At 41.5% G+C, this 144179-nt stretch overlaps 2 long non-coding RNA genes and 2 pseudogenes across 4 annotated transcripts, besides 1 other annotated feature; 2 read left to right on the top strand and 2 right to left on the bottom strand.

The window, feature by feature from the left end:
* Window positions 12945-13446: an enhancer, noted in NCBI's record as "OCT4 hESC enhancer chr11:11117645-11118146 (GRCh37/hg19 assembly coordinates)". NCBI's record gives its function as "activates a minimal SCP1, AML or CMV promoter by ChIP-STARR-seq in naive H9 embryonic stem cells {active_cell/tissue: H9 hESC(naive)}" and the evidence as "EXISTENCE:reporter gene assay evidence [ECO:0000049][PMID:30033119]".
* LINC02752 (long intergenic non-protein coding RNA 2752) lies at window positions 32232-100458 on the top strand. Of its 2 annotated transcripts, NR_187402.1 has the most exons (8): window positions 32232-32328; window positions 34683-34796; window positions 37371-37382; window positions 84670-85004; window positions 85928-86045; window positions 96754-96851; window positions 99174-100098; window positions 100210-100458. It is a non-coding gene; the product is annotated as a long intergenic non-protein coding RNA 2752 (long non-coding RNA). The 2 variants fall into 2 exon arrangements; NR_187401.1 differs by lacking the exons at window positions 37371-37382; window positions 85928-86045; window positions 96754-96851; window positions 99174-100098; window positions 100210-100458 and having other exon boundaries at window positions 84670-85333.
* LOC100288365 (activating transcription factor 7 interacting protein 2 pseudogene) lies at window positions 52318-53587 on the top strand (annotated as a pseudogene).
* Window positions 69648-73408, bottom strand: LOC105376548 (uncharacterized). Of its 2 annotated transcripts, none has more exons than XR_007062592.1 (3): window positions 73268-73408; window positions 70931-71100; window positions 69648-69912 (listed from the first exon to the last, which is right to left on the bottom strand). It is a non-coding gene; the product is annotated as an uncharacterized LOC105376548 (long non-coding RNA). The 2 variants fall into 2 exon arrangements; XR_001748126.3 differs by having other exon boundaries at window positions 70931-71105.
* On the bottom strand, window positions 98457-99326 carry HMGN1P22 (high mobility group nucleosome binding domain 1 pseudogene 22; annotated as a pseudogene).
* Window positions 100459-144179: the final 43721 nt, after the last annotated feature.

Raw genomic sequence — 144179 nt, forward strand, 5'->3', positions numbered from 1 at the left:
AGAGATTTCTCTGTAGACTTGCTGTGAATCCATACATTTGTTCACTCCATAACTATTTACTGGCTGCCCGGTACCTGCCAGACATTATTGTAGGCACTGAGGATTGGTGATGAAAAAGACAAATCTTGGCCCTCATGGAGGTTAAGTTCTCATATTCTTCAACCTTTGGGATATATGTGACCATTAGTAGAATGTGTGGATACCCGGGTTTCTGCAGATACTTTATCTGTTTATAAATGCTAGTTTCGAACCTTCTGGGTCAGGGGCCTGGTAAAACACTATTCCTGAATGAAGGATTGAATGTAGGGTTGTTCTTTCCAGCAAGCAATACGGTTCTTCTTCTTCTTGCTTTCTCTGTGACCAAGTGTAAATCTAGAGGTTTCTGTCTCATGTTGCAACCTTTCTTTCCTTTTGACCTGCTGAAGGTCAGAGCAGCCTGGGATTTGGATGGGAGGAGCAGGAGGGGAGCTGCATTCCAAGCAGGCAAGTAGAGTTAAGAATTAGGAATGAGGTAAGTGCTTCTGACTTTGGATCCTGGGGGCATCAAGCAAGATCAGCCTGGAGTTTACACAATGGAGAAAATCAGAGTGGGGAGAGAGGGCAAACTGTGGTCAATGAAGAGTTGGAGGAAAGACTTGGAGGAGGTGAGACCTGTATTGCAATATTCACGCAGATGAATTTCTTTCCCTAACATCTGACCAGGTACAAAATGCTACACATTTTGGAAGGAACCTAGATGGATTTAGATGAATTCATGTGCCAGATGCCAATGACTGTAAGGCTTTAACAGCAGCTTTGCTGTATGGTGTCCAGCTCTCTAGTGGTCATAGCTGTTGTAGCCTCTGGCATTGATCTCTTTTCAATAGCGTCTGTGCTTCTTTTTACACGTCATTCTCCTTTCTCTTTCTTTTTCCAATTAACTAGATTATCTTTGCATTTCCCTATTCAAATTCGGAAAGGACAGTGTCTGACTTGCTTAAGAAAATCTAGTTAGGTGTCCATTAGATTAGGGTGGCTCTGGCACTTTAAATTCCTACATGAACAAATGAAAGCACAATGGAAACAGTAAATTGAAACTAGAAACTATGCTAATCAGAAACCACCACCTAACTTCTAGCCAATCAAAATTGCTTTTTTTGTCTTGCTTCTCCAATGCTTTATAAAAGTTTCCTCTTTTGCCCCTTCTGGCGGAATGCTAGCCCCTTGTGATCCAGTGTTACCCCAATTTATGAATCATTGAATGCTCAAATAAACTCTTTAAAGTTTAAATGTGTGATTTTTTTTTCCTTAAAAACAATCTGTCCTAGTGTTACCATCAATACTATTGGACCAAATTTTGTATAGTCAGATACTTCTTTGGTCTCTGGACAGCCTATGAATGAGCTGATCTTGGCTTATGTGCCTACTCTGCACCTGTTAGCTGCCATTCCTTGCTCATTTGCCAAGTCTGGATGGATGATTCTACTTCTTGAACACTTTTCCTCTTCATTCATTCTGTTTCCAGGTTTCACCTCTGTTTCACTATTGTAACAGTAAATTTACCATACTCTGTTTCACCATGAGAACAGTCAAAGATATCTTTCAGCCTTGGTCTTGCTTCATTTGTCATAGATCATGTCACCATAACCTTTCTAAGATACACATATGATGATATCACATCCCTGCCTAAAACCTTTCAAAAACTCGCCATCATTTTTTAAGTAGAATGTCAAACCTCCTTTGCTTACCAATGTCATCTCCCATTACTATCGCTCCAGCATTCATCTCTTGGCTCTTCATTTGCTCTTTATATTCAATCAAGGTGTAGCATATTATTTTGTTTTTCAAGTCTTTGTAATGTTTTCTCCCTCTTTGAGTGCTGGGGAAACTCTTATTTATGTTCAAAACACATCATAGGCATCACCTTCTGTGGGAAGCCTACTTTGGTAACCACCTCTGCTTCTGCCTCAGAGCTAATCACTTTCTCCTCTGTGCATTGTACATGATTCTATTGTTGTACTTATCATGCTGTATTAGAATTTCTTTATAAACACTTCTTTTTCTCCTCCTAATTAGCATGCATCCTAAGAACAGGAGCTATTTGTTATGCATATTTGCATCTCCAGCATTTACCACCAGTGCCTCAACAAATGTTTGTTGAATAAAGGAACGAATGAGAAAATGATTGAGAAGAACATAAATTAACCTATTTTATACCAGGCACTGTGCTAAGTGCTTTACATGGACTATCTCATTTAGTCCTCACAACTGGAAGATAGGAAGGGGAGGACCTTGGGGAGATCAAGGACCTTTCCCAAGGTCATGCAGCTAATAAAATGAGCACAGGTTTGTCTGAATGCTGTTTCACTGCATTAGTAGAGGGAGAGAGCTCAATAGAGACAGACTCTAGCTAAATTAAATAAATCATTTTTAGATTTTTAAATTTTGTTTTTATGATTGGAACTATCCAAAGTGGAAATGACTACCTCCAGAGTTCCTATGTCAACAGAACATAGGAACAGCTGACTTACAGGAGGTAAGTTCCAGGGAGATGATGAAGTATAATTTTCAAAAGGTTAAAAAATTTCATTTTGATACCAATACAAAATGAGTGTATGTGAAAGAGTTTATTCCAGTCATTAATTAATGAGGGAACTAGTAAGATGTTAGAACTGGCTCAAATAGTGTTTAAGAAGCCAGGTATTTATAAAAAATGCTAGTAGAAGATTGCTGGGTTAGATCCAAAATGGATTAATGGCCAACAGGCCCATAATGTAATTTTAGGCATTATCATTTTCAGTGGATAGAAATTATCTGTATCTCTAGTGGACAAAATCAACAGTAGGTACCTTTGTTAAATCTGAGATTTTAAATCAATAGTAAATTATGAGTTGAACCAAATACTATCCACTAGACATTCCTCGTGTGCCCTTCACCCCACTATGGCATTGAAAGGATGTGCCATACACCCTTTTGCCATACTTTTTCTGATAGAGCTGTACTGCTTACCTCAGCCCCAGGGGCTTCCCTAGGACATGCTGCTTCAGAGCCTGGCTGGAGGGTAGGGTCAGTGTGCAGAAATAATCCAGTGTCTTTTCTTATCACAAGGCAGGAATCTGCCCTCCCATCCCCGTGGGGAGCTAAAGGGAAGGAGAGGAGGCCTCAGCCAGAGGGCTCCATGTACTACCAGCTGGGGTTGCAGCAACTAATCCTGTAGCTCTGCTGGTAGGAGACCAGCTTTATAGCCTTACCAGTTTTCTGGGTTTTTTTTTGTTGTTTTGTTTTTAACTTTTAGTGTGACAATTTTCAAACATAAAAAAAGTAGAAAGTTTGATCTGTTCCCCAGCTCCCTCACTTTTTGGCTAGAACACATTGGCGAATCCCAAACATCATGTCATTTCACTCCTAAATTACTTTAGTTTGTACCCCCTGTCATAAACAGAAAGGGAGAGAGAGAGAAACATTTTCTTATGTAACAATGTCATTATCACACTTAACAAAATTATCAATAATTTAAGTCATCTAATTCATAGTCAATATTCAAATTTCTGTATGTGTTTTTGTAGTCCTTACTTCTAATATTTATTGCACACATAATTGAGGTCAGGCTTGTTTTAGGTGCTGGGGCCATGGTGAGGAATGCTATGGACAGGACCCCTGCCCTGGTGGGGCTTATGTTCTCGTGGTTCATAAGCTATGAAGGCCAGTCCTTCCCACAGCCTGGGGGACAAGGCCATCTTGGAGCTGGGCTTGGCTCAGTGAAGCTGCTGGGTTCTGGGGTAACTCCCATGGTGGTTGAGTACTCCCAAGACTACTAAAACAGTCAGGCCCGGGTTGCTGCATCAGTTTAGATGGTAGGTATCTTTTACTGGCTTGTACTCCAGACCTCAGCAGGAGGTGGAGTAGGTGGTTGCAGAGGCCACAGGCTGAGGACAGCAGCGTTCCTTGAGGAAGAGGAAGGGATTGGGGTCCTAGGATAGTGCCCTCCTGCTTTGGGAAGTCCAGGAGAGGAGAAGGTCCACCAGAAGAGGAACAGAACCTGAGGGCACACATATAGTGTGTAGTGGGGGAGAGGGCAGAACAATATGGTGTGAATGGGATCAACTATGGTTTAACAGGTATAGGCCCTTACATTTTTCTCTTATAAGTCTCATCTCGACATGTTGGGTTTAGTGGTCCAGCCTGTGAAAATCACTCTGAATTTTGATCCTGTCTGCCCCCAGCTTCCAGTTTCCTGATATCTGTCTGTGTGATAATTATGGCTTCTGTGTCCTCATTCAAGTTGGAAATGAAAATATTGAAGAGGACAGATTAGAGAATAGAGCCTTGTGTCACTGCCTTTCTCTGGTTAATGGCAAATGTTTAATCCTAACATTGCAAACTGACAGCTATAGGTTGTATTTGGCCCACAGTTGTGGTGTGTGTGTGTGTGTGTGTGTGTGTGTGTGTGTGTGTGTGACACAGTGTTTGTTTTTCCATTGGTATGTGCTTGCAGCACTTTTAATTGGCAAATCTAGATTTCTACCTTCACTGGGGTCTGGCTCCAACTTGGCCAGGCCTCTTGTGGCCACAATAGGCTACACCTGGGTGATGGCTTCTTCCTGTAGCTGACCCTATCCCTTTCTGTTGGCCAGAGAACTCACCACCACTCATATGTAGGCATTTGAGTCCCCCTTCCCATACCCTCCTTTGCTCTATTAGATGATGCTTTTGGATTATGATTGATCTACCAACCATGGACCTGCCTCACTTGATCCTTCTCCAGCCTTCATCTCACCCACCACTCTGCAGGGCCCTGTGAGATACCTTATCAGGATCTTCTAGAAACTCAGATACATGCTCTCTACTTGATTTCCCTGCCTGCACATCTAATAACCCATGAAGAAAGGAAAATACTTGAGTTGACGTGGCCCATTCTTGGTAAACCTGTACTGTTTCCTAGCAGCCACTGCCTCATTTTTAAGTATTTAGGAATTGACCCCAAGTAGAAATAGAGGGTGAGCTGAAGTTTGGGGTTTGAGGTTGCAACAAACTACCCTCTCCAAGGAGGACCATACTATAGAAAAAAAGACAAGGGCTTCAAATTTAAAAAAAATAAACACAGAACAACCGAGAATTTGAGTTTGGTCCAGGCACTTATGAGTGCCATTGGGCAAGATGAGTGTCGTGTCTTTGTGCAAGACTTTCTCTCCAAGAGTTTCAGTCTCATCCACAAGTGGGAGCTGATTTGTAAAATGAGGCTTCAAGCTATGAAATGAACCAAATGCTTCTCAGTTGAAAATAGAGAGGGCTGGAGTGGGGCAGAGACCCTGGGGATGAAGCTAGACTATCTGGAAATCTCTGACCTGGACCATCTGGTTTGCAGGATTTCCTGATCACTGGCACTAAATAATGACATCTATGCCTCTACAGCTTCTAAGAACCAGAAGTTAACTCGGCCCTCATCCCTAAATCTCTCAGTGTACAGATGGGAAAACTGAGGCCCAGCGGAGGGGAAGAGACTTTTGAAAGATCGGAAGTCTGATCTTATTGGGGGCAGAATGGAGATTTTAACCCAGACTTCCTGACCGGGGGCTTCCAGTATAGAATAGCAGATTCTATTCGCTATGCCAGTGTATTTCCCACTTTTATGATCCTGACTCAGACTAAGAAATACATTGATAATCACTATCTAGAATGCAGCTACACACACACATATGGTATATTTGGATAAAAACATATTTGTAACAAAATAATCACAAAACAATACTTATTTATCCATATGCTAAACTCTGCATATTCTGTTCTAGTCTACCTTTCCCATTCCATCCCATCCCATCCCATCCCATCCCATGCCATTCTAATCTAGTTTGTTTAAAGATAAAAGTTCTGGTTGCCACCTGAATTTTTTTTCACTTTTGTCACTGTAAAGCAGGGTTGTCCAAATCCTGGGTGCCACCTGCTTTAGTAAATAAAGTTTTATTAGCACACAGCTATGCCTATCATTTACATATTGTCTAGGTGATATTGTTTGGCTCTGTCCCCACCCAAATCTCAACTTGAATTGTGTCTCCCAGAATTCCCACGTGTTGTGGGAGGGACCCAGTGGGAGGTAATAGAATCCTGGGGGCCAGTCTTTCCTGTGCTATTCTCCTGATAGTGCATAAATCTCATGAGATCTGATGGGTTTATCAGGGGTTCTGCTTTTGCTTCTTTCTCATTTTCTCTTGCTGCTGCCATGTAAGAAGTGCCTTTCACCTCCCGCCATGATTCTGAGGCCTCCCCAGCCATGTGGAACTGTAAGTCCAATTAAACCTCTTTTTCTTCCCAGTCTTGGGCATGTCTTTAACAGTAGTGTGAAAAGGGACTAATACGCCGTGGTTGCTTTTGAATTAGGACAGCAGAATTGAGTCATCGCAAGAGAGATGGTTGGTTCCACAGAGCCAAAAACATTTATTCTCTAGCCATTTACAGAAATAGTTCATAGACCTCCTGTAGTAGAAAGGCTTCTGGCCCCTGAGTCCACATGTGCCTTCAGAGATTTTAGCGAGAGAGGAGAGGGCAGAGTCAGAAACCCTGGGACTCTAGGTACCCTTTGCTGGCCTTTCATACCCTGGAGGCTTTCTGAGTGCTCTTGGCTTCTGCAGCTCCAGTTTTGGGCTCATGGACCACTGGGCAAGGGCCACAAAATGTGGCTTCTGAATTAGCTCCAAGGGGTGGATGGAAGGTGGAAGGGACAGGACCACACCTGGTTTCCAGGCCAAAATCTTGCAGCTGAGGCCCACAGAGAAGCCTATTCACCAGTCACTGGTTGGCAGTTCTTACTTTAGGCTCTTCTGCCACAACAGTTCTCAGTGAAAATGCTGTGGTTTTCAGTTCCATTGGCTCACACTTTGACAGGTGCTGGGTTGTTACCAAGTCTTTGAACAGCCAGTCCTCCTGGTCTGCTGTCTTATTAATGCATGACGAATGGGAGCTGCCATCTTGTATGCAATGCAGAGACCCAGAGTGCGTCCTGGGCACCATGGAGATACGATGACGCTTTTCTCAAATGAAACATGACAAGTAGCACCTCAGGAACTGGGGTTAAAATTGGTTAGTAAGACTAGCAAGACAGATTTTCTGTTGTTGTTAATTAGGAACAAATGTTCGTATGCCCCTGGTTTCACTCCTAGTGGTATTGAAATTGTTTTTGTGAGGTGACACAGTTGGTTCTGTATTTGAAGATCACATGTCTGTGCCGGATCCCTTATGGAAACAGATTCAGCTCAGTTCCTGCCTGCGTATCTCATACAAACAGATGATAGAGTTCACTGGCTTATATATTTTGTGTATACATCTATGTGCATGCATTTATCTATACAAAGTATAAGTCATGGATACAGGTCCATGTAAGTAATGACTACAGAAAGGAAATACATTTAGCCAATAATGAAGTATGCTTCTGTCACACTGCTCAGGCTTACTACTTGCTTATTTTTAATAATGATGATGATGATGAGAAAAGAAAAATCGCTCAAAGCATTCTGAGCTATGCAAGGGTATGCAAAATTTATCAGGCCCAGAGAGACATGAGTATGGAGACTTCAGTCACACCCTACCTCCCCACAACTATGCCTGAGGGCAGTTGTTTAACAGCATTTTGTTCCTGCCTTACCCATTGTCTTCCTGTTCCTGGAATTTGTGGTACAAAGAACAATGTATAGCCAATCAATAGCTTGTGTTATTTTAATATAAATTCTTGGTAAACAACTTAGGAACTACCTTTTCTTTTTCTTTAAAAACCCACGTGTAACTTCTGCTAACGGGAGCTTATATTCAGGGCAACTTGTGAAACTGCCTTTGCAAAAATTATAACAGTGAGAAAAATCTAACCTAACTCAATGTTGCCTCTAACCTCACAAGCTAACTGGCTTTGTTAATTTTAAAACAAAGATGATAACAATCCCTTCCTGAAACTAACCCCCTCCTTGCTTAGGGACCAAAACTGCTGTTGTAAGACTAATGAAAGGCCACAAGATTAGGATTATAGAAGGGGCCTGAATTCTGCTAGGATGTAGGGGTAGTTAAATGATGACCAGCCATTGTTCCCTAGCTTGCCTTTCTATAATCATTTACTTCTGTGGAGGTCACAGGATTTATAACTTCCCCAGTTGTTCCTATAGATACGTTCACTATTGTCAAAACCTAAGATTGGTCTTGAGATATTTTTCAGACTTTTGCATTCTGGTGACCAATTGACTCCATTTGGACCCATGACTCATATCAAGGAACAGATTCCCAACCCTGAAACCCCCAACCCAGAAACTGACTCAGTGCATGAGGACCATTTTGGACACTCCTATGATTTCATTACTAGCCAGTCAGCAGTACCCATTCCCTAGCCCCCTGTCTGCCAAATTATCCTTAAAAACCCTAGCCTCCAAGCTTTCAGGGAGGCAGATTGTAAAAATGTCTAGCATCCTCCTGCTTGGCTGGCCCTGCAATAATTACACTCTTTCATTGCTGCAATACGAGCTGTTCTCAGTCTTTGGCTTTTCTGGGCAGTGGGCAAGATGCACCTGTTGGGCTGTTACACTTGGTTCTATGCTTCCTGGTTGCAGTCCTCAATCTTGGCCCAAATAAACTCTCTACCTATATTAAGTATGCCTCAACAAGTGTTTTTTCCTTTAGGTCAACAGTGACAATAATAATAGCAACCATTTGTTGAGTGCCTCCTATGTGCTAGGTACTATATTAGATGCTACATGTAAATTTATCTCATTTAATCTCCCCCGCAGCCCCTTCTAAGTAGATGTATTCGTTTGCATTTGTCTCAGAGCAGTGAGCAGAGTAGGGCTGTTCACAGTCACAAAGCCTCCAGCTTGCTGCTCTGGAGGTAGGTAACTGAGTATCCTGAGGAACCTCCTCTGCTCTACACAGTGAGGTTCTTTAGTGCCTTGGGAGGACTCAGCTGGGATTTGCTATTCAATTGACACCTACTTGACTCCATCACACACTGGCTACAAGTCATGTTTCTGCCCTCTGCCATAATTTCTCACTGAACTGTTGAGGGGCATGGGTAAGGCAACACAGTGGTTTTTGTATAGTCTATTCAGGGACTCTAAGGTTTCATAGGTGCTTCAGGATGGCTGTGAGGGGTGAGGGGTGCCACACAGAGGCCTCTCACCCAGCCTCATCCAAAACTATTCTGTCGTTCTCTATAAGATCTTCTCTATAAGATCTCAACAGCAAACAAGTTTTGTTCTCCCTAGCCACATACACATACACACACACATGCACACCCTTTTGGAAATGCTGCATGTAATGTGTTTGGAACATGTTAGAGATTTCATCAATGCATTTGACATATCTATTTTATTCCTACTGTGTGCCAAGGACTGTGTTAACAGCTAAGGACACAGTGGGAAACTGAAAAAACATGGTCTCCGTCCTCACCTAGTTTATATTTCAGTGGGAATGAATAATTCTAAAGTGTAGTAAAGATTAGGAAGAAAAACATAAAGTTCTGTCTAGGCACACACCAGGGCAATGTGCCCCAGCATTATCCCATAGAAATAGAACATGAGTCCTGGCTAACATGGTGAAACCCCGTCTCTACTAAAAATACAAAAAAATTAGCCAGGCATGGTGGTGGGTGCCTGTAGTCCCAGCTATTCGGGAGGCTGAGGCAGTAGAATGGTGTGAACCCAGGAGTAGGAGCTTGCAGTGAGCTGAGATCACGCCACTGCACCCCAGCCTGGGTGACAGAGTGAGACTCCATCTGAAAAAAAAAAAAAAAAAAAAAAAAAGGAAATGGACCATGAGGCCAGGTGCGGTGGCTCACACCTGTAATCCCAGCACTTTGGGAGGCCAAGGCAGCTGGATCACGAGGTCAAGAGATCAAGACCATCCTGGCCAACATGGTCAAACCCCATCTCTACTAAAAAAAAAATACAAAAAATTAGCTGGGCACGGTGGTGTGCTCCTGTAGTCCCAGCTACTCGGGAGGCTGAGGCAGGAGAATTGCTTGAACCTGGGAGGTGGAGGTTGCAGTGAGCCGAGATCGTGATACTGGACTCCAGCCTGGTGACAGAGTGAGACTCAGTCTCAAAAAAAAAAAAAAAAAAAAAAAGAAAGAAATAGAACATGAGCCACAGATGTGGGGAACCACATATGTCATTTAATAATTTCTGGTAGCCACACTAGCAAAAGTAAAAAAAAAAAAGTGAAATTAATTTTAATATATTTACCCAGTATATCTAAAATATCATTTCAACATGTAATCAGTATTAAAAATTATCAATGAGATATTGTGTATTATTACATTTTACTAAGTTTTCAAAAATCTAGGGTATACTTGACACTTACAGGGCATCTCAATTGGACTGGCCACCTTTCCAGTGCTCGGTAGCCACGTGGTAGTGGCTGTGGTATTTGATGATACATCTCCAGACTGAGGAGTTCAGAGAAGTCTCCCAGGGAAGGGGCATTTTAGCTGAGATCTAAAGTAAAGCTGAGTAAGGTTTGAGGAGGTAAAGGGGGCATACGGGGAGAGTGGTCCAGAGAGAGGGGACAGCATATGTGTAAAGGTCAGGGTACAGTTGAGGAACTGGAAGAGTCAGTGTGGCTGGATCTTAGTGAGTCAGGGCAGAGTATGCAAGATGAGGCTAACAGTGCCTTGAAGACTAAGTGAAAAAACATGGCTTTTAAATCTCAAAAACAATGGGAAGCCACTGAGAAATTTTACGATCAAACAAATTAACATTCAGTAAATGGGAATGAAGATCACTCGTGTTTTGGGGCCTCACAAAAACTGTCAACTTCTTTTCTCCAGATGGGAGACTGTGGCTTGCCTGCAGGCATGAGCTGCCCTGATTCAGAGAGCAGCTGAGAGTAGGGCCAGCCTCTCTGCATGGGTCTGCCATATCCTTCAAGAGCAGTTAACACATAGCCCACAGACAGGTGTGTCCCGAGACAGATGCTCCCTGGATGTGGGGTTACTTTGCTTCTCTCCTCTATGAGAAGAGGGCACAGCTGGGTTCTCAAAGGCATGTCCCCTTCCATGCTCCAATGACCACCCCAAGCAACCACCCCTGGAACTGCCCTGGGTTTGGAGGTGACAGGACAGTGTACTCTGCTGGGAGGGGTCCAGTCCATGATGTCTCACCAAAACTTTCTCATGTCACACAAGGCACAGGGTGCCACCTCCTCAGGAGTCCCACCTCCCATGGTTCTCTGGTCTCTTGCTTTCTGTTTGGGCATCTCCCTGCTCTATGCCATTGAGTCGTTGAATGAAGGTTTGGGAGGAAGGAAGGCCAGTAGAGCCCTCCCCAAGGCTCAGACCTCTCCCTTTCTCTTTGGGAGGCCTTCTTCAGAAAGTCCGCTCTTAAATCTGGGGGAGCAAACAGGGAGGGGTGTCACCTAAGGAAGGCCTTTGGCACAGGCTTTAAATGTCCAAAGGGAGGGTCAAGGCAGAACCAAGACCAAGGTGTGGGAGTTGCAGGCAGGTAGACTTGCTTTCATAAAGGAAAGTGCCATCCAATAATCGGAACTCTCAGATATGTAACTGATTGCCAGGCAGTGAGGAGAAGTCAACTAGATGAACAGAACCTCTGAGGAGACCTCAGAGACCTTCTGGAGCCGTGGCTCTAAAATTTCAGTCCTCAGGCTGGGGCTGATCCAAGGCCAATTTCTACTGGACCCCAGTAAAATAGAGAAAGTGGGAAAATTTTCCATAGAACTCATTTTCAATGCCGAGATTATCTTCCCTGTGTTTTTTCACATTTAGGTACAACTTGTTGTGTGAAATGATGGTACTAACAGATTATTACTTTTTTATTGCACCTTGGTTGCCAATATTATAAACTCTCCCAGAGAGTATTTTTGAAATTGTAATTGTCCATGAAATCCAAATGCCTGGGAATATTGATCTAATATAACTGTCCTGTTCCCAAAATCTAAACCATCAAAATCACCTTCACGCCACTCAACCAGCACCACACCCAATGGAAGCCCCAGACTTTTCACCACTTATGTGTTAGTCTTGAGCCTAAAACCTCAGCTGCATGTCTTACTAATGCATGGGATGTTGGGGATGTTGTCTGAAATTGCCAAGCTCTTATTCACAACTTGAGAAGGGCTTGGCCATTGACCATGCCAGAACATCAACAACAGAGACCTTTGGGGATTGATGGGCAACAAGCACTAGTTAGGCTTGAGGACTAGCAAATGGCCTGGCTGTGAGTCTGGTGCTGGTGGAGATAGTGGGTACTGTTTTGTCCAAGAGCCAAGGAGCTTGTCATACACAAGAGACACCCATGCCAGGGCCACTTGGTAGTGAGGTAGGATTGCCCAAGTGATAGATGATTTATGTAGTCATGCAGGGGGAGGGGCAGGAGTATTTCCAGTGTACATTTCAGCTGCAGGAGGCTCCCAGGAAGGAACAGGACATCTGGGAACCAAGAACAGCCCATGGGGAGGGGTGACAAGAAAGAGGCATACCAAGTGGAGTGGGGTTCAAGACAGAGAGTTCAGACCCAGGATAGAAATCAACTGCTGGGCAGGAAAACTGGACAGAAGAGGCCTAGATACATGGACTGAGCCACCCCATGGCAAGGAAGTGGGTTGGAAGCAAGAGCAGGTTGTGCTCAATTGGCACCTGGGAGTTGGAGTGTTGCTTCTTTGTCTATATGACCTTCTTGAGGCTCCCCAGTTGGTGAGGCTGAGATTGCTAATGTCTTCCTGCCCTGGTCAAGTTGGCTGCAGAACTGGGCTGGGAAGAATGTGCAGGGAAAGGCCTCAGCACCTGGAGCTTTGAGGTGAGAGAAAGACCAGGACTCATGCTATAGAAAAGCAGTCTCTTCAATATGTTCCATGCAACACCAGCAGGCAAGGGAGTTTGGTTAATTCTGCATACTCTATCCTCCTCTGGGAGACTTGTAGTGTACATGAATATATTCAAGGCTCTGAGGAGTTCTGTGGAACACAACTAACTTTGCTTAATCCAGCATTCCCAACATGATTAAAGCCTGGGACCCTGTGTTAACCACAAGCCTATTAACCTTCCTCAACACTAATGTTTGACAGGAGATCCTGTGGGAAATCCTGCTTGATTTGCCTTAGACTGAACCTTGAGGCCAACCAAATCCCTTGTGCCTTGAGGCTTTTGTGTGTGTGTGTGTTCATATGCATGCACATGCTACAGCAAGAGAGAGAGAGAGTCTTCAAAATTGACTGCGGAAATTGCATGATAATGCCACCACCTGCTGCCACCCGAACTGGTCACTTTAATGGGCTCTGACAAGAATACCAAATCTTCACTTTGATTTGGGTCCATTAATTTCATTCTTTGCAGAGGGTCTGGTTGACTCACTTTGACAACAGAAATATGAAAATTTCAACAGGACAGATGTCCATGACAATGCCTTGACTTCTCCCTCTCCTGCCCAGTGTCAAGGCAATTGTATTTCAATTTGTTTTTCCATGGTATTTATGACCAGCAGATGCCCTACGATGTGTCCAAGGCAGTTGGCAAGTGCTAAGAGAGAGAGAGCTGCACACAGGAGGGCTTTACTTGTTACAACAGAACACTGAAGCTGGTCTCAAGAAAGAGTATTAAACTTGCAAGGATGCCTGACCACCAGATGTGACCTGGTTGCCTTGAACTTCACCTTCTTGGAGGAGGCAGCTTCATCTAGTGGCCCGGAGTCTGTGTAGGCTGGAATTCGACTGTCTGTGTTTGAATTTTGCCTCCACCACTTACCAGCTGTTTGACCTTGGGCAAGTTGTTTAACCACTCTCTGTCCTAGTTCTCTAATCTTCAATAACATTTATCTCATAGCATAACAGTGCAGATTAAATATGTGTAAAGTTCTTAGAGCATAAATAATGGTACAATATATGCTAGTTAATATCATTGTATTAGTTCGTTTTCACACTGCTGTAAAGATTACCCAAGACTGGGTAATTTATAAAACAAAGGGAAGACGTTTAATTGACTCCCAGTTTTGCATGGCTGGAGAGGCCTCAGGAAACTTACAATCATGGCAGAGGGGAAAGCAGCCCATCTTACATGGCAGCAGGTAAGAGAGCATGTATGTGTCAGTACAGGAAAAACTACCATTTGTAAAACATCAGATCTTGTGAGAATTCACTCACTATCATGAGAACAGCATGGGGGAAGCCACCCCTGTAATCCAATCACTTCCCATCAGGTCTCTCTCTAAACATCTGGGGATCACAATTCAAGATGAGATTTGGGTGGAGACACAAAGCCTAACCCTATCAATGATTAGTATTGAAAGTTTCCTTCATCCTCCTGCCTAGTAATTACTAACCCTTTCCTTTGTTTGGCATTCAGAAGTAGGGAGGTGTTTCCCTTTTAAAGCTTGGCTCAGGTGTAGATATAAACTCCATTTTTCCTTTCAGAGAGTCTTGCCTAAGAAAGGGCAACAGGGAAATGAACACTAGGAATGCGAGAAGCATCATCACAATCCAAAGCATACAACACAACATTTACCCTCCTCCTCGAGATGTAATGTGAGGAATAAATAAGATAGGGTATGCATAGTACTTAGCACAGTGCATTTGCATAATAAAGTTTCATTAAATTTTTATCTATCAGTATGCTCTCAGTGTCTCCAGTGGTGTTAGAGTTGAGGGAGAAACTTACAGGTGTTACATGTGTTTTCTAATTTAATTCCCCTGTAATAAAGCATTCTGATGGAAGATGAGGGCTTAGGGTATAGTCAATATCCATCTTCTCACAAGGACCTTGTATTAGTCCATTTTCATGCTGCTGATAAAGGTATACCCAGGACTTGGCAATTTACAAAAGAAAGAGGTTTATTGGACTTACAGTTCCACGTGGCTGGGGAGGCCTCACAATCACAGCAGAAGGTAAAAGGCACATCTCACGTGGCAGCAGGCAAGAGAAGAGAGCTTGTGCAAGGAAACTCCCCTTTTTAAAACCATCAGATCTCATGAAACTTATTCTCTATCACAAGCGTAGCATGGGAAAGACCTTCCCTCATGATTCAATTACCTCCCACCAGGTTCCTCCCAGGACAGGTGGGAATTGTGGAAGTTATAATTCAAGATGAGATTTGGGTGAGGACACAGCCAAACCATATCAGACCTTTTTTTTTTTTTTTTTAAATATGTAAGGAGACTTTTGTCTTATAATTGAGAAAGTTGGAGAGTTTAGCTGAGGTCAGGGACCACGGGAAGAATGGAGACAAGGACAACAGATAATATGACTTTTGTTCTCTACCTAACCCTTTGGAGAGTGTCTGAGTCCCTAAGGTTAGGAAGGTGAAGGTTGGAAGCTGAAAGAACTGACCAAGTTTTAGGAGATAATTTGGTGAGCTATGGGCATAAGTAGAACTGCTTTGGAGTCTTGGGGGAAAGGCAAATACAGTTTTGTCATATTCCATTCTCTCCAACTCTGCGTGGAACTCAGCACTGTTCTGGCTCCCAGGAGTATTCTGGGTGCATTGGGAAATGACACCCTGGCCTGGTTAAGGCAGTTTCATAAAGTGCACCCTCAACATGGGCAAAACCAAGCCTCCTCTAAGCAGCTTTTCAGACCATGAGCTCAATCAGGGAAAGCAGGGCAGGAAAGGAAGAGCATGGTGGACACACTACATGGTAACAGTAGGGGATATATTTACAGGTCCACATGAGTCTGAGCTCTCCTAGAAGTACCAGGGGCACACCTGGAGGGCAGGATCTCTAGCAGAGGTGGCAAATCCACAGCATTCTTGCTGCCACTCTTATTCCCGTGTATTCAGTGCCAGGACAGACATCACTAATCTATTACTGCCGTCTTTCTGATGAACTCAGATGCAGCCTCAGAATCCTCAACTTAGTGTTCCAGGCAACCCCAACCAACTGATAAAAGCTGATGGAGAAGGTAAAAAGCTATGTAGTCTTTGACCTATCATATAAAATCAGTGATTTCAGACAGAGCCTTCAAGATCCTTCATGACTAGGATCCTGTCTGATAGCTAAGCTGAAGCCTGCCTGAATACTCTGTGACATTGTCCCACCTTATCCCTGCTTTTTCCTCCTCTCAGAAATGGACTTTGCCATCTTTTCAACTTATATATAGTGTATGGAAGTTTAAATTTTCCCCCTGAAGTTTTGACAATTTTAGTTTATAAAACACACTGATAATAGATAAATAGGAAAAAAGGCATACAAGTTTTGTTATGTGCACATTTGTGTGTGAGAGTCATACCAATATAAAGACTCAAAGAAATGGCCAAATGGTTGATGCTTTTATGCTATCTTGAGGTTACAGAAAGAATTGGGGATTGGAGCATGGCAAAAGAGATTGTAAGAGGGAGAGAAGAGGAGGCCTGGCTAGCAAAAGTGGTCTTGTTATACAGATGAAACCTCACAGGTAGCAGCCCTCAGAAGGAATGATGGTAGCCAGTGGTAGATGTTTCTGTCAGAGCTTTAAGGGTGTCAAAGTCTCAGTTAATCTTTCCTAGATTCAGATAAGGAAGAGTTTCAGAGAAAGCTTATTTGCATCTGTTGTTTACTTTATTTCCTTTAAAGATGCAAATCTCGCCCACGAAAGGCAGCTTTTTAGTTATTCTTGTGTTTGTAGCCCTTCTGAATAAGCCATCTTGAAATATGTCAAAGAAGTGTATTTTGGGGTAAAATATTTTAGTTTCTTCCGTTTAGCACCTCCTTTGAAACTTTACTTTCAGAAAGTTTCACATATTAAAAGCCAAGTTGATAGCTTTGAAGAAATTTGGGTTAGAATTTTTGAGATAAGAGATAGGCAAAGGGGAAGAAAAAATAGAGATTAGGATAAGCAGAGAAGACCAAATTTATGCGTATCATATCATATCTTCTTAAATCAGTCTCCTAGTCCTGAGAATAGGTCAGCTCAGTTGAACAGTTGCATCTTATTTCAGAATGTGGCATTGCAGATGGGCTTTCAGAGCCAGGCTTCTACATCTGAGGTAGACATGAAGATCTTTAAGAAAAGGCATTTGTGTGGAAACAGGAGAAAAACAAAGGTTAATGTTGGAAGTATTCTATAAACTAATTTTCCTAGATCTCTGAAGCATTGCAGATTGCAGTGGCAACCTGACAGATTTTCCTGGATTGTAGTTCTAATTGGGTGATCCAGTGAGTTCCCTGAGTAGTCCATACATCAACAAGCATGAAGGCTGTTTATATATAAGTTGCTGTAGTGGTTTAACTTAAAGTTTATATCAAGTTGTCTAGATTCAGTTAGCAGGGCTTCAAGAAAAGCACAGTTTTAATTTCTAGTGATTTTAAGTCAGAAGAGCAGGAGAAAGTTGGAAATGTTGGTTTGGAGACTTAAACCTAGGTACGAATTCAGGAGTCAGTCAAAATTGTAGCCAGATAACAAAAACTCAAAAACAATGGTTAGACTTGCAGTATAATAACATGTGTACTATAGTTTTCTTCTGAAACATAGCTTTTCTCTCTCCAGTCCCCCATTTCGACCAAGATGAATTATAGTAAAACTAATTTATTTGCAAAGTAAGTTTCAGGTTTATTATATTTGGCCTGATTATTTGGATAAAGTACAGCAAGAAAAGTGTTTGGCTATATAGGCTCTTTTGAGTTGGCTTTGCTAGAACATTCTTGCAAGAAAATCTGGATTAGACTTTTAAAAATTTCTTGAGGCTTAGGAGCCAAGACAAAAACTATCTGTAATACCAATATAAACTGGGTGAATTCTTCTTTTCTTGAGGTCCCTAAAATATCTTGAGGTTTCTGGGCCTGTCAGAAAGTGACATTCTTTACTTACTGAAAGGTCAGCAACCCTGGAAAGACTGTGTAGACATGGCATCAGGTTAGTTTGTCCATGGGGCTTTTATCAGCTCTATAAAAGTTAACTTCAATTCCTCAAAGCAGTCTGGTCATATATGAAAATATGATCTCACAATCAAAGCCTTGGTAAAATAGTCATTGTTTCCAACTGTGTCCTGTTACCAAAAAACCCAACAACAAAACAAAAAACCCAAAGCACAGATTCTTATTGAACTCATGCAAATAACTATATTGCCATAAAATAAGAGTACTCAGAATTCTTGAGAAACCAGGTAGAGAGAAAGGTAAATCCTTTAATTTTGCTCAGAAAAGTGTATTTTACCCAATTGCTGTAAAGCTATAGATAACTAAGAAGAAAAAAAAATTGATGCCGACAAACAACACATAAAAAGAGTCAGAAATGTTTCAAACAAAAAAGTCATAAAAATTATTTTAGTCCTCCATCAGTTTAGTCTCATGTAATTGATTTTTAATCTGTTTGTTGTTATGTTAGAAATTTTTTTAGTACAGTTATTTTTTTTTCCATTGAATGTTTTGGAATTATTACCCAGTCAAAGTCACCAGCAAAGGTCTATTTCAAGTGCCTGTCAGAATCTATTCAACCTTTCCAAGAACCTCCTTAAAGACATAACCTAGGATTATACTTGCTTGTAGTGATCTTTTAGAGGAAGCATCAGCATAAAACAATTTACTATGGACAAGATTTAAAATGGTCATAAAGACAGAATTAACAAAGAAATTTGGTTATTTTCTGTGGCCTATGACAATTTTACATAATAATAATATGTCTGATAACATGTATCAAGACACATCAGGTTTTTAGGAATCTCATACAATTTCAGAAGACATTAATAACACGTTTATACAAACATAACTAAAAAATAAACATTATTTCTATTTGACAATGATTTAACAAACCAAATAAACTTGATGCCTCTCTTGGACTTACAGGGGCCCTTTTTGGAAGATCAAGAAGGTAGTGCAAGGTCAAAAAGACTTAATCTTAGAATTTTGAGGTTAGATTTTGGGAAGCCTGTCAAATACCAAAAGTATAATACACTTAATCAAAATAAGATCACGGGTCACTGTAAAATAATATTTATTTAGCCAAAGTTATAATTAATGGATTCTAAAAAGCAAAGGTATCTTTAGTCTTCGATAGGAGACTTGCTTCTCCAATCAAAAGACTTAACAAAGATAGCACGATGTACAACCGCCCTCCCCACTTCTTTTTTTCAGTTTACTCAAAAGGTAAACAAAAATCTTTTACCATATTTTATTAATACTACATGAAAATCTAGTTCAAAAGAGAAAACAAAGTTCTACATTTGCATCAGTGTATTATTAATACTAAAACTAATTTTAATAAAACCTTAAAAACAGATCAGTCTAATCTCTATCGGCTTTGACCACACAAAAGAGTTCCTAAGCCTTTTATAACCTCTTATAATTTTTCCCATTCTCTTTCTTTCTTCAACTTTCTATATTCATTCAGTTTTATCTATCATGCGTTTTTCCTTCACACTAAAAAAAATTTTAAATAACCTCTAAACTAGACAAAATTACTTTTCCTTGAAAAAAATACCACATTCTCATGTCTTCCTTGTAAACTTCTTCACCAAAAACACATCCTAGTTTCCTTTGTATATAGGATTCTTTCTCTTATATCTTGTAGCTGTAATTAAATATATTAACTACAATTTTAATTCTTAGTAACCCTAACTTTCAGTGAAAAACCTAGGAAGTAAGCAATTTTAATTGTTATGTATCAGATACAGAGCTCAGGACAGAAGACAGCTGTGAAGACAATGCCTGGAGGATCTGACCTCTCTCAGCCTGGCTGGGAGACAGAGCTAGGCCAGGAGAATGAGATGATATTAGGCCTGGCTCTGCCCTGCAGCTGGTGGCCCAGGCACTATGTACACACATATGTCCCCAGGCCTCACAATGACTACTTGTAGAGACCCTGGAATCTAACTGCTCAAAACCAAAGACATAAGCTAATGGACAAATTAAGCAATTATCAAAAGTATTACAGAAGCAATGGTTTTATTGCTTAATAAACAATTGAAACATCCTTAAAACATCTAGCAAAGACAGCATAAATCTGTCCAACCAATAGACCTAGGAAAAAATGATAGGTGACTTTGATAGGAGAATTGCTTTTCTGAACAATCAAAAGACCTGATAGAGAAAGCATGATGTACACTCTCACCCCCTCTTTTTTTTCAGTTTACTCAAACGAAAATCTCTTACTGTATCTTATTAATGTTACATGAAAATCTATATTGATACTACATGAAATACTATATTTTATTAGTACTACATGAAATGTTTGATTTGTAGTTAATACTGACAATTCTGAAGACATTCTTATTTTATTTTACCAACAATTTTACAGCTAACTTTACTTACCAAAAATTACTAAAGTCACATCAACTTGAAAAGCATATGGGCTTATTTATGTAATTTATGAATACTAAATTGTTTCCAAGTCATTTTGGTACCATGTAGACACTATATAAACACAGACATGAACACGTGTATACTTCAAATGATAGGCAAAATTTTTGTATAGTTTTGATTGAAAAATTTTAGTCATATGACAGGTAAAACTCATGAGTTTAAAAGGGTGGTTGGATTAAACTGTCAATCTGTAAATGGAACAGGTTAAAGTTTATCTGTCCCACGTGGCCAAAGCCTTTACGGAGTTTTAGAGAAAACAGGGTAGCAAATTTACACTTCAAAGCACAGAGAGCATAGGCTTTCTAAAGAAGGAGTTTGGTTATGTTAGAGGAAGATAAATAGATAACCAAGGTAACATAGCATTGTAGGGATTCACCACAGTATTTTATAAGCAGGCCAATTTCATTTAGATAGGTAGCTTCTAATTTAGTCTGTTTTCCAGGTGGAACACTGAGCTCAGGATGGAGCCCATTAACAAATACTGCCAACACAGCATTTGCAGTTTCCAGGGTCCAATGCTTATATATGTGAAAAGCAGACAAATCTCCATGAAAGGCAGCTTTTTAGCTATTCTGTGTTTCCAGCATTTCTGAATAACGCATCTTGAAATATGTCAAAGAAGTATATTTTGGGGTAAAGTATTTTAGCTTCCTTCAATAGTCTAAGTGTCCATCAATACCCCTTCTCTGTGATGTTTTCCTGGATCGTCCCAGGTACTTCCAATACCTTAGAAGATCTAAGATACTCCTCCACTCCTGGCAGATTTGTGCCTCAGAGTCCCTGAAACAGTGGAGCAGTTGTAGCTCATTGCTGTAAATGGAATGTGCATCCCCTTCAAATTCACATTGAAGCCCTAAGCCACCCTGTGACTGTATTGGAGACAGCACCTTGAAGGAGGTGATTAAAGTTAAATGAGGTTGTAAGGTGGGGCCTTGATGTAACAGAACTGATGTCTTTATGGAAGAGGAAGAGACACCAGAGATCTATCTGTTTTTGCCACATGAGGACACAGCAAGAAGATGGTCATCAGCGACCTAGGTAGAGAGCTCTCATCAGAAACTAAATCCCACTGAAACTTTGATCTTGGACAGACTTTCCAGCCTCCAGAACTGTGAGGAAATAAATTTCTGTTGTTTGAGCCACTCAGTCTATGATATTTTATTATGGCAGCCGAGGTGAGTAGATACTCTTGCTCACTGTGGAAGCTAACATGCATGGCCCTGTGGTCTGCACTGGGAGTATACAAAGAGGAAAGGCACGGCCCCTGACTGAAGAGACCTCATTGCCTTTACCAAGAGCAGCAGGTAGAAACAGACATACCAGCAGAGATTTACTTTTTATAAGTTACTTTTTATAAGTCTCTGAACCTCAGTTTCCCCACTGTAAAAGAGGGATAATAATAACTTTTCTTCAGAGGGTTATTATGAGGATTAAATGAGGTTAAGCAGGTTAGGTACTTAGCATAGACACATGGAAAGCACTGAGAGTTATTTCAGATATTACTGGTAATAGTATATGGAAAGGGTACCAAGGCATATTGCTAGAAGGATGATAAAAAAAAAATCTGAGGAGATTAAAGTAGAATTGAGTTTTACAGGAAAAGTAGCAATTAACCAGAAGACATTCCTGGTAGAAGAAACAGAATTTGCAATTATTGGGGATAGGAAATAACATGCCACACTTGAGGGACTTCCAATAAATTGGTAGGACCTGATAAGCTCCAAATGAGTGCAAGGGCTGCAGGAGGAGGGCTTAGGGAGGAACAGTGGGTGAAGGGCAAGAAAAGCAGTCAGGAACCAGGGAGACAGAGTTTGAACCTTATTCTGGAGATTTGTAGGGAGCCATTGAAGGATATTGAACGTGGAGCTTCAAGTCATTGGATTTAGATGGGAGGAGGGTCACCTCTTTCATTGAGGAGAGAAGGAAGAAGAAGAGATAAATGCAGATGCAGGTAAGTTTGAAGATGACAAGAAATGAATGTGGTCTGGATGGCTTGGAATTCTCTGTGGGATAAGAGGAGAGGTCCTCTGATGAGACTGAGGTAGGAAGCAGGACTTGACTCCAGAGGTGGGGCTCATACACTGGGCCAGATTGAAGACTAGCTAAAACAGGGCCAGGATGGAAGCAGCTTTCAATCAGACATGCCAACCAGTATGCCACATCTATTTACTGTTGCCATGGCAACACCGGGGAGTTACCACCCCTTTCCATGGCAATGTCCCAGTTACCCAAAAGTTAATACTCTTTCCCTAAAAATTTTTGCATAAACTGCCTCTGAATCTGTATGCAATTAAAAGTGGGTATAAATGTGACTGCAGAACTGTACTGAGCTGCTACTCTCTGTCTATGGGGTAGCTCTGCTCTGCAGGAGCACAGAGCTGTAACACCATTGGAGCTGTAACACTGTCTGTTCAATAGAGCTATTTTCTTCTGCCTCTAGCTTGCCCTTGAATTATTTCCTGGGAAAAGCCAAGAACACTCAGAGGCTAAGCTCCACTTTGGGGCTTGCCTTCCTTGCATCAAGAAGAGGGCATGAAATGAGGCATGGCAGTATACTGGCTTGAATTGAAACAGCCTTTGCAAAAATTATTATGACAGTGAAAGAGATCTGACCTTACTGACTCCATCTTGCCTTTAACTTCCAAGCTGCCCTTGGTCATTTCTGGGTGTAGGCCGAAGTAACTTTGGGAGGAATTTAGTTTACAGGTTAACTTTGAAACAAAGATGTTAACAGTCTCTCCTTGAAATAAACTCCTTCTTACCTGGAGGGAGGAAGACTGCTTTTGTAAAACTAACAAATTAGCCACAATATTAGAAATTATGGATTAGCAGCCATGCAACCAGAGGCTACAAGATTCTTAATCTTCCCAATTGCTCATCTGGGTAATATTACTTTTGTAAAACCTAAGATTGGTGTTTGAGATATTTTTCGGACCCTGCATTCTGGTGGGTCAGCTGGCACCACCCAGACTGGTAAGCAGGCTTGTCTGTTCTTACAGCTTCCACCCAGGAACCAATTGAGCTCATCCCTGCCAATCAGCATTCCCCACCCTGCCTTCTTAAAAAAATCCATCTTAAAAAAAAATAGCCCCCTGTTTCCTAGCCCCCTGCCTTCTTAAAAAAAAAAACACACACAAAAAACTATCTTAAAAAAATCCTAGCCTCTGAATTTTCAGATAGGCTGATTTGAGTAATAATAAAGTTCCAGTCTCCTGTTTAGCTGGCTCTACATGTATTAAACTCTTTCTCTATGGCAACTGCCCTTTCTTCACTAATCAGCTCTATCTGGGCAGTGGGCAAAAAGAGCCCATTAGTTACAGAATGGGGGAGAAAGCTGCTGGGGACGTGTAGAAGATTTCTTAGCAGCACTAAAGCTTTAGCATTTGTAGTGGGATCTACATGGGGCAGTAGAGTTGAGGATAATAAAGAAGGAAGGATTAAAGTGCTATTGAAACCGTCATTGCAAAATTATAACTGAGACAGTGAAAGAGATCTCACCTAACCAACTCCATCTTGCTTCCAACCTCCAAGCTGTCCTTGTTCATTCCTGGGTGTAGGCTGAATGGGACTTTGGGAGGAACTTAGTTTATGGTTTATAATTTAAAACAAAGATGATAACAGTCCTTTCCCAAAACAAACCTCATTCTTGCCTGGGAACTAGACTGCCTTTGTAGGACTAACAAATTAGCCTCAAGATTAGAAATTATGGTTTAGGAATCATGCATATGGAGGCTACAAGATTCTGAACCTCCCTAAATTGCTCCTAAGATCAGTGCTTGAGATATTTTGCAGACTCTGCACTTGATGGATCGGCTGGCCCCACCTAGATTGATAAACTGGCTCATCTGGTCTTGTGGCCCCCACCCAGGAATGACTCAGAGCAAGAGGACAGCTCCAACTCCCTATGATTTCATTTCTGACCCAACCAATCAGCACTCTTTACTCACTGGCCTCCCCAACCCACCAAATTATTCTTAAAAACTCTGAACCCTGAATGCCTGGGGAGACTGATTTGAGTAATAATATAATAAAACTCCGGTCTCCTGCATAGCCAGCTCTGCGTGAATTACTCTTTCTCTATTGTAGTTCCCCTGTCTTGATAAATCAGTTCTGTCTAGGCAGCAGGCAAGGTGAACCCGCTGGGCAGTTACACTATCATCAAAAAAGGAAGGAAGCTACAAGGAGAGAGTCAGATTGAGAGATTATGGCCTGGCCAATCCACTGGAGGTCTCTGTTAGATATGAGAGATTTGCATGTTGGAATTTGAAAACTGTTAGAGTGCATTACAGGCTGGTAAAATTAAAGTGGTGGAGAAATGCAAGTTTCTAGATGTGTTCATGGGTGTCTGCGATCAGTAAGGGAAATGAGCAGCAAGCTTCTGGATTAAGAAGGGCAAGAAATTGTGAGGGCCAAGGTTTTGGATGGGTCTTGTACATCAGCGCTTTCCAAATTTTAATGTGCATATGGACCACAAGGGATTTTGTTAAATTGCAGATTCCAATTCACTAGGTCTAGGGTGGGGCCTGAGATTCTGCATTTCAATAAGCATCCCCAGTGATGCCGATTCTGCTGATCTGCCGCCCACACTTTGAGTGCCATGTCTAAATGGATAGTGAAAGGGCCCAGGATGCAGGCAGGTGGTGGTGGGGAATTCTATGCCTTTGGACCTCCTCATCAATGGTGCTGTCATGGAAGGGAGAAGGAGTCAAAGCAGAGGTGTAGGGGAAGCCAGCTTTGCCCGGCATGTCCCATAGCAACCTTTCTGCAATAAGGGAGAAGGCTGCTAATTGGCTAGCAACACTCAATATTAATTAACTCAATAGAATTGGTCCCCTGAAGCCTGTTTTGCATAATTAATGAGTGCTCAGCTATAAGCTGCTGAAAACACTGACGCCGAAGTGTTACAATTTTCCGATCAGCTAAGCAGAAACACCGCAATCCATACTGTTTGTGGACACAGCAAAAAGCTTAGCTCTTCCTAATTACTGAGATTGGCTATAGAGCCCTTGGCTTTGCCATATCCTAATGGGGAGAAGCAGGGCTGGACTGAGACACATGGGCACCCCAGGCAGGCTGATAATTTGATGCCTCTTCAACTAAATACTCTTTAAATATTTGTTCAGCTTTCAAGAAAAGAAGCTGAGTACTTCCTTCTGGAGGAGCAGAATAGGAAAATGCTGGGCCGGGTGCAGTTTCTCCTTTGTTGTCCCAAGCAATTCAGCTCTGGCTCAAACTCTCATAACAAACTCAGCAAAACAAGATCCTGCAGTTATAGGCCCACACTCCTTAGGAGGCAGGTTGCCACCATCTCTAAAGATCTCTGGAAGATGCCTCTGGGAGGCCTTGCCTTCCATCCCAAGTTGTTCACTGAAGGACTTTCCCTGAGACATCTCTCTTTTGTGTTTTTCTAAATTTTTAAGTTTGGTAAAAATACACATAACATAAAATTTACTATTTTTACTACTTTTAACTGTACAATTCATTAGTGTCAGGTACATTGACATTATTGTGCAACCAATCTCTAGAACTCTTTTCATCTTGCAAAACTGAAACTCTACCTATAAAAAAAAGCCCATTCTCGGCTCCCTTAGCCCCTGGCAATCACCACTCTAACTTCTGTCTTATAAATTTGACTACACTAAGTACTTCATATGAATGGAATTATAAAGTGTTTGTCTTCTTGTGGCTGGCTTAGTTCACTTAGCATAATGTCCTCAACATTCATCTATGTTGCAGTGTGTGTCAGAATTTCTTTTCAAGGCTGAATAATGTTCCATGTTTTGCTCATCCATTCATCAACTGATGGACAATAAGGTGGTTTCTACCTTTTGGCTATTGGGAATAACGCTGCTGAGAACACGGGTGCACAAATATTTCTTGAGACTCTGCTTTCAATTCTTTTGGGTATGTACCCAGAAGTGGAATTTTTGGATCATATGGTAGGTAATTCTATGTTTAATGTTTCAAGGAGCCACCATACTGTTTTCCACAGTGGCTGCACTATTTTACATTCCCACTAACAGTGTACAGGAGTCCCAATTTCTCCACATCCTTGCCAATACTTTTTATTTTCTGTTTTTATGATGCTACCAATCCTAATGGGTTGAGGTGGTATCTCATTGTGGTTTTGATTTGCATTTCTCTAATAATTAGTGATGCCAAGCATCTTTGAATGTGATTATTGGCCATTTGTATATCTTCTTTGGGGAAATGTCTGTTCAAGACCTTTGCCCATTTTAAAATCAGGTTGTTTTTCTGTTATTGAGTTGTAGGGTATCTTTATATATTCTGGATAATAACCCCTAATTAGATATAAGATTTGCAAATTTTTCTCCTATTCCATGGGTTGCCTTTTCACTGGGTTCTTTGATACACAGCTTTTAATTTGGGGCTAATCCAATTGACCTATTTTTTCCTTTGTTGCCTGTGCTTTTGTTATATCCAAAAAATCATTGCCAAGTCCGCTGTCATGAAGATTCCCCTCTATGTTTTTTTTTTTTTAAGAGTTTTATAGTTTTAGCTCTTATGTTTAGGTCTCTGATCCATTTAGAGTTAATTTTTGTATATGGTGTAAGGTAAGGGTCCAACTGCATTCTTTTGCATGTGGATATCCAGTTTTCCCTATATTATTTGTTAAAAATGAGCTCTATTAACAAATAGGTTTTTTTTTTTTTTTTTTTTTTTTTTTTTTTTTTGTATATTGGTACATTTCTTGAGAAGTTTAGCTTCACTTTTAGATTGGCACCATGGAGAGCTTTGTCCAGCTGTTGGGATGGTCTGTAATGGGTTAATTTCCTTAGCATTCAACCAGGGCAGAAGTTAGTGTGGAGAACTGGTTCTCCAATGCCTACTTAAGCCATTGGTTGAATGGTTTGAAGAAAATTTTTTTTACCTAGAAGCATAGATTCTGAGTCAAACTGCCTAGCTCCAAATTCTACATCTACTATGTATGGATAGTTACCTGGTCATACACAAATTACTTACCTTCCCTGAGCCTCATATTCTCTATCTGTATAATAAGGTTAATAATAGTGGCCCTTTCTAATACTCAGTGACATTAAGAATTAAGTGAGTTAGTAATGAGCACTTAAACAGTTTCTGACACATAATAAACATTTCATAAATGTTAACTATTGTAATTATTATTATTCTGTAGCTGTATTTGTTATCTGTACTGTATAGCAGATTACCACAACCTACTAGCTTAAAACAACTCACATTTTGGCATCTTAAAATCAATGAATGTAATGACCATATCAAGAAAAAAGGACAAAAACCATATGATCATCTCAAAGGATTGCAGAAAAAAGTGTGGAACAAAATCTAACACCTCTTCATGACAAAAACACTCAACAAACCAGGAATAGCAGGAAACTTCTTTAACCTGATGAAGAGAATCTATGAAAGTCCTACCAAAAAAGCTAACACCAGACTTACTGGTAAAAGACTGAATGATTTCCCCCTAAGATTAGGGTAAGACAAGGATATCTGCTTTTACCACTTCTATTCAACACTGTACTTTTCGGTTTTCAACAGGGCAAATAGGTAAGAAAATGAAATAAAAGTCATCAAGATTGGAAAGGAAGAATAAAACTATCTGTATTTGTTGATGACATGAGCTTGTCTTTAGAAAATCCTAAGGCACCCACTAAAAAATGATTAGAACTAATAATCAAGTTCAGCAAGGTCGCAGCATCCGATATCAATATGCAAAAATTAATTGTATTTCTATACACTTGCAATCTGAAAATAAAATTAAGAAAAACAATTTCATGTAGAAGAGCATCAAAAAGAATTAAACACTTAGAAATAAATTTAACAAAAAAGTACAAAATTTATACTCTGAAAACTACCAAGCATTGTTGAAAGAAATTAAAGAATATCTAAATAAATGGGAAAATATTTCACATTTGTGGATCATAAGACTTAATATTATTAAGATGTCAACCCTCCCCAAATTGGTGTACAGATTCAACATAATTCTACTCAACATCCCAGATGATTCTTTGCAAAAATTGACAAGTGGATTTTGAAATTTATGTGAAAATTCAAGAAGTTTAAATAACAAGACAAAACAAAACAAACTTGAAAAAGAACAAAGCTGGATGACTCCCACTTCCCAATTTCGAATGTACTACAAAGCTATAGACAATGTGGAACTGGCATAAGGATAGACATGTAGATCAATGTAATAAAATTAAGAGGAAGAAAATAAACTTTCATGAAATTTATGGTCAGTTGATGTTCAATAAGATTGCCAAAGCAATTCACAGGGAAAAAGTATACTCTTTTCAACAAATGATGCTGGGACAACAGGAAAGCCAGATGCAAAAGAATGAAATTGGAACCCTACCTTATATCATATGCAAAAATTAACTCAAAATGAATCAGAGACCTAAATGCAAAAGCTAAAATTATTAAACTGTTAGGAGAAAATATAGGGATAAGTGTTCATGACCTTAAATTAGGCAATAGATTCTTAGATATGACACCAAAAGCACAGGCAACAAAAGAAAAAATAGTTAAAAGGAACTTTATTAAAATTAAAAACTTTTCTATTTCAAAGGACACCACCAACAAAAAGACAACCTGGAGAATGGGGAAAAATATTTGCAAATAATATATCTGATAAAGCACTTGTATTGAGAATACCTAAAGACCTCTTAAAACTCAATAGTAAAATGACAATCCAGTTTAAAAATGGGTGAAGAATATGAAGAGACATTTCTCCAAAGCAGATAATGGTTGCACAACTCTAAATATACTAAAAACCATTGAGTTGTACACTGTAAATGGGTGAATTAAATATCAATAAAGCTCACTGACACACACACACACACACACATTTATTGTCTCATAATTTCTGTGAGTCAAGGGTCCATGTTCTGTGGGTCAAGGGTTGCAATCAAGGTGTCAGCCAAGGCTGGGTTTTCCTGAAATTTGATTGGAGAAGGATCCACTTCCAAGCTCCCTCAAGTTGGCAGAATTCATTTCCTTGTGGCTGTCAGATTAATGGTAACTTTCTTCTTCAAAGCTAGCAATGGAGAGAGAGGCTCTAACAAGATGGGTGCTATATGATCATATAAACATAATCATGTACCTACCTCATCATCTCTACTGCATTCTGTTGGTTAGAAACAAGTCATACTTGCTGACCATATTTGAGGGGAAAAATTATTAAAAAGTGTTAATTAAAGGAGGTGGGAATCATGTGGACCATTTTAAAGTTTGTCTACCACAGTAACATTCTTAGGACCAATTTTTATAATTATGCAAACTAAATTAATTTCTAGTACCATTTCTGATCCTAGTTCGTAGAGGAGCTTCTTGACTGCTATTTTGGTATTATTTTCAAATTTCTAACGTATAATCATTACTATTAATTGTTACAATTTATGGAGTATTTGCTTAGGGGCTGACATTACTATGTACTTTTTATATATTATTCTATTTCATACTTGGAAAAACCTATGAGGAAACACAGGCTCATTGAGGCTATTTCTTCCAAGGTCACATAGCTAGTAAGTGATGGAGCTGGAATTTAACTGAGGTATTATGAATCCAAAGCCTACCATGCCTTTAAATACTATCATATAGTAATTAGATTAACGTGTGTTTGTGTGTATGTTTGTTGTGTATGTTTCAAGCATTAAGAATGTGTTATTATAATTTCTATTGGAGTAAGCCTAAGTAGAAATATCATTTATTGTTTAACTAAAAAGCGTTAGACATTTTATTAGGCACTGGTGGTACAAGGCAAACTAAACGGACTGTTTATTAACTCCTTCTGTGGTCTTAGACAACCTCGGCCTACTTTGCTTAATGTTTTTTGTGGCTACGTTATTTGGTACATATATACATAGAATTCTTATAGCTTCCTGTTGGGTAGACTCCTCTATAATTATGAATTCTCTCTTTTTGTCTTTAATAATGCTATTTCCTTGACATCTATTTAAATATAGCTATACCAGCATTCCTTTGATTAGTGTTTTTGTGGTATATCTTTTTCCATCACTTTACTTTCCTCCATTCTGTGGACATATGTTTTGGGGTCTCTATTGTAAGTAAAGATTATTTTTTAAAAAAACCTACTCATAAAATATTTCCTTTTAATTGGAATTTTTAGTCCATTTACAATTAATGCAATTACTGATATATTTTGGTCTAAAACTTTCATCTTTGTATTTGCCTCATTTGTTGATATGGTCTGACTCTATGTTCCCACACAAATCTCCTCTTGAATTGTAATCTGAATTGTAAGCTCCATGTGTTGGGGGAGGGACCTCTAGAGAGGTAATTGAATCATGGGGGTGGTTACCCCCATGTTACTGCTCTTGTAATAGTGAATGAGTTCTCATGAGATCTGATGGTTTTAAAAGGGGCTTTTCCCTCTTTGCTTGGCACTTGTCCTTCCTGCCATCATGTGAAAATTGACGTGTCTGCTTCCCCTTCTGCCATGATTGTAAGTTTCCTAAGGCCTCCCCAACCATGCAGTCTTGGGCAGTTCTTTATAGCAGTGTGAGAACAGACTAATACACTCATTCTCTGTTCCTCTTTCTCTTTTATTTCCTTCTTTGAAATTATTTTTTATTTTTTCTTTTATTTACTCATTCATTATATACTTTTAAAGTGGTTACCCTGGAGATAAAGAAAAAAATCCTTTTCTTTTTCGTCACTTTCTGGCCAATGTAACACTTTAAACCCTCCTCCTTTCTTATGTACTATTATATAATTCTCTATATATTTAAAGCATTATAAGATATTATTATTGTTCCATTAATTCAATTTTGATTTAAATTTATCCACATATTTTCCCCTTTCATTTGCTCTTTACTTATTTTTTTTGTCTTTTTATGCTTCCTTCTGTATGTAGTTGTCCCAGTATCCATGCGGGATTGGTTCTAGGACCTTCTCTGGATACCAAAATTCATAGATGCTCAAGCCTCTGAGTTGAAATGGTGTCACATTTGCATATAACTTGACTGCTATTTTGGGATTGTCCTCCTGTGTACTTTATATTATCTCTAGATTACTTATAATACGTAAGACATTGTAAATGTAATGCAAATACTTGTTACTCTGCATTGTTTAGGATGTACTAACAAGAAGAAAAGTCTGTACATGTTCAGTATAGATGCAGTTTTGTTTTGAATATTTTCAATCTGTGGTTGGTTGACTGTATGAATGCAGAACCCATGGATATGAAGAGTCAACTATATTTTCTTTTAGTTCACCAATTCCCTCTCATCTATCTATAATATGCTGCTAAATATATCCATTAAATTCTTCATTTCAATTATTGGAATTTTTAATTCTAGAATTTCCATTTAATTCCTTTTGATAGTTTTTCTGCCAAAATTTTTCTATTTTGATATTTAACCTTTACGTTTATTAAAATAATTATTTTAAAATCTGTGTGGGATAACTCTAATGTCAGGATCTTTTTTTTTTTTTTTTTGAGATGGAGTCTCGCTCTGTCACCCAGGCTGGAGTGCAGTGGTGCGATCTCAGCTCACTGCAAGCTCCGCCTCCCAGGTTCACGCCATTCTCCTGCCCCAGCCTCCCGAGTAGCTGGGACTATAGGCGCCCGCCACCACGCCCGGCTAAGTTTTTGTATTTTTAGTAGAGAAGGGGTTTCACCACGTTAGCCAGGATGGTCTCCATCTCCTGACCTCGTGATCCGCCCACCTCGGTCTCCCAAAGTGCTGGGATTACAGGCGTGAGCCACCGTGCCGGGCCAGGATGTTTTTTAAAATTTATTTTTTATTGTATATATTTAAGGTGTACAACACGATATTTTGATATACATGTTGATATGATTCGCCTCTTTGTCCCCACCCAAATCTAATTTGAATTGTACTCCCATAATTCCCATGTGTTGTGGGAGGGACCCGGTGGGAGATAATTGAATCATGGGGGCAGTTTCCCACATACTGTTCTTGTGGTAGTGAGTAAGTCTCATGAGATCTGATGGTTTTATTAGGGGTTTCCGCTTTTGTGCCTTCCTCATTCTCTCTTCGCCTGCTGCCATCCATGTAACACAGGACTTGCTCCTCCTTGCCTTCTGCCAGAATTGTGAGGCTTCCCCAGCCACTTGGAACTGTAAGTCCAATTAAAACTCTTTCTTCTGTAAATTGCCCAGTTTCAGGTATGTCTCTGTGAGCATTATCTATTTCTTGTTGACATTTTCTCCAGAGTTTCAGTCTTTTGCGGTACCAACCAAAAGCCTTTGGGGTTTACTGAATCCCTTCTTCTTGGAAGACCATGAACTTTATTTTTTGTCACTCTAGCTCTGTGGTTTCTGAAAACGTCACTCAGTTTCTCAGCCTCTCTACCATTGCTTTTACATTTAGAATTGGCACTTAACTCTAGGGAAGCCTCAAATGCTAAGCTAACCTCTTGTATTTCTCCATTTTATTCTTACCGTTCCCTAAAATTTTTATAATCATAGCAGTTTTACTATGCCTCCAAACAGATTTTTAAAATATTTTGTTTAGATTGTTCCACCGTTTTTAGAGAAAGATTTGGACTCAAATAACCTAGTCTGCCATTGCCAGAAGTAGGGGCACCACTTAGTTTTTTAAGATGCTCTTCTGAGCTTGACTTACTGTGCAAAGTAATACCATAGCCGCAGAATTTAAAATAAGACTGTTCTGCTTACTATGGAAGAAAGGAGGGAAGTGCTTACCAACTAGAAGTTCGGTGACCACCACCATATCCTAGGTCTTTAGCCCCTGAAAATCATGGCCTTTTTTTTTTAATGCACAAGTATAGTGCAAGATCTCCTCTGAGAACTGGCTTATGGTTAGCAAGAGATGAGTTGGTCTTTTGGTACTTAGGTGGGAAAGAGCTCATGATACTCAGGGGAAGTGAGGGAAACCTAATAGTCCTGCATTAGGGAATTTCAAAAAGTTTTTGTAAGAGATACTGATAACGTGCATTTTTGAGATATCTATCATTTTGTTGAGATTTTAACTTTTTTGGCAACATTTTACATTTTGTACATCTTTCTTTTTTATATCATGTTACATTACAGAGAGAGATGCAGGACTTACTTCTTCCTCACTTGGTACTGGCTAGTACTGTTTCAGCTGGGGAAGGAGACTTGGAAAATAGTATCTTTTCCAATATTTAGTAGAAAGAAGGGAAGGCATTTATCTCTTTGCTCTAGCCTGCTTTCAAAAAGGACTAGAGAATTTCTGAAAAAGTTCTCTGACTTCTTGGAAACTCCCTATTCCAACAATGGCTTTGGCTAAAATTTATGCTTTTCTTGGGGCCTGTTGATTATTCTCTAAATAGTGTGCTAATGCATGGAAAACTTCCAAAGTGGCTGTCATCTTGAGTGACACAGTTATAGCCTGTGTGCAAACCCTTGATAAGAAAATGGAAAAGAAAAAAAAATCATCAAGATAAAAAAATTGCCTGAAGATAATGAAGGTGAGCAATGAATAGTGAAGGGCACAGAACTGCTTTTTTTTCCAGGGATGGGAAAAAGAGGCAGAGAGGGAAAAGTTCCATGTTGATCCCAGGGGACAATTCCTTACCTTCCTTGTTCGCCTGATAGTCAAGTGAGAAATGGCTTGCATGACAAGATACTGCATGGAAAAAGCCTGGGCTTTAGAGGATAAGGAAGGAAGACCATGTACTGGTTCTACCACTTAATCAGTACATCATCTGTGAATATTATTCACATCTTCGAGGCTCGTCTGTAAGATGGGGATAATTCTTCCTTCACTGGCTTGTTACGAGTATGAATGTAGAAACCACTGTGAAAGTGTAATATTAGCAGCATCAGATAGAAAAAAGAAAAGCCTGGTTTGGTTACTTTATTGTTATGGTTAAATGTGGATTTTGGCAGCAGACAAACTTGAGTTTGAATCCCACTTTCTACTTCCTCATCTTTCAGAATTAAATGAAGTGATGCACGTAAAATGCTTAGTGTAGTTTCTGTCATACGGCGAATAAGGGTTTATGTGCCCAGTAAGGGTTATCTGCTATTATTATTGTTCTGGTGATGATGATGATGATGATGATCATGATCATGATGATGCAGGGGATCTGCTTATTTGTTTTTGCCCATTTGGTGATCAGAACATTGTTTATTATAGTCAGATTTGGCTTTCCAAGTCCAAACATATGTCTTTAATTAAATAGCATTTTAATGTAAGATCTAAATAGATTGACAAAAGCATTTCGGGAGAATTTCTGAATTCATGTTCTAGAATGAGAATTAGATACAGTTCATTCTACCTTAACCTCAGCATAAATATATGCAGCCAGTTAAAAATGACCTAGAAAGTGTTCTGAGGAAAACATCTACTGGTTCCTCACTAAGGAACAGATGAACATCCTTATCAGAGAAGTTACGGGGATATGTTTGTTTTGGCTTGGCATGTATTTCTCTTACTCCATTCTAGAGAGTCCCATCTGTGCCATCTGATGCTCTTGTTTTACAGTATTTGAGCTGAGATCCTACCTTCCTGTATAACAAGAACCTTAACATCACAGTCAGCTCTTGATTATCTGAGCCAGACAGACTGGTTTGAAGAGCAAGATATAGCAGTGACCTGGTAAGTGCTTACCTTCCTAGAAGTACTAGGGAGCTAAGTGGATTGCTATTTACCCTTCCCGCCTTGGGACTAGGAGAAGGGCGACAAAATCTGAAGCTGAGCTTAAGAGATGATAGAGAAGCTGAGAATGAGAAAATGCTCTACTTTAAAGGAGGTTGTAGGCCTATATGCAGAGTTAAGTTGGCAACAGAAAAAACATTGAATTTTTAAATTATTTTTTCTACTTTCCTTGACATTATATTGCCTTTCTTTTTTCCAGCTTCTTGATTTAAATGCCTAATCTATTAGAGATAGTATATATATCGGGAACGAAAGAGATGAAAGGGAATGACTTTTTCTCTGAATAATGCTTTGGCTGGACCCTACAGGGTTGAATATGTAATTATTTTCTTTTTTTTAATTACATTCCAGATATTTTATACATAAGTTAGGATTCTTTCTGTAGCAAATAACAGAAAACTGACAATTGCCTTGAGGAGTTGTTTTTCCTAAGAAGTTTGAGGTAGGAGGGTTTCAGGGCTGGTTTATTCTGATCATTCTGTTCTGCCACATTTAGTATATGGGGATTGTTCTTAAGTAGGTTTCCTTCATGTTGGTAAGGTGCAGCTTTGAGTGTCACATGCCCATGACAATTTTCAGACGTAGAAAGGGGACAGTTTCTTTTTAGCATTGAAGTAAACCTTTTGTGAGAAGACATTCTTCTGACTTCCCTTCAAAGTTCATTTGTCAGGATGTTTCATGTGACCATTTCTGATCACTAGTGATAGTAGTGAGACCGCTATGATTAGATTCAGACCAAACAAGATTCTACCCCCTAGAAACAGGAGTGGAACCTACCTCACCTGAAACAGATGACTTCTTGGAGAAGAGGGAATATTTTAAAAAATCAGGTAAAATTTGAAATAAGAAAGGAAGAAAGAAAAAATGGTTATTGAAAATGCAATCAGCATTAGCTGCTACTTCCTGCAATTGTAGTTTTAGTTACCTCTTAAACTTAGTAGTTATGTAGGGTCTTAGAGAAAGTTTTAAGATTTAAAAATGGTCAAGGATTTTGGTTTGTTTCTACTTAATTTTGGATTGTGGTTAATAATGTGGTTTGATGCTTTTACTTTTTAGAATTTTTGAGTTTATTTTTGTTTAAGGTATAGAGAATGTTTGCATTTTATGACCACATGAGAAGAAAAGAGTAGTTTTTGTTCTTGGGTCAATATTGTTAACTACATCATTCAGATTTTATATATTTCTATCTTTTATTAACTTGGTATTTTTCTAAATGTTCTATTTTGGAATAATTTTAGATTTACAGAAAAGTTTGCAAAAATGGTACAGTTTCCCCACACTTACCTAGTACAGATAGTTCCCCCTTTGTCTACCTTTCCTGAATGTTAATCAGCATAACTGCAGTATATATGAAAAAAACTAAGAACTTAACATGGGTACAATTCTGTTATCTAAATCGCAGAGTTTGTTCAGATTTTACTAATTTTCCTACTAATGTTTAACTTGATCTTTAAAGACTGAGAAAGCTGTATTAAAATACCTCATTGCTATTGGAATTTGGCCTCCTTTTACTTTGCATTTCCGATAATTTTTTGGCTTCGTATGTTTTAATTCTGTATAATTTACCACATATAGCTTTAAGATAATTTTACGTTAATGTGGATCTTACCCTTCATCAGTATAATGTGATCTTTTAAATCCCATTTAATGACCTTTTTTTGAACTCAGCATTTTCTGAGGAAGACAAACCCTGACTTTTTGTTTTTGTTTTTAAATTTTCCTAGTATTCCTTTCCTATTCTTTTATTTTCAGCTTTATGCGTAATTTTGTTTGAATGTGTATAAGTCAAGGTCCTGGCAGGAAACAGATGCCATGCTCAAATTCGGTAACTTGATGAGAATTTAATAAAGGGACTGTTTAGAGAGGTGTGAGCAAGGGTGTGGAGAAACCACAGGGACAGCGTAGCACCCTTGGACTTAACCATTGGGCAACATTACCACCCCTTCTTTGCCTGACAGAGCCTGAAGAGAAGGTGCTGCCTAATGGCAGCTATGGCCCTTGGAGGCAGGAGGCAGCCCACTGTGGTGATTCTGCACAAGGGAGCCAGGGAGATAATGCCCCAACCTCACTCTCCTCCCTCCTTCCCTCCCTCCCTCTCTCAGACCTCAGGCTGGTGCTTCCTATGACCAAACCCAGCTGGAAGCTGGAGGCAAGGCCATGTGTGAATACATTGGTATTGGTTGGCCTCCTGGTTCAGAAAGCAGTGGAGTGTAACAGAGTAGATCTAGAAAGCAAATGAAAGCGATCTAGTAAAAGTTGTATTGTTTTTCTATAGAGCATTTATGGCTAGATTTAGTTCATATTAAATCTAATCTGAGAATTCTTTTTATGCATTAGGTTAACTTTTCATATTAACATTTACTGTTGTAATAGATGTGTTTAGTTTTTATCTGTCATCTAATTTCTATTTTCTGCTTTTTTTTTAATTCTTTCTTGCTAGTTTCTAGTATTCTATTGTTGCATGTTTGTTTGCTTTTTTATCTTTTCTGCTTCATTAATTTGGATGGTATTCAGCTCTACTACTTGGTAAGTCTGCATATATATACTTAACATAGTTAAACATAATAGCCATGTTCCATGTTCCTTATAATGATGTTTCAGTCAGTGGTAGGCTGCATATACAGTGGTGGTTCCATAAGATTACAATGGAACTGAAAAATTCCTATCACCTAGTGACACTATAGCTGTTGTAACACAGTAGCTCAATTACTTTATTTAAAAAATAAATGTAGTGTAGCCTAAGTATACAGTGTTAATAAAGTCTACAGTAGTGTACAGTAATGTCCTAGGCCTTCACATTCACTCACCACTCACTGATTCATTCAGAGCAGCTCCCTGTCCTGCAAGCCCTATTCATGGTAAGTGCCCTATACAGGTGGTACCATTTAAAAAAATCTTTTATACTGTATTTTTACTGTACCTTTCCTATGTTTAAATACACAAATGCTTACTATTGTATTCCAATTGCCTATAGTATTCAGTATAGTAACATGCTGTACAGGTTTGTAGCCTGGGAGCACTAGGCTACCATATAGCCTAGGTGCGAAGTAGGCTATATCATCTAGGTTTAGGGAAAGTACACTCTGTGATGCTCACACAGTGATGACATCCCCTAACAACACATTTCTCAGAACATATCCCTGTTAAGTGACACATGACTGTGCTGTTAGTCTTAGATTATCAACTTTATAGATTAAACAATATCTGCAGACAGCCCCATCTCCCATGAAAGATAAAAAAAAATTAGTACACATACTTCCTCACGCATCCCCACTTGTAAGATTTTATTGGTATAATCTGGGATTTTTGTTTCAGCTTATAATACATACCTTTTTCTAACGTGCTTTTTATGTCAAGAATTATACATTTCACCTTGTATTTTGTAAGTATGTTAGCTTTAGTTACAACACTTAAAGGCTTACAAGGATTCATTGCTCTGGGTAACTGTGCTGACTTGAGGCCAGATTCTGTCCTGTGCTATGTTCTTCTATTTTGGAGTGAGCTAGTCATATTTGCATAAAATCTTAGAGATTCCTGGCTTTTGGTTTGAAAAGGCTTGTTATTTTTTCCTCCCACCAGCTAGGCCTCTTGCCTTATCCTTAGGGGCATCTTCTCTTGTTTCCCGCCCATGCTGTGCTCAGGAAGTTATTTGCGCTGGGGAAAGGTAGTTTTCTGTGGGACATTCCACAGTTTTCCTCTGCCCCATTTTAGCCCTGGTCCCTCTTACTCCCATTTATGTGGTAGGGTGGGTATCAGTAAGATTTTAAATAATTTTTTCCTTTTAGTATTCATGGCTCTGTTTTGCATTCTCTTTGTCAGCTCCTAGAGTCAAATAATTTTAATTTCAGTTACAGGATAATAGTTCTTTGTGGTGTGAGACTGAGATCCTTACAGTTTCAATGTTGATGGTATATTTGCTATTTACTTCACTTACGTAGGTTTGTTCACTTGCGTAGGTTTGTTCACGTATGTAGGTTTTGGATAACAAAGTTTTATAAACTTGCCCATATACTGTCGTCTTTTCCTGAATTTTTTTTAATGGTTATTTTCCCCAGCTTTATTCAGGTCCAACTGACAAATAAAAATTATATATTTGAGGTGTACAATGTGATGTTCTGATACACATATACAACATATACTGGTGAAATGATTGCCACAATCAAACTAATTAATGTATCTATCACCTTGGTAATCGTTTATGCTTTTTTTTTATAAAACACATTCACATTTAAATCTTGAACTCATCTGATACATATTTTTCTGCATGGTATAAACCTGACTTCATTTTGGCCCAGTGTTGGTGTTTTGTACCAATATAGTTTATTGAATAATCAGTTCGCTCACTCACTTGAAAAACGACCTCTGCTGTGAGCTAAATTCCCATATGCACTTGAGTTCGTTTTTGGCTTTCCATTTGATCTCACTGATCTCACTGATTTCTGTCATTGCTCTACCTCCTCCCCACCACTCCAAACCCATTCACTGTGTTTGAGGTGTGACTGCCTGAGCCATTAACTGCTCTTGAATCCAGCATTGCCTGTCCTCTTTCTTCCCCTTAAAGTATGTTTTCTGTCCTCCTTCCCTGTCTGGCCCATTGGTGGCTCTCATTCAGAGATACTCCGAGTTTTCAGAGGCTCCTGTCAACCTCTCACTCAGTTTGGATTTCTAAGGGACCAGGGAAGGCTTTCAGGACCTGAAACGTCTGTTCCCATCCACAGTCCTGGCACAGAGGATGAAAGAGATTTGCAAGGTGTGAGCTTTCAACCATCTCCCACCCACAGATCCCTGTACTCCTCCCTACATGGTAAAATAATTACTTCTCTCTCAGAGCTCCAGCATGACCTCAGGGAGGCCCAGACTCTCAGACTGCCTCATCTCATTACCAGCAAGGTCTTGTCTAAGAACTGCTCCGTAGAGCTATTTAAAATTTGTTAGTGGGCTTATCTTCCCCAATCTCATGCATATATGGATGACTCCACAAGCTTCCCAGAAAAGTGCACAACTGAAGACACATTTTGCTATGTGTGATTGTACAGGGCTGCACAAGAACTCTCAATATTTGAGGAATTTCAACTTTTCAAGAATTTTAGATCTATTGGAACAGAGGCATTGGCAGAAATATCATTTTTTCTGTTTCATTTAAAAAAGACAATTTTAGGGAAAATTGATATTTATTATATAGTTACATTTTTAGCACTCTATAAATCTGAAGCCATGTTGATAGCTGCAGAACATAAAAATGTACTATGGATAACTTGGTTTGCTCATAAAATGGTCATGTTTGGCATATTAAATGTCAAAGCGTGGTTTATGAAGACAGCAATTATACATTTACTAATTGAATTGACATTCAAACACATTCCAGTTTATAAAAGAAAGAATGACAACACAGTAGTGTTTAAGGAACAGAGCACCTCACAGTACTTCTAAAAACAGCACATTTCTTTGTTGCTTTGTTTTGTGTTTGTATTTCAATAGCTTTTGGGGTACAAGTGGGTTTTTTTACATGGTTGAATTATATAGTGGTGAATTCTGAGGTTTTAGTGCACCCATCACCTGAGTAGTGTACATTGTACCTGATGCGTACTTTTTTTTGTCACTAGCCACCCTCCCACTCTTCCCCTTCTGAGTCTCTAAAGTCCATTATGTCACTTCTTATGCCTTTGTGTACTCATAGCTTAGCTCCCACTTATAAGTGAAAACACATGGTTTTTGGTTTTCCACTCCTGTATTACTTCACATAGAATAATGGCCTCCAGCTCCATCCTAGTTGCTGTAAAAGACATTATTTTATTTTATTTATTTATTTATTTATTTTTGAGACAGAGTCTGGCTCTGTCATCAGGCTGGAGTGCAGTGGCACGATCTTGGCTCTCTGCAACCTTCGCCTCCCGGTTTCAAGTGATTCTCCTGCCTCAGCCTCCTGAGTAGCTGGGACTAAAGGCACACGCCACCACGCCCAGCTAATTTTTGTATTTGCAGTAGAAACAGGGTTTCACTGTGTTAGCCAGGGTGGTCTTGATTTCTTGACCTTGTGATCTGCCCGCCTTGACCTCCCAAAGTGCTGGGATTACAGGCAAAAGCCACTGTGCCCAGCCTATTTTATTCTTTTTAATGGCTGGGTAGCATTCCATAGTGTAAATATACCACATTTTCTTTATTCATTAGTCATTGGGCACTTAGGTTGGTCCACATCTTTGCCATTGTGAATTGTGCTGCTATAAACAAATGTGTACGAGTGTGTTTTTCATAATAATGACTTCTTTTCCTTTGGGTAGATACCTAGTAGTGGGATTGCTGGATTGAATGGTAGATCTTCTTTTAGCTCTTTAAGGAATCTCCATACTGTTTTCGATAGAGGTTGTATTAATTTACATCCCCACCAGCAGTGTATAAGTGTTCCCTTTTCCCCACATCAATGCCAACATCTATTGTTTTTTGACTTTTTAATAATGGCCATTCTTGCAGGAGTAACGTGGTATCTCACTATAGTTTTAATTTGCCTTTTCCTGATGATTAGGGAGGGTGAGCATTTTTTCATGTTTTTTGGCCATTTGTATATCTTCTTTTGAGAAATGGCTATTCATGTCCTTTGTCTACTTTTTAATGGAATTATGTGTTTTTTTTTCTTTGTGATTTGAGTTCCTTGTAGATTCTGGATATTAGTCCTTTGTTGGATGCATAGTTTGCAAATATTTTCTCCCAGTCTGTGGTTTGTCTGTTTACTCTGTTGATTATTTCTTTTGCTGTGCAGAAGCCTTTTAGTTTAATTAAGTCCCATTTATTTATTTATTTTTGTTTTTGTTTCGTTTACTTTTGGGGTCATAGTCATGAATTCTTTGCCTAGGCCGATGTCTAAAAGAGTTTTTCCAATGTTGTCTTGTAGAATTTTTATGATTTCAGGTCTTATATTTACGTCTTTGATCCATCTTGTGTTGATTTTTGTATATGGTGAGAGATAGGGATCCAGTTTCATTCTTCTACCTGTGGCTTGCCAGCTTTCCCAGTATCATTTATTAAACAGGGTATCCATCCCCCAATTTATAATTTTTAATGCTCTGTCAAAGATCAGTTGGCTGTATGTATTTGGCTTTATTTCTCAGTTCTATATTCTGTTCCATTGGTCTATGTGCCTACTTTTATGCCAGTACTCTGTTGTTTTTGTAACTATAGCCTTTTAGTATAATTTGAAGTCCAGTAATGTGATGCCTCCAGGTTTGTTCTTTTTGCTTAGGATTGCTTTGGCTATTTGGGCTCTTTTTGGTTCTACATGAATTTTAGAATTATTTTTTCTAATTCTGTGAAAAACGATGTTGGTATTTTGATGGGAATTGCATTGAATCTATAGATTGCTTTGGGCAGTAGAGTCATTTTCACAATATTGATTCTTCCAATCCATGAGCATGAGATGTGTTTCCACTTGTTTGTGTCATCTATGATTTCTTTGAGCAGTGTTCTGCAGTTCTCATAGAGATCTTTCACCTCTTTGGTTAAGTATATTCCTAGGTATTTTATTTTTCTTGCAGCTGTTGTAAAAGGGATTGAGTTCTTGATTTGAGTCTCGGCTTGGTTGTTATTGGTATATAGCAGTGCTACTGTTTTGAGTACATTGATTTTGTAACCTGAGACTTTCCTGAATTCATTTATCAAATCTGAGAGTCCTTTGGAGGAGTCTTTAGGATTTTTTAGGTATACAGTTGTATAATCTGCAAACAGCAATAGTTTGATTTCCTCTTTTTCAATTCAGATGCCCTTTACTTCTTTCTCTTGCCTAATTGCTCTGGCTAGGACTTTCAGAACTCTGTTGAATAAGAGTAGTGAAAGTGGACACCCTTGTCTTGTTCCTGTTCTCAGGAGGAATGCTTTCAACTTTAACTGATTTAGTATGATGTTGGCTGTGGGTTTGTCATATATGGCTTTTTAAATTTCGAGGTAAATCCTTCCTATGCATAGTTTGTTGAGAGTTTTTATCGTAAAAATGTGCTGGATTTTGCTGAATGCTTTTTCTGTATCTATTGAGATGATCATATAGTTTTTGTTTTTAATTCTGTTTGTGAGATGTATCACATTTATTGACTTGTGTATGTTAAACCATCTCTGCATCCCTGGGATAAAATGCATTTGATCATGATGAATTATCTTTTTGATGTGTTGTTGGATTCAGTTGGCTAATATTTTGTTGAGGATTTTTGCATTTATCAGGGAAATTGGTTTGTAGTTTTCTTCTTTTGTTGTGTCCTTTCCTAATTTTGGTATCAGGGTGATACTAGCTTCATAGAATGATTTAGGGAGAATTATTTCTTGCTCAATAGAAATTTCTGGAATAGTTTCAGTAGAATTGGTACTACTTCTTCTTTGAATGTCTGGTAGAATTCACCTGTGAATCCAACTGTCCTAGGCTTTTTTTTGTTGGCAATTTTAAAATTACTGATTCAATCTCGCTGCTTGTAATTGGTCTATTCAAGGTTTCTGTTTCTTCCAGATTTAATCTAGGAGGGTTGTATGTTCCCAGGAATTTGTCCATTTCCTCTAGGTTTTTTAGTTTGTGCACATAAAGATGTTCATAGTAGTCTCGAACGATCTTTTGTATCTCTGTGGTATCAGTTGCAATGTCTCCAGTTTCATTTCTAATTGAGCTTATTTGGATCTTCTGTCTTCTTTTCTTGGTCAACCTAGCTAGTGGTCTATTGATTTTATTTATTTTTTCAAAGAACCAGCTTTTTGTTTCATTAATCTTTTGAATTTTTTTTGTTTAAATTTTGTTTAGTTCTGCTCTAATTTTTATTTCTTTTCTTCTTCTAGCTTCAGGTTTAGTTTGTTCTTGTTTCTCCAGTTCCTTGAGGTGTTACAACAGGTTGTCAATTTGTACTCTTTCAGACTTTTTGATATAGGCATTAAGCACTATAAGCTTTCTTCTTAGCACTGCTTTTGCTGTATCTCAGAGGTTTTAATAACATCTCATTATTATCATTCATTTAAAATTTTTTTAAAATTTTCATCTTGATTTTATTGTTAATCTAGATATCATTCAGGAGCAGATTATTTAATTTTCATGTATTTATATAGTTTTAAGGGTTCCTTTTGAAGTTGGTTTCCAGTTTTATTCCACTGTGATCTGAAAAGATACTGGAGATAATTCTGATTTTTAAAAAATTTATTGAGACTTGTTTTATGGCCTATCATATGTTCTGTCTTGGAGAACGTTTCATGTGCTGATCAGAAAAATATATATTCTACAGATCTTAGGTAGAGTGTTCTGTAAATATTCATTAAGCCCATTTGTTCTAATGTGTCATTTCAGTCCATTGTTTTCTGTTGACTTTCTGTCTCAAAGATCTGTTTAGTGCTGTCACTGGTGTATTGAGGTCTCCCATATTATTGTTTTGCTGTTTATCTCATTTCTTAGGTCTAGTAGTAATTGTTTTATCAATATACGAGCTCCAGTGTTTGGTGCATATACATTTAGGATTGTAATATCTTTTTGTTAAATTGATCCCTTTATCATTATATAGTGACCATCTTTGTCTTTTTTTTCACCGTTGTTGTTTTGAAGTCTGTTTTGTCTGATAGAAGAATAGCTACTCCTGCTTGTTTTTGGTTTCCATTTATGTGGAATACTTTTTTCCACCCTTTTACCTTGAGTTGATATGAATCCTTCTGTGTTAGGTGAATCTCTTGAAGATAGCAGATATTTGGATTGCAATTTTTTATTCACTCTGCCATTCTGTATCTTTTAAGTGGAGTGTTTAGGCCATTTACGCTCAATGTGAATATTGAGATGCGAGGTATGGTTCTCTTTATCATATTAATTACTACCTAGTTTTGTTTTTCATTGTGTTATTGTATTTTAGGCCCTGTGAGTTTTAAGCTTTCAAGAGGTTCTATTTTGGTGCATATCAGGCTTTGTCTCAAGGTTTAGAACTCCTTTTAGCATTTCTTAGAGTGCTAGTTTGGTAGTGACAAATTCCCTCAACATTTGTTTGTCTGAAAATGACTTTATTTCTCCTTCACTTATGAAACTTAGATTTGCAGGATATGAAATTCTTGGCTTACAGTTTTTTTCTGTTTAAGGAGGTTAAAAATAGGACCCCAGTCCCTTCTGGCTTGTAAGGTTTTTGCTGAGAGGTCTGCTGCTCTAACTTCAAAGAGCAGTACAATAAAAGCATCAGGTAACCTACAAAAACTGCTCTTAGAATTCTTCCCTTCATGCTGACTTTAGATAGCCTGATGACTCTATGCCTTGGTAAAGGTCTTTTTGCAATGAATTTCCCAGGGGTTCTTTGAGCTTCTTAGATTTGGATATCTAGATCTCTAGCCAGGCCAGGGAAGTTTTCCTCAATTATTTCCTGAAACAAATTTTCCAGACCTGTTATTTTCTCCCTCAGGAACATCAATTATTCTTAGGTTTGGCATTTTTACATTATCCCATATTTCTTGGAGACTTTGTTCATTTCTTTTGATTATTTTTTCTTTATTTTTGTCTGATAGGGTTAATTCAAAAGCCCATCATTGAGCTCTGAAATTCTTTCTTCTACTTATTCTAGTCTTTTGTTAAAACTTTCCACCGCATTTTGTAATTCCCTCAGTCTGTCTTTCATTTCCAGAAGTTTGATTGGTTTTTCTTGATGATATCTATCTCTCTAGAAAATTTTTCATTTATATCCTGAGCTGCGTCTTAATTTGTTTATGATAGTTTTCACCTTTCTCTGATATCTCCTCAAGTAGCTTAACAATTGACCTTCTATAGGTTATTTTAAAGATTTCATCTTGGCCAGGGTCCGTTGCTGGAGAGCTAGTGTGATTTTTTTGGGGGAGTATTATAGCACTCTGTTTTGTCATATTACCAGAGTTAATTTTCTGGTTCCTTCTCATTTGAGTAGATTATTTCTTCTAACTATTCTTGAATTTATGTTTGATTTGACTGTATTTCTTTTATTTGTTTTTAAATTTCTTTTTTCTTCTTAAGGATGAGACTTTAATGCTTATAGTTAATTATAACCTAATTCAGTTCTTGGTGCTTTCATGGGTGAAGACTCCGTTAAGAGTTTCCTGGTTAGAGAGAGTCTTTGTATGATAGCTTTCTCATATGCTGGTTGTAGTAGCAATGTGCTTGGTGTGTGAACAAATACACTATCTCCTATGGGGCTGAAATGGTACAGGTATCTTAAAGCTGATCTCATTCTCCGGTGGCATGCACTTTTTTAATTATTTATTTTCCCCCAGTAAAAATAGCACATTTCTTTCTGCTTCTTTGTGAATTTCACAGTTACTGAATCAGGTGGAACTCAGTCAAGACTTTCAACTTTCAGAACTTTAGGCCCTCTTTCCCCATGTATCCTGACTCAGCACTGTGTAGTGGCAAATACCAAGTACTAGAGACAGAGTGCTGGGGTCTGAATTCAGTTAATCTCTTTGTACTTCAGTTTCCTCATCCATAAGACATATAATAAAAAATTTATTCATAATACTGTGGTAAGGAATATATATATATGGTCTTCAGAGGAATTCTTAGCATACATGGACTTTATAAACATTGGCTATTAAGACTTCACAATAATTCCTTAGGTTCTATCCTCTACTAGGAGTAAATGAATGCAACTACCAGGTAGTTTATTTTCCTAGACTCTCATATTTGGAGTAAAGGACAGGAATACATTAATTTGTAGTTTCGGGACTACAAATTAGTGGCACTGGGAAAGCAAATTCAGTTCATAGATGCATTTTGTTTGACCTGAAAATGTTTACAGTTTTTTTAATTTGAGGGCCTTTGGGTGAGACATGCATTCCCCAATTAGCCACAGTCCCTCACCTTTTCTTATCACTTTAATTTCTATTTACCTGCCTGACTCCTGTAAATGCTTTATTTAAGCCAGCAAGAAGAGATCTACTGTAAAAGCAAAAGAAATACGCAGTCCTTTAGTCTTTCTGCAATTGCAGAAACAACTTATAAACAGGCATAATTTCACAGGGGGTCCAGATATTGAAGTTATCTGGTAAACTTTTAAAATAACTATGATTATCATGCCCAAGAGAGTAATAGAAAAGGTTGAGAATGTTGGCAGATATCTGGAAGCTCTAAAAAGAAACCAAATGGGGATTCTGGAAGTCAAAATACAATAACTAAAATAAATATTTTAGTGGTTGAGTTTACTAGTTGACTAGACACAGCTGAAGAGAGAACTAGTAAGTTGAGTATAGCTTAGAGAAAAATATTAAGAATGAGGCAGGAGAGACAAAAGGCAAGAAAATAGTTCATAGAGGGTAAGAAACATGGAGAGCACAATGAGATAGTCTAAACATATCACTGAAGTCTCAGAAGGAGAGAAGAAAAAGTAAAACAGAAACAAGAAGACGTAATAGTTGAGAACTTTTAAAAACTGATGAAAGATCTCAAGCTACAAGAATATCTAAAAACTCCAAATAGAATAGACAAAAAGAAATGCACAAAAAGAGAAGCACATCATAACAAACAGCTGAAACTCTTAAGCAAATTGAAAAAATTATGAAAGCAGAGGAAACAATGCAGATTATTCTCAACGATGCAACAACTAGACTGTTGATTTCTCAAGAGAAACAATGGAAATTAGAAGGCAATGTAATTTACATTTAAAATGCTGAAAAAAATAACTGCCAATCTAGAATTCTATACCCAGTAAAAATATTCCTCAGAAATGAAGATATTATAAAGGCACTTTCAGAGAAACAAAACTGAGACAATTAGTTACTTGTAGACCCTTAAAAGGAATTAAAGGGAATTCTAAAGTACATTCATCAGACAAAGGAAAATAATTGCAGACAGAAGATTGAAGACCCAAAGAGGAATGAAGAACAATGAAAAGGGTAAATAACATAGCTAAGTCTACACGGATATCGACTATATAAAATGACAAAAATAAAGTCTTATTGTGTTTGAAAGATACATAAAATTAAAAGTAAAATGGTGAGAAAATTGCATTAAAGTACTCTAAGTTCCTTGTATTGATCAGGAAGAGAGTAAAAAAATTACCAATTAACATTTAAACTTTGATGATTCAATAATGCAAACTATGACAAAAGCCTCTGGGTCTAAAAAATAGTAGTGGATGACAGAGTCCAAATCTCTCTAGACATCCTCTGAAAAAGGCACCCCTTGTTCTCGGTTAGGACATCTCAACATCATCAAGATGTCAGTTCTTCCTAATTTAATTTATAAACCTATTGTAATCAAAATAAAATACCAAGAAACTTTTTTGTCCTGGAGCTAAAGTGCCTGGAAAAATTAAGATACAAGAATAACTAGGAATAATACTGAAAAGCAAGAGCTCTGAGATGGAACTAGCCTTATCACTTATTAAACATACTACAAATCCTCTAACTAAAATGATGTGGTACTGGCACATTAATACACAGAAAGACTATTGGAATGGAAGAGAAAGTCAAGAAACCATGTATATAATACAAGTAGTATATCAAATCACTGGGGCAAATAATTGCTTTTTAATAAATGATATGGAAAAATAGCCATTTGTAAAATATAAATTTATATCCTTCCCTTATACCATACACAAGAATAAATGCAAAATGAATTAGGTATCAAAATATGCAAAATTAAACTATACAAGTACTTGAAGAAAACATGGGTGAATGAATTCCTGTATATCCTGAGTGGAGGGAATATTTTCAAATTGTAACTTAAAATCCAGATGCAAACAAAAAAGATTGTTAAGTTTGACTACAGAAAACAATTTTTTTTTTTTTTTTGAGAAGGAGTCACCCAGGCTGGAGTGCAGTGGCACAATCTCGGCTCACTGCAAGCTCCGCCTCCCAGGTTCACACCATTCTCCTGCCTCAGCCTCCTGAGTAGCTGGGGCTACAGGCGCCTGCCACCACGCCCGGCTAATTTTTTGTATTTTTAGTAGAGACGGGGTTTCACCATGTTAGCCAGGATGGTCTTGATCTCCTGACCTCGTGATCTGCCTGCCTTGGCCTCCCAAAGTGCTGGGATTACAGGCGTGAGCCACCGCGCCAGGCAGGAAACAATTTTTAAAAACATTTTTTAATAGCAAAGAATACCGTAAGTAACTCAAAATGCAAATGACAAATTGGGAGAAAATACTTGCAATATATATTACAGATGCAGGTTGATATCCCTAATATATAAAGAATTGTTTTTGATTGAGAGGGAAAAGTGACAAAAATGGTAGTAAAGTGACAAAAGACATGAGCAAACAATTTATAAAAAATATTAAAATAGCTCTTAAATATACGAAATACAAAACTTCACCCAAATGAAAATTTAAACTAAACTAAGATACTATGTTTTAGCCATCAGATTGGCAAAAATTCAAAAGCTTGAAAATATGTGTAGTAGATGAGGTTGCAGGGAAATATGGAGTCTCATGTATTGCCGGTGGGAATGAAAAAAATGGTGTAATCTCTGTAAAGGGGAATTTGAAAATATCTGATACAGCTACATTTTCGCTAAGCCTTAGGCTTAGTAACCCCGTTTCTAAGAATTTACTTTATGCCAACAATGTGCATAAAGTTTTTCACTGCTGCATTTTTGTGTGAATGCAAAATATTGGAAATTGCTTAGATGTTTACATATAGGAGATTGGTTGAAAACAAAATATAGCACCTACATACAATGGAGTATCTTGCAGCTGTTTAAAAAAAAAAAAGAATGAAGATTATCTCCATGAACTGATGTGGAGTAATTTTCAGAATATATTTTTAAGTGGCCAAAAGCATACTGCAAAAGTGTATGTACAGAATGCCATCTTTTGTGTAACAAATAAAGGGAAACAATAAAACATATGTGTATTTGCTTACTTCTGCCAAAAGAAATGAAGGGCGAAAACAGTAAAAGAAGTTACTTACAAATATAAAAGGAATGGGATTGAAGGGGCAGGGCAAATATTGCTACTTCTTTCTACATGCCTTTTTGCATAGTTTTGACTTTTGGAATCATGTTAATGTTCTACATAACCCAAAAAGCAAAATAAAATAATCAGGAACAGAGAAATTAACTAAAACTAAATGCAAGCAGACATAGAAATTCAGCTGTATTTCAAATTAATAATGTAACCACATTGTAGGCGGGGAAAAACTCTGGTCCAAATAACTTCTGAACACAGCTCTTTGACTCTACTATATATCCTCAGTTTAGAGAAAATAACTACAAATTTTGAACTATTTTTCAGAAAGCTTCCTTTTGGCGGTGCAAGTAAAGCTATTTTGAAACTATTTTAAATGCACTGTAGGACTGAGTGATTGAGTAAATGGCTTGGTGTTTGTGGGAGCTAGGATTCTAAATGTGGAAGAGAGAGGTCTCAACATTAAATAAGGGAACGTGGGGAAGAACTCTGTGGAGCTGGATGGGAACTGTAAATGCCAGTATGAACTCAGGATTTCTTATTTATAAGATATTCCTTAGCTCTACAATGAAAAGACATAAAAATAGTGACATTCCAGTAGCAATGAGTATACCTAGTGCCAAAGTCATTAAAGGGAAATCGTTAAAAAGAAACCAGGGATCGTTAGAGAAATGGCTCATTTCTCAGGGAAGGTACAAGATAGATCTGGAACATTCTTTTTTTTTAATGCCAGAAAACAAGAAAGTACTCAAAAACAAATAAAATGAGGAGAGTGTGTTACAAAGATAAAGAAACCACCTTGAAAGGTCACTGACTGGATCAAATCTGGGACAGTTTGAGCATCAGAACAATAGGGACATATAATTATGTTTTATACATATATATAATTATATATTATAACCCATTTAAATAGGGATGAGTTTAGGTAAGAGATAGGTGATAGACAGGTAGATAATAGACAGATAGATAGATGAGAAGGGGGGTGCTCAGTTGATATATGCTGCAAATATTTCTTACAGTAGAATGCCAACTGGTAAATGTGGAGGAAGTAGTAGAAGTGGAAAAATCACTATTTTATAACCAACATGATAAAGACTGGATCAGGTATAAATCATCAATATATGTGAAATTGAAGGAGAAAATCTGATGAGGAGCAGGATATTTTGATGGTCTCAAAGTATCTCCCCATAGATCTAGATACAATGTCTAGATAGGACATTCTAGAACCCCAAATTACAGTATTTGAGATTTAGATCTCAATGCACAGGCTTAACTGCAGATCGGACACAGCAGGTCATTATTCAGTATTCAAACCTTGACATAGAGAAAAATATTAAAACACAGAAAGTTTGAAAGTAAAAGAATGGACAAAATTTTATTATCTAAACATTAATGATAAAAAAGTTTATATAGTTATATTTTTGCCAGACAAAGCAGAATTCATGGCAAAAAACCATGACTAGAGATAAACAGGGACATTTCAGAATTATAAAATATTCAACTGAAAAATAAATTTAAAATGTTTATGCACTTAATAATACACCTTCAAAATGTATAAAGATTGACACAGCCATGAAGAGAAGTAAGCAAATCCACACTTGTATTGGAAGATTTTTTTAACACATTGGTCTTGATATTTGACAGGCAAAAAAGGGAATAGAGACATTTAAATAGCATAATTAGCAAATGACCTCATAAATATTTTTAAATACTCCACCCAACAAATTAAGAGTATGCATTTTTTTCTTTTCAAGTATACATGAAATAATTATATTCTAATTGACCTTATGCAGGGTCATAAAACAAATCTCAACAAATTTCAGAGAACTGAAATCATACAGAGAATGTTCCCTGTCAATTATACAATTAAACCTGAAATCAATAACGAAGACATAATTATACGTTTTTCATATGTTTAAAAATTTAGAAATATATTTCAGCATAACCCATAAGTCAAAGAAGTCACACAGGACAGTAGAATATTTAAGCTGAATAATAATAAAAATATCAAAATATGTGTGTGTGGCATGTGTGTGTGTGCAGTAAAGAAGAAAGACTGAAAAAAGCATTGACTCAGGCACGTTTCTCAAGAAGCTAGAAAAATAACAGCACATTAATAGAAAATAAAGTAGAAGGAAATTAATGATAAATGTAAGCATAAATTAATGAAACAAAAATACAATGGAGAGTATCAACAAACCCAAAGTTAGTCCTTTTAAAAGACAAACATCCTTGGTATACCTCTATTGGGATTGAGAAGAAAAGATGGGGATCGGGTGGCTGGAGTGGCGCAGCTCTAGCCAGCAAATGACCTGCGACATAACTATTTGCAAAACTAATGGGGAAGGCCATTCAAGATAAAGATAAGTTATATCACAGGAAAGCAATTGAAAATGCAACAATGAAGCCTCTGAATGAAGGACTAATTACACTGAATTCAGCGCTTATGAATCTTATCTGCAGACATGTACAGACTACATCCTAAGATTGACTTCTGCTTCAATGGAAATACATGAGCCAGTGCCTTATTGGAAGTGATTTGTGTGTTTTAAGAACGGGTGTATATCGGTAAATCAGGGATTTCTTCTTGGTTTGGATCCATTGCTGGATATGAAAGATGGCAAGTCCGGATAGAAGTAAAGGGAAGACATTAAAAGCAAAAAAAAAAAAAAAAAAAAAAATGCCCCCAGCTTGCTGGAAGCAAGTGCAGATTCTGAATAAGTCAAGGCATGTTGAAGCACTGAAAGCAGCAGCAACTGGGAGTAATGTTCCAAGTGGTAATCAGAATTTCAGTCCTAGTGTCATAACTAGCAAATGTAGACATTCTGAAAATGGTGCTTCCTCATTGGACTCTAATAAAAATTTGTTACTAGAGAAAAGTAAAGTATTCTCTCAGAATTGCAGAAAACCAGTAGAAGAAATCGTTCATTCAGAAACAAAATTGGAACAGGTTGTTTGTCCGTATCAAAAGCCAAGTAAAACAACAGATTCCCCAAGCAGAGTCTTTATACAAGAGGCAAAAGATTCACTGAACACTTCCAAAAACTGTTCTGAAAACCATTTTGAATATTAGACGAATGTAACAGGATCCCTTTTTGAGCAGAAAGGGGCTTGTAGTCTAAAGTCCAGTTTCTGTCCACCAAGTTTATTGAGTGGTGGTGTTCAGATGCCAAAGTCTGCAGCAACCAGTACTGTGGATAATAAGAGAACTGACCAGATGGTTTTCCATTTAGAAACAAACTCCAATTTGGAATCACATTTGCCTTTTATCAAAGAAAAAGTGACAACATTTTAAGTTCAGAAGACTTAGGTTTTGTGCCTGTTGAGAAAACACCTAACTTGGTGAATTCAGGCACTTGTAACAACTGTGCTGATGACATTTTGAAAACTGAAGAATCTAGTAGAACCTGTCCTTCCAGCATTTCAAATTGTGAAAGTGCAGATTCAACTTGGCAGTCATCACTTGACACTGATAACAACAACAGCCATTATCAAAAAAAGAGGATGTTTTCAGAAAACAAAGAAAATATTAAATGCATGAAAACTTCAGAGCAAATTAATGAAAATATTTGTGTAGGTTTGGAAAGGCAAACAGCATTCCTGGAACAGGTCAGACATTTGATCATAGTATAAATTACGAACTATTTGACAACAAACTGAAAGAATTGAACAAACACACTGGGAAGATAGAGCGCAGGAATAAACATGAAGGAATAGCTGATAAACTCTTCGCCAAAACAGCAAAACTCCAAAGACATATTAACACAGTATTATTCTCTCAAAGTTATTGTTTGGAACCAAACATGTTATCCAGTAATGGAGCCTGTAAGGTTGCAAATTCAGAGATTATGAATTTGGATAAGAATCTGGAGTTAGGGCCAGGCACGGTGGCTCACGCCTGTAATCCCAGCACTTTGGGAGGCCAAGGCGGGAGGATCCCTTGAGGTCAGGAGTTCAAGACCAGCCTGGCCAATATGGTGAAACCCTGTCTCTACTAAAAACATGAAAATTAGCCAGGCATGATGGTGGGTGCCTGTAATTCCAGCTACTTGGGAGGCTGAGGCGGGGGAATCACTTGAACCTGGGAGGTGGAGGTTGCAGTGAGCTGAGGTCACAGCACTGTACTCCAGCCTGGGTGACAGAGCAAGACTCTGTCTCAAAAAAAAAAAAAAAAAAAAAAGAAAAAAAAATAAAGAAAAGAAAGAATCTGGAGTCAGTTAATAGTCCAGTTTAAAGAGGTCTTCTGTGAATTATGAGCCTTCTAACCCTTCAGAAAAAGGAAGTAAAAAAATTAGTTTGTCACCGATCAAAATGAGTCTGTTCTGAAAGTAACAATGATGATCTTATGTTGATTTCTGTGAAAAGTCCTAATTTGACAACTCCGGTTACATCAAATCCAACAGATAATCGGAAAAATTACATCAGGAAATTCCAGCAATTCTCCCAATGCTGAAGTTATGGCTGTACAGAGGAAACTTGATTCTACAATTGATTTGACAAAAGAAGGCCTATCCAACTGCAATACAGAAAGTCCAGTATCCACCCTGGAGTACCTTTGAAAACTGTTTTAAACTCAAAGAGCCTCATTGGCACAAAATGCAGCCCAGGTTCCTGAGTCCTTTGAGCACCTGCCACCACTCTCAGAACCACCACCACTAATACCCGAATTAGTAGATAAAATCTGAGACACACTTCCTCACCACAAGCCTGAGCTCAAAGTGAAATGGGTTTTGAGACCCAGGGGCATTGCCCTGACTGGCAATATAACCAAAATCAATCCCAGTGCACTCCTGTAGAAAGCTACCACCTCTTCCTGTGTTATGAGAACCCTAATAATAAGTTGATTTGGAAGAAGACTGGAGAAATTAAAGCTTTATCACTCCCAAAGGCCTGCCCTTTATCTCAGTTTTTAGTTTCCAACAAATATTATTTTTCTGTCCAATCAAAAGATATTTTTGGATGCTATGGACCATTCTGTGATATCAAATCTGTCCCTGGGTTTTCTGAAAATCTTACCTAAAAGAGAGGTCTTCAATAATTATGTATTGTACTACATTTTTTCCATATTTGAGTTGTTTGTTTACAATATCACTGTAATACTATTTGCCATTATAAAAGGTCAGCTCAGATTGTAAGCCCTTTCTATAGAAACAGTCTACTTCTATATGTTGTTAGTGGCCAGTAATTTGATGAATTTCTGATATGTATTAAATATATCCTTCCAATGGGTAAGTTCTAAAACATACGCTCTCATGGACCCATGTTGCTGAGGTGTGTTGTGAACAATACCTTTGGTGATTGTGGAACTGCTGCTTCCATCAGAAGACCTGGGATACAAGCAGCCACTGTTTCCTCCATTGACAATCAGCTTTTAGTGACCTGCTGCGGTCAGCATAGCTACAGGAAAAATCAGGTTTTTTTTTGTTTGTTTGTTCTGTTTTTTTGAGACGGAGTCTTGTTCAGTCGCCTAGGCTGGAGTGCAGTGGTGCGATCTTGGCTCACTGCAAAATTAGCTCTTGACTGAGGCCAAATCATCCCTGGGGTGCACCTCCACCAAGATTTTATGAGAAGATGACATTTTGGGCTGCATAACAAAAATAAATTATAAAAATTAAAAGATTTCATGAAAAAAGAAGAAAAGGGAGAAGACACCTATATATCCAATGTAAGGGATGAAAAGTCAACTTTGCTAGAGATTCTGCTAATACTAAAAATAATAAGATGATACTAATGGCATATTATTAATAACACAAACTAGATTTAGATTAGATGAATAATATCCTAGAGAAATGCAACTTAGAAACCTGAAGATCTTCATAACTTTGGGGTATGAAAAGATTTTTTTTAGGCAGGATATTAAAAAAGTGCTAACTATGATGGAAAATAGATGTTTACCACCTTGAAACCAAGAATCTCTCTGTTCTTCAAATGACTTGATGAAAAGTAAGCCAACAATGGGAGAAAAGATTTGCTACACATATAGTCAACAAAGAGCTCATACTCAGAAAACAAAAAGAACTTCTAAAAATCAATAAGGAAAAGTCAAACAGCCAAATAGAAAACATTGGCAGACAACTTGAATAAGCACTTCACAAATGAAGAGATCTAAATGACCAGTGAACACATGGAAAGGTGTTGGGCCCATTACTAATTGGGGAACGTAAATTAAAACCATGAGTTACCAATGTACTCACCAGAATGGATAAGCTACAGAAGTCTGGTAATACCAAGTCCTGTGTAGCTCTGGAGTAGAGGTGCAACAGTTGGCACTCTTCTCACTGAAGGAAACCAGAATGCATCATTCCAAAATCTACCTCTTTGAAATAAATATTTTTGAACTGAAGGCAATTAAGAAGTAGCAAAGGGAGGAAGAGCTCTTTCTATTCTCTCCTCTGCCCCTACTGCCTAAAGACATGATATAAATTATCCTTTACTGGAGACGACTGCTATTAGCTCAGAGATGGCACCAGAGGAATCTACAAATAACCCTTACTCCATTACTTTATTCCCATATTCTACTCATAGCTACCTCTGGAAGCTTAAAACTTCTTTGCTCTGTCTTGTCACTTCTCTAAAATTTATTATTCTTTGTTGAAGATGTTAAATAAGCCAGAGTTTCAAGTCACTGCTTTGAGGTACCTTTCACTGAAGTTTCTCTTATGTGATGCACGCTGTTTGCATTTATACACTTGTCTGTTTTTTCTCTTGTTAATCTGTCTTTAGTAACAGGAGTCTGTCTCAACAATACATTTATAAGGGCTGAGGAAAAATTATGTTGTTTCCTTGGCATCATGCATTGCTGGTGGATAAGCAAGTTCACACGATTTATATGGAAAGGAGTTGTCAGAATCTTCTGAAGTTGAACATATACATACTCTATGATCCCAAATTTCTTGGAATTTCCAAAACTTCTTAGATTTATACCCACGGAAATTCATGTACACATGTACTATGAGATTTGTATAAAAATATTCATAGCTGCGTATTGACCATGGCTCCAAACTGGAAGCAATGTGCGTGTGCATCACTTGTAAAGTGGAATAATCTAGAGCCATATGCTAGTTATGTCTGGTGAAAAAGCCAGATTCAAAAAAGTAAATACTGTATGACTTGATTTATATTAAGTGCAAAAACTAGGCAAAAAGCTAGTGCTTAGCAATGTATGTTTAGGAAGTAAAGCTATAAGGAAAAGTATGGAAGTAATTGCCATAAAAATCAGGATAATGTTGCCCTTGTTAAGGAGAAAACATGAGGTGGCTTCTGGGTGTTGATCATCATCTAAATCAGGAGTTGGCAAATTATAGTCTGGTACCTATTTTTGTAAATAAAGTTTTATTGGAACAATGCAAGCACATTTGTTTAATATTGTCTATGGCTGCCTTCACAATGCAACAGCAGATACAGATGCTGTGACCTGAGTGTTTGTGCCTTTCCTACCAAATTCATATGTTGAAACCTAATCACCAATGTGATGATATTAGGAGGCCTTTGGGAAGTGATGAGATCATGAGGGTTGAGCTCTCATAAATGGAATTAGTATCCTTATAAAAGGGGCCCCAGAAAGCTAGCTTGCCCCTTCTACCATGTGAGGACACAGTGAGAGGGAACCTTATAGGCCAGAAACCAGGAAACAGGCCCTTACCAGACATGGAATCTGAGTCAGCTGGCACTTTGATCTTGGACTTCCCAGCCTCCAGAACTGTAAGAAGTATAGTTTTATTGTTTATAGGCCACACAGTTTATGGTATTTTGTTACAGCTGCCTGAATAGACTAACATAGCAGAGTTAGGTAGTTGCTGAAGGGACCAAATAGCTAAGTAAAATATTTACTCTTCTGTTCTCTAGAGAAAAAGTTTGCTGACCCCTGACCTAGACTTCCACCTGGATATTGATCTCACAGGTGCTTCTTTGTGACAAATCACTGCCCTCTACATTCTATTTCTGCTGTACATTTTTCTTTATCTATCTTTCTGTATATATGCTATATTTCACAATAAGATGATATTTAAGCTCTATATTTGAGTTTCAGCAGAGAACAACAGAACTGGGTGGAGATGTGGGCACTGGGAGGTGGGTGATTCACCTTCTTAGAACCTCCTTACATACAATTTGCACTTACTGGTCAGCCAGTGTATACTTCACAGGTTTCCAGAGTTGTTCAAGAACAGTCAAAACATGAATGTCCCTTTTTTTTTACAAACGAAGAAACTGAGGCTCAGAGAGATTTAACTGTCTTGCAGAGTTCTCAGAACTTGGGTGAGGAGATGGGATTTGAACACATTCTGTCCAACTATGAAGTTCATTACACCATGAGGTTGCCTCCTAGCTATTGTTAGAAACAAAACAAATAAGAAGGAAAAACTCAGCCTGATCCTCAGGCATTTTAAGGGCCTGTAGCCAGCTCCTAAATTTAGCCAGTATTTTTTTTTTCCAGAATACATTAAAAAAATGCTTAACTGGATCATGTTTTTAGTCTCCTTAATAAATTCCTTTACCAAAAGGCTTGCAGAATGGGAACTATGCCCTGGAAACTTCTAGTCCTAGTAACCTGACTGTGGTTGCACAGGAGGACCAACCTTCAAACCCAAGTCTGTTTCCAAAGCTTGCAGAGGCCTACAGGTGACTGATAGCTTCAATCACACCCCACTCCAAGCCTCTCTGCAAGCCTTGAAAATGAAAGGGTGGGATTGGCCCAACCAATCATTCCCGACAGAGCTTTGTACTCTGCTTTCTTTGCAGTACTCTCAGAGCCACAAAGGAAACAATCACCTTTCCCAGGAACAGTACAGGCTGAGATGCCTTCTCAGGATTTTCTCTGCTTCAGCAAAGCCCTTATTGCCTCCTGCTCCACAGTTCACCAAGTGTAAATTATGGGGAAGATTAACCTGCCTATTATTACAATTGTTCACTCAACTCTTAACACCAAGAGCCATTACAGGGAAATTAGACTTCGGGGAATGCTATTTACAGCTGCTGGCCTGGCACCCAGGGCACTGCTACTAAATTCATTTATATGTTTTTCCCATGGAAATTCTCCGTGGATTTAGGTTACTCTTTCAATTTCCTAATCCTTAAGTGACCTTACATTGTCCAGCTCATCATAACCCCTTCCAGTGACATGTTCTTTCCCATCATACTTGAGATTATTTCTCTAACAGGCAGAGTTATGACCCACTCTTGCTAACCCTCAACATACAGGGGAGCTGTGGGCTAATGTGCTTATATTGGCATCAGAAAGACCTAGGTTCAAATTCCAGCCCCGGGAAAGAAGAGGCAAAATAACCATAGACAAGTTATTTAATTTCTCAAAACTTCAGGTTCTGCATACATGAAATGCACAGTTGTTAAGATTCAATGAAATAATACATACAAAACATGGAACATGATGTCGGGTTCATAGGAAGTGATGGTGGCCAACATGATAGTTGTTTAATTCCAGGTATCTATTATTGTTGTTGTTTAATGAAATCCTGACTTTATTTATAGACTGAGCAGACTGGGAGGGACAAGGAGCAATGGGAAGGGTTTATGGAGCCTGATGGAAATGGGACTTGCCAGGATGGACTGAGAAAATTCAGTGAATAATGGCTTGGGAGTAGGAAATCTGCCCTTCCCACCCACTCCCACCCATCGCCCACATTCCCTGGCCTGGGACTTCTGCTGCTCTACCTACCAGACCTCATGTGGTCCTGTAGCCCAGGGCTGGGCATGGTCCCTTGACTCTTTGTAAACTCCTGGCTGTAATTCTGTGTTCTTTCTGGCACTGGCTTCATAGCAGCAGAATTTTAACAGACGTCAAACGTCTGGTTGTGTTTGGCTTCGGTTTTCAGTTAGAATATAGTAAGTCATCCTTTCCTCACCACTCCAGACCTTGCATATTTCTGAAGACACATTGTTTCTCTTCTTCCCTAGTGGCAGGGATGGGCCTCTGCCCTGCTGTAGTTTTGGTATTTGACATTTTCAGGGCCACTTACTGTAGATGTCACTGGACTTTCAGTCCTGTTTTCTCACTTGTGTCTGTGAAAATGACTCTGAGGTTTGCTGGGAGCTAGGATCACCCCTACTTTACTAGTGAGGGAATGGGTAGTCTAAGACCAAGTTATATCTGGGTCTAGATGCCACATCTCTTGGGTCTGTGCCAGCACACTGTACTCTAAAAGCCATCATTGTCTCCTTCCTAGAGGTGAGGCTTGCAGTTGCAGATGGGTATCAACTCATGGGAAGCTACTCCCTTCAAAGACCTGGATGACTTTATTCTGGATGTTTCTGGCAAGGCCTCAGGTCCAAAGAATCAAGAGGGCCCTGATGGACCCTCTGCACTTACAGACTTAGTTCCTGAACCTACATGTCTCACCACCTTGTCCCTTCCTGTCTGTTCCAACCTGCCTGGCATCAGCCCTCACCTGTTCCCCTCATTCCCTCCTCTGCCTGTTCTTTCCCTTGGCTGTAGTCAATAGCTCCTTCAACCTTCCAACTTTTGGCTTCGTATCCTGGCCACTGACACCCATGGTGTCTTTGCCTTTGACCTGGCCCCAGCATGCCTGTGTGCTGCCCTCTTAGGAAACTTTCATCTTTTTTTTTTTTTTTGAGATGAAGTCTTGCTGTGTCACCCAGGCTGGAGTGCAGCGGTGCGATCTCGGCTCATTGCAACCTCTGCCTCCAGGTTCAAGCGATTCTCCTGCTTCAGCCTACTGAGTAGCTGGGATTACAGGCACCCACCACCATGCCCAGCTAATTTTTTTTCATATTTTTAGTAGAGAAGGGGTTCCACCATGCTGGTCAGGCTGGTCTCGAACTCCTGAACTCAGGCGATCCACCCACCTTGGCCTCCCAAAGTGCTGGGATTACAGGCTTTAGCCACCACGCCTGGCCAGAAACCTTCATCTTGAATTTGTCTTCTGGACCCTGATGGCAGCTTAGGAAGTCCTTGTAGGCTCCGAATGCTCCATAATATAATCCCAGAAGCACATTCTGATCTGGTGCTTGTGTATCTGATACCATTCAGGTCCCATATGCACACCTGAGGCAGGCTGGACATGTAGAACGGTTGAATAACTGGGCAAAATTTCTAGTGATCTCTGTTCCTCCCCTTCAGAAGGAAGATGATATTCCACACTGCTGGGATAACGCCTCGTCATCCCCTGAAGTGGCCTGGGCCGCCCTGCTCAGCCTGTCCCTGGCACAGGCTGCCCCTCACCTGGCAGGAGTCTATGGGCCTTACAGCCAGGGCCTGCATTTTTATATCATCCTAAGCCAGCACTATCTCTGCCACCACTCACCTTGGCTCAGTCTGCTCAAAGTCTCTCCTGCTTTCACATATCAGTCTGCTCGCTGTGAGCTTGCCCCTGGTTTCGGATCCTAGCTTACCTGCATTCCTGAACTTGATCCCACCAGTTCAGTTCCTTGCTTACTGTAGGTCTATTCTCTCTTTAGCTGTGGCACGGTGGAATTGACCACCTGTGCTGGTTAATTTTATGTGTCAATTTCGCTGGACCTTGGTGTCCAGCTAATTGGTCAAACATTATTCTGAATGTTTCTATGAGCGTGTTTTTTTTGGATGAGATGAACATTTAAATCCATGGACTCTGAGTAAAGCAGATTGCCCTTCATTATGTGGGTGGGTTTCATCTAGCCCACTGAAGCCTTTAATAGAACAAAGATCGACTTCTGCCAGCAGAGGGATTGTGCCAGCCGACAGCTTTGGACTTGACCTGCAACATGGGCTCTTCCCTGGGTCTCCAGCCTGCCAGCCCACCCTGCAGATCATGGATTTGCGTGACTCCATAATTGTGTAGGCAGTTCCCTTCACTATCTCTCTGTATAGATACACATCCTATGGGTTCTGTTTCTCTGGAGAACACTGACTAATACAGCTTCTAACACAGGGATGATTAACAGAATGGATTCCAGGGCCTTAAAAAAAAAAAAGTATGAATTTTAATGATCAACTTAAAAGTTATATTTTTCACCTTTTTATTGTAGTAAAATATACATAACGTAAAACTTACTATTTTTTTCCTTTTGCCATTCATTTTATGCAATTTATTAAAAGAATCATTCATTCAAAAATTATTTATTAACTGTCCTGCTATGTGCAAGGAATCTATAAGAGGTGCCAGGGTTAGAAAAACAAAATAAACACAAAAACAAACGTATGGTCTATGACCTCAAAGACGCACCATGTGTAGTCAAGGAAGACAAAAAACATATGTAACAAACCTGCATGTTGTGCACATGTACCCTAAAACTTAAAGTATAATAATAATAAAATAAAAAAAAGAAGATGAATAATTCAATAGAAACTAAACGGAATGATGCACATGAAAACTTACTACTTTAACCTTTTTTTTTTTCGAGACACAGTCTCGCTCTGTTGCCCAGGGTGGAGTGCAGTGGTGCGATCTCGGCTCACTGCAACCTCTGCCTCCCAGGTTCAAGCGATTCTCCTGCCTCAGCCTCCCAAGTAGCTGGGACTACAGGCGCCACCACACCCAGCTAATTTTTTGTATTTTTTGTAGACATGGGGTTTCACTGTGGTAGCCAGGATGGTCTCGATCTCCTGACCTCGTGATCCGCCCGTCTCGGCCTCCCAAAGTGCTGGGATTACAGGTGTGAGCCACCGTGCCTGGCCTATTTTTAACCATTTTTAGGTGTATAGTTCAATGGCACTAATTTAAGGACATTCACATTGTTCTGCAATCCACCTCCACACTCATGTCATCTTTGCAAACTGAACTCTGAACCTATTAAACAATAACTCCCCGTTTCTTTCTCCCCTCCAACTCCTAGCCTTTCTAGTCTCTGTCTGTATGAATTTAACTACACTAGGTCCCTCATATAAGTGGAATCACACGGTATTTTTCCTTTTGTTACTGGCTTTTTCCCCTGTGCAAAATGTCTTTAAGATTTATCCACGCTCTAGCACGTGTCAGAACAGAACAACTATTAAGCTGGGTTCCTCGAGCAATTTTCTAAACTGCTTGAGTCATCTCATCTGTAAAATGGGAATTGTAAGAGTATCAGCCTTATGGGGTTCAATGAGTTAGTATGTAGAAAGTACTTGAGCAGTAGCTGGCTCATAGTGAGTGCTCAATAAATGCAGCCTGCCATTATTAGGTTCCTCTCTGATCTGGTGCCAAGGGTCCTTTTTCAAGATCTGCTGCCCTGCTCAGAATGGTACTCTCTGGCCATCCCACATCTCGCACCTGGCACATGGTTTTCTCAATGAATATTTGTGACATGAATGTACACATGGAACTTATTCTCTCCCGGGCTGTGACCCTGGAGGGTCAGATGAGGGACAAAATCTCTAAGCTGTGACAGGGAGTAAAATAGAGCTCTCTTAAGTACCACAGTCACTTAAACTTCAACAGTTTTCAATATGGTACCTAAACCCCAGTAGCAGTAAGCTAACAATTTCACGTCAGGATGAAATAGGAAGCAACATTGGTCTACAACTTGGAGTTGATGGCCAAGTACAGAGTTTAAGACCTTTGCTACTTGTTGGGAGTACAACCTTGAAGTACTTATCTCCCCTGAAAAACCTTAGTTTCCTCATCTGTCAATGTGGATTACAAGCTCTACTTCCCAGGGCTGCCATGAGAACTTCGCATGAGATTCTGATGGAACTCACTTTGTACATGATGCTGCGCCACAAGGGCCACCCTCTTCCTCAAGTCCCTGCCTTGCTCGGGTGGATCTCAGCTACCAGGGAGCAGCACACCATTTGCAGTTTGGATTCCATTTCCTCTTGACTCTTCTTTTCATTATAAACATGATAAAAGTGAGAGAGACAGATGGCAAGACTTGATTCACTTTTACAAAATGTTTTTATGGTGTGAATGTAAAGCTGAAAATGAGGGGAACGAGAAGCTTTCTCGTTCCCCTCAATATCAGGGGAGTTGGGGAGGTGGTGAGCCCAGTGGGGAGGTTTTGGCCTCCAGGGGAAAGCTAATTGCCCATGGCTTGAGCAGTGCTCCCTGCCACTCGTCTACCACTCTGGACACCCTAGGACATCACTGTCAGTGAGGAGAGACAGAGAGCAGATAGACTTTCTCCTTAAAGCACCTTCCCGAAGGGACACTCAAAGTCAGACACTGGTCACTTACTGGCCGATGGCTCTGGGTTGGACCAAATGACGCTGCCCTTTCCAGCACAGTGAGGCAATGTTCTCTGGCTGAAGCCAGGGCAGCACAGAGTGTGCCTGAGTTCCTCTCAACATTTGATTAAGGCCAGGCTTTCCCAGCATGGCACAATCGACATCTTGAGCTGGATAGTTCTTTGTTGTGGGTGCTGTCCTTTGCATTTTTGTATGTTTAGCAGCATCCTTGGCCTCTACTCACTAGATACCAGTAGCACCCTCCCCATTCCAGTTGTGAAAAACAAATCCCCCCAGCGGCTGGCAAAACTGCCCCTTATTGAGAACTACTGGGGTGCCCCAGTAGTTGGCACTACTGATTGGGGTGCCCATTGTCTGCCCTTCTCGTGGGGCTGGACAAGCCAGATGGAATAGGCAGAGAGTTACCTGGCAGCCCTTTGCTGGGGATCTTTTGTCTACTCTCCACTCTGGATCAAGGAGCTCCACTGGCCTCTGACTTCTGGTTGGCTTTGGCCAGTGAGGAACACAGGGAGGAGATCCAAGGAAGGACAGAGGGCGAGGTCAAGGTATTTGTTCCCCCACTTCCTCCCTGCAGGTTTGAGGGTGTGGCTGCCTCCCTTGCAAAAGGCCACCTCTCCGTTTTAGTGGCCTGCTCCAGGTTCTGGGACCCGCTTCTCTCTTAGCCGCATCAGGCCTGGGGGTGCTAACAGCTCCTTCTCTCCCACTGCTGCCAGCCCCAGGGTGCTGCATGCTTTGGTCAGTTACCTCCACCCTGTCTTCACCTTTCTGAATTTCTCTAATTACTACATTTGAATGTGCCGTCTGCTTGCTGTTGAAACATAACTGATTTTTACAAACAAATGTTTATTTTTCTTGCATTAGTTCATTTGACCATTCATTTCTTCAACACATTATTTTTCATATCTACCTATCCTGGGCCAGGCATGATGCCAGGTACTGGGGACACAGAAATGGATCAGACATCATTCCTGCCTGAAGGGAGCTTACAGTCTTCCTGCGGAATAAGACAGGAGGATGGTGATAGTCCGAGACCTGGTGCTCACGTGCTCTATGAGATGTCTGGTAAAGCCCTGGGGAGGACACAGGAAGAGTATGGCCTAGGGAGCCTAGTGACCCAGGGGAGAAGGTACTGGATCTCCTGCAATGATGACACATCATCAGGTGGTTCTACGAGGACGTCTCCAGATCACAGCAGCGCCTCCTAGGCAGAGACACAAAGTCTGCAGGCTCCTCTCTCCAGGCCCTGGGGACTCTCTCTGGGGAGGAGTAAGCTATGCACATTCAAGCCAAGAGCCTTCTTGCCAGGGCTCCAGAGCTCACTCACCCTGAGGCCCTCCCCTCTTTGGCTATTTGAAATTCCTGACTGATGCTGTGAAGAAAGAGAACATTCCAGCACAGAGAAGTCTTTCCCCGCAGCAGCTGCCAAACAGGCTCTTTGCCGAGGTACCTCCCTGCTGCCTGCCAGCCAGCCATATTTCAAAGGTCACAATTTCCTCCCTGTGGTTTTCTACAGAGCTAAAGTCTCCAGGACCCTGAAATAAATTAAAATATTGATTGATTCTTAATATTCTCTCAAATCTCTCAAAATCTCCAGGTCTTATATAAATCAGTGTGCCGGTTCCAGGGACTTATTCAATAATCTGCAAAGTATCCTGGTAATTACTTTTGGGCTGACCCCATGGCAGAGGGAGGCCACCTTTCCATCATTTTTAGGGCCCTGGGTACAGTAGCTGATCAGAGGACTCTCATTTCTTATTTTACTTACTGAACCTCTTCAACACAGTGCCTTGGACAGCACGAGGCAGCCCACCTGCTGGAACGAGTCTGTCGGGCAGACCTGGGTCAGGAACTTGCCTCTCTGCTGCCTCTTTGCTGCCCTGCCTCATTCTGCTTCTCCCCTTCACCCCTCCCACCTCATCCCCTGCCTTTTACTCCAGGGTCCTTAGCTTTTTAGTTCAAGGACAAGGCAAGGATAGTTCAGAAATTAATTTAATAACACTCCATTTCTTCAGATTAAGTAGAGAGCTTGTCTTATTGGGGAAAAGCTGTCTGAAAGCCTCAAGCACATGGGACTTTCTGATGCTGCCCAAGGCAGCTGCCTGGATTTCAGGAGCGAGGGTGGGATGGGAAGAAGGAGCGGGGAGATGGGCCATATGCCTCTCATAACAGCGCTCGTTTATGCTGCAGTAAGTAATAAAGTGACTTCAGCTCATTAGGGGCCAATGCAGTTCTCAAAGAAGGGAATGTGTTCCTAAGGAAGCTAGAGATGATGCCTTGTGTACGGTCCTCCCTATCTGACCCCAACCACACCTGAGCCTTGCATTCTGCTGCAGCATCCTCTAACATCCTCCTGTCCTGAACGCCAGACAGGTGTACGGCCAGCCACCCTGGAACACGTTTTGCTCTTTCACCATTCTTAGCCTTTGAATATAGTAGTCTCTCTATCTGGGATGCTTTGCTCCTCTTTCCCCCATCTGAAAAACTCCTGGTCATCCTTCAGAGCCTAGTTCAAGGCCAGGTGCGGTGGCTCACACCTGTAATCTTAGCGCTTTGGGAAGCTGAGGCAGGCAGATCATTTGAGGTCAGGAGTTCGAGACCAGCCTGACCAACATGGTGAAAGCCGATCTCTACCAAAAATACAAAAAATTAGCCAGTGTGGTGGTACATGCCTGTAATCTCAGCTACTCGAGAGGCTGAGACAGGAGAGTCACTTGCAACTAGGAGGCAGAGGTTGCGGTTAAAAAAAAAACAACCTAGTTCAAATGTGAACTCTTGTGGGGAACTCCCATACTTCCTGTGTTTTCCTCTGCAGCTGAGGATTCAGACAAACCTCAAAGGTATTTGCAGACATGTCTGCAGGTGTCTGGCTTCCCAACACCTTAGAGTAAAGCTCTCATGGTGACCTATAAGACCCCACGTCATCCACCTTTCATTATCTCTCTGGGCTCCAGCAACATTGACTGCCTTACTGTTCTTCAAACGCCGGCCACCATTGCCCCCCACCCCACCCAGGTTCCTTGCATATGCAGTTCCCTCTGCCTGGGATGCTGCTGTTCCCCACAGCAGAGGTGGAAGAAGCTGTTCTCACAGAGGGGACATGGAGGTCACATTTTAGGTCTCCAGGTGAGTGTGTTGCAGCAGGGGCAGGGTGTGGGGTTCTTCTGCTCGCTTCTGCTTGGTGCAGGATGAGCTTCAGGACACCAGTGGGGGCACCCTGTGGAGCAGAAGCAGAGAGAGCCACAGACCTTGAGACTTGTGGGGAAAGGGAAGGAGCCACCTGGGGCTCAAGAACTCACCTCGTGGCAGGCACACCCAAGACCTCCCCTGGGAGCCCAGAAGCATTCAGAGGGCACTTTGGAGTGGTTGTGAGCAGAAGGAAGTTACGACATAGTGAGGTCTGAGGTAGTACCGTCACTGGGACCCTATTCCTGCCCACAGGCTAGAGGAGGCAAAGAGTTTCCTGTTGTATTGACAGCATCGTCTTGGGTTACAAATAGATTTCACACGGAGACATATGCCTACCTGTTCAAAGTGGCTGAAGGGCTTCAGGCCAACATCATGGAAAACACTCTCCAACCAACCATCTCAAGCCTTTCTGGATTAGGACTGATATATTCAAGTTTATTTTCCTCAAACTGCTGAGTAGCAAATGAGAGAATTTTTTGGTAGGTCTTTGCATAGGCCCAAGCAGGTGGGGCTTGCAACCCTGTATCACAGGGTGGCGACACATACACACATGCACACACACATGCATACACATGCACCTGCACCATGGCAGGTAGGAGCCACAGGAGTGAGGCTGGTACTTCAGCCGATGGTGCCTTTCCTGTGGGGAACCATCTGTCCTTTTTCTTCTGCCAGCTGCAGCCAACTCTCTGGTTCTTCTTTTTCGTCCCACAGCTCCAAATTCTCAAGAGATGGGGTATGGATAGTGGTCATAATCTTATCCCTCCCCCCAGCATGGAAACTTAGGGTTCAAGACAAAATGTCTACTTTTTTGTTTTTACTTGAGAGCATCTGGGAGCTAGGCCAGCATACAGGCTTAGCGGGCTATAGCTAGAGCAGGGAGCTTCTCACCAGGTTAGTAGGAAGTGTTAGGATGAGATGAGGCTGAGACCCAAGGCCCAAGAGGAGGGGCTTAGGTGACTAATATGAGAAGGCCAGGAACAATGTTAAAACTGGCAGCAGACATGGAAATCAGAACCAGGGAGACAAGAGCAGGCATAGTGTCCACAGAGAAATTGAGGAGGCTCTAGGACAATCTCCTGGAATAGATACGGTATTTGTTGCTGACTTTCACAGACCTGCAAAAGTGTGATAAATAGGTGGGCAGCCTGGGTTTGAGGCATTGGGGTGGGATGAACAGTTAGCCTAGATGGTTGACTTCTACATGGGAATCAACTCCTTCTCCTTTCTTAGACTTGCCTTTACATAATTGTGTTAGGACAATCTTCATTCTTCTTGTTTTCTCTAAGGTAGTGAGGGATAATAATTACCAGAAATTTTATTTTCTGACGAGAATGGAGATCTGAATTTATCAATCGTTATTCATTTTTCACTTTTTTTTTTTTCTGAGGCAACAACTTCACTCTTATTCTACATCCCTTTTGAGGAGATTCCTTCGAGAACTTTCCTTTCACTCACTCCAGGGGATGTTGCAGTCCTAAACAGAGACTTAGAAAAGTGGAGTTCCAGCCCCTTCTCCATTAATTACTGGCTGTGTGACATTGAGTATGTCACTTACCCTCTCTGGGCAGTTTGGCTCTGTTATCTTCGAGGGCTTCCCAGCTCTGCTACTCTGGGATTCCCTAAGTCTGTCTTCTTTATGGATTAATCTCTAAGCCACAATGACACCTCCCTCCAGAAATGTCATTCCAAATGTTCACTGGTGAGCAGGTGTCTGCCCACAGACCCTGCTCCCCAGATGCTACCGGCAATTTGGGAACTATATTTTTAAAATCACCACAGATGGGAAGACTAAATTGAAATGCAACTTGGTTGAAAACGCTGCTTTTAGCATTTTAGCCCCATCCTTCATCCTTCATTGCATTCAACTTTTCAGATAGCTGCCCCCAATAGCCCATGATCTTTTTGATTGCTCAACAAAGTCTCCTGGAAAAGAGCTTCTGATCACTGCTAGCTCTGTGGCCTCTCCTTACCATCCCATAATTCTTGTTCTAATCCATTTCAGGGCTATTGAAGTCCCATATGATCAATGTTATGGCCTCTTTAACTGACTCTGCTATTTGCATAAACATGGGCATATTTGCTTTTTCATCATGCCTTAGAGGTCTGTAACAGTGTCAATGATCTTTCCTACTGTCTTAATTCATTTTGTGCTGCTGTAACAGAATGCCAGAGACTAGGTAATTTATAAAGAATAGAGATTTATTTCTTACAATTCTGGAGGCTGGAAAGTCCAAGGTTGAGAGGCCTGCATCTGGTGAGGGCCTTCTTGCTGTGTCATCACATGGTGGAAGGTAGAAGGGCAAGAGAGTGCATATGTGCGTGACAGAAAAAGAGAGAGAAGTGGGGGTGGACTCACTTTTTAATCAGGAACCTACTCCTGCAATAACTAACTCTTGCAATAATGACATTAATTCATTCATGAGGGCAGAACTCTCCTGACCCAGTCACTTCTTAAAGGTTCCATTGCTCAACATTGTTGCACTGGAGATTAAGTTTCCAACACATGAACTCTGGGGGACACATTCAGACCACAGTACCTACCATATCAGGCAGTAACTTTAATTTAAGTTCTAGGCTGAGCATGTTCATTTGCATACATCATCTTTTTATCCACACAGTAATGCTCTTCCTGCATCTATATTGCTACTTTCCTTTCCCACATAAAATTTGGGAACTATATTTTAAAAATCACCACAGATGGGAAGATTGTTTCCTGAAAACAGTCTTTTTTTTTCAGATAATATCTCCAGAATTGGGATGATTTTTCACCTTAAGCCTGCCCCCGACTTGTTGAATGACATGCCGTCTGGGTGTAGTGCTTGTCCTGGGGAGCTAGTATTGTCCTGGGAGTAGCCTGTCAGTGGGCAGAGCCTCAGGCGGGCTGGATGGTGAGCTGTAAGACAGGTCAGGAGGCAGGTGAGGGCTGGGGTGCAGGCATGGGATGGGATGCAGGTGTGAACAGCTTAAGAGCCAGGGCAGATGGGGTCAAGGCAGAAAGGGCTAGCTGGGAACTGGGAACGAGGAGGTGAATGGAGAAAGTCAGAATCAAGGGTGTTGGTAGCCAGGTTGAATCCAGAAGGTGAAGGCCTGGAACCAAGGCCAGCTACACCCAGTGCTGTATTGGGAACCCAGGCAACATGATAGCCTGGGACCAAGGAGAGAATTCTGGGGGTCTTGTATGCGACTGTGGAGACAAATTGTCAGAGTTTAAATCCTGGCTCTGCTCCTTATAGCTGAATGTCTGGGAGAAAATTATCTAAATTCTCTGTGCCTTGGTCTCCTCATCCGTAAATTGGATGACTATAATAGTGCCTTTCTTGTAGGATTGTTTAAGTGAGTTAAGACATGTAAGGTTCTTAGAAGTAGTACTTAGCCCATACTGGCATCAGATTCAGCTATTTTCTTTTAAAAACTGACCATTAGATCACTTTGCACATGGAGGATTCTGCCTCAAGAGGATGTTGCAGGCTCTGAGCAGCTTCTGATGCTGCTGTACGGGAGTGTATACCAACTCAGGGAAGGCCTGGCCTTGGTTAGCATGGTGCTGTGGTCCCAGTTCTTGCTGCTGCCATATGTTTGTTAGTGGGATAATTGAGCAACTGTCCATTTTTATTTTTAAGTTCTGATGGAAACGTGGAAATAAAAACACAGTATATTTCTGCAATAACCAGAGTGTGGGCTTTTGTGTTATCAGTCCTGAGTTCAAATCCCCTCTCTTCTATTCATTCATCATATGACATTTAGTAAGTTTTCACCTTTTTGAGTCTTGGTTTTCTTATCTACACAATGGAGATACCAACATGTATCTCACAGAATGAATTTGAGGTCCAAGATAAAGTCTGTAAAGCATCTGGCTTAATACTTCCTTTCTTCTGAAACAACTCCCATGTTGGCTGGGGCTATAGTCTCACCTGATGGTGCCACTGGAGAAGGATCCACTTCCAAGTTCACTCACATCGCTGTTGGCAGGATTCAGTTCCTCATGGGCCGGTAGGCTGAGAGTTCTTGGCTGGCTGGGGTCATTCTCCATTCTTTGCCATGTGGGTCCCTTCATAGGGCAGCTTACAACATGGCAGCTTGGCTTCCCTCAGGGTGAGCAAGATGGAAACCAGAGTCATTTTGTAACCTAATATTGGAAGTGATATCCCATCATTATTCATCAGCATCCCTCACTCAAGGTAGAGGGGATTTTACAAGAACGTGAACACCAGGACAGGGCATCACTGGGGCCATTTTGGAGGCTGCCATCACATTCTGAAACCTGTTTTCCCACACACATGTCCCAATACTTCTCTCTCCAAAGGCACCATTAGCCATAACCTCTGAGGCATTTGTCACTTCATCCCATCCCCTCCCTCAACCAGAGCCAAACTCCAAAGGCACTGAGTCTTTCAATCTTTGAGCAAGAAAATTATCTTAATAAGGGCTCTCAATATTCTATTTCTTATGTGAAGATTCTCTTTGTTCTTCCTAGAGCCCTCTAAAGTTTTGATTTCTTTAAACAGAGAAAGGGAAGCTTTTTTCTCTACCCATTCCCAAGAAAATGTAGAAGCCAAATTCTGTTTTAAATGTGTGACTTACTACTTGATATTTGACCTCTTCCTTCATCTTGTATTCAAGAAACTTGTAATTTCAGTAATGTTAAAGAGTCATGTCCTCTGACCTGACCCCAACGGGAGGGTGGCCCTACCATCCACTGCAAAGCTGAAACACATCTGACTAGGGTTTGCAGATTTCTTCTGCCAGGACTCACACTGGGCTCCAGCAGCAGTCAGGCTGAGAAGAAAAGAGTAAGAGATGCTGAGATGGAACAGCTGATAGCAAAGTGGGGACCAGTCTTAAGGAGAAGCAGAGAGTGGTGGGATGCAGTTAGACATAGGATGTCTGTAAACAATTAGACTTGGGACTCAGCGAGGAATCCTAGAGCTAACGATGTGTGTCATAATCCTAAATAAAAGGCAGTGGTCAGAGTTCAAAAGAAGTCAGAGGCAGTGGTAAAATAGCAGCTGGAATAATCCTGGAGACTTAATAAAGTACTGAGAGATAGGTGCTAGGATTAATGGGCAGCATGGGGCTCAGAGAGGTATAGCAATTTGCTTAAAGTCACACAGCCCAAAAGTGGCAGAGGTGAACATTGAAGGCAGGTCTGTCTGCCTCCAAATCTCACTGTCTCTGCAGTCTACCATACTGCTGCCTAGATGACTTCTTTGTCGTCTTCTTTTTTTAGACAGAGTCTCACTCTGTCACCCAGGCTGGAGTGCAGTAACATGATCATGAACCACTGTAGCCTCGACCTCCGAGGCTCAGGGGATCCTCCCACCTCAGCCTCCTGAGTAGCTGGGACCGCAGGTGGATACTACCACCCCCAAGTGATTTTTGTAGAGACAAGGTCTTGCCGTGTTGCCTAGGCTGGTCTCGATCTCCTAGACTGAAAAGATCCTCCTGCCTCTGCCTCACAAAGTGCTGGGATTACAGGCGGGAGCCACTGTGCCCGGCCTGCCTAGGCTTCTGACTATTGGTTGACCTCCCCAGCCTCCACTACAGATCCTGACTCCTTTCTGACCTCCTTGATGGGTTCCAGGCTAGCTGATGCCCAGGACAAGGAAGTGGCAAGGACTGATGGACAATGGGTGGAAGAGCAGCAGAAGACGAGCTTCATAGAAAACTATTTGCACGACCTCAGAGGTGTCCTCTGCCCAGGCTGGGGCCTCCCTCAGTCCTCAGAGATGCTGGGAGAGCCCAGAACCTTAGCGTGGTGGAGCCTGGCTGAGCCTGGTTGGGTCCTAATCCGCTTCCTACTGGTTGACGCCACGGCCGCAGATGCTGACTACGATGTCTGCAGGCAGGACCCAGCTAGGTGGGTCCGCCTTGCTGGCTGTGCGCTGCCTTCTCACTAGGGCCTGGAGTCTCCCTCGGCTTCCTCCCTGGGCCTCTCGCACCTGAATTCTCCCCTCCGGATGGTTGGCTGTAGTTGCAGCACTGTGCCTGCAGGGGGCGTGAGGTGTGCTGCCCGGGTTCCCCTGGGGTCCCTACCCGTCCAAGAAGAAACACAGTCCTCAGGCTGCTGACAGCTCTGAGCTGAGTCTGTCTCCAGAGATTGCCCTCAGATGAGCTCTCAGCTGAGTCTGTCGCCAGGGATTGCTCTCAGATGCCGAGAGCCACCTCGCCCGTCACATCCCCTTCCCAGGGGCTGTGCATCCAATGTCGAGTCAGTGCGGGGGATTAGAGGGCCGGGGTCCTCGCCCTACCTCAGTGCATCTCTGCAGGGCCGTACCAGCTCCCAAGCTTCCCTGCAGGATTGCGGAGGTCTTCGCTGCTTCTGCATCACTGTTTAGCATCTCCTTCTGTCCCATCCTATGCCTCTCACTACTCCCACGGGCGTGGAGTCTGAGAGCACTTCCTGATAAACACCGCACACACCGTTTCCGTTTCAGAGGTGCTTCCGGAAGAGGGACCTGCAACAACTCCTATCTGCTGTCTTGGGTTAACAACGTGGGATCCTTCCTGCCACAAGTCCTGTCCTGAGCCCTAGCTTAGCCAGGCCTCGTGTGCACCACATTCCCTAACCCCCTCCCCTGGGCTGGGTCCACGGCTCTGCCCCTGAGAGGGGGAATCAGGCAAGTCCAACCCCTCCAGGGTCCAGCCGTGAAAGATCCAAGGCAAGGCACTTGGCCACCATCACATAGCAAGGCCGTGGCCCGGAGTTCTCCTCTTCTGCATCCCGACATTTCTACTATGCTCTATGGCTTTTCTCTTTAACAAATATAATCCAGTCCGACAACCTTTCTTGATCTGGTACCCCTGCCCCTAGTATTCTTATTTTAGAGTTCTCAGCTTTCCCATCACCAGGGATATCTTTTGTGTTATTTCTCCATGCTCTGGAAAATCCTATCTGCCATATACCCTTCATTTGCAGATAATAATAAATTTGTTTTCATACTTTTATCATCAAAACCATATGTAACTGCCAATCAGAGCTTCGGATCCATAAGAGATAATCACAGTTTGTATAAATATTGAATTGATATAAATTGATGCTTGTTGCTTCATTTAGTTTGGCAGTGGTAGTGGGGTGGTTATTGAGAAAAACATGCGCAGTTTCCACGAGGAACTTCATTTGAAAATAGCACATAGACATCTGTGACTGTTTCAACTGCAGAGATAAAACAGGGCCTTGACTCCCCTACTCTACAGCATGAAGCTCCCGGAGCCCCCTGCTGGAAGGTGCATAAAGGCAACTTTCCTCTACCAGACACTGAAACCACCATCCCTGGGCTCTTGGTGCCATGGAAGCCTTGCGTGCTGGACTGGATGCCTTCTCGTCCACCATCCCTGGGCTCTCGGTGCCACGGAAATCTTGGATGAGGGTCTGGATGCCTTCTGGTTTAAGGGGAAACTGGGCAGGGCTCTCTGTCCCTGCCCCCACCATTAGCGCCCCTCCATTCTTTCGATTTTTGAAGTTAATACACTGGGGCAGAGAGAAAGTGGGCACCACTTAAACTGTGATTAGCCATTTATCCCTTAGTTGCCAGCTAAGCCCTTTGTAGAGTTTCCTGACAGCTCCTTAAAGCCAGATGATTTGGGGTCCCAGCAAAGCTTTTCAGTGGTAGTTAGAGCTCCAAGGTGGATTGAGAATGGCTCCTGGTTTCTCCAGGTCCTGTGTTTGTAGGCATGACATGTCCAGGTGTAGGGGTGGGTGTCTATGGCAGCTCTGCTCAGCACACCATCGCCGGCCCAGAAGCACTGACATCACACATCACAGAGCTGCCCTCAGCTGGCGAGCAGGGCCTGGGTGTGAGGTGGAGATCCTGGGCTCTCCCAAACATGCACCATAGAGCACCAGCTTCAGGTCTCATGGCAGCCTAATCTTTACCCAGCTTGCCTCCAAGATCCTGTTGGCAGGAGTGTGCACCAAACGAGGGGCAGAAAAATGATCTACATAGAGATGGAGGAGACAGAGCTGCCCAGGGAGCCCTGCCTTGTCTCAGCTGCAGCCTGGTGTGCTGAGGTCTCTTCCTACCCAACCTTCTGTAGACTTCTTTCTGTTCTCCCCTAAGTCACTCACACTCTGGAATCTTCCCAATGGACCTTGAGCATCATGAGGAGGCCAGACCTTGCAGGAGGGGGACCATGTGCCACAGAGCTGACCTGTCATTCCTTAGAGAGATGTGAGATGAAATTGTCCATGCCTGCCCCAGGGATCCTGTATGGGGGCGGGCGGTGGGGGGGGGGAGGCTGCACATGCCTATGCCAGAAACCAGATTATCAATTTCTTTTTCTGACAAAATGTTAGTCCATGGAAGATAAATTCTGCCTTCTGGCATATTATGTATATAATAATATATAATATGTACATACATATTTTTTATATGTGTGCATTTCAATTACTTAATTTTTAATGGGAATCATGAGATATGTATGATCTTTTCAAATAAGGCTTAAATTAAAATACTTTAAAGGTTTTAATTTAATGATAGGGACTAGGAAACTTGAACAAGGATTTAGGTTAAGAAAGTTGATGGAGCTGTTTTGAGACAAGTCATTGAGTGTACCAAAAAAGATAAATCGAGTTAAAAATATACTTGCCTTTAAAGAAATACCACAGAAAAGCACCAGTTTATTTCTAGATAATCTGGTCTGGGATGCCCAATTATTTAAACAAAAGGTAACATATCATAAGAGAAAAACACAAATAAATAAAATATAATAATTATAAATAAAACAAAACCCTCTAGGAAAATGGCTGATTCGAACAATTGTCAAAGCATCTTCAGACTGAGCTTATCGCGTGCATTTTTTTTCAGCAATTGAAAATGAGGTCAGGCTCCAGTGAGCCCAGAGACCTGGTTTTAGGGATGCACCTCCACCTATCAAACCCTGAGTGCTATACCTTCATGCCTCTAATTGTTTGGGTTTCTTCCAGTCCCAAAGGCAGTCATTCAAATATCTCTTTGACTTTTTAAGCCTTCCTGATTTCCAGAAGCTCAAGCACTGTATCTCTTTTCATGCCCAGAACCTGAAACTGCCTTTAACAGATTCTCTTTATTTTCTTTAAACTCCTAAAAATATTATTCCTGGTCAAGCAGCAATACTGTGCCCTCCTTCAAGCCAATGTGCAGGGGCAAGGGCACCCCAGGAGATGCTGGAGGAGTGGTTGCTTTTGACCTATGGAAGATGACTACCTGTAGCTGTGGGATTAGGATCCAGTAGGGTCATGATCACAGGGCCCAAAGAAAGGGACCCCCGGCCTTGAGCTCATAGCTTCTCACAATTTTAACTCATTACCACTGCAGCATCAAGGTTAGTATAAGGAGGTCAGTAAGGGGCCATTCTTCTCTTAAAACCTCAAGATTGTTTGCTAAACTTCTGCATGTTAAACCCTACTGGTTGTGGGTGGTATCCTCAGGTGACTCCCACAGATAGCTTAAACCCATTCTTCTTTGTAAAGTTTTGTGCTTTGTGTGTGTATGAGTGTGTGTATGTGTGTGTGGGCTATGGAGGTTGCTAACTGGCGGCCACCTTGCTGCCCTGGACATGGCTGATTGGATCAGGCCCTTTGTGTTGGACGAGAGGGAAGCCAGTCCCCACTAAACTGTATTGATGTGAAACCTATTAGCCTGACATTCAGTAAGAATGATCTGTATTGCATAACAATGAACAAAGTCAATCGAATCCTCACTTTTGGAAAGAGCAAATGCAAGGTATACACAATGGAGCAGGGTTTGCTTGAATTCAAGTTGCATCCTGAATGAATATGAACTATAGTTCTGGTTCCCTGTGAGAAGCCCTGGATAGTTAGGATGATGGCATCCCATGGTTCCAGCTGTAATAGCTTCCTATTGCTGCTGAAACACATGGCCACAGACTTGGTGGCTGAAAACAACACTAACATATTCTCTTACTGTTTTAGAGGTCAGAAGTCTAAAATCAAGGTGTCTGTGGGGCTGCTCTCATTCTGGAGGCTTTGGAGGACAATCTGGTTCCCTGCCTTTTTCAGCTTCTAGAGGACACCTGTGTTCCTTAGCCTGTGACCCTTTCCTCACGTCACTCCAACCTCTTGCCTCCATCACCACCTTCTTGTTTCTGTGGTCACATCTATTACTGTCTTTGACCCTGCCTCCTTCTTGAAAGGATCCTTGTGATTACATTGAGTCCATCAGGATAACAGGATACTCTCCCCATTTCAAGATCCTAATCACATCAGCAAAGTCCCTTTTGCCATATAAGGTAACATATTCACAGTGATAGCGATAGGAGGCAGCCAAATGCCTAGGCTGATAGGGGCAGGTCCCTGATGAAACCCCACTTTCAAGCCAAAAACAGCCTGAAGGCTGAAAGACTGGGCTGCTGGTCTCAGATGAAACCTGTGACCCACAGTAAGAACTTCTGTTCCTGTTTGCCTGCCCTTTCCTGACAGATTCTTTCTGAATAATGCCTTTTAACAAATTGAATGTTGCCTTTTCCAAGACTACCTATGGCCTGCCCCTTCCCCATTCTAAGCCCATAAGAAGCCCCCAACTCAGCCATATTAAGAAGACTTTCCTGCCTTTGGGTAGGGAGACCACCCCCGTGTCCCCTTTCCACTGAAAGCTGTTTCATCACTCAATAAATATCCCCATCTTGCTCACTCCTCAATTGTCAGCACATCCTCATTCTTCTTGGGTACAGGACAACAACTCAGGAACTGGTGTGCAAGCCAGACTACCTGGGCGGGCTGAGTGGGTGAGCCATCTCCTGCAGCAGGCAGTGTGGCTGAGTGAGGCCTAGGTGGGGCGTTGCCAACTGGAGGTCCTGGCTTGCAAAGTGACCAAGAGGAAAATCCTGCGTCAACAGCTTCTGAATTAGGATATGGAAGTCTTTGGCAGGGGGTAGGGGGGTCATTACTCAGGCTGACCATATGTGTTTTGCTATAAATTCTTGCAATAAGCCTGCATTTCTGATGGTAAGCATCTATCCAATTCTACGCTATTTGTGCTTCAATATATGTCCTGTGCACATCTCCTGTAAGGGACAGTCCATGTATTACATGAACAGACCCTCCTTGGCAATAGTTGGTAAATGGTCAATCTAATTTCTGGTTAATGACCTACTGAGTAATGACCCATTGACTTGCCATTTGCCAGTGACCCACTGGCTTGCCAATCATCAATCAGGTTCTGAAGAATCTGGATGTAGTGACACAGGCCTGTAGCCAATTGATGGTAGGCTCTTTAGACTAGGAGTGATCTAGAGTCAGGATTAGGAAAGCCATCCCATTAGAGAGCTGTGTACAATATTTGTAAGCAGAGGAAGCTGATTGATCAAGAGAAGCATGAAATAGAAATAGAATTAGAGAGCCCCTGTGGCCTTTGAGAGACTGAGATGACTAGATGCAAACCCTGCAGGGACTGGCTGTGCTTCCTTCCCTGCCCCTTTCATCTAAGGTCTTTCTGTGTCATTGTGATAACCTTCATCTCTGTGTTTTAGCCAGTCAGAGAGGAATTTGATTCTTTGCAAAGCAAACAGCTTCAAATAGAATATTCTTTTATTCCTTCACACGGAGACGGTAACTTACAAGACCCTTTAAAGCACAGATCCTCTGTTCAGCAGAAGTCTTCCAAAATGTCAGAAGACCAATGAAGAGAAGGTGGGATAGTTCCCCTGGGGTCCCCTTATATCCAGGGGCTTCAATTCCTATGCCCTGGTGGCTCTCATTTCCCACAGCTAGAACTACTGAAACTCTAAGGGCAGACCTGGCTTCTCCATCACTGATCAAGACAAGGAGTCACTTGACAATTTTCTCAGGGTTGAGTCACTGAAGAAAAACAACAACAACAAAACCCAAAAAACCACTCTCACATTCCTACACTCACCATGTTATCTCAGCCCAAAAGTCCAGACTTCTGCCTCACTCTCCCTGTGCTCAACTCTAGGTCAACCAGAACCATCTTCCTGGAGTGCCTTCTGCTGTCTGGACTCCCATTGCTGCAGCCCACCAGGTTCTAGCATCTTTCTAGCCATGCCTGGGCTTACCATGGCCTCTGGACATTGTGACTTGCACCTCTCAACCTCCTGGCAGGCTCCTCACTATCATGCCCCTGTTCTGCCAGGATGGGGGCTTCCTCTTGTTCCCCACCAGTAGCTATGAGTGTGAACTCCACTGCCTCACTCTCTTTGTAGTCCCTACCTGCCTGAGGATGACCCTTCAGAAAACACCTGTGAATGGACTAACGAACTGATTTTTGTTTAGCAGCATGCGTTTGTGCAGTGAAGTATTAATGGGGTCTGTGCTGCCTCCAGTGCCTTAGTTATCAGGGAAAAATTGAAGAAGACCTGAAACTGCTGAGGATTCAGCTGGCGATTTAATTTTCCCTAATTTTTCTACCTCTGGGGAAACAGGCAAATTAATGAGAAGCCACACCTCTCAACTTGGCTGCAACATATGAGCGGTTGTCCAGGGAATGCAGGTGTATGAGCTCAGCCACTGTGTCTTGTGGTACAGGGTCACTGAGGGTCCTGGGGCAGTTGTTCCCATTCTCCCTGCAGCTGGGCCCCAGGATCCAGGGCACATGGAGGGGAAACCCCTCCTGCATTCCTGGGGTGAGAGAGTCTGCCCGTTAGATCACCCCGCCAGCTTCAGTGTTTTTATTTCTTTCCCTCTTGTTGCTGCTTCTACTATGGAACTGATGTTGCTTCTCCATAACTACTGGGGGTGCCAGACAAGACCTGGGTGTGGAGAGAAGATCCCAAGGGACAATATGTTGGATTCCTGAGCCCAGCACATAGCACCAAGAGCTCCGCAGTTGGCCCTGCAGGCCGACAGCTCTAAGTCCCAGCTCCAGTCCTGTTGGTGAGGAGACCCGAGCAAGTCACTTATTCTTTCTGGCCCTCAGCTGATTGCTCTAGGTCCTGTGAGCTCTCAGGGTGCTTGCAGCCCTAATAATCTGTATTTTATTTGTTTTTCAAAGCATTGTGTAGCCTTCTGCGTTAAAGAGACTTGCAACTTCTATGGATTTTGCCACCAGACTTTCTGGTGAGGAAAATGTTTTGGAGAGAAGCCACATCTTTTCCTTCTGTTCTGAGGATGTTAACAAAGCAAGTCTTAAACATCATTACAAAGAGGCTTCCTTCCAGTTTCCTTCAGGGTCCTTCCTCCTTGGATTTGGAAAGAGTTTTATCCTCCCTTCGTCTCTCCTCCTGTCTTCTGGTATTCCCTCTGTCCCCCTCTTGGCAGCAGCGCCACATGCATCAGAGGGTGGGTGTTTCCTGCTTGTCCGTCAGCTTGGCCATGTGGCCCACATGTGGTATTGCAGGACATTCGACTCATTAAAAAGTCTTCATAAAGTTCCTGGACTCTTGATCTGGGAGGGAACAGGTTTCAGCCCTAGGCAGGCTGCTGGCTCCAACAGCTTCTCCTACCAGGTAACTGCTTCTGATTTCTCCAAGCAAAAATATAGAGCTATCCCCAAGGATCCCCCAACCCGTTAATACATTATTTTAGTGCTTCCCAAACTGGAGTTCAGAAAAAACTGTTCTTGTCTGGAGGATGTTAGCTGATATGCCAAAACATAAAATCTTCCACTTAAATCTATTCTTTTTTATTTAACCATGAAACAAAGTTAGTCATACATTTCTGCTCCAGAATTTCTCAGAACCTTTAAAATAACTCATTAGTGTGTCCTGGGAGTCTTCTGAAATGGGGATTAGTCTGTTGCACTTGCCAAGTTTATTTGGTCTTGGGACACTTTGTTTCTAGAGCTCTGATTAACATCTCCCTCAAATAGTGTTTAGTGAAACACATTTAGGAAAATGTTTTTCCATTATAAGATTTATCACACTGTATTGCAATGATTTATTCACATGTCTGCCTTCCTCACCAGGCTGCTATTTCCTAAAGGGCAAGAAATGTATTTTACTCATCTCTTTGTCTCTAGCACCTAGCACAGTGCTTTGTAGAGTTGGTCCCCTATGGAGCTCTTGCCAGGGTCACCAACAGCCCGGTCTCTGTTCTCGTCTTACACAAATTCCCAGCAGCGATGCACTGAGTTTGGCACTCCTTCCTAACCCTTTTCTCTTGGCTCCAGTGACACCACACTCTCCTGGTACTCTTCCACAACACTCAGGACTCCTTTGCAGTCCTTCTATTGAATCCTTCTCCCTCATCTGTTATGGAAATATCGAAGTGCCCAGGGCTCTATTTTTGGACAGTTCTGATGCTATGGCTACACTCTTTCCCCAGATGACCTCAAGCAGATCCATGGCATAAGAGACTTTCTATAGGCTGGTGATTATCATGCTTATGTTTCTAGACATGGCCTTTGAGTCGGACTCTTGTCTCACTACCTATTTGATATCTTCTCCTAGATGTTAATGTTTAACAAATCCACAACAAAGCTTTTGATTTACCCAGCAAACCTGTTCATCCTCCAGTCCTTCCTACATTAGTAAATAGCATTATCATCCACCCAGGGGCTTGCTTGTATCTAAACTCTAAAACACATTTGTCTTATTCTGTTTAGTATTGCTCTAAAGGAACACCTGAGGCTGGATAATTTGTGAAGAAAAAAGGTTTCTTTGGCTCATGGCTCTGCAGGCTGTACAGGAAGCATGGTGCCAGCATCTGCTTCTGGTGAGGGCTTCAGGCTGCTTCCACTCGTGATGGAAGGTAAGTGGAGCCAGCCTGTGCAGAGATCACATGGTGAAAGAGGAAGTAAGAGAGCGAGCCAGTGCCAGGCTGTTTTTAACATCCAGCTTTCATGGGAACTAATAGAGGACTCATTCATTACTGCCAGGACAGCACCAAGCTATTCATGAGGGATCTGCCCCCAAGACTCACATACCACCCATTAGGCCCCACCTCCAACATTGGGGATTCAATTTCAATGTGAGGTTTAGGGGACAAGCATCCAAGCTATAGCATCCTCCCAATTCTTTATCTTCCCTTTCAATGCACTGGCACATTCCACTAATACTATTTCTGTGATCACTGAGATTATTGTTTGCCAGATACTCACCCTCTTCCCCATCTCTCTGCAGAACATACTTTCCCACCCAATTGATTGTGAACCTGTTTAGGTGACTTGCTTTGGCCACTGGGATGTTAGCAGATGTGTCCAGAGCTGAATGTGTTTGGGAAGTGTGGTTTGGCATTGCATCCTGTGTCAGTTATCAACATATTACCTCTCGGCTACAATTCACCCTTTGTTGCTCCATCTGTGGAAATATCTAAAGGCCCTTTATGTCTTTTTCCTTTGCCAGCTGGGATAGTGTTCAACTTTGTTGTTGAGGGCCCTGGATGTGCTCCATCCCCTCTGCACACCTGCCCACCAGCCTGGGATGTCCTGCTCCCCAGAGGGTGGTTCTACGTGCCTGAGGGCCATGGAACAGCTCTGGGTTAGGAACCCAAGAGAACTTCTCGGCCATCGTATTTCTCTTGGACTATTCTGATAGCCTGTGAACTGGTCTCCTTTCTTCCATTCTTGCTACCCTGCAATAAATCCTGATCCCAACTGGTTAGTGATGTTTCAGTCATCATACATAAAGTTTTCATATATATCACGTTCTGATTCAGACTAATTTAGCTATTCTAGCATATTGATTCGTCTATTTGATTTTAGGTCCTTAACACAATATTTTCATTATGATATCTTTATAAAATATTTTTGTATCTGGTCCTCCTCACTGCTCTTCAACACACTTTTTCAGTGATTCTTTCCAGATGAATTTTAGAATCATTTTGTCATGTTCCCCAGATAACTCCAATATTATAAGTTCATTTGGGAAAATTAACATCTTTATGTTATTGAGTTTCTCCATATAAGGTATTTACACATTTATATTTAGTTAACTTCTTTTATATCCTCAATGAAACATTGTGATTTTCATTATCTAGGCCTTGCACTTTCTCTTTCTCTTTTATTTTCTCTTCTAGGCATTTAAGTCTTTGCTGTTACTGTGTGTGGGATTCTTTTCTCTTATATTCTTTAAATAATTACTGTTAGTATATTAAAAAGTTATTGATTTTTGCATGTTTACTCTGTAATGAATCACCTTATTGAATTCTTATTAATTCTATGTGTGTTCAATAGATTCTCTTGAGTTTCTTGGATACAAAACCATATTGACTATAAATAATGATAGTTTTTCTCTTCCTTTCCAATAACTATACAACTTACTTATGTTTTGTATCTCATTATGTCAACCAGAACTTCTATAATGATGTTAAATAATAATAGTGTTCCAGAAAATTTTTACATTCCCATGCAAAAAAAAATGAACATTGACACTTTTCTCATTCTATGTAAGCAAATTAAAATGAATCATAGACTAAATGTGGGAGCTAAAACTATAAAGCTTTTATAAGAAAGTGTAAGATAAAAAAATCTTTGTGTCCTTGGGTTAGGTAACATGTTTTGTAGATATGACACAAAAAGCATAAATCATGAAAGAATGATAAATCGAATGAAATTGAAACATTGATATATTGAATTTTATCAAAATGGAAACTTTGGCTTTTTGAAAGACACTTTTAAGAAAATGAAAAGACAAGCCACAGACTGGAAGAAACTATTTTCAAAACACAAATTTGACAAAGAACTTGTATTCAGGATATATAAGGAATCCTTACAACACAGTAAAAGGAAGACAAACAGCCAAATAAATAAATAAGTGAACAGTTTAAACATATACTTCACCAAAAAAAAAAAGATGTATTGGTGGGAAGTAGACACATGAGAAGATGCTCAAAATCATCAATCATTAGAAAAATAAAAATTAATGTCAAACCAAGATATCACTGTACATCCACTAGATGGTTAAAATTTAAAAACTGATAATAGCAAGTGCTGATGAGGATTCAGAACAACTGTAACTCACATGAAGTGTTGGTGGGAATGCAAAACAGCACAGCCACTTTAGAAAACAATTTGATAGTTTTTTATAAAGTTAAACGTTTATTTAATATGACCCAGCATTCCTACTTTTAGATATTTACCCAAGAAAAAAATTTGTATACACAAATGTTTATAGCAGATTTATTGATAATAATCCCAAACTGAAAGCAATACAAATATTCATCAATCATGGAATAGATAAACAAATTTTGGAATATTTATACAATGAAATATCATTCATGCAACAACATGGATGAATCTCAAAAAACAGTTTGCTGAGTGAAAGAAGCAGGACTCAGAAGGCTACCATCTGACTTTATTTATATGGCATTCTGGAGGAGGCCAAATTATAGAGATAGAAATCAGATCAGTGGTTTCCAGAGCTGGGGTGGAAGAGGACATTAACTATAAAGGAACTTGCGAGAAATTTTTGGGGTGATGGATGCTCTGTGTATTGAATATCATGGTGCTTCAACGATGGCATTTATTTGCTGAAATTATCAAATTGTACAGTTTAAGTGAATACATTTTATTGTGTGCAAATTGTACCTCAGTAAACCTGACTTTTAAAAAAGAAATATGCAGTCAACAAAAATTCTTGTTTTGTTCTTTGTTTTAATAGGAATGACATTATGTATTACTTCTGGCCACAGGTTTTAAAAAATAAGATGTTCTTTATTATGTTAAAGAAATAACCTTCTGTGTCTTTAAGATTTCTTAGTTGCCTGCAACAGAAACTGATTCTGGCTGATTTAAGCAAAAAAGAAATTTGTTGGCAGGATTCTGGATGGTTTAGAGAATCACCAGGAAGTCAGGAACAAAGAGTTCCTGGGCAGCTGGCACCACAGTGCAGATCATGACATGGAACACAGAGGAATGGCTGCTGCCATCTTTGACCATGGGATGCCACATCTCGAAACACCAACTCTGCTGGTCCCCAGAGCCCAGATACAGCTACTTGTGCTTCTATCACCGTGTCCCTGGAAACAGATGTTGCTGCTATTACTGGAACTGCCATAAAAGATTCTCTGCTGCCTGGCTTTTTTGCTCCCCAATCTGAGCTTATGATAAATGCCTCACTGTTGCTGCAAGGAGGGGGCCAATACCCAGGACAGTAAGCACTTGGCCTTTCTTCCATTTCTACCGTGAAAGATGGCTCTGCCTCCCACCCAAACTCAGAAAGCGGGGAATTTCCCAAACATTGGAAAACCTTCAGATGTGGAGTGCCCTCCCACTAAAAACATTCCCATCACTGTCCACTTGCATCATTTAGTCCTAGCATTTTAAAGAAGGTCCCCTTTAGGAACTGATTTTGAATCTTCATAAATGATTTTCCTGCTCCTCTTGAGATAATCATATGGTTTCTCTTATTTGACCCATTGATATGTTCTATAAACAGATTTACTAATATTAAAACAGCTTTGCATTCTTCGGTAAACCCTATTTGGCTGTGGTAAATTATTCTTTTAATATACTGTTGAATTCAATTTCCTGGCGTTTTGTCTAGAATTTGCACATTTATATTTATGAGTGAGGTTGGTCTAGTTTTATTTCATGCCGTCTCTTTGCCAGCCTCAGTGACATTCCGGGCCCTTCCTCCCAGGGATTTTGTGCCCCCCTGGTTGGGATTTGAGCCCTAAACTATTTTTCATAAACCACAGGCTTTACAGCAGCCCACGTGGCTCATCGAGTGTGAGGAAATTATAGGAACGGACACAGATATGGTGAGAAACTCTAGATGCCCGAGGCATCCCTTAAATCATTCTGGACATTTACTGAGGGCCTACCGTGTGCCAGCTGCTGAAATATTTAACCTGAAGCTTAAATAAGCTTCTCTATTGGTAGAATTCAGATGAATCATGAGAATCATCTGAAAATAGAGACTGCGAGAGGAGACGGGAAAGGCCATCTCATCTACCTGTGTCTTAAGGTTGGGGGCGGGGGTGGGGGTGGGAAACTGATGTCCAGAGAAGGGAAAAGACCTGTACCCGGAATATGATCCAGGTGTCCCTGACTCTGTCCCTTGCTCTTTCATAGACAGGACAGCCAAAAACAAACAAACAAACAAATGAACAAACAGAAAAGTTCCAGACTCTGGTGAAACACATGTTTCAGGCCCCTCAGCAAGAGTGGACAAGACAAACATCTTTACAAGGTTTGTATTTGTATGCTGTATGGTTAGATGCCAGGCCCCTTTCAAGATCCTCTGGCCTCAGGAAATTCTACAGACTTCTGCCAGCCTACACATCCTACATTAGTCCTGTCCAAAGATAAGACAGCATCAAATATAGCCTGAAACTTAAGCCAAGGCTTCTGGAGCCTGGCTGCAGACTACACGTATTAACTGTGTGATCTCAGATTGTAAAGTCTCAGTTTCTCATCTATAAAATGGGATAATAGGAGTGCTTAAAGTTAAACTAGTTCTAGGCTCAGATAAGCACTCATTTGTAAAGAACCTGCTCTGTGCCACGCCTGTGCCTGATAGTGAGACTACAGAGATAACAATGGTTCAAAATGATATGTTTTATTGTAGTGTATCTATATCTGCTCCAAATACATGACTTTTTGCTCATAGGAATGGCATCTTGAAAAAGTCCTATCTTTTATTTTTCTCTCGAGGCTGTATTTAATAGAACAAAAGGTCTTTGGATAATTATTGAGAAATTGCCTCACCACCCTCTCCAGGCTCTGATTTTCAGGTGGGTGTTTCTGGTGATTTCCCAGCTGGGCTCCCCTCTCCAGTGCAGCCCATAGTCCCAGGGGGATCTCCTTCAGCTGGAGTCCAGTGCAGCAGTCTCAGGCTGGTCAATGTGAATCCCCTTTCCACATCAGGGAGGAATCTCCTCACCTGTGGGTATTCCCCAGGCCATGCCTGGAGGCACAGCTGTGCTTTCTGGCCTGTGTGGCTATTATCTTGTTCCGCAGTTCGGTGTCTGCAAAACTTTCCCTTGCAGGTGGTGTGGTGTCCACGTCCACACCCACAACTCCAGCATCCCCATGGTCTCCATCTTGTTACTCTCCAGAACACGTAACAGACCAGGGACAAATACTGTTCCATACAGAAATCTGCAGACAGCTCTGACTTTGTAATAGCCCTGGCCAGGGGAAGAGTGGGCCCAGGGTAAAGAGGAGGCCCTGATGCACAGCAGGAGAGGTTCTCTGGAATGAGTGGGCAGAGCTTTGCTTTCACCTTGACTGTCACCAACTCACTAAGTGACCTTGACTGAGTCTGTTTCCCTCTCTGGGTCTTGATTTCCTCATTTTGCCAATGAAAACCCTTCCTAGAGCATCAATTTTCCTTGGCTGTTTGGCTTTAAAATACTGTAAGTGAAGACAGAGGTCTTTGGGAAGGTTAAAGCTGTCATGATCATCGCAGTCTTACTGGTTGAGGTTTTGTTGAATTGACATCCAATATGAGAAGATGCCTTAGTCAGCAATCATTTGGTTCCCAAGAATAGAAACCATCTAAACTCCCCTTAAGTGAAGAGATGGAGGGGAATTTCCAGACACCCAATTGTAGAAGAATTACAACTGGGCTTCACAGAGACTGAAGGTCATTGGGTGACTTCTTTCTCTTTGTCTGGTGCCATGTGCCTGCCTCTGCTCCAGTCTTCTCTTGGTAGACCTGTTCCTTCTCTAGGGCCTGTAGTTAACCTCCCCAAACTCAGCTACTGTGAGGTTCTGCCTGGTATGGGCACCAGTCTGGCCCTGGATTCTCTTAACCTATAGCTATGATACTCAACACCATAGAACTGTCTCTGTGAGTGAAGAACCAGCTTGGGTGAGGTGTCCACCCTTAGTCTGATCACGTGTGTGTGCTGAGTAGGATCCCATGTTACTGAGAACTGAGATCATTGTGGTGGGTCCTGGGGAGAAGGTTCTCTGAGGGGTAGCCTAGTACTCTGTGATGGAGCTAAGTCATCTGTTTCAATGTTTCATTTTACAAAGAAGTAAAATGAATAATGGAGTTGAAATGACCAGTAAAGGTCACACAGAGAATTAATGGCAATGCTGTGACTTGAATTCAGTCCTCCCAGTGTATAACAGAGGCATCACTGCAGCCCTTCTCTGGTTCAGATGCAGAGGAGTATTGATGCTTGGTGGATGTGCTCTGTAGTGGAGACGTGGAAATCAAAACAGCATAACTCTGTAGCCAGGCTGGATGTGCCAGGTATGTCTTCTAAAGGCCGGGAGTTACTGTAGGTGGGCAAGGGCTGCCTGCCATGAGTGGAACACTGATGCAATTCTGGGGTCCCACTCTGAAGCCTGCAGGCTAGGTGAGGAGACACCAGATGGATTTGCACAGCAATCTGGGGGACATTCCTGGGGCTGATTTAATGCCTCTCCCAGGGCTCACTAGAACTGGGCAGACCATTCCTACTGTGTTTATCAGCCACAAGGAGGCCTCCCCAGGACACATCTCGGATGTCTTCTGTTGCCTCCCAACTTTCCACCTCCATATATGGTGACAGAAAGCATGTGCCATACCCTGTATCCACACCCTCCCAACTGCACCAGAAAAGGGAATGTTTATTTTTAGAAACGGGGCAGGCTCTGGGGATGTACCGGAGAGCAAACAGGCAGTGTTTCTGCCCTGAAGGGGCTTATGGCCTAGAGCAGAGGGCAGACAGAACCACACTATGCTATGTGCTGTGAAAGAAAGGGGCAGGAAGCTATAAGCACACCTGGGGGATCCCTGACCTGGCTCAGGGAGGGCCTACCAGGATGACCTCCCTGAGGAAGTGCTTGGGCTGAGAACTGAAGGATGGGTTATTACAATAACTAATATTTTTGAGCACACACTAAGTGCTCTGTGAATGCTGAATTATTTATTCCTCTAGCTAAAGGTTCTGTTATTGCCTCCATTTCACAGATGAGGAGACTGAGATACAGTTAGCTTTTGCCAATTGTCTAAGACTACACAGTTAAAAAAAAAAAAAGAGGAGGGTACTATACAGCTGGAGACTCAAAGCCTGTCAGTCTGACTGCAGAGTCTGTATTAGTAACCACTAAACCGCAGCAGCTGTTAAGTAGGCAAGGGTGTGAAAATGACAGAAGGGAGGCTCAGAGAAGGCACTGAGAGAAGGCTAGACTGGTGGAACCCAGCAAGTGAGGTGCAGCCAGGGGCAATACAAGGCCTGGGGCCTTGCAGGGCCTTGAAGAGCCTTGTAGGGGCTTGTGGACCACATTAAAATTTGAGTTTTTATTCTGACTGAAATAGGTAGGAAGACACAGAAGGAATTTAAGGACAGGAAATACATAATGAGAATTGTATTTTTAAAAGACTATTCTGTTCTATTTGTGGAATGGTGAACAGATTGGAAGGGGGTAGGAGAAGATGCCAGCAGACAAATTTAGAGGCCACTACAGGGGCCCAGAGAAGGGGCAATGGCAGTTTGAGGGTGGGGAGGCAGCAGTGGAGAAGGAGAGAAGTGGGAGGGAGAACTGGTGAGTTCTTTAAGAGGGTGGATTGACAGTCTTTTGTATTATGGGGGCTGCAGGAGAGGGAGGTGCTGAGAAGACTCCTTGGATTCTGAGTTGTACATCCAGATGGAGACTGGTGCCATTCACTGACATAGAAGGCACTCGAAGGATGGACTTATTTTCTGTACTTGTCCACACTTTTATGTATGTGTGACTCTCAAATTCTAAGGATAATTTTAATTTGAGGATGTTTAAGAATAGTAATGTGTAAGAGGTGGTTTGATGGCTCTGGGAAATGAGAAAACGGCAACCTGGTATTTTCTGTCACTTATGGATCTGCACTGTTACTAAAAAACATGACTTAGCGGGTGGAGCTGGACACACATCACCCCCAAGTGGACCACAGGGAATGAGGTTCTTAGGCAGCCTTTCTGAAGGCGAGGCCTCCGCCCTGGCTTTCCAAGCTCACTTGGCAGGACATTCAGAAAATTTATACTACTTGCTAGAATTCCACATTCCCCAAACCCAGGTTCTCTGAGGGAGGCCTAAGTATGGAGGAACATCCATGTAATCATATGTAGCAGGCATGAAGCAGGGGAACAGAAAAGTACCAGGGAAGCTGTGAAAAGTTTCTACTCCAGCCTTTGTAACTGGGAAAAAGTTTAGAAACAGAGGACTAGGAAAAAGCCACCAAATAAATGAACTTCGAGTAACAGGGAGAATCATTCACCTCCTACCCACCTAAAAACCCCTCTTCCAGCATAGAATATCCACACTCATCACAGGCAGGTTGAAGCAGACTATACTGGATACTGTCATATATGTCCAGATCCCCCCTTTGGGAATGAGGCACTCATTCCTCCAGCAGCTGGTAGTAGTGGCTGCTGACAGCTCACAGCTGAGGCCCCTTTGGAAATTGCCCTCTATCTCCCAAGATCATGCACTCTTCCCCGAGGCAGACTTGCCTTCATTACAGACAACCCTGAAAGCCATCCCAGCTCCATACAGAATCCTGTTGCAACTGCCTCTCAGCTCACCTTCTCCCTCTGCCCCGCCCCTGGCTTCCTTCACTCCCAAGAACACACCCCAGTAAATCTCCTGCATGTACATCTCCATCTCATAGTCTGTTTCCTGGGACATTTGACCTAAGACACTGTGCTGGCTTTGTAACATGTCAGTTTGGCTTGCTGACATGCAATGATTCCCTTTACATGTGTTTCTGGTTAAGGTGGGTGAACTAGGAGATCCTCTAAGGATTTTTTGGGGGCAAAAGGGAGGCAGTAGCCATCATGTAGCACATGTACACTGTTGTTAACCTGCTGACTCACCTCCTTGGTGAAGCAATAGCTGGGCCAGGTGTGAGTGTTTAGCTCAGGGTTGAGGGTCTGGTCTATGTAGGAGTTCTTCACCAAGGTCAGAGGCAACAAGAATAGTAGGTTCCAGCCTGTCCTTGTGAGGTCCCAGCTTGTGCCTGTGGGGTTCCAGCCTGTTCATAATCCTCCCTTCCTGATGCCTGCCTTGTGGTCTTTAAGCTCCACCATCAGACACAGAGACAGCCTTACATGGACTATTTAACCAGCTCCCACAATGCATAGGTCAATTACCTGTAAAAGGTCCCTTAATCTATCTCTCTCTCTCTCTCACTACCCCTCCCCCCTTTCTCTATCTCTCCTACTAGTTCAGCTTCTCTGGTCCAGCTCTGACTGATATAGACACATTCTAATCAAGGAAAAGCTAAAATTCCTGCACAAACTAGTGTAGTAGCTAATAGGGTCAGGTTTAGTGAGAACAACGGGAGCTTAGCTGACAAAGTCTGCTCTTTGAAGAAAGAAATATGAGCAGTAAGTATGACCACCCTGGTGCCAGGATGTGGAAGACCAGGTTATCCCGGCCCAGAAAGGAAGGTGAAACAAATGGGACGGCATCAAACAACGGAGCTGGACAATATTAGATGAGACCCTGCCCGGCCACTCCTGATTTAAGGCTGCACCAGTGTCTAATATGGAGGGGCTGGTGGTTAAATCCTTACCTCTCATCTGCCGCAGTGTTAACACTGAACTCTGGATATATAAGCATATATAAAATAATATACAAGTTCATTCCATAGTTTGCCTCAGTTCTCAGCGCCTCCTTTTGTGTTCCACCAAAGGCCCTGAGTTTAACTGTCCCTCCCACCCCCCAGCTAACTGGGGCACTGCCCAGGTGCAGTCGATCAGGGGAGCCTCCTACTGCACAGATTCAGGTATGAGCTGAGGCTTTTCCTGAGGGGTTTTTGCCTTTTCAAGAGCATCTGTTTTCTAGTCATGCTTGCCCCTCTTCTTTCAGGAAATAGTTACTGTACTTTTTAGCTTTTGAGCATGACTGAATGCTGCCCCTCAGGGTTTCCTGGGTTGGGAGTGATTTTCCCAACATGGAAGGATGAGGGATAATCTAGGCATAAGGAGGGGAAGCAGAAACAGAAGGTTTCCAGCTGAGTAATGAGAGAGGGAAAAAGAATAATAGCCTCAAAGGAGAATGGGAGGAAGAGAGTTTATTAGCCACTATTTGAAAACACAGTGGTCCCAGAGCAGAATTCTTAATAGAGTCAATGGTTTTTACACATATTTTACCTGCAAAGCTGGAAAAAGCATGTGAGAAAGGAATACAGAAACTCCTGAGGACAGCTTAACTTTCGATTCTGCTCTCCTTAGAAGATCCAGTCTCTCGCTCTTTAGCCCTTAGGGCCTTATCCAGGGATTCCTTGCCTCCTTCTTCACAAACCGTCCCTCTCTCAGAGGATCAGACTAAGTATAGTGGAGCCAGTTCTCTTGGGAAGGCTGTGCTGCTTGAAGGCTGCTCAGGAATGCTTCTGAAAGGGCTGAGAAATCCTTTCTTTTTCTGTCCAGCTCCCCCAACTATTAGCATATCTGCCCACTTTGGTAGGCTACAAAAGTACCCACCTCTCCCAAAAGATATTCACCTCCTAATCCCTGGAACCCATGATTATTACTTTATGTGGCCAAAAAGGGCCTTTGTAGATGTGATGGAGAATCTTGACGTGGAGAGATCATGTGGATTATCCAGGTGGGCCCTGAGAGCAATCACATGATCCTTATTAGAAGGGGCAGGGGGAGATTTGACACTCAAATACAGAAGGCCACAGGAAGATGGTGCAGAGAGAGACACAAAGATGTAAACTTTGAAGATGGGAGTGATATGGCCACAAGCCAAGGAATGCCAGCAGCCGTTAGAAGCTGGAAGAGGAGACTCCAGGGGAGAGCAAGACCCTGCCAATACCTTAATTTCAGGGCCAGTGATATTGATTTCAGACTTCTGGGCTCTGAAACTGTGAAAGAATACATTTCTCTTGTCTTAAGACACCAAGTTTATGGCTTCTTTGTCACCCAGCCCCAACGACCTAATGTATAGACCCTTTGTGTGCTTCTGTGGAATGTCTCCTACATCAACCCTGGGAGAGTGGGGACCTCCAGAGAAACGGTGTGGGGAGGCCAGTGTGCAGAGATCTCAGTCCCTGAGCAGGTAGGTTTGCTGGTGGGAGGGAACTGAGTTTAGACCTAGAAAAGGACCACTGAGTGCAATGAGATAGGACGGCCCAAGGGCTGTTGATTTGAACGCCCATGTGTTTATATTCTGGTGTGACTTCTGATCTGTTATTTCATTTTAGGCATGCTATTTAAACTTTTTGAGTTTCCTTCTCTGTAAAACAAGAAAAATAATATATACCTTATCAGCTATAGGAAGAATTTAATGGGATGAGGCAAGTTAAAAATAGTGTGCATAATTCTAGCACATTTAAATGCTAAGAAGGTGATTCCTACAAGAAAAGAAAAGGTATGGCAATTCAGGTATGGTTCTAGCAAGTCTAGCTTCTGGGAGGACAAATCCCTGTGGTCTGACTGCCAAATTGTACCTCAGTTCACAAGTTTGCTAGAGCTGCAGTCAGGGTCAAGATGGTGTCTGTGTGCATTAGAAACATGGTGTTCAGGACGCAGGAAGTGGAATCAGGCTGAGGGAAGGAAGGTGGCAGGGACCAGGTAGATTCTAGGCACCAGTCCTAGAGGGTCCCAGGGTAGCAGGCAGCAGGACTGGCTACATAATTTGCCAGGCTCCCTGCAAAATGAAAATGTGGGGCCTCTTACTGAAAAATAAGAATTTCAAGACAGCAATAGCAGAGCATTAAACCAAGCATGGAGCCTTTTTGAGCACAGCCCCTTCTGAACACAGGGTCTTGTGCAATGGCATAGATTGCAGGTTCATGAAACAAGTCCTTCAAGGTTTGAGACAATGGGGAATTCAGAATAAAGTCCAGCCTGAGAAAGGCAGAGTCCTGCTGAGTCTCAAGGCAGTGCCGCTGAGCCCTGATGTGCATAGGAATCACTCGCCCCTTTATGTTAATACTATTACTGATAACAAATAACAACACCAGTGATAGCATTACCTTAGTAGCCTGTATTTATTGAGCACAAATCATGTGCTAGAAGCAAAGCTAAGTATTTTACAATGCATTGTCTTTTTCTCCCTGGTTTGAAAAGAATTAATAATACCAACCTATGCCAGGTGATTGTCAGTGATCTTATTATATATTAACTTATTTAAAGGCATATAAACGTTTTACTATTATTTTTCATGCATCATCTTGCTTGTGCCTTCCATCATCCCTATAGCTGGTACCAGCACATTATGCCCATTTGACAGATATGGAAACTGAAATTGAGGAAGGTTCAGTAACTTGCCTGTATCTGTCTGGGTCCAGAGTCCACGCTCTCAAGCTCTCAAGTAGTTGGTCCTCATTATAAATAAACTGAAAGGGATTGAATGTTGGCTAACACTAAACAATTTACAACATGCTTTCATTCATGGTAACTCACTACAGCCACCTGGGAAGCATTGCTGGTATCCAGTTTATGGATGAAGAGATTGAGGCCTGGGGGTAAGTGAGCTGTCCAAGTTCACAGCCAGTAAGTGGGAGAAGCCAAGCCCAGGGGCTGGGGGCTCTGTGAGAACAACGTGCTGCCTCTTTTTCATTGGAGGGACAATGGAATGAGGTGTATGCAAGGATCTGCATCCAGCTCCCGAGTCTGATGAGTTCTGGCAGTGGCTCCAGGGAAAGGAGGAGTCCAGGAACAGAGCTGGTGGGGGAGGCGCTCCCAGGAGTGGCCTTCCCAACAGCAGGTGCTGCACTCCTGCTGCCACTGAGGAGTCACACGTTCCCTCTTCTGAAGGACTCTCCCCTATTTCTGGTGAGCATTCCCCTTCCCCAGGCCAGACAGGCAGCTGAGCAACAAGGGCTAAGAGAGAGTTCAGACTCTCGGGTTCGAAGCCTGACTCTCTCTCTCACTGGAAAACCTTCCTCAGTTTCAGTCAAGTGGAATTAATAATAGTGCCCTTCTAACAGGCTTGTGATGAGGATGAAATGAATTAATCCACATATATCTCAGAGAAGAGTGCTCATCTCAGAAGGTGCACTTAAGCAATGTTGTGAGTAGGTGTCCTCTTCGTGCAGAGAGCTCTCATCCTGGGGTGCTGGTTGGGACCATAGCAGGTCCCCCTGAGCTGAGAGGCCAGCTTCCTTGTCTGAGCAACTGTCAGCCTTACCCTGCTTGGCTGGGCCCCGCCCTGGATCCCATCCTCTTCCTCATTTTCATTCTGCCAACATTTTGGCAGCAGCTCATTGTTGAGATTCTATGAGATTCTTTTTTATCCACATGGATTATATATAATCTTCAAAGAAAATGACACCAATTTTCTCTCCAAGTGTGATAGACTAGATCAGCTCCCATTGGGGTAAGGAGGTCTCAGTTCTGGTCCTAGCATTACTATTTGTTAGCTGTGTGATTTTGAGGATAGCATCAAAATTCTCTGGGCCGTGGTTTTCTTGCTAAACAAGGAAGGAGTTGGATTTAATTTTTTTTTTTTTTTGAGATGGAGTCTCACTTTGTCGCCCAGGCTGGAGTGCACTGGCACGATCTCGGCTCACTGCAACCTCTGCCTCCAGGGTTCAAGTGATTCTCCTGCCTCAGCCTCCCGAGTAAGTAGGACTACAGGCATGCGTCACTGCACCTGGCTAATTTTTTGTATTTTTAGTAGAGACAGGGTTTCACCATATTGGCCAGGCTGGTCTAGAACTCCTGACTTCATGATCCACCCACCTTGGCCTCCCAAAGTGCTGGGATTACAGGCATGAGCCATTGCACTTGACTGAATTTAATTTTTGAAAAGTGCCCTGAGCCACCACTCCATGCCAGATAATGTAGGGGGTGGGGTGGGGGGGGGGGGGCGGGGCACCAGGGGAGGTAAAAACAAAGGTTCCAAGCCCCCCCTCAAAGAGCTCCACTCTGGGGCAGAGGAACACCATGGTGAAAGGACACATCATCCACTAGCTATGTTTGACTCTGACACTCTGGAATTATCCCTATTGTCACCCTTGACTCCCACCAATGCTGTCATGCTTAACAGTGAACAAATATGTCTGTTGCTAGTCTTTGCTCTTTCACCAGGTATCTGTTCTGTCTAAAGAAAAATTTCATTAGACAATCCGAGTTCTGAACCATTGGTTTAGCATAAAATGTGTCCCCCTAAAAAGGTCCTCTTACTGGTCAAAGTCCAAGGTTATGATAATGGCTTACAAAGTTCAGAGTCAGATGTTAGATGTGGCCCTGAGTTTCTCGGGGTTGGTAATAGAAGAGACATTCTCCCAGCTCACCTATACCCTTTTCCAGGAGGCCTCTCCCTGATATTTCAAATCAGCAGGCCTGGAGGCTTCTGTCTCAGTAATTCAACAACTATAGCAGCTGGTTCTTTTCCCTTAAGATTTAATACTTGTCATTTATCTATGTCAAAACTGTAAAGGAGCAAGTTTCCAAAGACAGATTTATTATGTGTGCTGAGTGTCTCAGGTGCAGCAGTGCATATAGATGGGCTGAATTCCATATTTTCCCTGAGTTTTTGTTCTATAAAAATAGCCACTTTTACTTTGCATTCAGACAAGCAAGAAATATACAGTCTTGAGCTGTGAGTCACCACAGGGCACTCACAGACAGTAACATTATTGTGAGACTGGGCTCTAGCCATTGGATTCAGGATCAGCTGCCTAGCTTGCACATGGGTTGGCTTAGGCAAGGAGCAAGTTGTAACCAGAGCTAGCTACATAATTTGTGAGGCTCAGTGCAAAATGAAAATGTGGAGCCTCAGGGTTAAAAAGCAAGAAAAAAAGTGCTCTTATAGATAAAGCTTTTTTCTTTCTTCTGCAGTCTCTCTCCCAGCTTGTCATGGTGTTTTTCATTTGTTATTTAATGTCATTCTAAGAAAAATTAAAGTTTTGAATTATTAGCATGAATTTTAATTTATCTTTACATCGTGCAGGGCAAATATAAACGCAAATATAAAAGCACTTGATGTGTATGTGGAATTACTGAACTTATACAATTTGCATTTTGTAGCCCCTCCCCAAAAGGTGCCTTGAGCTGTCCAGAAGAGACAAACCGAAGCCCTGCACTGGAAGGGAGGAAAAGAGAGAGGAACCCCTCCCCCCAGCAAGGTATGTTGCTGGCTGTAGCTGCCTGAGGGAGGGCTCCAGGTGTGGGGACACTTGCAGGGGAGTGTGGAGCCTCATAAGTGCCCCGGACCTCTGCCCCTTGATGGAAGAGGCATGCACACTCTTCCTGCTTGTGCCAAGGAACCCTGCCCGAGGCAGCCAGAGGCAACTGGGGCTGTGGGTCTGAAGAAATTAAGCCAGGCATCTTTCCTTTCCATGGGCTCTCACCCCTCCAACCCATGGCAGTTGGCTTCCCTGGATTTTTGAAACTGTGTGCTGGGATGTGCTTGCTACCTGGATTGGGTAGGTGAGATTTAATTCCCTGGAGATGGGGCCTCTGGCTAGCCATCCAGCAGGTGTGTAGGGGTGCTGCCAAGCCTCACTACCAAGACTGTGGGTATGTGCTGGGGCCCCGACTCTCCCTGTGTCCTGTCTGGGGTGGAGAGCAGCCACAGTTGTGCAGTGGGGCCTGGGGGAGAGAGAGGCCCCACAGCCCCCGCGGACAACCATCCTGGAAAGGTGGGAGGAGGTAGGACCACAAGCAAGCTGAGGTCCTAAGCCCCTGTGAGTGCCCCATTGTCCCATGAGACCTCACAAAACACAAATTCGAAGATACAAGTCTTAAGAATTTCAAGATGGCAACCACAGAGCATTAAACCTCCTGAGGAGGGAGCCCAGTATGTGGCCCCTGCCCCTGAGGCCGCCCTGGCTGTAACCCTAGATCCACAGCATGGCTTGGGACTGACACTACCCTACTTAGTAATCCTTGGAGCTCTGACCCTTTCAGGACCTCACCCAGCAGGCCAGTGCGTTTCAGGGCTGTGACAAAGAGGGGAACAAGGAACAAATGTTGGAGACAGAGGCAGAAACCCTGGACCCTAGTCCTGCTTCTGCATGACCCTATCATCTGTATTACCTTGATAAAGTCATTCCACTTTCCTACATTTACCTTTTACCACAGGGTAAAGAGGATGGTGTCTACCTTTCTCCTTTGCCTCCCCAAGATATTAAACACAGAACGCTAAAGGAAATGTATGTGGGTGTCTCCAATCTTTAGAAAGCAGATGTCGTATAGTCACAAGGCTGAAGAGAAACTGCAAGCCAGCTGGGTCGATTTTTTACTCCAGACTTCAATTCCTCCTTCAACATTCCACTAAGAAATCGACCTGCCTCTGCTTGAATTTCTCTTGTGACAGAGAGCTCACTACCTTTCAAGTCATCTCATTCAATGATTGGATAACTCCTACTGCTGTAAAGGGCCTAGAATAGTGTCTGGCACATATTAGGTATTCCATAAATATTTGTTTTTTTTCTTTCATAATTGAGATTTTATTGGTTGCATTGAGGATCAGTACACAGACATTTCAATTTGTACACAATTCTTAACATACATACCAATAATCTAAAAAGCCGTTATTGTAATTCCTTTTTAAAGTTGTTCCAGTGACTTTCCAGCTTAAAATTTGGAGGCAATTTTTCCTTAAGAGGCTATCAAATACCAGTATCTTCACATATTGATCAACTGTTACATAGTCCCACCAATTCAAAATTGAATTGCATATATACCACATACTCAAATTTTCAGTCTTCCACAGCACATGAACAAATTTATTAGGGAAACAGGGCTGCGACCAAAGAAGGTACAGAGTGCACACAATTCTGACAGGGAGAGCCATGTTCAAGGGCTGGCTTTCTTTAGGAAACAATTCTACTGAAAAACAACATGGCACTAGAAGTAATTTAAAATGTCCGAGACATAAATGCAGGACTGTGACTCTACGTTGCCATTCAGTATGCTTTATATTAGAGCATATAAAAACTAACCCCCATCTATGGAATGTTAAGCTAACACCCAAGACAGTCAAAGCCTCCCATAATTCAATATCCCGCACTATCTTCTGGTTGTACCAAAAAATAAACAGCCAGCAAATGACTTTACTTCTTAAAAAGCATATACTTAAAAAATGGGATGAGGTGGGATTCCCTCAAAAACGTTTCTAGAGCTACTAAAATACTTGCATTTACAAAATAGTTGATAAAAATACTCTTCTGGATTGTACAAGAAGGGAGACGGGGACCGCTAAGACAGGGTACCTGCTATTAATCAGACTTGGCTTCTTTCTCTCTGGCTTCATCAGAGGCTGGGCTCTCCCCGATTTTTGTTTCTCCATTTTCTGCAGATAAATGTTCTTTAGTTTCTCGGTTAACCACTTGGCCTGTTTTCTCCTTGCTCCCCTGTTCCCTTTTCCCCTTTTGTTTAGACTTTTTTTGTCTGAAGATGTATCCTTTCCTGATGCCTTTTTGGCTTCATTTCCCCTTTTGCAGGAGCGGAGTTAGCTGAAAACTGCACCGATCCCCTCTTGGGCTCTTCCTTGGCTGCTGCCCCTTCGGCGCAACTGCCCTTCCTCTTGGGCTTCGGCAGTGGGAAGAGAGCGAGCCGGGTGCTTTTGAGCTGCAGTGCGCGGAGAGGCTTCGCGAGGCTGGGCTCAGTATTCGTTAATGATCAAACAATTATTTATGTTGACAGCCCACATCTCCCTTTCCGTAGTTTCCATCTGAAGACTTAGCTCTACCCTTCTGGTGCAGAACAGGAAAGCCTAATCTGTCTTCCCTGAGATTCAAGAAATTCAAGAGGCTGCTCCTCCTGGGGCCTCTGTCGGTATCCTCCTTGTTGCTCCTAGTTAAACTCTTATTCCTCAGGTAAGATGGTGCTGAGTCTACTCACCATCGGACTGTGGTGTCTAGTATTGGACACCACATCCCTGATGTGCCCTGACACCTCAGTGCTCTCCCACATAGAACCTAGTGGGCACTGTGTCCCCGCATCTATCTGAAGAACTGCTCAAGAGGCTTTGTGGGAGGTCTAGCTCCTCCTCACCCCCTCCAGGCTTGACATGCCTCCACCCCCACCACCCCGTACCCTTCGCAGCATACTTCCAGTCAGGCAGCAATCAGCTTGCACCTGAGAGGGATCAGCTGTGGTGACTGAGGCTGGCTTGCTCTTGCAGCCCCAGGAACACAGAGATTCGTGCTGAAGAACCAAATGGTTTCTACAGTACAAGCAGGCGCCAGGGACTCCGCAGGAGGCATCACTGGCACCTTCTAATTGATGAGCAGTCCAGCTCTGAAGCTGTGGGCTCTAAAGCCAGATACCTCCTCCAGGTGACTCTGATCTTCCTCTCCCAGCTGAATAGAGTGAACTTCAGCGTTTCTGGCCTCCAGTTCCTGAACTCTGCTTCTTCCAAGGCAGGTAAGGCAGTTTTGTTCCTCTGCTGGAAGAGTAATTTCAGGCCTCCCTGTGCCACATGCTGGTCCTTTTGCCTGGAATGCTCTTCCTGTCTTCTCTGCTTTCTCCTTCAAGTTTTAGCTTAGGCATCGCCTTCTCCGGGAAGCTCTTCCTGACCCCCATTGCTACCCACAGTGAGTCACTTGCTCTCTGTTCCTCACTTCCACGATGTTTCCTCCTGTCTCCATCATTCTACTCATTAGCCCAGGTGGCAATTATTTGTTGTGGTGTTTGTTGTAGACAAAGACAGTCTTGTTTTTTTGGTTTTGGCATTTTGCTACTAAATGTGTTTTTGATAAATGAATAAATATAATAACACCACAATAGCAGCTAAAAATTATTTATTGACCATTCACTATGCAAATGCACATGCATTTTCTTAAGTATTCCAATAACACAGTGCCATGGTTATTATCTCAGTTTTACAGATGTAGAAACAGGCTCACGTGAATTATGTAACTTGTTCAAGGCCATAATAGCAGTTTGTGGTGAGTCTGGGACTTAAACCTAGGTCTTTTAAAAAAATTATTATTCCAAAGTCTTGTTTTAAACTTTGTAATATGAATGTTTATCCCAAAGATTTTAAGCACTCCTGAATGTTATCTCTTACATCTAAGAAGATAGGTAGTTCTCAGAAAAAATCAATTGCTTAGAATGCCTTTTGCATAGAACTGCTGCTAATATTTCTTTTTGCCAGTAATAGAACTTAGACTCATATTAGGCAGTGCAAAGTAGTGGTTAAGTACTCAGACTTTGGAGTCTGCCAGACCTGAGCTCAAATGCTAGCCCTGATACTGGAATCTTGTGTAAATTACCATAACTTGCCCAAATCATAGTTTGCTTATACAGTATCTAAAAAGGGGCTAAACTATGTTGGAGAAATGAAACTGTTGTTTACAGATGCCATGATTGTGTGCTTATAAAATCTAAAATAATCTGCAAACTATGGTAGGCTGAAAAATGTACCTCCAACCCCACCTCCCACTCAGGATATCAGGTCCTAATTTCTGGAAACTATAGATGCTACCTTATTTGAAAAAAGCTTCTTGGCAAATGTTGTGCCAAACCCCCGATTTGCCTCAGTAGGGAAAGCACCAGGTTCACAAGGCCAAAGAAGAAACCCAGATGTGGGGTTCTATTAGGAGCTCACACACAGGGGAGAGAGTCCAGTGGCAGTGGGCTGGGCAGGAGACCTGCCTTACCTACAGCAATGGTCCAGTGGCAGTGGACAGGACAGCATAACCACATGGCCTAGTGGCAGTGACCTGGGCAGGAGAACCACAACTTCCTTTCTAACTGTAATAAAATTAGAAAAGTTTGCCAATGTTACAAAATAAAGTCCAGAAATAGACTCATATATCTAATTACCTGATTTGTGATTAAGGTAGTGCATAGGAAAGAAGGCATAGTTTGTTTATTAAATGTCGCTCCATCATGCGCTTTATACAGCATTTTCACTTAACAGCCTCCCTCTAATGACCTCCACCTGGTAATCTTTATTTAACCCAAAACTCAAGGCCTCAGTCCCCTGTACAGATCAGCCTGTGTCCCACAGGACTGGCCGGGGGGCTCTCATGTTTGTGATAGAAGAGGAATGAATCTCCAAGTTGGCCACTACTGGATTCCCTAGCTCAGCACAAACATTCAGGTGCACCTGCCACACAGGGTCATTCTAAGAGTATGTTTAAATCATTGCTATTAGGTGCATTTACCCTATAGCAGATGTAATTAAGTTAGAGATCTTGTGTTGGGGAGATGATCCTGGATTATTTGGGTGGGGCATAAAGACCATCACATGTGTCCTTATATGACGGAGGCTGAAGTTGGTCATACACACAGACAGAAGAGAAGGCCATGTGAAGATGGAGGCAGAGATTGGAATGATGTGGTCACAAGGAATGCTGGAGCCACCAGAAACTGGAAGAGGCAAGAAACAGATTCTCCTCCAGAGCATCTGGAAGGAGTATGGCCCTGCTGACACCTTGATTGTAGCCAAGATTTTGGACTTCTGGCCTCTAGAGCTATGAGAGAATAAATTTCTATTGCTTTAAGCCAATAAATTTGTGCTAATTTATTGCAGGAGGCTTAGACAATTAATACACAAACTATTAGAATTAATAAATGTCATTAGTAAAGTTGTTGGATACAAGGTCAATATACAAAAATCAACTGTATTTCTATCAGCAACTAACAAATAAAAATTAAAATGTTATATTTATAATAGCATCAATAAACATCAAATTCCTAGGATTAAATATAATAAATGATGTACAACTTCAAAATATTATTGAGAGAAATTAAAAATGACTTCAACAAATAAAAAGATATATTATATTCATGAATTGGAAACTCAACATTGTCCTAAGATGTCATTTCTTCCCAGATTAATATATTGATTCAATATAATCTCAGTAAAATTCTGACAGTATTTTTTTTGCAAAAGTTGATAAGCTGATTAACAAGGCCCGTTATACATTTGTAGTGATTTAGACAATATAGAACTGTCATGAAGTTAGAAAAACTTACCAATGGTACAAAATAAAGTCCAGAAATAGACTCATATTACTTGATTTGTGATTAAGGCAGTGCATGGGAAAGAAGGCATAGTTTGTTTGTTACACGTTGCTCCACCAATTATATGAAAAATATATCTTTACTTTCCTATTTCATACCAAATACAAAATCAAAAACAGATGGATAGCAGCTCTAAATGTAAAAGATAATAAAGTTGTAGAAGAATACATAGGATAACATTTTCATGATCCTTGAGTAAGCAAAGCCCACTTATTTAAAAGGACACAAAAATTGCTAACCAGAAAAAGAAAAATACAAGGACGAACTATACTTTGATTTTTCAAAAGACATCAATAAGAGGGTAAAAATGTAATGCAAAAATGAAAAGACATTTTCAACACATATATCCCACAAAGGTCTTGTATCCAGAATATATGAAGAACTCTTACAAATCAGTTAGAAAAAGATAACCTAGTAGAAAAATGGGCAGAAGGCTTGAGTAGACATTTCTCAAAGAAAACATCCATGTGGAAAAATAAATAAGCAAATAAAGCCAACCATGTGAAAAGGTACCTGACTTCATTAATCATCAAGGGAATGCAAATGAACGTCACGATGCACCACTGCACACTCACCGGAAGGCTACAAAGGAGAAAGGAAGTTTCAAAGGCTGGTGAGAATGTGGGGCAAAGTGAACGCTTCTATACTACTGGTGGAAACATAAATTTGTACACTTCTTTTGGTAAAGTGTCAGCATTTAATAAAGCGGAACATATGCATGTCTTACTCTCCAGCTATTTCATTTCTAGTTATATACCCAATAGGAATGCACTGAAGTAATCACCAAAACAATATGTGCTAGGATGATCATAGAAGAACTATTTGTAATAATAAAAATAAAACGGGATATTACCCGTATGTCCAAAAACAGTAGACTGAATAAATTTTGTCTTATTCACATAATGGAATACCATACAGAAATAAGCAAAAATGGTCTGTAGTCATGTGACAATGTGAATGAATCTCAGATGACATAATGTTGAGTGAAAAAGGCCAGACCCGAAACAGTACCTATTTGTTATTCCATTTGTATAGAGAACAGAAATGGACAAAACTAATCCATGCTGCTAGATATTAGGACAACAGTCACCCTTGCATAGGCATGGTAACTGGAAAGGAACCCAAATAGGGACCTCAGAGTGCTTGCCATGTTCTATTTCTTGATCTCAGTGCTGGTTACATGTGTGTTTAGTTTGTGAATATTCATTGGGGCCAACATCTATGTGCCCTAGAAAAGTAAGTTATGCTTCAATAAAAAGTTAATAAAAACTTACCCTATATTCTATGGTGTTATGATGTGGATTAAGAAAAGTAATTTCTTAGCACAGGTCCTGGCACTTAGCAAATATTAACAGTGACAACTATTTTTATTTTTGCTGTAAAACGTAAGCTATTTTCTGATGATTATCTGCTACAGCTAATGCTACCAGCTTCATTTTTAAGTTGCTTGATGTTAGTCTGACAAATGAAGGCCTGTCTAATCATGACTCTGCTGCAGTGACTTTGAAATTTGTTAAAATTTGTGTAGCAGTGTTGAGCATCATGAGATTTGTAAGCTGAACCCTGGTGAACCGAAATGTCTGTTAACATGAAATTATTGCTCTCCATTTTGAATATTTTTCTAAAGCGGTTTTGGCAAGTGAGGCCTAGAGCCATGAAAGGGCCATGACTAAGGTTTTTCAGAATCACCTCTGACATGGATTTGACATACAGGTTTGTTATCTAAGTGAGATTCAGAAATGGCTTCAGACAGGACCTTTGCAGGTACCAGTGAGTTTGAGGAGTGTTAGAAATGCAAAATGTCCATGTTACCTGGCCCCTCAGCACATACTGGTCCCATTTGCACTCTGTACAAAGTTTCTTATTGTCTCTCTAATGTTATAATGATCCTAAGGCCAAATTCTCAGATAGATGCAGATGTAATTCACGTTGAGCTTTGCAGTTTATTTGCTCATACTCTTTCTTATTGCAGAAAGTCTCAAAGTGGTTTACAACTGCTGTTTAAGCCATATTTAGGGACATCTGCTAGGCTGTGACCTCCCTCCTCTAAGAACTGTCCCTCTCAATTATAGTGGGGGGCCTGGAAATCATGTTTACACCTTATTAACCCTCCTTCCATAGCGGAACAGAACTGGTGGAGATGGCTGACCCAAGATGGGCCAATTGCAGTCTTTCTCCTGAGATTTTGAAATTAGTACCTAGAGATAGCAGTCTCTTTCAACTAATTGGCTTGACTGAGACCTATTTTCACAGAGAAGAAAAGAAAGCTGGTTTATGGAGGAAGACAGAATGAAACAGATACGTAGGAGAAAGCAGACAGAGTACTTGGGGAAGAGAAAGGTAAGAGACTAGGAGAGGGAATGCTTTGGTTTCTTATATTTTTCTCAATCCTGGTTTTTGTTCCTCCTCTGATCCAACTATACTTCCTCTCCTTGTGGCCATGAAATAACCCCATGATATTACAGTGACTCCTCTCATTATGTTTAGTTTAAGCAAGCTCAGGTAGGCTGCCCACAGTCTCCAACTAACACAGAACATGTTGCCACAAGATAAAGTCATATTTAAAATGTGTTGACAAATGGAAAATGAGAACTGAAGGCTAGGATGGTGTCTGGGGTGAGAGATGATACCAGTGGAAGCCACAAGGCCCAGTGAATTTGCTGCTAGCAGCCAGCATACCTGGCTTTCAGTTTTCTAGTGGCCAATGCCAAGGAGCAGGACTCTCCAGGGATCAGTGGTTCTCAACCCTGACTGTATGTTGGGGACACTAGTGAGCTTCTGAAAAATACTTCCAGGCCCTACTCCAAGAGACAGTGATTTAATTGGTCTAGGCTGGCATCTGTATGTTATAAAAGCTTACTAGTGATTCTAAAGTATGGCCAGAGTGAAGCGCCACCAAGTTATACTATTCACAATATGTAGAAATAAAAGTAAACAGATAAACCAAACAAAAACAACTCCTTAAGAGAAGCAAAGGAGTGGAACTGAGAGAGAAATTCCTCCTGTGAATTTGTAGCTGGAGGGCATGTGTGATACAATGAACAATGTCCTCAAAAATATCCCTATAGTAAATACTCAATTTTCCACAAATGGAAACTCATGGAATTATCCCTAGGTACCACTCAGGAAAAATCACCTCTACAGTCATGGGCCAAAGCATCCTTGCCACTTGGCTCCATCCTGGAATGTGTTCGAGAGGATTTAGAACAGATTCTTACATAAGGACTCCAAAAATTAAAACAATTTCTTTTTCCATGAAGAGGGCCTATGGTTTTTTTATTAGTCCATTTTCACACTGCTGCAAAGAATGACCTTAGACTGGGTAATTTATAAAGAAAAGAGGCTTAATTGACTCACAGTTCTGCATGGCTGGGGGTGCCTCAGGAAACTTACAATCGTGGTGAAAGGTGAAGGGGAGGCAAGGCACGTCTTACATGGCAGCAGGAGAGAGAGAGAAAAAAGAGAGAGAGAGAGAGAACACAGCATAGGAGAAACTGCCCTCATGATCATGATCCAATCCCCTCCCACCAGGCCCCTCCTCTGATGTGGGGATTACAACTAGAGATGAGATTTGGGTGGGGACACAGAAACAAACCATATCAGTTTTCATCTGATTCATCTGATTATCAGTGGTGGCTCTGAACCCTGTGAAGCTTAAGAACCACTGGAAGAGAAAAATTCATGGACTGCTTCTTTCTGACAATTTTCTAATCGCACAGGAGTCTTTTAACTGCTCGATTGGGCTTCCAGGTGCCAGGGCTACCTGGCATGCAATGCAGCTTGCTGTACTGCTGACTTGAGCATGGAGCAGGTCTGCCTCACTGGTCAGCTGGCAGGCTCAGGATCAGCATTTACTTAGGAAAGTTGAGGAGCCTGGCAAGGACACAGACATAAATAGAAAGCAAAGAGGCAGGCTAAGATTTTCCTCAGGAAGCATTTGGATACACTCCAGTGCACAGACAAAAGGGTAATTGAGCCCCCAGTATTCTCCATCAGAGCACGAACAGCAATAATTTTTGCTTGGAAAAAATTTAAAGCAGGTGGGCCAAATACCCAATTTGTTCACAAAATATTTTGGTAAACACCCATGGAATATTTAACCTTGAAAAATAGAGTTTCCTTGTGCCCTTTCCATGCTAAATTGTTTGCCGAATATACGACTCTGTGACTTGAATTTGTGAACTTGTTTCTTAGGGTTATTGGCCACAAGTCAGTTTAATATTGGAGGCTGTCTACAAAAAAATAATGACTTTGTTTTTAGAAGCACTTGATTTGTGGTCCTGTTTTACAACATTAATTAGATAGTAGGTATGCTATCTATTAAGGTTAGTCTCAGCTCATGACACTATGGAATCTGTGAATAAGTGAATACCCTTCTTTCTATTTGTTATAACAAAGGAGTAATATCCTGATAGCCTAATCACCTAAGAGATGCTAATTTAACAGAAGAAAGGCCAGAATAAATATCCATTTTATTTCTTTGGAAGATGCTATCTGAGCCATCAGAAGAATACCTTTATTGGGTAGGTCCTGGATCAGGTGTTGGCAAACCACAGTCTACTGGCCACATCTGGCCAGCAGCATTTTTTTGTGTGGCCTGCAAGCTAAAAATGTTTTTTAAATATATTTAACAGATTGAAATAAATCAGAAGAAGAAGAATATTTTTTGACATATAAAAATTGAAACCCTACAAGCCAGAAGAGATTAGGGGCCTATATTCAACATTTTTAAAGAACAGAAAGTTCAACCAAGAATTACATACCTGGCCAGACTAAGCTTCATAAGTGAAGGAAAAATAAGATCTTTTTAATACAAGCAAATTCTGAGGGAATTTGCTACCATCAGACCTGATTTATAAGAGCTCCTGAAAGAAGCACAAAATATGGAAAGTAAAGACTTATCAGCCACTACAAAGACACACTTAAGTACACAGACCAGTGACACTATAAAACAATCACACAAACAAGTCAGGGTATAGACAGCAAACAATATGAATACAAAATCTAATACACACATATAAATACTAATCTTGAATGTAAAGGGCTAAATGCCCCAATTAAAAGGCACAGAGTGGCAAGCAGGGTAAAGAAGAAAAACCTAATGGTATGCTGTCTTCGAGAGACCTATCTTACACACAATGACACCCATAGGATCAAAATAAAGGAATGGTGAAAAATCTACCAAGCAAATGGAAAACACGAAAAAGCAGGGGTTGCAATCCTAATTTCAGACAAATCAGACTTTAAACCAACAAAGATCAAAAAGGAAAAAGAAGGGCATTACATAATGGTAAAAGGTTCAATTCAACAATAAGACCTAAATATCCTAAATATATGTGCACCAAACACAGGAGCACCCAGATTCATAAAGCAAATTCTTAGAGACCTTCAAAGAAACTTAAACTCTCACACGATAGTAGTGGGAGACTTCAACATCCCATTGACAATATGAGAGAAATCATTGAGGCAGAAAATTAAAGATATTCAGGACTTGAACTCAACTAGTGGACCAAATGGATCTGATAGACATCTACAGAACTTTCCACTGAAAACCAGAAGAATATACATTCTTCCTATCTGCATGTGGTACATACTCTAAGGTTGACCACACAATTGGACATGAAACAATCTTCAGCAAATTAAAAAAACAAAACAGAAACTATACTATCCACACTCTTGGACCACAGTGCAATAAAAACAATTCAATATGAAGAAAATCACTCAAAACCATACATTTACATGGAAATTAAACAACTTGCTCCTGGATGACATTTGATCAAATAATAGAATTAAGGCAGAAATCAAGAAGTTCTTTGAAACTAATGAGAACAAAGATACAACATACCAGAATCTCTGGGACACAGCTAAGGCAGTGTTAAGAGGGAAATTTATAGCCCTAAATGCCCACATCAAAAAGTTAGAAGGATCTCAAATTCAAAACCAAAAGAATTAAAGAACCAAGAGCAATCAACCCCAAAGCTAGGAGAAGACTTGAAATAACTAAATCAGAGCTGAACTGAAGGAGATTGAGACATGAAAACCATTCAAAAGATCAACAAAATCAGGAGCTGTTTTTTGAAAAAATAAAAGAATAAATAGACTGCTGGCTACACTAATGAAAAAGAAAAGAGAGAAGATCCAAATAAGCACAATTAGAAATGACAAAGGAGATATTACCACTGACCCCACAGAAATACAAATAACCATCAGAGAATATTATGAACACCTCTGTGACACAAACTAGAAAATCTGGAAGAAATGGATAAATTCCTGGACACATACACCTTCCCAAGGCTGAACCAGGAAGAGATTGAATCTCTGAACAGACCAATAATGAGTTCTGAAATTCAATCGGTAATAAATAGCCTACCAACCAAAAAAAGCCCCAGACTAGACAAATTCACATCTGAATTCTACCAGATGTACAAAGAGCTGGTACAATTCCTACTGAAACTATTCAAAAAAGTTGAGGAGAAGAGACTCCTCCTCAACTCATTCTATGAAGCCAGAATCACCCTCATACCAAAACCTGGCAGAGACACAACAACAACAAAAAGAAAAGTTCAGGTCAATATCCTCGATGAACATTGATTCAAAAATCCTCAACAAAATACTAGCAAAACAAATCCAGCAGCACATGAAAAAGCTAATCTATCACAAACAAGTAGGCATCATCTCTGGGATACAAGTTTGGTTTAACATCTGCAAATTAGTAAACGTGATTCCTCACGTAAAGAGAACTGAAGACAAAAACCACATGATCATCTCAGTAGATGCAGAAAAGGCTTTCAAAAAAAATCAATACCCCTCTTGTTAAGAACTCTTAACAAACTAGATATTGAAGGAAATACCTCATAATAAGAGCCATCTATGAAAAACCCACAGCCAACATCATAGTGAATGAACAAAAGCTGGAAGCTTTCCCCTTGAAAACAGGCACAAGACAAGAATTCCTTCTCTCACCACTCCTATTCAACATAGCATTGGAAGTTCTGGCCAGGGCAATCAGGCAAGAGAAAGAAATAAAGCACATCCGAATAGGAAGAGAGGAAGTCAAACTATCCCTGTTTGCAGACAATATGATTGTATATCTAGAAAACCCCATAGTCTTGGCCCCCAAAGCTTAAGTTGACAACTTCAGCAAAATTTCAGGATACAAAATCACTAACATTCCTGTACGCCAACAGCAGCTAAGCCGACAGTCAAATTAGAAATGCAATCCCATTCAAAACTGCCACAAAAAAAGGCTGGGCATGGCGGCTCATGCCTGTAATCCCAGCACTTTGGGAGGCCAAGGTGGGTAGATCACCTGAGCTCAGTAGTTTGAGAACAGCCTGGGCAACATGGTGAAACCCTGTCTCTACAAAGAATACAAAAAATTAGCTGCGCATGGTGGCATGTGCCTATGGTCCCAGCTACTCAGGAGGCTGAGGTGGGAGGATCGCTTTAGCCAGGGAGGCGGTGGTTGCAGTGAGCCAAGATTGTACCACTGCACTCCAGCCTGGGTGACATAGTGAGACTCCATCTCAAAAAAAAAAAAAAATGCCACAAAAAGAATAAAATACCTAGGAATACAACTACAAGGAGGTGAAAAATCTCTACAATGAGAATGACAAAACACTGCTCAAAGAAATTAGAAATGACACAAACAAATGGAAAAACATTCTATGCTTATGAATAGGAAGAATCAATATCATTAAAATGACCATATTTCCCAAAGCAATTTAGATTCAATGCTATTCCAATCAAACCACCAGTGACATTCTTCATAGAACTAGAAAAAACTATTCTAAAATTCATATGAAGCTAAAAAGAGCTCAAAGAGCCAACACAATCCTAAACAAAAAGAACAAAGCTCCAGGCATCATGCTACCCAACTTCAAACTATATTACAAGGCTATAGTAACCAAAATAGCATGGCGCTGGTGCAAAAACAGACACATAGACCAATGGAACAGAATAGAGAGCCCAGAAATAAGACCGCACACCTACAACCAGCTGACATACATTTAGATGAAATATCCAAAAGTAATAGATAATAAAGGAAATGTTCTTAAAAATGGGAAATAACATTTTTGAATCATTTGGTTAATTATTTCAACAAATATTTATTGATAAATTACTATGTGCCTAAGATCATCATGACCAGGGTATTCATAATAGACTCAAAATCAAAAATCAGGAGATAGAGACCATCCTTGACCAGTTATGGGCACAAGAAATTTTGCTCAGATGTTTTAGTTACCTTGAGAACTTTGTTTTAATCAACTGTATGAAATGAGAGTTTATTACTAGGCCTCAATAAGAAAGTGGCCCAGGATCTACAAGGTCTGAATAATTGCCCCTCCTTTGTAAAGCTGTGAAAATTAAGTGTCCTGTATCTAAGTCACTAAATGCATGCCTCTTGTAATTATTTTCTGAATGCCCATTGCTAGTTGTTATGGCATGGATCAATTAGAAGGGCAGAAGTTTACAATAAGATCAAGAGTTACCAGTGGTTTCTCTCTTCCTTGAAGTTATTGTTTAACCACAAATGAGGTGAGTGTAAATCCTAGGATACAGCACAAGGTTAAAATGTATTTATTGTTTTTTTTTCTGATTTTCTTTTTTTTTAAATTTTATTATTATTATACTTTAAGTTTTAGGGTACGTGTGCACAACATGCAGGTTTGTTACATATGTATACGTGTGCCATGTTGGTGTGCTGCACCCATTAACTTGTCATTTAGAATTAGTTATATCTCCTAATGCTATCCCTCCCCCCTCCCCCCACCCCACAACAGTCCCTGGAGTGTGATGTTCCCCTTCCTGTGTCCATGTGTTCTCATTGTTCAATTCCCTCCTATGAGTGAGAACATTCGGTGTTTGTTTTTTTGTCCTTGCGATAGTTTGCTGAGAATGATGGTTTCCAGTTTCATCCATGTCCCTACAAAGGACATGAACTCATCAATTTATGGCTGCATAGTATTCCATGGTGTATATGTGCCACATTTTCTTAATCCAGTCTATCGTTGTTGGACATTTAGGTTGGTTCTAAGTCTTTGCTATTGTGAATAGTGCTGCTATAAACATACGTGTGCATGTGTCTTTATAGCAGCATGATTTATAATCCTTTGGGTATATACCCAGTAATGGGATGGCTGGGTCAAATGGTATTTCTAGTTCTAGATCCCTGAGGAATCGCCACACTGACTTCCACAATGGTTGAACTAGTTTACAGTCCCACCAACAGTGTAAAAGTGTTCCTATTTCTCCACATCCTCTCCAGCACCTGTTGTTTCCTGACTTTTTAATGATTCCCATTCTAACTGGTGTGAGATGGTATCTCATTGTGGTTTTGATTTGCATTTCTCTGATGGCCAGTGATGATGAGCATTTTTTCATGTGTTTTTTGGCTGCATAAATGTCTTCTTTTGAGAAGTGTCTGTTCATGTCCTTTGCCCACTTGTTGATGGGGTTGTTTGTTTTTTTCTTGTAAATTTGTTTGAGTTCATTGTAGATTCTGGATATTAGCCCTTTGTCAGATGAGTAGGTTGCAAAAATTTTCTCCAATTTTGTAGGTTGCCTGTTTACTCTGATGGTAGTTTCTTTTGCTGTGCAGAAGCTCGTTAGTTTAATTAGGTCCCATTTGTCAATTTTGGCTTTTGTTGCCATTGCTTTTGGTGTTTTTGTCATGAAGTCCTTGCTCATGCCTATGTCCTGAATGGTATTGCCTAGGTTTTCTTCTAGGGTTTTTATGGTTTTAGGTCTAACATTTAAGTCTTTAATCCATCTTGAATGAATTTTTGTATAAGGTGTAAGGAAGGGATCCAGGTTCAGCTTTCTACATATGGCTAGCCAGTTTTCCCAGCACCATTTATTCAATAGTGAATCCTTTCCCCATTGTTTGTTTTTGTCAGGTTTGTCAAAGATCAGATAGTTGTAGATATGCGGCATTATTTCTGAGGGCTCTGTTCTCTTCCATTGGTCAATATCTCTGTTTTGGTAGCAGTACCATGCTGTTCTGGTTACTGTAGCCTTGTAGTATAGTTTGAAGTCAGGTAGCGTGATGCCTCCAGCTTTGTTCTTTTGGCTTAGGATTAACTTGGTGATGCGGGATCTTTTTTGGTTCCATATGAACTTTAAAGTAGTTTTTTCCAATTCTGTGAAGAAAGTCATTGGTAGCTTGATGGGGATGGCGTTGAATCTATAAATTACCTTGGGCAGTATGGCCATTTTCACGATATTGATTCTTCCTACCCATGAGCATGGAATGTTCTTCCATTTGTTTGTATCCTCTTTTATTTCCTTGAGCAGTGGTTTGTAGTTCTCCTTGAAGAGGTCCTTCACATCCCTTGTAAGTTGGATTCCTAGGTATTTTATTCTCTTTGAAGCAATTGGAAATGGGAATTCACTCAAGATTTGGCTCTCTGTTTGTCTGTTATTGGTGTATAAGAATGCTTGTGACTTTTATACATTGATTTTGTATCCTGAGACTTTGCTGAACTTGCTTATCAGCTTGAGGAGATTTTGGGCTGAGACAATGGGGTTTTCTAGATATACAATCATGTCATCTGCAAACAGGGACAATTTGACTTCCTCTTTTCCTAATTGAAAACACTTTATTTCCTTCTCCTGCCTGATTGCCTTGGCCAGAACTTCCAACACTATGTTGAATAGGAGTGGTGAGAGAGGGCGTCCCTGTCTTGTGCCTGTTTTCAAAGGGAATGCTTCCAGTTTTTGCCTGTTCAGTATGATATTGGCTGTGGGTTTGTCATAGATAGCTCTTATTATTTTGAGATACATCCCATCAATACCTAATTTATTGAGAGTTTTTAACATGAAGGGTTGTTGAATTTTGTCAGAGGCCTTTCCTGCATCTATTGAAATAATCATGTGGTTTTTGTCTTTGGTTCTGTTTATATGCTGGATTACATTTATTGATTTGCATATGTTGAACCAGCCTTGCATCCCAGGGATGAAGCCCACTTGATCATGGTGGATAAGCTTTTTGATGTGCTGCTGGATTCGGTTTGCTAGTATTTTATTGAGGATTTTTGCATCAATGTTCATCAAGGATATTGGTCTAAAATTCTCTTTTTTTTGTTGTGTCTCTGCCAGGGTTTGGTATCAGGATGATGCTGGCCTCATAAAATGAATTAGGGAGGATTCCCTCTTTTTCTAATGATTGGAATAGTTTCAGAAGGAATGGTACCAGCTCCTCTTTGTACCTCTGGTAGAATTCGGCTGTGAATCCATCTGGTCCTGGACTTTTTTTGATTGGTAAGCTATTAATTATTGCTTCAATTTCAGAGCCTGGTATTGGTCTATTCAGAGATTCAACTTCTTCCTGGTTTAGTCTTGGGAGGATGTATGTGTCGAGGAATTTATCCATTTCTTCTAGATTTTCTAGTTTATTTGCGTAGAGGTGTTTATAGTATTCTCTGATGGTAGTTTGTATTTCTGTGGGATTGGTGGTGATATCCCCTTTATCATTTTTTATTGTCTCTATTTGATTCTTCTCTCTTTTCTTCTTTATTAGTCTTGCTAGCAGTCTATCAATTTTGTTGATCTTTTCAAAAAACCAGCTCCTGGATTCATTAATTTTTTGAAGGGTTTTTTGTGTCTCTATTTCCTTCAGTTCTGCTCTGATCTTAGTTATTTCTTGCCTTCTGCTAGCTTTTGAATGTGTTTGCTCTTGCTTTTCTAGTTCTTTTAATTGTGATGTTAAGGTGTCAATTTTAGATCTTTCCTGCTTTCTCTTGTGGGCATTTAGTGCTATAAATTTCCCTCTACACACTGCTTTGAATGTGTCCCAGAGATTCTCGTATGTTGTGTCTTTGTTCTAGTTGGTTTCAAAGAACATCTTTATTTCTGCCTTCATTTCGTTATGTACCCAGTAGTCGTTCAGGAGCAGGTTGTTCAGTTTCCATGTAGTTGAGCCGTTTTGAGTGAGTTTCTTAATCCTGACTTCTAGTTTGATTGCACTGTGGTCTGAGAGACAATTTGTTATAATTTCTGTTCTGTTACATTTGCTGAGGAGTGCTTTACTTCCAACTGTGTGGTCAGTTTTGGAGTAGGTGTGGTATGGTGCTGAAAAGAATGTATATTCTGTTGATTTGGGGTGGAGAGTTCTGTAGATGTCTATTAGGTCTGCTTGGTGCAGAGCTGAGTTCAATTCCTGGGTATCCTTGTTAACTTTCCGTCTGGTTGATCTGTCTAATGTTGACAGTGGGGCGTTGAAGTCTCCCATTATTATTGTGTGGGAGTCTAAGTCTCTTTGTAGGCCACTAAGGACTTGCTTTATGAATCTGTGTGCTTCTGTATTGGGTGCATATATATTTAGGATAGTTAGCTCTTCTTGTTGAATTAATCCCTTTGTCGTTATGTAATGGCCTTCTTTGTCTCTTCTGATCTTTGTTTGTTTAAAGTCTGTTTTATCAGAGACTTGGATTGCAACCCCTGCCTTTTTTTGTTTTCCATTTGCTTGGTAGATCTTCCTCCATCCCTTTATTTTGAGCCTATGTGTGTCCCTGCAAGTGAGATGGGTTTCCTGAATACAGCACACTGATGGGTCTTGACTCTTTATCCAGTTTGCCAGTCTGTGTCTTTTAATTGGAGCATTTAGCCCATTTACATTTAAAGTTAATATTGTTATGTGTGAATTCGAACCTATCATTATGATGTTAGCTGGTTATTTTGCTCATTAGTTGATGCAGTTTCTTCCTAGACTTGATGGTCTTTACAATTTGGCATGTTTTTGCAGTGGCTGGTACCGGTTGTTCCTTTCCATGTTTAGTGCTTCCTTCAGGAACTCTTTTAGGGCAGGCCTGGTGGTGACAAAATCTCTCAGCATTTGCTTGTCTGTAAAGTATTTTATTTCTCCTTCACTTATGAAGCTTAGTTTGGCTGGATGTGAAATTCTGGGTTGAAAATTCTTTTCTTTTTCTTTTTCTTTTTTTATTTTATTTTATTATTATACTTTAAGTTTTAGGGTACATGTGCACAATGTGCAGGTTAGTTACATATGTATACATGTGCCATGCTGGTGTGCTGCACCAATTAACTCATCATTTAGCATTAGGTATATCTCCTAAAGCTATCCCTCCCCCTTCCCCCCACCCCACAACAGTCCCCAGAGTGTGATGTTCCCCTTCCTGTGTCCATGTGTTCCCATTGTTCAATTCCCACCTGTGAGTGAGAAGATGCGATGTTTGGTTTTTTGTTCTTGCGATAGTTTACTGAGAATGATGATTTCCAATTTCATTCATGTCCCTACAAAGGACATGAACTCATCATTTTTTATGGCTGCATAGTATTCCATGGTGTATATGTGCCACATTTTCTTAATCCAGTCTATCATTGGTGGACATTTGGGTTGATTCCAAGTCTTTGCTATTGTGAATAGTGCCGCAATAAACATACGTGTGCATGTGTCTTTATAGCAGCATGATTTATACTCCTTTGGGTATATACCCAGTAATGGGATGGCTGGGTCAAATGGTATCTCTATTTCTAGATCCCTGAGGAATCGCCACACTGACTTCCACAATGGTTGAACTAGTTTACAGTCCCACCAACAGTGTAAAAGTGTTCCTATTTCTCCACATCCTGTTCAGCACCTGTTGTTTCCTGACTTTTTAATGATTGCCATTCTAACTGGTGTGAGATGGTATCTCATTGTGGTTTTGATTTGCATTTCTCTGATGGCCAGTGATGATGAGCATTTTTTCATGTGTTTTTTGGCTGCATAAATGTCTTCTTTTGAGAAGTGTCTGTTCATGTCCTTTGCCCACTTGTTGATGGGGTTGTTTGTTTTTTTCTTGTAAATTTGTTTGAGTTCATTGTAGATTCTGGATATTGGCCCTTTGTCAGATGAGTAGGTTGCGAACATTTTCTCCAATTTTGTAGGTTGCCTGTTCACTCTGATGGTAGTTTCTTTTGCTGTGCAGAAGCTCTTTAGTTTAATTAGATCCGATTTGTCAATTTTGGCTTTTGTTGCCATTGCTTTTGGTGTTTTAGACATGAAGTCCTTGCCCATGCCTATGTCCTGAATGGTAATGCCTTGGTTTTCTTCTAGGGTTTTTATGGTTTTAGGTCTAACGTTTAAGTCTTTAATCCATCTTGAATGAATTTTTGTGTAAGGTGTAAGGAAGGGATCCAGGTTCAGCTTTCTACATATGGCTAGCCAGTTTTCCCAGCACCATTTATTCAATAGTGAATCCTTTCCCCATTGTTTGTTTTTGTCAGGTTTGTCAAAGATCAGATAGTTGTAGATATGCAGCATTATTTCTGAGGGCTCTGAAAATTCTTTTCTTTAAGAATGTTGAATATTAGTCCCCACTCTCTTCTGGCTTGTAGAGTTTCTGCCGAGAGATCAACTGTTATTCTGATGGGCTTCCGTTTGTGGGTAACCCAACCTTTCTATCTGGCTGTCCTTAACATTTTTTCCTTCATTTCAGCTTTGGTGAATCTGACAATTATGTGTCTTGGGGTTGCTCTTCTCGAGGAGTATCTTTGTGGCGTTCTCTGTATTTCCTGAATTTGAATGTTGGCCTGCCTTGCTAGATTGGGGAAGTTCTCCTGGATAATATCCTGCAGAGTGTTTTCCAACTTGGTTCCATTCTCCCTGTCACTTTCAGGTACACCAATCAGACGTAGATTTGGTCTTTTCACATAGTCCCATAGTTCTTGGAGGCTTTGTTCATTTCTTTTTATTCTTTTTTCTCTAAACTTCTCTTCTCGCTTCATTTCATTCATTGCGTCTTCCATCGCCGATACCCTTTCTTCCAGTTGACTGCATCGGCTACTGAGGCTTCTGCATTCGTCACGTAGCTCTCATGCCTTGGTTTTCAGCTCCATCAGGTCCTTTAAGGACTTCTCTGCATTGGTTATTCTAGTTATCCATTCGTCTAATTTTTTTTCAAAGCTTTTAACTTCTTTGCCATTGGTTTGAATTTCCTCCTGTAGCTCGGAGTAGTTTGATCGTTTGAAGCCTTCTTCTCTCAACTCATCAAAGTCATTCTCCATCCAGCTTTGTTCCATTGCTGGTGAGGAGCTGCATTCCTTTGGAGGAGGAGAGGCGCTCTGATTTTTAGAGTTTCCAGTTTTTCTGCTCTGTTTTTTACCCATCTTCGTGGTTTTATCTACCTTTCGTCTTTGATGATGGTGATGTACAGATTGGTTTTTGGCGTGGATGTCCTTTCTGTTTGTTAGTTTTCCTTCTAACAGACAGGACCCTCAGTGGCAGGTCTGTTGCAGTTTGCTAGAAGTCCACTCCAGACCCTGTTTGCCTGGGTGTCAGCAGCAGTGGCTGCAGAACAGTGGATTTTGGTGAACTGCAAATGCTGCTGCCTGATCGTTCCTCTGGAAGTTTTGTCTCAGAGGAGTACCCGGCCATGTGAGGTGTCAGTCCGTGCCTACTGGGGGGTGCCTCCCAGTTAGGCTACTCGGGGGTCAGGGACCCACTTGAGGAGGCTGTCTGCCCGTTCTCAGATCTCAAGCTGCGTGCTGGGAGAACCACTACTCTCTTCAAAGCTGTCAGAGAGGGACATTTAAGTTTCACTTGGAAATGCAGAAATCACCCATCTTCTGCATCGCTCACACTGGAAGCTGTAGACCGGAGCTGTTCCTATTCAGTCATCTTGGCTCCTCTCCAAAATGTATTTAAATAATCAGCATTTTGCTTGGTAGGAAGAGGGAAAACATCTCCCTTGAGGCAATTAAAGTGAAGTTAATAGCCCCCTGGATAGAAATTGGTCCAGCAGGATCAAACTGACTTAAAGATGATGAATCTAAAACCAGGGAATCTCTTCTACAATATTAGAGGGTGTGAGATGTTTGGAAGCAATACCATTCCCTTAATCCCTTAATCAAGTGTTTCATCTGTGCAAAAGAATTAGAATTCTGGAAAGTGTGAACTTGTGAGTCTACTGGATATTCAGGGAGTGGGGTAGAGTAGAAACCCTTAAAGGGATCGGTTCTTTAAGAAACAGGGTTTAGCTCTTAGGACCAATGCAAAGAAGAAGGGTCCAACCTCTGCTCCTTACAGGGTGAGCTTTTCTGTGCAACCACATCTATAGCAACACATTCTGGCTGGCCATTGTAAAAAGAAATGAATATTTGTCATAATTTTCATAGAAAGAAAGGCAAAATGAATGAAATTATTTCAGTCATGAGAGAGAGTATAGGAGATTAAAAGGATATTAAAACAACCATAAAAAAGCAATATACGTTTATAAAGAATATAAATCACAATAAAGGCAAAAGGTTAGGAGCTTAAAAATAACAATTAAATAAAATGGATGAAATTCAGAAGAAAATGTTAAAGGCTATACACCAGCAAAATTAAAGGTTACAAATATAAAAGTAAATAAGATGAAAGATTAAGATAAAAGGATAAAGCCATAAAAGTAAAAAGTGAGCAAAAATGTAGACATAGATGGGATTTTAGGGTTAAGAACTAAAAAATTAAAACTGTAAAAGTAAAAATAAATAAGTCACAAGAATAATAAGATTAGAAAAATAACATGTTTAAATGTTTATGATAGAAATTTAAAAATGATAATGATATTGGTGTGGCAGGAACCTGCTAGAAGAAATAAAGAAAATGTCTTGGGGTAGCTCCAGCTTCTCCTGGTTAATCAAATCCTCTAAAGTAGGAAACTAAAGGGGAAAGATGGTGTCTTACAGCAGATTCACCTTCTACACAGAAATTAGCACTACGGAAAACCAGTAGAGTTGTTGGTGCTTGCCTGGAATGAGAGGAGGCGTGACTTCTTAACATCAACAGCTAGGGTCTCAGGGTTGCCCATGCCTGCCCTTGGGCAACTTTCCAGTAAGAGCACTGAGCACTGGCTGGGCACGGTGGCTCATGCCTGTAATCCCAGTACCTTGGGAGGATGAGGTGGGCAGATCACTTCAGGCCAGGAGTTCAAGACCAGCCTCGCCAACATGGCAAAACCCTGTCTCTACTAAAAATACAAAAAACTTAGCCAGGAATGGTGGTTCACACCTTAGTCCCAGCTACTCGAGAGGCTGAGGCATGAGAATTCCTTGAATCTGGGAAGCAGAGGTTGCAGTGAGCCAAGATTGTGCCACTGCACTCCAGCCTGGATGACAGAGCTCTGAGCACTTACTATGTTCCAGAGAGTGGCCTGGGTGCTTTCACATTTGAAATTTCATGTAGTAATATTCCTAATAATTAGCTTTTGGAGTCACCAATTATGCATGTGTTGGATTTTCTGTCTATCTTCCAGTAGGCACTGACTTCTCCACGGTTTAGGGAAATACAATTGTTTAAAGTCATACAGCAGCTGAGAATTAACTCACATCCAGTCTTTGTTCTACAACGTTGTTCATCTGAAAGCCTTTACTCTCTAATTCTCAACTGCCACACTGAGGAACTGCCCCTTGTGATTAATTTTAAGTGGTGACTATTGACTCCTAGCTGCTAGGGATGAAGCAATTGACTTGCTTATTTCTAATTCCATCATCTTTTGCCCTTCTCCTCTCATTTTCACATTGTCAGAGTGTGTGCTATTTACATTGTATTATGTCACTTTTACCTCCATGCTTGCTTTTTATTTTAGGTCTACAGTTAAATATATTGAATGCTTTGACAGTCTTTTTGCCAGATTTTCCTCAATTACCTCTTGTTTGACTAGAATTTATTTTCTGCTATTTTCCTCAAGGATGGCCCGTGAGAACAATATTTCCAGAGTTATTGCATATTTTAAACTGTTAGGCATTAGGCTTGAAGGACAACTTGGCTGGATATCAAATCTTTATCGCAATTTCTTTTCTTTGAATATCTGATAAGAATTTCACTTCACTATGTTGGTGTTAAATGATGCCATGGGAGAGTCCGATGTCAGCCTGATTTTCTTTCTTTTATAAGTGATTTGATCTTTTTGTTTGGCTGCTCAAAGAATCCTTTAACATCTAACAATTTTATTAGGATATGTCTCAGTTTGGACCATTTGAAGTAAGTTTTCCCTAGTACATGATTTGCCCTTTCAGTATGTAAATTCAAGTCTTTTACTTCAGGAAAGTGTTTTTGAATTATACATTAAGCATTTATTCTGTTTCATAGTTTTGGTTTTAGTGTTTGGAGACAACAGTTATGCATGTGTTTGATTTTCTGCCTATCTTCTTTAATTCTAATTTTCTCCCTAATCGTTTTTATCTCTTTCTCTGTTTCTGTTTCATTTGATCACTTCTCCCATTCCTATCTTTTGTATCATTTACAGGCATCTTGTGTGTGTCGTCTATAGTGTCTTTTCTTTCTTGTGTTCCTTTTCATATATTCTTTATTTCTGAAAAAATAGATTTTTTTATTCCTGAATTTTGCCAGTTTTCATCTCATTTCCCTGAATTCTTGTATTTCTGAATTTTTTGTCTTTTTTGTCATTGCATGTAACAAATTTTTAAACTTTATGATGGAATATTTGGTTATGATGTCTTTGAATCTTGAGTGTTCTTCATTAGCACAAGAGTTTTCTAGTCTGTGTAGTTGAATAGATCCTGTGCCTATGAAATATTTGTTAGTCAATTGTATTAGGTGGATTTCTGGATCAACCATCTGCAGGAAGTTATTTTGTGCCTATGTTGGGGAGGGTTGTGAGATGAGTTGGGGGAAGAGCATATGGAAAATCTCTGGGCTTTGCAAGTCAGTACTTCCTCCTCTGTTACTTAAGTAGTGAGCCATTTCCTTCAAATATGGAACCCAGTGTAACCATACCTGCTCGTCTCTGTGTATCTAAACTGGCTCAGAAGGGCTCCTACAGCCAACCTTGATTTTCTCTGTTTGTTTCTTTATTGGATGCCACAACTAATAGGAGCAGCCCTTGCCTTCAAATGTCTATTTGTTTGTGCTTTCTGAGGTATGCCATTCCTGGATCTGTTGGGGGCACTTTTGACCACTTCTCTCTGTTGCTTCTTACCCTACTCACAGATGTCCCACTTAGGGCAGTTATTCTCTGCTTCTGGGAATGCATTTTTTGTTGATGATTTCTGAGGTCTGCTAGTTAGACCCTTGTTCTCCCTGACTTTTCTCATGTCTGCCTCTTATGAGGCTCTTCAAGTCTCACCTGCTTTGGGCATTACTTACATGTAACTTGGAGTTTGTGGGTTTTCTCTGTTTCCTAGTTCCATGTAAAATGATGTTTGTGTTTTTCCTTTTTCTTTTACTCATTTTCCTTGTTGCTCTACATGGCTTCCAAAGGGAAAAGTCCAAAATAGGAGCAAACTATCTGGTATTTAAAAGATTTCCCCGGTGATTTTAATGTCCAGAGGGGAGAATAACTATTTAAAAAAAACAGGAAAAAGATATACATAAAATTTAGTGTAATGGTTATTCCTGGATGCAGGAGGTTGTGGAAGGCAGGAAAATGCAGTAGAGGAAAGAGAGCTTCAATGGTATTGGTAATAATTTATTTCTTAAATTGGGTAGTAAGTTCGTGGGTGTTTATGTTATTATTTACCATATGATTATGTGTGATTAAAATATTGCATAATAAAAATACAAACCTTTAAAAATTCACAGAGAAAACTGTATTTTAATGACTCAAAATATAATTAATGTTAATTTGACTGTTGCCAATAATACTATTGTAATAGATTATATTTAAGGATAACAAAAGAGCAGCTCCATGTGGGGACCCGAGGAACCAACCTCGTTATTCCCCTCAGCCCACAGAGATAAAATGACCTCCAGAAAGTCTACCAGGATTTGAGTGTTCTTTTTTTAAAAACAAAAAACCAAACAAAAAAAAACCTGTTATAGCGTCTGTAACTGGACTTTAAAACAAAAGGAACTTTTTGGACAGTAATATTCCCACACTGAATGAATCTTATTTTCCTGGAGCCAGGAAAGCCTGGAGTGGTCTTTAGAGGTCTGGGCACTTACGGTGATCTTTTTCTCCAGCATCCTACCTAACAAAGCCACTGGGACACAAGCTTCCCTTTTACTTTACAACTCTTTCTCAAAGACCTTAAGACATGCTCATCAGAGATGGGGTCAGAAGGCATATGACTATAATAATAAGAAAAAAAAAAACACTTCAGTTTATATACACTGGCATGTATCATTAAGGAAAAAAAAACCACCATGTGGACCAAAATACATGGCAGGTCCCAGTTTTGTAAATAAAATTAAAAGATTATCATCTGTTTAATCTTTTGTCCATAGACAGAAAATGTCAGGAAGGATGGACAATGGTTAACATGGTGGAGGGGGGTTGGTGTTAGAAGGACAGAGGAAAGAAATTTCACTTCCCAGTATAATAATTTTAAAAGATGTGATTGATTTATAAATGATTTTTGATTTTATTGTTTTTAGTGTTTTTCAAATACAACTTAAAAAAAGAATGCATCGCTCCTTGTGGCAGCCAGTATTGTAATCTGGGACACTTGCTATCAGCTCTTGCCTTGAAGTGAGTCCCCTGCTCCCTGCCCTGAGACTGAGGCAGCCTTTGTGCCCTCTTTTGCTGGGAATTATAATCTTAGTGTCCAAGAGCTGGACAGTTAGGGTCAAAGTCTGCAACCTCATTTCTCCAGGTCGCTCCTGATAACTCGATTCCTAGGCTCAACATGAAAGCCTCTCCTTCCTTCCTCAGGCTTTTATTTTTTAAAAAATTGACGAATGAGATGCATTAAACGTAAGTGGTTAAAAACAGGGAGGCAAGGCAGATGCCTCCACTCTCCTCCCTCCCTAGGAAGCCCTGATTTGGTGGCTTCTGAGCTGGATTTGTGGCCAGGGTTCCCGTGTTCGGTTTGCTAGCCCCAGGGCCCTGTTGACTTTCACTGGGCCAGCGTCCATGTATGTCACTGGGAGAGGATGGACTGGGATGTTTTGTTCACCCGCCTTTGGCAGGAAGCAGAGGGTGCCCGAAGCCAAGAGGCTTTCCTTTCCACCAGGCGCTGAAGGTGGCTCACAGGGATGGGAACTCTGAATCCAGAGGATGGACAGTGATATGTGCTGGTCCAAACCAGAAATCCAAGCATGACTGCTGAATAGCAGGACATGTGATTACTGTGGGGTGTTTCCTACCGATTCTTAGACATTTACCATCATTTCCAAAAAGTTTTTCCAAAATCTCAAACTTGCCATTCTTTCAAAAACTTTTTTTTAAAAAGGAATACGTTTGTGGGGGTTTTTTTTTTTCATTTATAGCAAAACTCCAGGGACATCTCCTTGTCAGACAAGGCTCTATTGCTCCTACAAGTAGAGTTCATTATTTTGTCAAAGTGAATTAAAATAGAATGTCACTTACTGAATGTTATATTTCTGGCTGTGACATTGTATATAAAAGGTCCTCTTTAAAAAAAAAAAGAGAAAATCTGAAAGCCTTCGTTGGAAACCCATTTAAGAAAAAGAAATATAGACATTAAAAAATCCCATTTGGGTTTCATAAAATTCCTTTCAAATGTGACAATCTGGTAGAAATCAGGTAGTTTTCAGTTCCCAAAATACAATCTTGATAAAAAATTTATAAAGCTATTTGGAGGAAAGATACTACATAAATTGAGAATAAATCTTATGAGTCCCTTAGAGAAAAGCTGGGAAATTTCCAAAACTAAGTGGCAAACAGTATTTGCTTCCTGCAAATAAATACCCTTTTTACTATTTGGAATGAATCTCTTTCTATATTCCAGCAATTTATGTCTATGGCAGCTAAGGATGACCAGAGACACTGGAGGGTGACAGTTACCAGGACTAGACGCTAAAAAAAAGAGCTGAGTGGTCCCCTGCAGGCCGCATTTGAATACTCCAGGGTCCATATCTTCTGCACCTCAGATTAGTTCCTGAAAAACTGAAAACCATCACCTCCATCTTCTGGTGGCAGGTAGAAATAGACAGATAAATTGAAGAATGTTTTGTCTTCTTTTTTTTGCCAGATAAATTCTTCCCAGAGCAGAGTACTTATGACTATCTGAGAAAAGAATGAATGAGAAATTATGGGAGCTATGGATTCATTCCCACGTGGTTGAACTTAGTGCTTTCCCTCGTTCTTACCATGCACCCACCTCCTTTGCTTGATGAATTCTTACTCAAGTGTTTCTTCTGTCAAGATTCTCCTTCACATCTATGCAGGGATAATCAACTCTGGGCCCCCAAAATACATTGTATAGATCTCTACTGTAGAACCTAAACACTGAAATGCACTTACGGATATAAGTGGTTCTCTAATCCATTAGACTGTGAGTTCCTCAAGAGTAGAATTTTGTTTCATTCAATTCTATGTTCCTAACATTTAGTGTGCCACCTAGCACATAGTAGGTGCAGGAAAATGGTTAGTTAGATGGTTAATAAATGGTTAGTTAGATGGATAGCTGAATGGATGACTGGGTAAATTAAAAAACAAATGAATGAATAAATGAGCAAATAAATAAAAACACAAGTGAATACATGAATTCAAAAGTGGAGAAATAAATATACATGAACAAATGGACCAATGAATAAACCACATGTCTGTTCCCCACAGGTATGTATATATGCATACATATATATTAATACATCCTTCACAACATGTTATTCATTTTAAAGCACTTTCCCCCACATTAAAATTCATTTTTAATATCCTTGGGAAAGGTACCAGTAAATTCCGAGGTAATTCACTAGAGGAGACTCAGGGATCAGAGTAGCATTGTCCACTGGTGGGGGGCAATGTTACATTACCTCTTGGGGATTGACCATGATGGGTTTATTGCTGAAGTCCCCCCACAATCAAGGACGTGCTCCCCATTTCAGCCCTGAACAACTCCTTGGCTTATTGGATTGGAGCCTCTTAAGATAACTATTGAATTCCAACAAGATGGTTCAGAACATGACCATGGCCATCTGTGTATGCACTTAGTCCCTGACATCTGCCTTCCCCCAAGGATAATGAGTTGAGAGGTCCAAGGCCCAAAGATTGCAGGAACTTCAGCTTCAGTGAAGCCTAAATTTACATACCAGAGCATTGTGATTCAGGGAAGTGCACAGGGCACACAAAGTACAGCAGGTCTTGCTCCAAATCCTCGCTCTGGCCCTCCTGTGCTGCATGGCTAGCATGACCTCCGTGAGCCTCAGTTTGCTCAGTAGCTGAGTGAGGATAATAATACCTATGAAGAAGGCACCTGTGATAGGTGCTTAATAAAGTCCAGTTTCTTTCCTGCCCAATAAAAAAAAATTGAAAATAGTAGTAGTTGAAGGAGAGAAGCTTCTCTTTGATATGAGGCCCTTGGCATTGACCACCGAAGATGAGGCTCCAGAAGGGCACTGATTCCACTTGAGTGGAATGTTGGCAACGCTGAATCCCACCAACAGCCCCGTCGTTTCTCCAGCAGTCATTCTGGGGTTCCTGCCTCATCTCCCAAGATAGCCTGTGGCTACCATCAGCTGCAAGGAACTGCCCTGCTGAGCAATTAATAAGCAATGAAGAGTGTCACCTGGATAAGTATTAAAAACAAGGAGATGAGACACCTTGGCTCTCATTTCAGCATAAAGCCTGTTCTGCCATCCTTGTCTCCCAAAGGTCAAGATCTTGCTTTAGAAAGTGAGAATTTAGTAAGAATGCTGTGTCCTCGGCACTGCTCACCTGTGTCCAGCAGAGGTGACTGGAAATGAGGCTCCCAGAGCACTGTTTCTGCAGAGAAAATCCAGCCATCAAACCTATGTTGGCCTAAAGAAGCATCTCAATCCTGGCGGGGGCGGGGGGGGGTCCTTTTTCAGAACAAGGTTGTCAAAGCCAGGAAGGATTGCTAAACAGCAGGGTGTCCCCATGAGAGCAGAAGGGCTCAGGAGTCATTCAGATCTGATCCAAGCTGAGCAAACGTGGACAGGTCACACTAGCCAGGCTAGCATGAGGTGTTGACCTTGAGAAGAGAGTGCCTCCTTAAATTTTGCACCCTAAATGTCTCACTTGCTTAACCCTAGTCCTGGGTCATAGAATCTTAGCTTCCTCGTCTATAAGGAAACTTCCCTCGTGTATCATGTGGGAAGATGATAATACCTAATAATAGTTAAGGTTATTAACATTATTATGTTCGCTTTACCCAAATTAACTGATTTAGTCCTCATGAGGCTATAAGGTAGGTATGATGATTATCTTCTTTCGGAAAACAGCCAAAGTGAGGAGCTGTGCTATTCAATAGTAACTTGCTAATATTCTCACATCTAGTGGCTGGCAGGCTGAGATTTGAACCATGGGAGACTGGCCCCTGCGTCCAGCCTCATTACCACCATGCTACACCAGCCACAGTGCAGGGTCTGTGTGAGAAGAACAACATGGTTGACATAGACAAGAAAACAGTGCAGGGGAGAGACACTTTGCTAATAAACTGAGGTGGTGCTCAGTCACCCACATAACATGTAACTGGGAGGATCCAAGGTGACTTCAACCCCAAAGACCCAGCACAGGCAGGAACAGTCCTGGCATGCTCTGCTGCAGCAGATTCTGGTCCTGGGGTTTCCTGGGCGATTGACTTCTCTTCCAGGGCTACCATCCTGACATCATTAATCCAGGCCCTGTGTGGCTCTCATAAGGTTCATTCACATGCATATTAGATAATACCTGTTAGTGATGCCCATTAATTAAGCAGAGCAAGTTGTTTATAATTAACTTGAGAAATTTATGGCTTCAGAACACAATACAGGAGCTGATATAAACACATTAAGTGCCTACAGCAATGCCAAGTTTAATTGCTTTCAAGAAGAATCATTGATATTAATGCCGCAGCCATCGCTAGCCATGTTTGACAGCAGCTTGTAAATTCTTCAGTCCTATGAGCCAACAACACCCCAGGTTATTTGGAATGGGAAACATCAACCCTGGCAAACTGTTCATGATACAGTGCTAAGTGAAAAAAGTAGGCTTGAAAACTGTATGCGGTGCCTTTCCAATTTAGTGAAAAATATTTTTTTGTATATGTATTTCCTCCTACTCTGACATATATACATATTTTTATGAATATGTATAAGTATAAATATATTTCCTTTTAGTACAAGAAATACAAAAAATGAAAAAATTACATATGATGTACATATAAAAAATACATAAATAAGTGACAGTGGGTTTTTCCCATCTGATGGAATTACTTACTATTTTAATATTTTCTTTATGACTTTTTATATTTTCCAAAAATTTTATAGGAAGAATTTATTACTTTATGCCAAGAAAAAAGTGAAGGGTTAAAGGATAGAAAAAGAAAAGGAAAAAAAGAATAGATTTTTCTTTTCCAAGCAAATTGCTTTTTGAAAGGTAAGCAGACCCTTCTGTAATAATTGTATGTGCTACTTGGTTGGCATTTTAAGATGCTTTTTATTTTTGTAAAATAAAATTTTGAAAATAGCAAAGTAAATGCATCATTTTCACAAACGTGATTCTCATTGTGGGGCTATGCCTGCGCTCGTTGTACAATTAGGGAAGAAATGCAGCACCCTTCAATTTTTAAAAATATCAGCTCCCGAAAATACTGCAAGAGGCCGTTGGCAGAACTCCCATACTGCGGGTGCCTGCATGTTCAGGATAAAACATAACAGCCAGTCATTCTGGACAAGGATGAATTCTCAAAGGACTCATTGAATAAACCTCCTGTTGACAAGCCTGTATACTTAGAAGAGGGGTGAGAACCCATCCTTGCCAAATGATTCATCTTCCCAAAATGTCACAAGTGAAGAAAAGGGACATTTAGCTAAAAGCTGCAAATGCCCTTTCAGAAAATGCACTCCCAGAATGTCAGAGGTATCCGACCCAACCTGCTCCTTCCCCAGCCAAGAGGAAGTGCTGAGATCCCGTGGGGTCACTTGCTAGCCAGAGACAGTGCTCACTCTGAACACAGATAGGCTCCCCTTTTTGTTAACATTTAATGAACACCACTGACTCTGTGTCAGACAGTGGCCTCTTAGGCTCTTCTTAATAAAGATTTGTAAGCCCATGGTCTGGTGGTCCTTAAAGCATAGTCACTAGAATACTCATTTTGTTAGGTGCTCCTTGAAAATTCTCCCATCCGTTAAGTTTGGGAAACCCTGATTGTTCTTGCCACTCTTGGAGATTCCTAATGGTATCAGCTTATCAAAGTCTTGGAGGAGTCCCACAGTAAAGGAACTTGCTTATCTTTGTTTGATGTAGTGTTTCCCAGACTCATTTGAGCACAGAATGCTTTTGGTTCTGTAACATCTCTCAACATGTTAAACTAGTGTTCCTCAAAAGACAGTGGGACAAGTCAGCAATTCATTTAGTTTGAAGATGCAGAACAACTAAATTTGGAGCTGTACCAGCTGGGCAAGTTATTTCATCCATGTGGCATGCTGCCAGGCACAGGGTAAACCCTGAACAAACATTGGTTTGATTAGTTGAATCAGAGGAGACAATTAAAACCCAAATCAGTGAAGTAATGAGCTCAATTGCAAACTCACAATCCAGGCCATTTTATTTTTATAACACATGCCAACATTCCAACATTAAAGTAAAAATGCTATCTGTAAATCTTTATTCATTCAACAGTGAGTTCACTCTCTTACTTGAATTAGAAACATAGAACTGTGGACCTGGATCATCCAATCTACCCCTCACTTTACAGGTGAAACTGATGCTTACTTAAGCCACATGATTTGTCTGAGGTCACAGACTATTAAGGGGGTCCAGGATTTAAGTCTTGCAAGTCTAAATTTGGGTAATTCTCAGTCTCTGACCTCCCACCCATGCTCTCATTACCCTCCACACTGCCACTCTGAGGTGACATAATGCAGCGAAACCAACAGGACATTCAAAATGAGGCAGATTTGGATTTAAACTCTGGCTCTTCAAACCAGCAGCAGAGTGACATTGGGCAAGTGGCCTAACCTCTTTGTGCCTCAGTTTCTCCATCTGTTAAATGGGAATCATAACTCACTTCACGAGCTATTGAGAAGATAGAATGAGATAATGCATGAAAAAGATCACTGTCCTAAACTCAGTGGGTGTGGGAGAAATTTTATCCCCTTGTTTCATACTATTTTGAAGAGCTCTTGATTCCTTTTTCTCCTCAGAATGAAAACCCAAGTTTTCTCTGTAGCTGTTTGTCACTCTGGATGGTCCTTTATATTTGAACAACAAGAACCTTTCAATATCAATAGAAGGAAACAGAATTAATAAGTGAATTGCTTGTTGATGAAAAAATAATGTTGAATTCTAAGGGTGTGAGACCGAGAAAAAGAGAATGTGTGACTTATCCCACCCTGGGCTCTGTTTTCCAACAGGGCTTGTAGATATAGAAAGCAGGTCACCTCATATGGAGGGACCAAGAGCCATCTTTTGACTGTTACCTTGTCGTTTGCTCTAGCCCAGTGGGACAGCCTTACTAATGGGTTCTAACGTGGACATAGGCAGGGCCACTGGTGCAGGCAGCAGTGCATTTCCCTAGAAGAGTCATTAATTTAAGGCTGGCAGAGGGCTTGCTTCTCCTGAGAGCCAGGCAAGACTTGGAGCATTTTGCAGACAGCTGGGCCATGAGCAGGCCTTACCAAACTCTCTGGCTACAGCACAAGAAGCATTTATTTATCTGGCTCCTTTGAGACAGGCATCTTACTTTCGACATGCAAAGAGGCAGCCTCCCCTCCACAGTCCCCTTGTCATCCCACCCTCTCCATGCCTTTACTCCAGGCCTCATCTCTCATTCGGTCCATTGTGCCAACCTCTTAACTGGCCTTCCACCTCCTATCTAGCCCCTTTCCTGTTGATTCTCTGCAGCCAGAGCCATTTTTCCAACTGCTGACCTGCCACCAATGGCTTCCTATGGTTTCTAGAAAAAAGTCCAGAGACCTTACTCTGACATTTGGGATTCTCCAAATCTGGCCAGTGTTCCTTTAGCCTTACTGGAAATTCCTCTCATATGTGCCTCCTTTCCTCCAATCATACTGAGCTTCTTGACATTTTTTTTTTCTATTTCATACCCTGTTATTTTAAGTCTCTAAGTCATTGCAGTGGCTATTTTTTCTGAGTGGCATTTTCCCCTTCTTCTTCATATTCAATACTCAGTTCAAATGTCATCTCTTTGATTTATTCTTCTTATACTCCCTAAAATTAATCATCCTCTCCCTTGGATTGTCACACCACTCTCTTCATACTCTTTATGAACAATTGTAAAAATTTCCATTTCCCTCTCCAGATTATGAGCTCCTTTGGTGCTGGGCCTGTGTTTATTCATTTCATCATTCCCTGTGCCCAGCTCAGTGACTGCTCAATAAAGGAATGGATTAGTGGATGGATGGGTGGATGGATGAGTAGATGAATGGATGGAAGAAAGGAGGAAAAGAAGGAATAAAGGAAGGAAGGAAGGGAAGGAATGTGGGAGGGAGGGAAGAAGGGAGGGAGAAAGGATTAGTGAGTGACTATGTAGATATGGTAGAGAGAATGTATCCCACATAGATTTAAATGCTGGAGTACAGTTAAGAACAACAGTTTTGACTGCAGTGGGGAGGTTGCAGCTGATGTTGTGATAAAACAAAAGGAAGTTGAAATATAAAATAGAAAAGCAAGCTTGTTTCTTCCCCCTGGAGAGCTCTGGGCTTTGGAGAAGTCATAGGAATCACAGAGGAAAAAGAGAAAAGGAAGTCATTCTCTCCCTGCCAAGACTCAGGGGACAGAAAGCAAGGAAGGAATCAGGCTGGAAGAAAACCATTGCAACAGAGAGGGTGAGTAAAAGTCTAAACCACAGAGACAAATTGTGCATTTTGCTACCCAAGTCACAAATATTCTCCTCTAGCACCGATAAGTGCTCTGGAGAACTCCTTGTGTCTAAGCATCACTGAGAGAGAATTCTGTGATTTCCATAGAAGCAAGTTACACCTGTGGGTGCAGGTAACATTGGTTGATTAATTTGTTTGTTAATATCTTTCTCAAACACTGACTGTTTGCAAGTGGGAGCTCTGGGTTGAGTGGAAGGCCTTTCTCCTCACACGAATGGAGCTTTGAGCTGAGAGAAGCAACCCATCTTCCCTGACAGTAGGACCTGAAGAGTCGAACACAACACTGTAACTGTGCTTCACTCATCCACCTGGAATACTAGGTATTGAGACACTGAGAGTGGAGATCTCACTCCAATTCTAAAGAATTAAAACAATAAAATGGGACTTGAGACAAGGAATTTATTTACAAAGTGTTTCCTGGCTATTGAGAGAGGGACATGCTTGGGCCAGACAGATTCGGTAGCTAAAGGACTTAGGTGTTTTGGATCTGTAATTAAGAGACCCAACACAAACCCTAATTTCCAGCCTTTCAGATCTGGGAGGAAAGGGATTTTGATAAAGACCCCTGGCCTCTTTATTGTAGAATTCATTAGTTCAACTAAACACTTATGAAACATTAACTGTTTGCCAAGAATTGATTAGGGCACTGGGAGCCCCTGCTCTCGGGGAGCCCTGTGGGAGAAGGGTGTGCCAACAGCCAGTGTCATGTCATGTGGCCAGGGCTCTGATGAGGGTATGGATGCCAGCAGCTGGGGCGCACGGGGTGAGATGAGGGTGTGTGCCTCATATTATGTGGGAAATCATTAAAGGCTTCACAAAGGAGGAAGGCTTAGGAGGAGGAGAGTTTACCAGAGGAACAAGAGGAAAAGGGTGTTCCAGGCAGATGGATTAGAGGCTGGGGGAAGATCAGCACAAAAAGACCAGTAGGGAGTGTGGAAACAATCTGGATGTGAGATGCTGGGAGGAAGTGTACTGGAATGATTGCAGCAGGAGTGGAGAGAGGAGGACGGATTGGAAATACTTTTAGGAGATGGAATTGGCTGGGCTGGATGATTGATGGGATGTGAGATATGGCCCAGGCAGAGTCAAGGATGGACTTTTGTTTCCAACTTGCATGACACTTGCACAGTGATGGGAAACCAGTGCGGAGGATCAGACTTAGGGGCAATACAGAGAATGCAGATTTGAGTGTGTGAGTTTGCTGAGTCTTGGAGGACCTTCAGGAGGAAGTAGCAGGATAAATTGATCTGGAGTTGAGGACAAAGGGCAAAATGGAGACACAGGCTTGGGAGTAATCCATGGGCAGATGACAGCCATTGGGAAATACGTCAGGCTCTGATGATGTCCTGTGAGGTCAGCAACCACGAGTGGGGAGGTTGCAAGGCCTGGCGCACAAAAGCCTTCGTTTCTGCTGGTCCATTTCTTCAAGTGTGTGTTTGTCAGGCCACCCTGCTGCCATTGCCACTGCTGTCACCCACCTCCCCTGCCTCTTGCTGCCCTGGCCCATCCCTACTCTGAGTGGCCACAGCATAGTCAGAGCCGAAAGATAAAAAGATGGCAAACAGAGCTCAGGTGGCCAGTGTCAGCATTGCAATGGCAATGCAGAGGAGCTCAGGCAGCCTGAACAATGGGGCCACTGTGTCACAGGCCTCCTGGGTGGAGGGGCTAGAAGTGGCCTGCTGCCAACTGCTGAAGGAGGTTTCTTCTGTCATTGAGGCGTTCAGCATGGCAGGATTTCTGAACTGGAGAAAGAATGAGTCCTTCACCATGGGTCTGAGGGCTGCAGGTGGCTTTTCCCATGTATTGTTTCAAAACACACTGTGGGCAAAGTGTGGCAGGAGAGAAGCCAGCCTGCTTCCTGCATCCTCTCTTCATGGGTTTCATTTCACTCTCCACAGGAAGACCCAGGCAGCAAGGGCTGGGGGCTTCTGTGCCAGGAGTTGTGGGCCCAGAAAAGGCTGGCACTAGGGGAGCGGGGGACCCAAGGGACATTTGCACTGAATCCTGATGGCCCTGCCTCTCTAAGATTCAAGATGCTCCCATCTTCTGGGTGTCCAAAGCCGAGGTGGCAGGAGGGAGGCCTGGGCATGTGAAGTGGAAGCCTGTGCCCTCATCCTTCCTTCAGCTTTCCCACAAGGGGGACCACTAAGGCCAGCCCTGGGAGGTGTGATTTCCAGCCCCTGCCTCTGTATGTGGAGCATAGATTCCTTAAAGCAATTTCAGATGTGTGTTCGTCAGACTGAATCAGTTTTCTTTGTTCAACTTCAGACACATTGCCTACTACTTCTTGGAAGAGATTGTTGCTTGAGAAGAAAAACTACTTCAGTTAGGAACAAGCTTTGCTAAGATTTGTTGAATTTACCTGTCCTAAAAAACAAAAACAAACAAAACACACACACACACACACACACACACAACTAGCTATGGATGACAACTCCTTTGGCATCTCCCAGGCAGGTAAGGCACACCGAGCCTAAGGGACATGCCTCTGGTCCCTGCTGGTGATTGTCAGAGCAGGCCACTGAACGCTGTTAACCACTGTGATGGTTAATACTGAGTGTCAACCGTATTGTTCCTTCAAGAATTTAGGGTGTGTGTGCCTTCACTCACCCCACCTTCTATTCACCCCACCATGAACCTTAAAGACACAGGCACCCACATATCCCACAGAGGATACAATGGCCTAGAATTGTCTATTGGCCTGGCCAGGATGGGCTCTGGGGGCTGGACCAGGTGGAAGGCAGGATAGAGGCTGATTGTATTAGTCAGGGTTCTCTAAAGGGACAAGACTAATAGATAGATGTATATATGAAGGGGAGTTTATTAAGGAGTGTTGACTCACGATAACAAAGTGAAGTCCCACAATAGGCCATCTGCAAGTGGAGGAGCAAGGAAGCCAGTCCAAATCCCCAAACCTCAAAAGTCGTAGGGAAGCCAAGAGGTCAGCCTTCTGTCTGTGGCTGAAGGCCTAAGAGCCCCTGGAAAACCACTGGTGTTAGTCCAACAGTCCCAAAGCTGAAGAGCTTAGAGTCCGATGTTCGAGGGCAGGAAGAATCCAGCATGGGAGAAAGATGAAAGCCGGAAGACTCAGCCAGTCTAGTCCTTCCGTGTCTTTCTGCCTGCTTTATCCTAGCAGTGCTGGCAGCTGATTAGATTGTGCTCACCTAGATTGAGGGTGGGTCTGCCTCTCCCAGTCCATTGACTCAAATGTTGATATCCTTTGGCAACACTCTCACAGGCACACACACCCTCAATACTTGAAGGAACAGTACGGTTGACACTCAGTATTAACCATCACAGTGGTTAAGAGCGTTCAGTGGCCTGCTCTGACAATCACCAGCAGGGACCAGAGGCATGTCCCTGAGGCTCGGTGTGCCTTACCTGTCTGGGAGATGCCAAAGGAGTTGTTATCCATAGCTAGTTGTGTGTGTGTGTATGGTTTCTTTTTTTTTTTTTTTTTTTTTTTAAGGACAGGTATATTCAACAAACCTGGGGTAAAGCAGGTGGATCTACTTCCTGTCTACACACACCCTCCTGCCTCCCTGCACCACACATACACACAGTCAGAAGCTGCCACCATTGGGCTCCCTTAACAAGTAGGGCTCCAGAGTACAATACAAGTTAAAATCTAAGATCGAGGAGGGGCAGCTTTTATGGGCTCTTACTGTGGGGCAGACACTTTGCTGTGGTATTTTACACCTTATTTATCTTTCGCAGAATTCTCTGCAGGGCAAGGATTCAGAGAGGCGAAGCTACTTGCCCAGAGTCACTCAGCTAGTAAGTGGTGGAGCCAGGATTTAAACTGTTCACTTAAGTGAACAGTTGAGGTCTGGTTCCCAGTGATAGCCTCTTGCTGTCTCCCCATGCTGCCTCTGACAGAGCGTGACCACAACTGTGCACTTTGTCTTTGTCTGACCTCCTGCAGTCTTGGCTCCAGCCACACCTGTGTTTATCTGGCTGACTTGCTTTCAGCGCAAGCAAGATTTCTAATGTTCTCTCTTCCTTCTTGGATTCCTGTCACTCTTAGTTTTCAAGTCAGCTCAGTATCCAGAGTGTTGTCCTCAGAACTCCCCCTTTAGCTAACTCCCTGTCCCGTACCGTTTCTGATGAACTGGTGATTTCTCTGACTCTGTCTTAGACATTATGTTCACTTTCCACTTTCCAGCTACCAGTTCTCCACTTAGTTCAGGGTCATATTCACAACTGTCCTCTCCATCTCCAGCTGGAGGAAGCTGGCACTTACCCAGGGGCTGACCTGGCAAGTGTCTCAAGTCTGTGTCCTGTGTGGGTTTAGGACACAAGTCAGCTACCAATGGCTGTTTGTTTTTCCATGTCTGAAGAGAAACACCTTGGGGTAATGGGATAGCTGCTGAGTCAGGGCTCCAGTGCTGGGTGAGAAAGTTCCCTTTGGACCGAACTAGCTGAACTAATGTTAGAAATATCCGCTTATTCCCATTTCTGGGCCCTCGGCAGTGCGTTTTCTATTTCCCCACATCTATTTCTGCATGCATTTTATTTCCCCACATTTGTCTCTGAGTTTGGACCAGAGAGTTTGACCCTTCTCCAATCCTACTCTTATCCTTGTTGAGAGACTTCCAAGTATGGCCCCGGCTGCTGCTGGTCCATGATATTGTCTCTTGGGCCATGGAAAGAACTAGCAATAAGCTGATGATTGACACTCTCCCTACATGTCTCCCCCTACCTTCCTGCCCAGCCTGGTGCAGCTGCAGGATCGGGCTGTGGGTGTGTTACAGATGCATTTGGTAACCGTCTCCTCTCTCCTCTCACCCCTCGCCCCTCCACGCCATGGCTTCCCTCTGCAATATCTGCAACTCTCTGCCCAAGGAGGAGGCTGGAAGTACTGGGGAGCTGAGGCCCCTGGGAGCAGCCATCAGCCAGTGATGGACGGTCATTGGAGGATAAACACCCGGCTTCCTATTCCTCTGGTGGGGCAGCCGTGAAGTGTGTTCCGCATTATCAGGTGCCCCCAGTGAGCGTCCCCCCAGTTTCTCACAACAGCAGCTTGCTCATTTGCTCACCCGGAGTTGACTCTCCTCTTCTCCCTGTCTTATTTCCTCACTCCCCTAGATGAACTGTACCAACTACTTGTACTCAAATCCTTAGAGTCTGCTTCTTGTGGGGAGGGGAGTCCAACCTACCACAGGGTCCTACAGCCAATGTCCTTGATGGCTCCAGCTTCCATTCGGTGCCTTTTCAATGGGACCACAGTTCACAAACTCCCACGGTGGTTTCAGGACTGAGGGCACATACCAAAACTCCAGTGAGCGTGGGAGGAAAAAAAAAATATATTGTTTAACATAGGCATCTTTCATGGAAGCAAGTTATGGAGCTAATAATACTGATAGTTTCAATGGACCAAATTAAATTATGCTTCCCATCTTGTGTCTTAATTAAAGGGATAAAAACTGTTTCACATTTTAATTAGCAAGTAAGTCTTGAAAAGACTGAAATTAATATGGGAGTCATCACCATAGGAGAGTAGCCCTCTGCCAAGATTCATAAGGCCAGAGAGAGCACAGAGAACGGAATGGGATTCTGGCAGGAATGAGAGCAGCCACTGCTGGAACTCAAAAACTTTGGTTTCTTGAATTTTCTGAAAGGATAAAAGCAGGAACCTGGTAGAAGGCATGCCATTTCCTTTTCTAGAGAGGTCCACTTTCTCCATGTGAATCTTCTTTAAGACACTTAAACATCGCATCTAGAGACTATGAGAGTATAGAGGATGGTGGGGACAGAGAATGCCTGCTAATGACAGCTCTGCCTTGCTTCGCCCATCTCCTGGGATGTGAGTTCCTGGAGTTTCTGGAAGCCTTGTTGGCAGAGCCTGAAAACAAGGGGTTCTGCCTCACAGTTGTCTCAAGTCCGTGTCCTGTGCAGGTTTAGGAGAGGAGCCAGCGCTGATGGCTGTTTGTTTTCCCTCTGTCTGAAGAGAAAAACGGTGTGGGAGCAAGGCTTGCATGCTGCTACTGAGTGTTCAAGTCCTTCCACAGCCCTGTTGGCACATTTGTTTATTTTTTTTAGTTTGACTTTAAAAAATTTCACAAGTAACACATACTTGGGAAAAACAATTTGAAAATATATATGCAAAGACGAAAGAAACAAAACAAAAACGTAATCCCATCACTTCAGATAACGTGTTGATTTCCTCTTCAGGTCTGGCCCCGGCCCTGGTCCCGCTGCCCCTCCACCCCCATGTATCTGTATGTATTAGCAGTTATATCTGCTAATGTATCTGCAGATAACGTGGGGGTGGCGGGGTCGGGGAGTGGGGTCTGGCGCTCACATTCTCCTGCAACTGCTGTTTCTAAACGCTTGCTCCAATCTCCATTTGTAATTCGCTCTCACGTCTTCCCGTGGCTCCTGCTGGCTCTTCCAGCCTATTCTGATTCACTCCATTTCAACCATGAGCAAGCCCCACCTCCTTCATTTCCTAGAGGCAAGTTAATACAAGTCTGTTGTACAATGACCTGTATTAAAGGGTTTGGGTAAAACGGAATTGCAGCTGGAAAATGGAAGATTAGACAACATTATTCCTGCCACTCTCAGCTGAGCCCAAGGTCCTGCTACCAGATTTCTTGGCTCTGCCCCCTCTCCCCAGACTCTCCTCCCATCTTCTCACTTCTTGGTTGTCCCATGTTCCCCAGAACACCTTTCTCTTGGGTGCCCAGGGGATCGTGAGAGGCGTTTGAACCAGAACAGCTCCATCTTGAATAGGGCCTGGGTAAGATAAGGCTTGAGACCTGCTTGGCTGCACGTCCAGGAGGCTAAAGCATTCTAAGTCACAGGATGAGATAGGACGTTGGCACAAGCTGCAGGTCATAAAGACCTTGCTGATAAAACAGACTTCAGTAAAGAAGCCGGCTAAAACCCACCAAAACCAGCATGGCGACAAGAGTGACCTCTGTTCATCCTCACTGCTGCATTCCCACCAGCACTATGACAGTTTACAAATGCCATGGCAACATCAGGAAGTTACTCTGTATGGCTTAAAAAGGGGCGGCACTGATAATCCATTCCTTGTTTAGCATTTAATCAAGAAATAACCATAAAAATGGGCTCTGTCTATGGAGTAGCCATTCTTTCATTCCTTTACTTTCCTAATGAACTTGCTTTCACTTTACTGTATGGATTTGCCTCATTCTTTCTTGTGCGAGATCCAAGAACCTTGTCTTGAGGTCTGGATCAGGACCTCTTTCCAATAACAGGACCACTCTAGAGATCCTATTACTTTGTTGTGCTAAGTAATTTAGTTTTCTTTTTGTCTCAATGTCTTATATATAGACTAGCCCATGGCCTTCCCTATCATAGCCAAAAGGCCAGGGATTTTCTGAATCAAATAGACATCTACTATAGAGATGAATTTGCCATCCTTCTGGAAGGCAGAAATAGTGGAGTTTTTAATTTTATTTATTTTATTTTATTATTTTTTCCTTCCCATGAAATAAAAAAGCCTTTAGTGACTATTCTTTAAATTGGTGTGTGAGATGGCATGCACAACCTCTGAACAATATTTTGGACTTAGTTCTTAGAAGTGAAAGTCTAGGTGAGGAAATATGACCAATTTCAAGGCAATCTGCTGAATGGCCATGCAGAAGAAGGGCTCACCCTCCCTCCTGCAGCATGAAGTGAGAGCCTGTTTCCTCTTATCCTGACTAGCTTTGGATAATATAATTTACAGGAGAAAAGAATTATCCCCTTTGACAGGTACAAGTCATGCCTGCATGTTGATGTAATTTGGAAAGCTGTTTTGAACTGAGTGTGGTCAGAGCCTGGGAAGCCTGAGCCCTCTATGGAAACCCATGTGTCACCTTTTTCCCAACAGGCTTCCAAATGGAATCTTAAATTCTGCACGGCCATTTATCAGAGTTTCCAAATGCCACTTTCCAATTTGCATCAGATCTTTTCTACATATTAATATGATTATGTTACTAAGGTATATGTTTTTGCTGTTCTACCAAATTTGTGTTTGAAACACTAATGAGCCTACAAGGTGAGCTAGCTCCCTGGGGAAAAGGATTCATTTGCTTCTACTTGTGGATCATGAGGGCGTCCTGAGAGGGGCACGTGGAGTCAGAATAGTCTCTGGCAGTCCACTCTTTGTCTTCTGCTACCTCTGCTGCTAAATGTTGGGTCCGGCCCAATTCTTTTTTTTTCTTTGAGATGGAGTTTAGCTCTTTTGCCCAAGCTGCAGTGCAGTGGCACGAGCTCGGCTCACTGCAACCCCTCCACCTTCTGGTTTCAAGTGATTCTCCTGCTTCAGCCTCCCAAGTAGCTGGGATTACAGGTGTGTGCCACCACGCCCGGCTAATTTTTGTGTTTTTAGTAGAGACAGGGTTTCACCATATTGGCCAGGCTGGTTTCGAACTCCTGACCTCGTGATCTGCCCACCTCGGCCTCCCAAAGTGCTGGGATTACAGGTGTGAGCCACCGTGTCTGGCCCCAGCCCAATTCTTGACCTCTACCTTCTCTTGCTCTGGGCAAGGCCTGCTAGTTCTTTTTTTTTTTTTTTTCCCCACTCAAAGACAATGGACTTAGGTTAGAGGGGTTCAACCCATTGCTTTGCCCAGGAGTTTGTGTGTGTGTATGTATGTATGTATGTATGTATGTATGTATGTGTGTATTTATTTTGAGATGGAGTCTCACTCTGTTGCCCAGGCTGGAGTGCAGTGGCACGATTTTGGCTCACTGCAAGCTCCACCTCCCAGGTTCATGCCATTCTCCTGCCTCAGCCTCCCAAGTAGCTGGGACTACAGGTGCCAGCCACCATGTTTGGCTAATTTTTTTGTATTTTTAGTAGAGACAGAGTTTCACCATGTTAGCCAGGATGGTCTCGATCTCCTGACCTCATGATCCACCCGCCTCGGTCTCCCAAAATGCTGGGATTACAGGCGTGAGCCACCATACTCGGCCCTTTTTTTTTTTTTTTTTTTTTGAGACAAAGTCTCACTCTATTGCCCAAGGTGGAGAACAGTGATGTGATCTCGGCTCACTGCAACCTCCATTTCTCAGGTCCAAGCGATTCTCCTGCCTCAGCCTCCCAAGTAGCTGGGACTACAGGCATGCGCCACCATGCCCGGCTAAGTTTTGTATTTTTAGTAGAGATGGGGTTTCACTATGTTGGACTGGCTGGTCTTGAACTTCTGACCTTGTGATCCGCCTGCCTTGGCCTCCCAAAGTGCTGGGATTACAGGCATGAGCCACGGTGCATGGCCCGCCCAGGAGTTTTGTTGGCGGTGGGATCCAGGACCCAGATCTAAGTTAGGAGTCTTTGCAGAGGTGATTCAGGCCAGTGAGAGCCTGATGGTCAAACTATAGTCCAAGTTCTTAGAGAAAACTTTTCCCAGTCTCTGAACAACTACATTGCTTTGTCCTACAGGGGCCTGTTGTGGGTGCCTTTGAGTGTCATTCCTGGAGCAGGCTTCCAACTCTGAACAGTGGTTTGGACTCTAAAACAAGCTTCTGGAGCATATACTGCCACCCATTCTGTCCTCTCTGCTCCTGCTCTTCCCAAGGCCTGAGCATGAAGACAGATGTCACTACCAGTTGGGTCACTACCGGTTGGACCTTAGGGATGCGGGGTTTGTTTTGCCCACTGTAAACTGAAGGCAGTGCAATGGCTTGACCATGGGCCTGTCCTGCTGACCATGGGGCCCCCTGCTTGGTGTCAGTGCTGCCTCAGACCTTTACATAAGCCTTTCCTTACCCAGTCATTCACGAGGACCTGCCATCCCTTGAAGGGGAGCCACAGCCCCCAGGATGTCAGCCCAGGGTAGGCAACCTGGACTCCCCTTATTCATCCCCAGCCTGCTTCCACCCCAGACCCCCCTTTTGCCCCATTCTGAATTCTTGACTCCACATTCTGATTTTGATTCAGCGTTTTGAGACTTAGGACTTGGCATGTGTGCTTTGTCTTTCAGGATCTAAGCTTTCTCTGGAACTCTGATGGGCATCTGTTTTTCAGCTTTTCATGCTCCAAGATGCTGCAAGTGGCAATTCCTGTCTGGGCTCAGCCCTGGGCCCTCAGTCAGGGCCTCTGCAAGGCCAATGCCAGGCTTCCCTCATGTGCAGGGGTGCTTAGCAGGGGTGGCATGGAGAGGAAAGGTGAAAGAATCCCCTCAGCTCTGTGTCAGAGAAGCTGAATGCAACCCGTGGACAGTGGGTCGATAGCTAACTAGCCCATCCTTCCAAATCCTCATGCCCATCCTTCCAAAGGTACAGATGATCAATGAAGAAAAAACCAGAGGCATAATCTCCCCTTTCCTGCCCTATCTGTCAGGCCACACCCCCATGACAGGAACCTCACACAGCTTGGGCCTGCTCCTGCCTGCCCCAGCCCTTCTCAGCAGCAGACATCAAAGCTCTTCACCATCAAGACCCTGGATCCTCTGTGACCAGAGGGCATTTGAAACTTCAGCCAATTCTCCAAGTTGAAGAAGGAGGGTTTTGAGCTTCTATCATCAGTATGCAGTTCCTAAGGAGAGGCTCGGGCTCTTAATCACTGACCCAGGACCAGCCTCAGCCCAAAGCCAGTGGATGGCTGGTGTTTCCTGGTTTGACCTTAATTCTTATCAGCAGTAGAGCCTGTATTTGTTTTCCAGGGTTTCCACAATAAATTACCACAAACTGGGTGTCTTAAAACAATCAAAATCTATTCTTTCGATTATGGAGGCCAGAAGTTCAAACCCAAGATGTTGGTAGGGTTGGTAGAGTTGGTTCCTTCTGGAGGTTCTGAAGGAGATGTTTCTTCTCTAGTTTCTGGCAGCTGCAGCAATCCAGGGTGCTCCTTGGTTTGTAGACGTGTCATTCCAACCTCTGTGTCTGTCATCACATCACCTTCTCCTCTGCGTGTCTCATCTCCCCTTCTCTTCTAAGGACACAGTTCATTGAATTTAGGGCTCACCCAGGTAATCCAGGATGATCTAATCTGGAGATCTGTCTTTGTTTGTGTTGCTATAACAAAAGACCACAGACTGGGTAATTTATAAATAATAGCAATTTATTTCTCACCGTTCAGAAAGAAGTACAGGATCAAGTAGCCAGCAGATTCAGCGTCTATGAGGTCTACTGTCTCTGCTTGCAAGATGGCACCAAGTTGCTGCATTCTCTAGAGGGGATGAACACTGTGTCCTACATGGCAGAAGGTGGAAGGGCAAAAAAGGGGCAGACTCCCTCCTTCAAGCCCTTTTATCAGGGCACCTAATCTCATTCACGGGGACAGAGGTCTTATGACTCAATCACCTCCTAAAGGCCACATTTCTTAATACTGTTGCATTGGGGATTAAGTTTCAAAATACATTTTGGAGGGCACTAAATGTTCAAACCATAGGAAGCTCCTTAACTAATTACATCTGTAAAGGCCTTTTTTTCCCCACCAAATGAGGTCCCATTCACAGGTTCTAGGGGCTCTGGCCCTTTGCTGATTTCTTGCTCCAGCCTGTGAGCCTGGCTAACCTTATTTAGCTCCAAATCTCACTCACGTCTGAGTTCCTCCAGCAATACCTTCTCTATTTGTTGACCAAATTCTGCCCTGAATGTCAGAATTAATTCGAGTTTATTATACCCCATTAGACACAGAATAATGAAACACTGGACTCTGGCTGGCAAAATCAGGACACAGGCAGTGGCTCAGGGCAAGGGCGTGTGCTCTGGCGTGAGACAAATCTTGGTTCTTGGCTCCAACACTCACTCCCATTTCTGAGTCTTGGTTTCCTCAGCTGTAAAATGGGTTTGGATGATGATGCTTTTCTCAAGGTTGGTGCATATGTGCACAAGGCCCAGGGCATGAAGGATGGCATAGGGGTTTCTTGCCCGTTCCCTTCCTTTCTCTTTTTCCCATCCACCCTATGGAGTAAGTGTCTTTGTTACTACAGAAAAAAGAGGCAGGGTCCACAATGTGGTAATATTGTAATGTGTTAATGTCACAGAGTTATGCTTAAGAGGAAAAGATTTCCCTCCCACTCCTGGTACGAAGTAAGAAATAAGATAGAACTAGAAATCTATGGCCCAGGACCCTGAGAATTCAGAGCAGGGTGAAAAGATCAAGGCATTTCTGGAAAGAGAGAGAAGTGGCACCTCATTAGTCATTCAAGACAGATTCTGTGTGAAGTGTTTACTCTTATAATACAGCACCTGCAGAACTTTCCAGAATTTACAGGCATAACTAAAGGGCTGCAGGCAGGAAGTGCTCAGTGTCTTAATTCTGTCTCCTCCTAATTTCTTCTTGTGGACCAGCACTCTTTGTCCTAGCTTCCTCTCTTGCACACCAAGCCACTGCTAAGTCAAAGCTTGCCTTTTGATCCCATGATAGCACAGAAATCAAATACTCCCAACATCCCCTTATCCTCCTATGAACAGGCCAATGCAGCGCCCCATGTGCCAACCTTAAAAGCCACAGTTGCAATGACTGGCAGGAAGGATGATGATTAACACAGTTATTGAGTGAACAGTTGGGGTGAGGGTGAAGTTTAATCATTGGTTAGTTTTAATTGCAGTCTATCTCTGATTATGAGCATCACACAGTGCATATTTTCAGTCATGTCTACTTTAAAGCAAAATTGAGAAATAAGAAGGCTTATCATTGTCTGACAGTCACTATGGATTTCTGTGATGGGTGAGTTTAGTTTAAGCTAGTCACAGTTGACAATGAATATGCAAACAGATTCTAATGAAGACCTTTTCTCATCTCCCTACCTCATTGTATTATGCCACATTGCAGAGTGTGAGTATCTCTCTCCCATGCGCAACCCTGAGTGCCTGCTGG

Source organism: Homo sapiens, chromosome 11, assembly GCF_000001405.40.
Source record: "Homo sapiens chromosome 11, GRCh38.p14 Primary Assembly".
Taxonomy (NCBI): Eukaryota; Metazoa; Chordata; class Mammalia; order Primates; family Hominidae; genus Homo; species Homo sapiens.